This window comes from Pezoporus occidentalis, unplaced genomic scaffold, assembly GCF_034315485.1.
Source record: "Pezoporus occidentalis ecotype Australia unplaced genomic scaffold, CSIRO_AGI_Poc_V1 ctg86, whole genome shotgun sequence".
Lineage (NCBI taxonomy): Eukaryota > Metazoa > Chordata > Aves > Psittaciformes > Psittacidae > Pezoporus > Pezoporus occidentalis.
In genome coordinates, this window is record NW_026916220.1 from 1070241 (window position 1) to 1182116 (window position 111876).

The following is a 111876-nucleotide window of genomic DNA, read 5'->3' on the forward strand; positions in this document are numbered from 1 at the left end:
AGTGAGCTTCTGTAGATGTGGCTGTATTCATGTGACCTTTCTGTTTTGTATCGTATTAATTATAAATTATTTTTTTAATCTTGTATCTGGTTTTGCCTCTAGGTGTATTGGTTTTCTTCTTCCTTACTATGGACGTATCTCCTGTTAAATAAACTCTTTGTTCCTTTAGAGAAGTTTTAAACAAGCCGTATAAACACAGAGATCATATTCTGTGAGGAATTATTACTTTTCAATACCAGATTTCGTAAGAAATGCTTTTCTAATAGTTTGCACACTCCTATATTTTTCAGATTAGCGTGCTTAAAGAGATCCCTCTCCACTAGGAAATAACACTTTCATAAATCCAATACAAATCCTTAAAAATATAATTTTACAACTTTTCTAACATCATGGCTTCGTCATATCACTGATGCATGTTCATCTGCAATTACTGCAGATTAATTGGGGAGCTTCTATTTTGGCAGGAGACTTGCTCATGCTGATTGTCTTCAAATGCTTGCTGTCTTGCTGGAAGTGTAGTTTCTTCTTCAAACGCTGGAGGGTGCCTTAGACTTGAAGATCACACATTGTGTTGACTGATTTTTTGTAATTGGTTATTTTACGAAATGGTATCCTAGGACTTTTCAGGTGTGTTACTTAAATAAAATTGAAAATTTTAATAAATATGAAGGATTTTATGCCTGGTTTGTGACTATGTATTTGAGCAGAAAGTTTTGTTTCCTGTTTCTAGTAATGTGACAGGAGAAGCCTTAGCCCCTATAAAAGTGAGAGCAGTTAGAAACACTGTTTTTTTTTATGATAATGTTCAGGCAGAATACCCCCTCCTGTCTCCATATGTGCTAATGGTTCTTACACTGGGAGGGGATTTGTTATTACCAATCTTTACTATCAAAGAGTTGGGTCAAATTATTTAGTACAGGTTGAAAATTGAGGCAGAGAAACTGAAAGCAGTATGTTTATACACCTTGATATGGAGCATTAGCTAAGATTTTAAGAACTGTTACAAATAAACAGACCTTTTTTCCCTTTTAGTTGTTAGAGTGTTTATCAGAAAAAAATTCTCTAAATTCTTAGCCAATGGAATGCATTATGGAAAAATATGAAAAATTATTTTAGCAAGCAGTTGGCAGCGGTTTGCTTTGAAACTGGTTTATTTAAGTACATTACTGAACCTTCCAGTATATTGGCTTTTGGGATAAAAGGTATAATCACTGTTTCTACAATACTTTAGCAGGTATTAAATACTTTCAATACTAATACACTTTCAAAACTGCTGTTGTGGAAAACAAAGTAGTCTTACGTCTGGCACTGAACTTCAAGTATTGAATCCATAATTCTCCTTCCTGCAGCTTGAATGCTCCTCTGTTCCAGTCCCCAAGATAAACCTTAATGCACAACTAAAGACGGAAGTCCTTTATCATATCTTCTAAGTGCTACTGAAGTATTTATACCAGTTATTACATATTTACACAATTATTTATTTTCCTACTACTGTGCCTAAATGATCATGACCTGTGTCAAGGCTTGGATGCGAAGCACTAGCCTCGCTATTGTTAAAGACAGAACTGAAGAAAGGCGGCTGCATACTTAGATCTCATTTCATTTGTTTCTCCAGGGGGTTGTATTAGTAGTGTTTTCATTAGAAATGTTTTTACAGATGTTGGCTATCCAGATATGAAGTCTCTGTGTTAGAGAAGCAGTCAGGAGTTTGGCATTTAGAACAGAAAGAAAAAAGTCAACTTTGAGAGACTAATTTATAGAAAAATAATTTACTGACTTTCTGATGTATAAATGTACAGTAACCCCATGGTGGCTTTAATGCAGAGTAGTTGAATTCTTGGAAGTACAATTCTTTTCTGTTCTTAACGTGAAGAAATGCTACAGCCTATCATTCTCCATCACTGAAGACTAAAATAGTCCCCATTAATAATGCTTCTGGAAAAGTGACACCCACTGCTTTGTAGTCCAGTATTTTTTTTTTCCAATTGAAATACCTGTAGTAGTTTGACAGCATTTTAAACAATTTATGTATTACTACAAAAAGTTCTGTTCTAACAATATACATAGAGAGTAGATGATTATAAAAGTGTAGTGTTACTGAATGTTTGACCAGAGGGTGATGCAGTTACCAAGACATAATAATATGGCATCAAAATTTAAAGTGGGTTTACAGGGGCAGATTCAGTTCCACAATTATTGTATGTGCACAGAGCTTCAACTGTGTTATGAAAAGACCTGTAAAAATTGTCAGAGGACAAGGGGCAGGGACACCACACATTCTAGGCCATGTCACCCAAGACTCTGTCTAACCTGGCCTTAAACACTGCCAGGGATGAAGCATTTACCACTTCCTTGGGCAGCCTGTTCCAATGCCTCGTCACGCTCAACAGTAAAGAACTTCTTATATCTAACCTAAACTTCCCCTGTTTAAGTTTGAACCCATTACCCCTTGTCCTGTCACTGCAGTCCCTGAGGAAGAGTCCCTCCCCAGTACCCTTGTAGGCCCCCTTCACAAACTGGAAGGCTGCCATGAGACCATCATGTGGCCTTCTCTTCTCCGGGCTGAATGTTTTGTAGAGTTTAGGTTTTGGAGGTATTTGCTTAATAGCTTAGCATAAGTGAGGGGATTTTTTTGTTTTGTTTTTCACCTCTGGAGATACAGAAAATAATTTTATTGATCACGTTTTGAGATGTTGGTTGTATTGGACACTGGACCATTGATAATGTTCACCTGAAAAGGCAGTCTTTGGGAACAAGACTAATACTGTGGTACAAAAGCTCATGCAGATCAGGGCTGAAAGGCACCATAAGCTTTAGAATCAGACACACCCTGCGAAGGTTGAGTCCTATTCATACCAGGCATGAAGTTGACATGATGCATCTTATCCAAATAGATAAGACAGCTTAATAGTTTGTTCTTTGAGCCAGCACTTTAAGCCAATGCTGTGGCTGTGCTTTCACGAATATCAATGCATATATGGTGTAAACCCCAGAGCCTACCTTCTCCAGGAACCATGGTGTAGAGGATGTGCTGTTTGAATTGTGTAACATTTTTGATACTCGTAGAGCAATGACTTTTTTATGACAGTTTTTCTGAATGTGGAGTCACTTGATGTTTTAAGTACTCTTACTTTTTCATTTATCCTGACTTTTCTAATAATAAACCAATTGTTGCACTGAAGAAGTTGTGCTAATAACCCAAAATACATGAAAACGTAAGCCAGGATGTCAAAAAGCAAGAGCATACCACTTCCGCAGGGAGCTCGTAGGTGTATGTGTCTATAGGCGTATCTCCGTAAGAGGGCACTGCTATTTGTGGAAAAACTGCATACCTCAGCAGCACGCTTGTGCGCCTCTGGAGGGAGTTCTACCTGTCCCATCCTACCACGGCTTGCAGAACCGATAGTTGGTTGAGGGTCTTTTTTTTAAATTCCATGACTGTATCTTTTTACTGCCTATATACAGCAAATCGTTAAAATGGTCTTAGAGTTTTACCTGAGAATAAACATTTTTATGCTACTGATTCCTATTTCGTTTACATATATCATCATGATGAATGCAGGTGGCTTGTCATAGCCTAAGCAGAAATAGGCTTAGCAAGAGGACATCTTCAAAGACATTATCTCTCTAACTGTAAGAGAAAAGCAATGCTTTGCCATCCTGATCAAAAACTTGTGTGGCAATACTTGGTGCAACATGGCAAAATCTTTCCTGAACTGCTCATGAAGAAGCTGTCACTGGTAGGCAGAGGGTTGGGCACAGTCTGTGGTTTCTCTGCCCATCTTGGTTGTAGGGGTGTTGAGTGATCTCGAACAGGGATCTGGGCCTCCACTTCCTATCAGCAAAATGGGAATAATGTGGGAAAAGCTTTTCTGTCTAAGTGGTTCACAAATGGCTTTAAACTCAGACTATCTGTATTGGATACAGTCATCTTAATGCCCTAAAAGGGGTATTTAGTAGCTTCTACTCTTCAGGAAATGAGTACAACCTATTTATTTTGCTCTTTTTTAGTAGACAAATCAGTATCTTCTTTCTTTCTTCTGGCTAATTACCAATTCCCATGAGTGCTGTAAGAAAAAATTGAAAATATTTCAATCCTTATGTATAACTCTCTAATTTGCAGGGGAATTAAGGGAGTCTAAGCATACCATTTTCCAATAAAGGCTAGGTTAATCTTGTTCATATTCATTAAATAACATAAAAAAGCAGAAAAAAGGCAAAATATATGGTATGGGGCAGTACTGTTTACTTTTGTCTCTCTGGTAGTAAGATAAAGGTGATTCCTCATTATGCGGATGTTTTGATGAATAGCTAGCTGTTGTGGTTTAGGCCTGCGTCCTGAACCCAGGACACTAGCTAATGCTTGGTTGTTACAGTTCGGAAAAGAAAAAGTAAAGCATTGTTTGCCATATCTTGTCTATTGAGCAAATAAGTAATTGCAAGGGTTTTAGTGAAAACTTTTTACAGGACAATCATTTCATAACTTATTAGTATTGAAATAATAATAAAAGCAAATCTTTATTATCCTAACAAACATGACAGACACTGTTGGAAATGAGTCTTGAAAGTGGGAGGAGGACAACTCTTAGCAACATAGCTCTGAAATGTTGTAAAACCAACTGGCCACTGCTGAGCAGATTACCCATGCCCCCATGCCAGATGTGATTGTGCCCATGAGGTGATCACAAGTTCTACATCCAGTTTTGGAGCTCAGTAAAAAACCCAGGGGTTGCTGGGTCAGAGAAGAGAGCAGGGGGAGAAGGAGGAGGAAGCAGTGGGTTTGCTCCACTGCACTTGCCGTCACAGGGAAGAAACCCACTTGCTGCCACTCACAAAAGCTAAACCTCTCTGTGTATACCATCAAATTCCCAGGTTTTTTTTTGCCAGAGTGAATTCTTACCTCCTTTCCCCCTTTTTTTGACTTTTCCTGTACACCTAATGAAGAGAACCACAGATTTCCAAATAAACAAATTGGGTGATTTCTTTACAACTAAGAATAATAAAAAAAAAGAAAATTAAATATGCAGAGAAATTACATGTTACTCTATATACTTCATAACTTCAATCTTGATCAGCATCTACAGAAAATTAGTTTTGTGGGTTTTTTTGAAAAGGTAGCTTTTATGCATACTCAAGGAATTGTTCACAAAGAGCTGAGGGTTTTTTCTTTTTTGCCCTTCCTTTCATGCTCACTGAATAAGTAATTCACAACATCTGCCCCTTACTCCTGGATATATCCCACCACTATAAAAGGAAAGCATCTGAGCTAAAATAAATGCTTGTGGAATTAAAAAAAAAAAAAAGACTGCCCATGTCTTTATTTTCCTTGCTGTTTATTTTACCACTCAAGTTTCAGATAAAAACGCATTTCATGCTTTATGGAATGCAATCTATTACAGAGCATGGAGAACATACCAGCTTGTGTACCACAAAATAACAAGCTTGTATGAGTACAAGCGGGGCTGCTGTTTACACTGCCAGATTCAAACTTTTAGTTAGATAATTTTTGGCAGAGGAAGTGCCTGGGCTGTTACTTATATGCCAGTTAATCCTGACTTAGAAAAAAAATAAAAGTCCATTTAGGGTTTCTAAAATCTGAGCTTAATTTTTATACTGTAGTAAGAGATGATTTAGGGCATGTCACATTAAAAACTGTAATTCTTTAAATCTTTCTTCTGTGTCAGACATTAGATCTTTAAATGCTAACACTGTTTTTACACAAAAAATTAAGAATGAATACTGAGTTGGAATAAAAAAACTTTAAGTGGGCTTCACTCAAAATTTGTAATATTTAAGATCACAGAAGAAAACAGTCATTTAGTGTTATCTGCTTTTATAATAGAAGAACAAGGGCTACAATGAAGAATATCAGCATGAAGTAAACAGCCTACCCCTGTGTGGTTTGAACGTATATATACGTATGTATTTAAATACGCTGATGAAAGAAGGAAAGAATCCACCCAGGTTTTCTTAAGGCTGAGAGACTTGCATTATCTTACAGAACTTTCTTAATTTTCTTCTGTAGCACAGAGCAGTATTTTGGCGGTACAGCATCCAGATTACATAATGTCATTTTAGTAAGAAGAAACAGTGCTGTCTTTGGAGACATGAGAGGCAATGTGTAACCTAGTTCACAATATCTTACATTTCTGATTCTCTTACCCTTACGAAATAAAAGCCAACCAAAATCCCAGTGTCATTTGGAGGTTTCCTTATGGAGATTTCTGAAATCTTAACTTATTGATCTAAATCTTGTAAATACATATTTTTAAAACATCACAACCTCAACTCCCTTTTCTATGTCCATTTTTGTTATCACAGTATCTATTTTAATGGCCATTAAGCTGCAATGTCCGTACCTTATCTTTGTCAGTTAATGCATCTAATTCCACCATCCCAGAGGGAATAAACCTGAAGCTAAAGCCTGCAATATATTAAAGAATCAAGAACGCTTATGCAGAACAAACAGAGGATTTAGCTTGGATAAACAGCAGAGAGCTCAGTGTCTTTTATGTCCAGAGCTCAGGACTGCAAGAAGAAAATGACTATAAATCATCCCTGTGAAACAACATAACATAAATGTTGTATGTTTATTTAAAACTTTATACAATCATGTATCTAGGCTATAGCTCAGTTTCAAAAAGTGCTCTGCTGTAATGAGGTACTGAGACTAGCAGCGAGCAAGAGTAAAATGATATATAGTACTCAACCAGAATTTGCTTATGGGAAGAATGGAAAGCACTTAAGCCGACATCAAGTATCTATAGCTAGTAAGATCAAGCGGAAGGCTAATGCAATAATAACAAAAATCTTGATAAATTTTTTCCTGTTTCTCTTCAAAATACCACATTTTTTTGTAGCATGACTTTGTTCTGAGAGCTAAGCAGCCAGCAATTTATGTCTTAATTTTCACACTTGAATAAAGGCTGATTTGTGGTCAGTATCTGAGGTATGACATGTTGCTCCACCAGACTTAAATTAAAAAACAGGCTAAATCTTTGTCTGGGCTTGCATTCCTGGGAGGAGAGCTCTTTAAAATATGCTGCTAGGTTTTTTTCTTATAGCAAGCACTCCTGTGATTTCATAGCTAATGGTTGCTTGTTTTTTTACTTAGGGAAATTGAAAAGCCACTGATGATACATTTACTACCTAGGGAGACAGGCAAAAAAAGAAAATGCACCTTTTGCTGCAGAAGGAGAACTTTCCCCACAGGTACTTTGCACCCTGTACCAGAGAGGAGTGTGAAGTCATGCAGAAGGTAGTCAGCATTTGGCCTTAGCAGCGCCCAATGCACCCACCAGGTGCTGTGGTGAGGTTAAGCTGTGATGTCTGGATTGCAAAGGTGCTCAGCCAGGACTGATTTCATTGTGTGTGGACACTGTCTTGCTCAGCAATTCCCACCACAGTATTTTTTACCTGACATTTCAATGTTTCTCAGGCTGATCATCCTCTGGGAAAATGCATGCTGTGGAACAGGAGATCCCACCCAAGCTGGGAAAGTCTCTCCAGCAGTGGCAGCTTCTGCTGTGTCTGCAGGCACCTTCACAGCTGCTGCATGCAAAGGTTTTCAACACTGCTTGACAAGTCTACCGTTATTTTGACCATGTATTTAGGTTTCATGACTTCCAGAGCTGATCTGGTGGTAACTTAAAGCCTGAGGTGCCCTGCCTTACCAAAAGCAGTATTATTTCAGTTTGCAGGAACTCAGATTTGATGGTGGTTCAAGAACTAATAGTTAAAAATATAGGAAATCCAGCCACACCACTTGCATTTTTTATTTTATTTATTTTATTTTATTTTTTATTTATTATTTCCCATGAAGACAAGGTCTTGTAGAGATGGGGCTGACTGAAGCACTGTATCTGTTAACAAGAACATCAGAGGTGAAACCTTCTCTCTATTTCCCCTCCACAGTTGACAGCACTGTGTAAAACAGTGCTATAAAGAGCCCAGGCTCATAAATACTTCCATGCCTATGCAGCTCTGGATGTTTTCAAGCAAATATATTTATTATGTCAATAATAATAAAAAGTATGACATATTCAATAATTCATAATGGTTTCAGAGCTGCTAGAGGCTAGTACAGCTCACTTTACTTTAGATAACTTATAAATGTAGATTATTTCAATGACAGACTGAAATTATGTTCTAGTGAATACTTATTTTAGCTTTAATTTTATTATTATTATTATTAACCCAGTATGTTCTAGAAAAGAAAATTATGCGTGCTACTGTCTTCCTCATGCTGCCCTCCAGGGTGTAACTTACACAGTCTGTGAGAAGCATTTCATGGAAGCAAAGTCTTAAATGTTTCTCCATGCTTTGGACACCAGAGCAAACTCTAGGCATTTTTCTTGGTAGCTGAAATCATTTTGCCAGTTCGGCCTCTGGATGTAAACAAACACCTCTACAAGGAATAGGGAGTGCTGGGGTTTTGCTGTCCCCATTGGAGCTGCTGCCCAAATCCCACACTGGCCTCTGCAAAATGTACTCCAGATGCCCAGATAGGCCCAGCACAGCTGGAGCTTCCCTGTCAGCTGAGACACCTGAGAGAGGGGTGGGAGGGAAGGGGCTGCCCCCTGGGGCTGGTGGGGAGGCAGGATGATGTGCCAGTCACCTGGGAGTGCAGCAGAGCCCCATCCATGCTCCCTCGGCACTGCCACCATCAGCCTCCGCCAACCCTCTTCCAGGGGTGGTTCATCTGTGTCACGCAACGGCCTGGTTCTGGTCTGCCCCTTGCCTGTACATGGCACATTCTGAAGCAGAAACAACATCAGAGGCACAAACAACATCAGGGATCTTGAAAACAGTTTAAATTGCCTCTGGAGTTCCTCCTCAGAATATGGAAGGACTGAAACAACTTCTGGAGAGCGCAAGCCAGGCGAAGGGGCAGGAGGCAGCAGGAGGATGGCAGTCCCCTACCTCAAAAAACTGGGCCCATATTCCTAAGGCAGGCTTGATATCTTCTCTTTTTCCCTAGCTGAAATACCAAACTCAAGAGATACTCTTAAGCATGTATCTATATGCCAACAATACCAACATTTTAAGTGAGCACTGTTGTAATGATTCTTGAACGCTGAAAAAAGTCTTAAATATACATGCAGGAAAACATACAGGGAGCAAGTTCTGTAGGATAGCTTTTCTAGCCTGTTGTTGTTCCGAGTCAGTTTTTACAAGCTAATAGGCTTTAAGCTTATTAACAAAGCGTTTATACTGAATAGGGAGCATGTAGTCTATAATTCTTCAATATGAAATCACTTTATTAGTTAAATTTTGCACATGCCACCACGGGAATCCATAAATACAGGCCTGGTTAAAAATAAACCTTGCTATAACACCAGTAAAACATGGCAACAACTATTTGAAAGCTTGAACTCTGTTTTAATATGCACGAGAGCCAGGTGGACCCTACTTGGAGTCAGCTCCTCAGCAGAGATGGGTGACAGCAGAGCATGCCCCAGGCCACCCAGTGCTGGATGGAGCCAGGGCTATCACGGAGTGAGTAGCTGCACTACAGGGTCCTGGGTCTTTGCAGCAATGGGCATCCTTCCTTTCCACATCCTTCTGCTCACCCCGACACCCTGGCTCCCCACGCAGGCACAGAGAGTACCCTCTTGCTTTAATCACTTAAGAAGTTACTTATGATATGCAACTAAATATTTAGTTGTGCAGAGGACAGCTTGTCACAGACAGCTTTGTTGCTAATGTATACAAATGCTGGTATGGCACTGGCTTCCTCCCTGCGTACACAGCTACACACACACTGACCACAGCCTTAATAAGCTGATTTATTTGTTTCAGTTATTTGATAAGTGCATCATACCTCAAACCCTAGGAAACCACTTTAGGAGGATTATAAGTTTTATGATGTGAAAAGATTACCCTGAGTGTGCTGAACAAAGTTTATACTGGGAGACTGTGCAGGAGGTGAGGCATTCACAGATGCTGGGGAAAGAGGGCTTGATAGGAAAGGGATTTTCTTTGTTGCTGCACCTCCTGTTGGATTTTCTCTCTCTCTCTCTCTCTCTCTCTCTTTCCTTCCATCACAAGAGTGGCCCCAGTGAGGCTGAGAGTTTTTAACCTTGTGACTCTCCTCTGCCTTCCACTCAAGAATGGGAATTTCAGGATCTGTGCTTTTTAAAATAAAGGAGCAATCAGTTTACTGGCAAATGAAGGGGAAGGGAGGGGCGAGGCTCGGGATCATCTGCAAAAGGAGCTCCTCCTGAAGTGGGGGTCTGGGGAAAGCAGCTCAGCCCAGCTTCACCCTGGGGCTCCGCGAGCACATAACCCAAATCACACCTCCCTAGGGAGGCTGGTGCAAGCAGGGCACCTGCTGAGTGGCTGGGTGCTCGCCCAGTCTTTTGGGGACTACTCCATCATCCTGCCCCAGGCACAGACCTGCCTCTACCAGCCCCGGTATGGCTGAGGGTCCAGAGGACTTAGCAGAGAATTGCAGAGCTGGAGCCGTGGCTTTGCTCAAGGCCTTGAACAACGCTGCTGTCCTCATGGGCATGTGGCTTTGCTGGGCTTGACGCTTGTGTCATGACACGGCAGAGACAAGAAAGTAATTCAGCCTTTTCACCCTTATTGCTTAATGTTTGACACGTGCTCAGGGAATAATTGTAAATAAGGAGGAAGGTTAATTGAACAAAATACCTGATGTATGTTTCCACCCATCCTTTTTAAAGGAATGGACTTACAGAGTGAATGTTTAATATTGTACTCTAATAATGTTCTCGCATTAGCAGGGCAGTGTGGAGGTAACAGGGAAAGTACCTGGGGGTTTTGCTTTCCCACAAAGTGCTCCAGGTCCTGCCTGACCCTGTCCCATCCTCTGCAGCCACAACACAGCAGGGTCTGCAGCCCCAGGGCCCCCTCGCCCTGTCCTTTGCCTTCCCCCCCACCATGCTGCCCAACAGAACTCCATTAAATAATGCACTCACACCAGCGCCGTGGGGCCCACAGTACTCTGCTGTTACCAGGAAGGCATTTATATTATATTCTGTCTCCTGCATCTTTCATAAGGGAGTTTTTATGTGTCACCAGAAAATACTGGATAATACACTTTATTAGCCTCATGATACTGTAGCACATCAATACTTGTCAAGCACTGATGAGATCATGCTATGATTGTTAATCAGAGTGAAGGAAAGATGTAGAAGAGTGGGAAATACCTTTAGGAAAGAATCAATTAGAGAGAACAGTGCTGCAGGTAAGCAGGCAATGTGTTTTTCAATATAAAACAGCAGGCAGCCAATCAGCCCGTCGCTAAAGTTTAAACCTAACTTTCACGTAATATCAAACATGCCTTTTTTCAAGGACAAAAAAAATACTGCATTAGCAGAACAGGCTTGTGATCAGTGAGTGGATCTTTCAACCACTATCAGCTTCCTTAAGACCAGTTATTTAGGAAATCACTTACATGCACAGCTGGCTTTAAATATTACAGTGTTGCTGGGACAGTCTCATTTATCCTTTGTTTGGCTAAAAGGATTCAGCTTTAAGAAATGGCCTGGCAGGGCTCAATATTGATTACTCACAGGGAAAGGTGTCCTGCCTTGGGTTTTTCCTCCTCAGTGAGGAGCTATTTGCTGTGGAGAGAAATAATTAGTCTTGACTTCTTTGCATCTTCTCCTTAAAATCTCAGCACAGGGGCTGACCCTGCTGTCAAAACAATGCTGAGCATCACATGGGCAAACTGAGGGATGCAGCAAGACCAGTGCCTCCACACAGCAATCTCAAGTATGCACCTGGCTCCAGCTGGCATTTCATTTTCAGAGCCCCCTACTTCCTTGTGCTGATAGTGCACAGCTCCTGTCTGCTGTATTTTCACATCCAGTGCAGGGTCAGAGGAGGGTAAGCTTTTCCTGATAGAGGAGCAGAGGTCGAGTGGTTAATGTCTTTTTCTTGTACTGTAGCAGAAGTCTAGCTGGAGTGCAAATGTCTCATCCCCACACAGATACTTGCCCAAGCTCCTAGAAGGCCCCTTTAGACTAAGCCTGAGATACTTTGGTAACACAATGGGTGAAAACTGTATCTTCTACAGAACTCGTTTTGCACACCAAGCTGTGCATGAAACTACATGTTCAGTGGTTTACATCCCCCACAGTAATGCAGGCCGGGCTGAGGACAGATGCCAGGCTGTTTGTCCTGTGCTACCAACCTAGGTGGCATTTTGTCTAGTTTAAGAAATCTGAATACCTGCACATGGTTTAAGAAGTACAGATACCTGTACTTTAGACTCTCCTTGCTGGTTTGGTGCCATGTGGAGAATTTCAGGAAAAAAAAATGAGAAAAGAATGGAACAAGACCATGGTAACTCATACTGGGAGGGTGCTTGCACACATCTCCCTATGTATGTCCAAGGATACATACAAATAGACTTCATTTTGCATGGCTGGGACCAGCACCCAGCTTGTATAAGTGCAATGTTCAGTCTTTCAATAGGAAAAAACCTAGAAATCCTATTGCATTGTTCTCAGTACAGCAAGGTCCCCCTCTACTACTTTGCATTCTAGGAACATCATGTTGGGAAACAAATAGGTGCTGAATGGGGTGCTAAACAGGCCTAGCAGAACAAGTGCAGAGGAGAGAAAAAAGCCATACACAATAATACCCGATGATACAATAGCTCTGAATGATTTGTCCCCAGAGTTATTTTAAGAAATGCATATAGAAAACCCTTGATCTGAGCAATGTCGGCACTTCTGAGAGATTCCCTAGTGACTTTTGGCAGAAAGTACTTCATCCACAGTTAATAAGCTCTCTATCTTCACGACATGGTGAATGTGCTCTTACAAATGTTAGACACAGCACCAAAGCTGGAGCTTTCGTTAGAGGGGACGAGTAGATTTTGAAAAATACATTTCCCCCCACTTAAGCTAAATACATAAGCTCAGTGAGTACAGAGAGAAGCAGGAAATCTCAGAAAGATTTCAAATGAAAAAAATAAGTAAATTTTTAAGTAAAAAACCCAGAAAGCAGTAATCACAAATAGGTAGGTGCTGTTACAAGTGAAACATAATCAGTTCCACTAAAAAGCACTCGTCTGTATTGCTGTGTGAAGGAATAGAAATAAATGTATCTCAATGAAATGCAAATATGTTTCCCTGTGACCTCTAGGAGCTGCTTATGCTGATGGGTATCTCCCATTTCTGTTCTGCTCTGAATGAGCTAGGACAATACGTTTAACTATAGCAACCTTTTTCGAGGGCTTTCCTGAAACAGAGGTAGAGCCAAAACCACTCCTGTGCAAGTCCTGACGTAAGTGATGACTGCACTGGGTATAGGGACAACAAAGCTGTTTAGAAGCATTAATTTACTACCCATTGATTAGCACAATTCCTACAGGCCCCATGAAATTCCTTTAAATGGATATCAGATACAAGAACAAAGCTGAGAAATCCAACACAAATCTGGTTTGCTCAGGGCAAAATCCTGTGTTCATAGTTTACTTCTATTCCTTGTTAAACTATTCCACTTTAACAGTGCATCTGATAAAGACAGAAAAAAAAAGGCAATAAATATGCCAGTTTTGGTGGAATATTTGGGTCCAGAAGGGACCATTAAACCATGCAACCTCACTTTTGTCTATCAGAGGGCTTTACATTTCATCCAGCTATGCCTGGATGTGGTCCAGTAGCCTCTTTGGCAGGAGAGCACTTGCCTTGGCTACAGCACGTCTTTCAGAATGACTCTCAAGCTTCATTTGAAGACGTCGGTTTGGGCACAAAGCATGCTGCCTGCACACATGCAGATCCTCCATATTCCTGCCAGACTGATCAGAAAAGAGACTCTCTTCTGACAGGGCCAGATCGTGAAGCAGCCAGCAAGAGGCAGAAAGTTTTTCTAAACCCATTTGCAAACAATTTTCACTAAACACTTCCGTAAACCTTCTGGGCTCTGTAATTCAACACTGGCTTTGAGCTCCAGCCTTTTGCTGGCAACGTATCTTGGCGTGATCTCATGCTTCCAATACTGGAAGCCAAGTTTTGAAAATTAAATTGTTGGGTTGACTATGGGTTCGATACAGTCTTGATCCAAGTACAGCAGTTCTTGAATCTGTTTGTACTGATTTACAGTGAAAACAGTCTTTCAATGGCTCTTCGCAGTTTTTCTTCTTTTTCTGATAGAAAAAGAAATAAAATCAGTTCCTTAAAATTGCTTTGCTTTCTAAGGAATTCTGGGATCCTTATGAGCATATGTGGCTCTGGCTGTTCTAAGATTCCAGAGCTTTTAGGTAATTCCCCCATCTCCCCTCCCTCCAATTAGTTTCATGGCAAATGAGTATTTCATTTGAATAGAGTAAAAGGTGATAGAAAAAATGAGAGTGTACAATGGTCATAAAGAAATATGATTACCTGCAACAAACGTGCTAGATGCATACTTTAAAATTCTCTTAAATCAGATAATGGAAAAAGTAAGGAGGAAGGACTTCCTCCGTATTTGTAGGAAGCTATCTCTCCTAATCAGGGCTGTGAGCTCTTCACAGTTTTGTTGTTCAAAACTGGAGATTTTGTTTGTCATGTGCAAAAGAACCTGGTGAGATGGAGTTTTAGTTTAGCTTACTTTTTGATACAGAGGAATCTTCAGACAGTTTTGTTTTACCATCTCTGGACCTCTTTGTGACCTCCTTCAGGTGCCTCCATGTATTCTGTCATTGCCATGTAGTGACATTCTTTTCATTTTGCCCTACTCTCAGACAAGAGGTCACCAGTTTTCTCCCAGCCCTCGAGGCTGCTGAGTCTGCTGACACCAAATTCACCAAGTGGGACTTCCTGTGCCCTTAAAATAAATGCAGGTAAGACGCAAATGATGAAAGTTTTGTCACCCGTGTTTTGGGGTAAAGAATAATTTAAGACAAATAAAAAAAATATATGTATGTAAAAAATAGGTATATTTCTAAGGGTTTGGGGGGTTTATGGTTTATTGCTTTTTTTTACTGGCTTGTGTTGCTCCTTTCATTTTTGCCTGTTTTATAATACAATAGTGTGTTAGTTTAAAGCTGACTTAGGAAGCTATGTAGCATCAGGGACTCATAACTTTTTATACTTCTGGGAACTTGCAGGGGCACTCAAAGTGTTCCTACAATAAGGTGGTCAAAGTGTTTGCTGGTGAGACATCATATGGCAACTTTGAGATGCCTAGCACTCATCATGCCAGTTTTCTGTTTTTTTTCTGACAATTCATTACATCTCTTGGTAAAGTTACTGTACCCTAAAAAAAGTGGTGTGGGGATAGAATGAGATTATTTGGGCTGGTCGTCATGTTTTGACTACTTTCCCCACCAAAGAAACTCATCACAGCTCTCCACAGTCAATCATCTTCATCAGTCAGACAGCTGTTGCTCTGCTTTTCACTCATTTAAACCAGGATGTGATTATATTTCTTATTAATTTGTCAGCTTCCATTTGGGAAGCATTATTTGTACAAGCAGTGGAAGTCAGTAGGTAAACCTAAATCTTTGCAGAGGCTACACTGGGATCGTGCTGGCAGGAGCTAACTGAAGGCGTCACAGGGACAGGAATGCTTCCTTGAAAAAACGAGTGCAAGTATGTACACAAATGTACAATGCACACCCTCCTCACACATGCCTTCTCTCCTCTGCTTTGCAGAAAACATGCCTACATGGGCACATTGCATGTGCAATGCAAGAATGATGCTAAAGTTAAGTTCAAGTTCCACATATGAATAAAACTAATGGTCCTATTTAAATACAATAAAAACATGCAGAGTTGCATTGCCAGGTTGTGCAAGGTCACACTTCAATATGTCAGCTGTAGAGATTTCTGAGGAACCTGTTTTCTTGAGTAATAGCAGTTGGATAATGGCACTTATCTGAAGAATGAGACTGCTATAGGTTTCTGTAAATCAAAATTTAGCCAAAGAGCATTTCCTTTATATCCATTTTCCAATTCACCACTTTGACTATGGCACACAGCAGGGCTAAATGCTGCTTACATAAGTAGTCCACTCAAATTGATGCTGGCATGAGTGGCACTGTGTAAATGTAGAAGATAGGTTGAGTGACTCCCTGCAAGAGGGTTTTCCGCTTTCTGCACATGAGTATTGGTGCTGTTGTGCCTGGGCACACCAGTCCAACATTGAGGGGAGAGCAAATTTTTGGGATGGGTTTTACCAATCACAGATTTCTCTGACAGATAGGCTTAAGCTGTGCAGGGTTAATGTCAAATTGAGCTGGTGGGAGGTGACATAAAGCTGAAGGACAAAAGTGTAGAAAGCAACGGGTCCACAGTTACCACCTTTTGAGGTTTTATTACCTCCTCTACACCCTCAGGTGATGCATTCCATTAACAGATATCCTTGTGGTTCACAGTTGCCTGGGGTGATCCCTGAAAGCTCTTCCAGGTGCTTTGGAGATAAGTGGAAGGGTTTTTTTTTCCCTTAAACATTGCACTCTCACTTGTCAGTACCAGGCAAAAAAGGCTCCTGTCCACCACAGCTTCTTGTTAACTCCTGTGAAACCAGCTCAGCCTCCTCCAGTCTGGGGAATACTGGGACACGTTGAAGACATCCTCTTTGGGAAGCCCCATCCTGTACAGACCTACTGCAAGCAGAAGTACATGGCAGTGGGAGGTGGTGCGGCAGGGTCTGACTCGAGCCCCCGCGGCTACGGCGTTGCACGGGGCGAGGAAAGCAGGTCCTGGCGTTGCTCTGCTGCGGGCACAGCACCCAATGCCTGCACTGCCGCACATGAGGCTGCCTATAGTGATTGCCCAGCTGCCCTGCTTAAGGGCTAGTGGGAAACTTGGGCGTCTGTAAAGTGGCTTTTTTACAGATTTTATTAAACACTGTTATTCACAGGAAGCCTTAGAAAAATCTAATGCTACGTTCACTTCTAAGATATAATAGATGTAAAGTCTTTTTAAAAATCATTTTAATGTGATCATTTGTTGGGCCTTAGGGTAAAATTACATTTCACAGCTCCCTTGTTCCCATGCTATGGTAAAAAAGAGATTGATGTCTGAAATTTCAACTGTATTTGTCTTACAAATTTGCCCGTCTCCCTGGAGAATAATTGTCTCATATCATTTGAAGGCTGGTAATTCCTTTGGAATGACCTCTGTGTTATAATTACAGCAAGAGTACTAGCATGTAGCGAGGCAAAGTGAAAGTTAATGTTCTTGGTTTCTAGCTTTGTTGTTTTTATTAAATTGTTCCCCTTTAAAAGAAATACCTGGAGATATGGACTCTTACTGAAGAGGGCTTTTTGCAGATAACACAAAATACCTTTTTTCCTTCAAAACACTTATGTGCATTAACAATCACCTGAAGGCTGCAATGTATTCTTTAAGTCATTGAGCATTTCTGAAATATATTAGTTGAATTAGAGACTTTAACATGTCATTTGCCTCAGGATTATTTATTTTATTCCACTTCAAATGTTTTGAAATTTTCTGAATATACTCAGCCATGGCCTGCTTCATTTTTCTATCATGACATGGGATTGAACTGAGAATAACCTAAATATACCTTTTCCTTAGGAAAGAAAATCCTGTGGAGCTTGGAAGAAATCTAGAGAAAATAGTGAGCAGTTGAAAATATATAGAAAATTAGAAGTGCACTTGCAGAAGTAACAAAAAAGGCGATGCAATTCGACATACCACTTTGTCCTATTTGTGCTGGTCTCTGTGGACCAGGGGAAAATGATTCCCAGCCTTCAGTCTGAGCAGTGCCAGCGACTGCATGAGCTGAGCAGGGAGGGGAATGCAGAATTACTGTTACCATGATATTGACCTACATGCTCAAATCCTGTCTGCCTCAGCGAAGTGATAAATACCTCAAAATATATATTATAGGGTCTATTCTATTCTTGATTTACAAGGTCAATTTGCTATACTAACCTCTGTTAATGTTGGTGGGAATTTATTTTATAAATCTTCAGCACACCCAGAAAGCACATGGGAGTTAATCTGGCATGATTCTTCTCCCAGTGGCATGACCAGCATCTTACTTCCTTCAACTTCAGTTCTTAGGCACATTTTTGTGTAATATATGAAGGTAAAAGTACAGTTTGGTGAGTCAGATGGGGTCACATGATTCATTTAAAAAGTAAGCACAGCCTCTGCTTAATGCATTTACTGTATTGTAATTCTAAAATAGGAACATGTATTAGTTGTTATAATAATAAACTGAGATTTTACTGGTATTTTTTAGCCCCTGCCCACTGTGAAACTGCAATATCTCACAGTGGACATACATACATTATTTATCTGTGGTTAAGTTTTCATATGTATCATTGCCTTAGACCAGCCCAGTTAAACCACTGTCACTGTTCTGAAAATCAGAGCTCTCAAACATTAGACTTGCCCATCTTCAGTATTAAATGATAGCTATCTATAACTGTTAAATAATGACTAAAAAAAGCAGTAATCCATCTATTTTTGCTTTACACTTTCTTGAACAGTGAAAGCTGAACACTTGTTCAATATCCTTGAACTGTGTCTTCCTTCATCCAATGAGCAAAAATTCAGAACTGAGACTTCTGAAACTGGCTGATGGATCTTCAGGAGTAGCCCACACAGCCCTATGCTTGTAGGTAGCAAGAAAGTCTTGATACATGTTTTGGCAGTTGAGTTCATCTTTATTCGTTTCTGTGTATTTTCTGCTGATCTTAGAGGGTTATGCCTAGTTTCCAATTTAATAACAGCAATATAAAATTTTACATTTTTTGGCTGATTTAAAGCATACATGGTTTTTGTTAACTTAGGACAGGAGGGGATCAAATTTTTGTCATAAATGGCCTAGAACATTCACAAACATATAGGCACAAAGTCACTAAAAATAAAGCTTCCCAAAGTCCTTTTAGTTAAATGACTTAATATATTTCTGAAGTAGTCTTGCATGGAGGCAGTCTGGTGACAGAATTAGAGGAAAATGAGAAACTTTGTTAAAGCATAATGAAAATTAATGTTTTGGCCATTGCACTTGATGGATATGTTGGAAAAATAGTTAAAGTGCTTGCTGTGTTAATGTCAGCTGACATAACAATTGTTTCCAGAGAACCAGACTTCTGAATCCTTGTATAAAGCACTGGGGAACTTGAACAACACAAAAGAATGTAAGGTTTGGAGGGAATGGGGGCAGGGGAAGGAAAGAAAAACATTATATAAGTTTAGCTACTTCTAGTTTATTTTTCCCTATTGAAATAATGAACATAAGGGTGTCTCAGCAGCAACCAAAGCCAAGTTTGGAGAGAGCTTCAAGACTGCCATCTTGAGCATAAAAACCATCCCATACACTTATCAAGCCTCACCAAAAGTCTTTAATCCATACTTATAGTCCTACATCAAAATGAAAACAGTTTTATAGGGTGAAAGGTAGTAAAAAACTTGGGAAGAAAACAAACAAATCGCTTAACTAGCTGAAGGCTGCTCTCTTCACTGAGCTCAGAGGAGCCGAAAGCATTTTGGAGGGGCAGGCACTGTGCATGCCCAGCAGGGAGGCAGAAAGGCAGCCCTGACCTTTGTCTCCAGCACGAGCCTGCTGCTGTCCTGCTAGGTGGAGATGGGCAACACGAGGAGTATCCCTCAGCAGTTACAGTGTCAGTGCCAAACACGCAATTACCCTGAAGTTCTTAGTCTTCTGTGACAGAGTGCCCCTCAGCACCCTGGCACCAGCCATGCCCCAGAGGCCCCCGACTACTCCCAGAAATATCACACCCTTTGTAAACTCCTTTCTGTAAGGAAATGTGTATTTTTTTCTAAGTAAGTGCATCATATAGTTCAAGATGCTATAGAACAACTTTATTTGATCTGGATCAACTTGTGTTTGAGCTGGCAACAGCCCACAGTGGTCCTCTGCCATAGTTATCATGTTGCATGCACTCATTAACCTCCCTGTATAAAATTATGGACAGAATATGCATGACATTACCAGGTTTTCACAAGTGCAAAGCCCAGAAGAACCCAGAAATCACACACACACAAAAAACCAAAAAGCCTACAGCACTGGGGTAATTGGAAGACACATCTAGCTATTACTGTGTCAACAACAGAAAGCAGTAACTTTTCATTGTGAGAAACGATGCATTCATTCTTACACCACACATGCAGAGAAACATCCTAATGTTTTTGCATGGACTGGAGATTTATTAGTGGAAAATGCAGGAAAATATATCATCTTTCTCTTTTCTTCCCCCCTACACATTTTGCTGAAGCCACGTAGGAGCCACCATGTCATTTCTTTGGAACTGTTCGTATATCACGGCAGTGGGGGGATATAAAACACACATTTTGTGCAAAGAGGAGCTTTATAGCTCTTGCATCAACTCAAGCGTTCAGGTTTTGTGATCCAGCACGGCTGAGAAAGGGGTTTTGATGGGATGACCCTTGGTTCCCACCCACTACTTGAGCTGTAATGTCCAAGACTGTTCTTCCAGTTTATTGCAGTGGCCCCCAGAGGCAGCTGTGAATCACTGTGAAGTAGAAAATGTTCTTATTGCATGTATTTTTAAAAGACCTGACCCAGTGAGGGCAAGTCTTTCATTATAGACTTCAAGTTTAGGTTTTAAAGATTTCCTTGTCCTCACACATGGGAACCCTGTAGGCTGCTGCACTCCCAGTATACATGCTGCTTGCATATGATGTCCTTCCATCGGTTTTGAACTACCCAATTTCGTTCTTGAAATTGCTTAAACAACTACAGCCTTTATTTCACAGGATAATGGCTCTGATTAGTCCCAACTGTATATATGTTGCTTTGACCATGGAAGTTGTTAGCCATTTCTAAGCCCCATAGGAAAGCTCATCTTAGAGGGTTTCACCTGCCCAGTCTCCAGCGTGTCCATATTCCCCTACATGGGAAATGTGATGAAAATGTGAGTCCGTTTCCTTGCATGGGAAACAGACTGCAGGAAAACCAAACTCTACAGCAGCCTTGCAGTGATTCCACTTACCAAGTGCAAAAGATCATCCTGTCTGACAAAGACTCTGCTGAACATCATGCTGCCCACATCTTTTCCTGCTCTGTGTTCTTTCAGAGTGGTGGCTGTGACATTGTTAGATTCTGAGGCTGCAAGTTCCCCAGGCTGCCATCAGAGACTCTCCGGAGGGAGTTCCTGAACAATTTAGAAATTATAGACCAGATCATAAAGCTATCATAAAGTTTTCATCAGTCAATAAAACAGGCTTTTCATTGCATAAAAAATTACTCAAACATTTTTGTCTTATAAAAAAGAATATTGATGCTGAAACCGTGAAAAGTTTGTCTGAATTTTTATTCTCTCTGCTTCTCTTTTCATTTCCTGTTTTTCTTTTCTTTGTATGTGGTGAGCCATTTCATGAGAGCTTTACTGGTTTTTGATACACTTATGGGTGAGGTGCCTCAAATAGCACCTCCATGTTGCCCATCCCCAATTTCCACCAGGCATCTGTGACCTCTTAGAAGCTGTGAGAAGGACATCTTCATCAGACCTCTGCTTCCTTGAAAGGAGAGGAAGAACATGACGTTGGGTGGGGAGAAAAATGGCACTTCAAACCCCTCTAAGCAGTTTCAAGGCCTCTAGAAAGAGCACCACAAATCATCCATACCCTGAATGGTCTTGTTGCTGGCTTTGCAAGATGAAAAACATCCTTCCTGTGAAGCACTTGTGCCCATGTCATCACAAGGTGCTCCAGCCAGTGCACAGAGTAGGGACTGTAATTTTCTGTTTCAGTTAGTTTTAACTTCCAAAATGGAAACCAGAAGCCAATTGCCACTCCTGGCTGAGCCCCCCATTGACTTGTGCTACAGCCTGATGGTTTCACTGCTAAGGCTGTAGCCCCAGGACCGAGCACAGCATGCATACATTATGACTGTCCTATTGCATGAAGGTGTTATTCAAGAAGTATTTAGCTACATTTTCCCAAAGTTTGTATGCTGGCTAAGCTCTTTGCAATTTAAATCTTTGTTTATATCTGCCTGTGTTATATCTGGTGGTCCAACATTCAGATGTTGCATACATTCAAAGATTAATCCGGCAAACAATTTCAGATATTTTCCTCAAAGTGGTACTGCATAGGTAAGGCAGACACCATCTCATATGATCTGATATCTTTTATATACTCATTTAACATCAGTAGACACATGACTGTTTCACCCAAAAATGCTAGTCTGAGTTTTGCTCACATAAATATTTTGGGGCTATCTGTTGAGGAGATATCTGGAGAAATCAGTAGAGGTCCATGAACAAAAAAAAAAAAAAAAAAAAAAAAAAAAGGTGAAAGAAAGAGAGATACCTATTCATCACATAACTTATTCATAATGAATAATTTGGCCTACTCCATCTCTATCTCCACACTGGCAATACTGCACAGCAGCTGACAGCTCTGGGGTGATGACAGTCAGGAAATCAGCTCTCTACAGCACTGTCCTCTTCCCATGACTCAAACTTCTACAATTTAATAGTAAGGGATTTTAAATTATTGCTGGGCAGTTGACTGAAAGTTGCTGTAGCTGTTTTCAAAATGTTGTAAGTAAAAATTGATTTGATTTTGAAAATGGAAAGCTATTGTATGAAACTCTTTAGCACCAAGAGAGCTTCCTGGACTATGGCCATAAGCTGCATTTGTTCAAGTCAATTTTGCATTAATCAGTGTGCTTTGAAGATTATGTCTTATGTTTTTTTATTTAGGGGGTCATATATTTTAAAAAGTGCCTTTAAGTGTTTTGATGAAACACACTAAAAATCCACTGTAATGCCTAGGTGGCTGACAGTGTTAATATATAGCAGGTACACTTGCCTTTGCAGTTTAAATAATCTGGAGAAGATGCTTTATTATTTATGTTTAAATTTTATCACCAAAGATCCACAATATCTGAAAATCAAATTTATGGTACCTGTCTCCCATACCTCCAAAAATATTATTGAATGTTTTCCAGCCACTCAACCAGAAAATTAGACTTTTAAACAAAGGTTTCCGACTTGAAATTATATGAATGATCTGCTGTCTTTTTGCCCCACCAAGAGAGTATGAAAATTAGCTGAGGGAGTCTTTCTGTTACCTATAGAGACCACAAAGAGTACTCTAACCGTTAGCAAAAGTGTGAAAGTCAGGCTGTAGCAGATTCCAATTTTCTAAATCTTCACAAGTCTGATGTTTTTTTCTGTGGCCTGTTCAAACATTCTTGGTCACCAGATACCACTGGACTTCTCACAGCAACAAGATTTCATCTGAACTTTCTAGTTTTTGCAAAGAAATCTTGCTGTCATGGACAGTTCTGCTGTCAGCAGAAGCACACTGCAGTCTCACTTCTGCTCCCAGGTGCAAAAGTGAGTATGTATGTGAATAAAGATTTCAGCATTCATCCCTCCTTTTCAAAGTTACAATGTGTGGGCAGAGACATGTTCTTTGAATACCCAAAAGACAAGAATGAAGGGCATAGCAGTACATACGTGCTTCTTTCACCAGAAAAGTGCTTCTGGCATCTCACATATGAACAGTCTAATGACGCTTCGCCACAGCTCTCCTGTGCCCTGGGTCTGGAAGGAAGAGCTCCCTTGCACACCACAACCCAGAAAAAATCAATTTTCTGTCCAAAGCAGCAATCTGCAGAGGCATGGATGAAGAGGGTCTTGGAGGTGACATCTCCTGAAGCATGGCGGAGCTGTGTGAGCAGATGAGAGGAGCAAAAGAGAAGCAGAAGCAGCAATGCAAAGAGATGTGTGCTTCAATCACTGCTTACCATAAATCCAGATTGGGTCTATGGGGGCTTTTTAATTTATTTCTTTTTTAAACCCATAAACTCAGGCAGAAGACCAGCAGTGAGAGCTGCTTTGTTCGTATCCCAGAATTGCCTGTCTGCTGAGCTAAGCTCCTGCGGGGAGGAAGCCTTCTCCTTCACCATGGCAGGAAGAAAGGATGACTGTAGGAATTCATGCATGCTTGAGGCCAGGAAGGAGGCACCCAAACTGTGAATATGAATATTCACAAAAGGCATTCTCACAGCCAAACACAGAGGACCAGCTTCAGCTCAGTCTAGGTTTTGAGCACAGATTTTGTTTCATTGCTAGTGTATCCAAACTAATTTGTCCACCTCTAGTAATTTTGCCCAGTGGGCCCCGTCTCACAGCTATTAGTCTTTATTCAGGCTATATGCTCATTGACCTCAGTAAGAGCTGTGCCAGGATAAAGACTGAATAAGGATCGCAAGACTCAGGCTGAATATCTTGAATACTATTTAGGTATGATTACCTATATAGGGATCTCTGTATTTCTTTAAATAAAATCACAGAGAAGTAGGGGGATGATAACAGCTTTAGTGACATGATTCAAAATACTCACCTCTCAAGTGTAGGTATGAGCTGGAAGACAGAAACTCAACCTTTTGAAAGAAATAGAGCATGTAACGTTCTGGGAATAGTCAATGGGTAAACAAAGGAAGTTATATGACTACACAGGAATTATTTAGCACTTTCCCCTGGTTAAAAGCAGGACCACATAAGTACAGGCCTGTCACAAATATATATCTAAGGAATGAAGACTCCATTAAATTTCGTGGGATCCCATGTGTTTTGCTGGGCTGCTGACCTATTACAACAGTATTAAAATGCACTGGGGTGCATTTTTTTTGAATTTCAGAGGAAATATGAGGGAGGCCTTTAAATGCTTTACACATACAGCAAAGTCCGTACTGGTGTAGCTCTCCAAGTCCATACTGCCACTAAGGTTGACTCAAGCCCTGGGACTGGAGCAGACTTGTTCACCAACTGCTGTCTTATGGAAGTCATACAGCAGCTGTTAGAGGCTGGTTACCATTTGTTAAACACAGAGGGAGTCTGTAGTGGCACACACAGGATAGAACAGGAGAAAAGAGAGAGCTGAAGACTGGGGCTTTGAAGAAACTGGATGTGAGAGCTGGAGCTCTAATAAGCTTGCTCTCCCTTATCTTGGCCAGCTCTGAAGTTGAAACTTGTGGAGTTTTCTTGGCCTTCCATCTAGGTCTGACCTATCCTCCGAGAGTATGTGGATATTTTTGGCTTTTTAGAAAGCACTGCACAGATCAGAGATCAGAAAAATTACAGCTGGCAAAAAACCTTACCTCATTTAGCCTGTCTGCCTGTCTGTGAAGGATCGTTCCCTGGAGTCTGTTTTTGTAGTATGCATGACACAATCTAAAACTAGTGAAAAGGGGAAAGTTTGTCCAGAGAAGTCTGACATTTAAGGAATGGGGTTGATTTTGGGCATTTTCTGGTTGTCGATGTTTAATTTTGTCTGGACTAGAATTTAGACAGCTCTCCAGCACCAATCTGTATACCTATGCATAAAGATTTCCATTACTATTTTTATGATATCCTGGGTTCCAGACAGGTCTGAAGTAGCTGCTGACTACCATCTGAGCTGAATTTTGTCTGAGGTGAGAATTAAAGACTGCTACATGACATGTGAATAATGCTACACAATAGGGGCTGAAATTAAGTATTTGCACTGCAGTAGCACTTTTCAGTTCAGAATCAGAATATTCACAAGTGAACAGTCTCCAAAACAAAACTATAGGAATAACATGGCAACAGCAGTTTAGATAGCATAATGTAAACAAAAAAAAAAAAACAAAGCCAAAACCAAAACAACTTCTGAAGTGCCTGCAGATGCTTCTAGCTTGATTGCTTCTAGATCACTCTGGCACCACAAGAATGCAGCAGCACTTCAGGTACGATCTCACAGTGCCTGCCCAGAAAGGAGCCTTGTTGAGGTAGTTTCCTCCCTACTTTCTTCTATGTGTGGAGTGTGGATTTTGCAGACTGCCCTCTGGATCATGCCTAGCGAATGGGTGGGTTACGGGCAGCATGACCTTGGTCTGACAGGCTGACAAGGGGAGTGATTTATGCAACCACTGTCATGTCCTCAGAGATTTGTATTAAACTTCCTTTTTGCTAGGTCAAAACTTAGAAAAACTGAGAAAAAAAACACCTCTATATTTCTCTCATTCAGAATTGTTGTTCCAAAGGTTGACATAACTTTTTACAAATTGTATGAGCCCTGTGTTGTAGCTGGTTTTTAACAGGTCTGATTCTGCTTCATTAACTGTCTGCTTCTGGCATAATGCTTTCACCCATCTAATTTACCTGTTCTTAGCTGCCTTGAAAGAAATTCCAAACGTTGAGTAGTAGTTAATACTTCTCTCTGTACAACATCTGGTACTGCTTAAGGTTATGCATAGTCTCTTAACAGAGTCATTTTCCTTTCTGCAGTACAAAATGAAACATATTGATTATAATTTGTTTTCACTCTCTTTTATCTTTTCCTTTACTCAAAACTTGGAAGACAGTATTCAAAAGTATTTTTTTCTCGTTCTTAGTTTCTGTAACAAACAAATTTATATGAAAAGTAACCTTGAATGAAGGTGAAAGGGTAAGTTTCATTGTGGTTTTGCCAAAAGTATGTTTTCCCTTATGAAAATCCTCTAATAATCTCAAAATATTGGATAGAGATCTTACAGTTAGGGCACAGAATATAAATCCAAGCATCACTCAGAGTTCTGCAGCATTATGAACCAATGTAATGTTGCTGTTGGGGTTATCAGATGATCTTGTGAAGCACATGCATAGCTTTCAGTAAGGTGGAGTAAAGGCCCTGTTTGAGGAAGCGTTGTGTTACCAACTAACGAGTACAGCTGCAAAACTCTGAGTTATACATAAAGACTTATAGAATCAGTGGGAATTATTTTGCTCCTAAAAGAGGGTCTGTGAGGGAAAGTAATAGGTGACAAAAGTTTCTTCTGTCCTATGACCCCCAGCAACTGTTCAGCTCCAAACTTCCTTTTCAGTTTTTCCCTGTTTTCTGAGGTTTTATTTAAACTACAACAGATTTAAGGATCCAATTAATATCTGTAACAGAGCTGCCATCCAGATGACTAAGAAGAAAAGAAAAAGTTTGCTTATCAAAGTACTGGTTTTATATTACTTTACATTTGAAATTAGTTGTTCTTATTATCTTTTGTTTTCTGGCATTGTAGGGGAAAAATGACAAGACCCTTCCAATGATAAACTTCAGCCAAACCTCAGGGATATGGTAGCACTGCCCAGCTCCCACATCAGGTGTCTGCAGCAGCGACACATCTGACCCTGAGGTGCAATGCGGCACAGGCACTTAAGGCTACTTTTTCCTTTCTTCATTCCTCTCCTTTAGGTTTTCCACACCTGCACACTCCAGCCACATCCCTGGTGCAGATGAAAAATGAGGCTAAAACTGTGGCATGTACCATGCAGGGCACCTATCCCTGACATAGCCTGAAGGACTATTCTACACTCTAGTAAGTTAATGAAAGCTTTGAACTGAGTTTTAAATTATTTTCTTCTGTCACATTAGCTTTAAACACATTTCCCAAATAACACACCTTTCTCACTCCTTCAACACATAGAAAAGTTTTCTTCCAGCCCACTGCCTACACTTTTCAGTGGTATTCTCCAAATTTTTTTCCATTTTTATTTTTTAATCTGTTCCTTATTTCTTATGTCGCCCTTTCTGAAACAAGCACTTCGCTTGCAACACATTCACACCATCACCAGCTGTCCTTCCCCTTTGTGCTGCCATGTTTTATTCTGTGAAAGGATCCCTAGCTGGACCTTGGGATCAGAAGAGGGAGAGAGTGACTGGCAAGCTTTCACTGTGATTGGTGTCTGAAAGTGCTTTGTGCAGTTTAGGCAGAAAATGAGAGTAAGCAGAAGAAACAGTAAAATGCTGCAAAAAACTGGGACTGTATCTTCTCAATTAATGCCTTCTGTCTTCTTTAGTGACTATGAGCCTTAATAACCTTATTAGGTAGTGTGGTTATTTAAAAACAGTTTTCCTGGCAAGGACAAATACCAATGTTGGGATGCAGCTATATTATTGCTTGACCTTCTGGCTGGTGATTTTCCGTCCCTAATGACACATCCAAGACTTGTCTAATTTGATTGCCAGTTTGCTGTAATAGAGAGGATTGCAAACACTTCTAAAGTGTGATTTTCATGGGGACAACTTCTTAATGTTGTTAAGTTTATCTGAAAAAAGAAATATAATAAGGCCCAAATGCCTTTGCAGACTACCCTCACAGAATGACAAGTACGAGCACCCAGTACAGAGAGTGTATGCCTTCCCTTCCACAGTGACACTGCATTTCTGACCATGTTTTTCATGGATATAAGACATTTAAATGGCAGCAGCATTACCCTGTGGTTCATTTTATTTGCAGTACCACAGGATAGTGTATTTATTTGGAAATATCTGCAGGGAACCAAGAATTATTAGGAGGATTTCACTGAGGAAAACGAATTATTTAAAGGAGCAGCTGAAATGTATTTCTGTTCTGAATGTCCCCTAGAGACTGGCTAGTAGGGACATTCAGCTCATAAATATGGACTAAACTCTATTTTCATAATTGATTTGCAGTTTATCTTTACGTGTTAAGGAGGCCAGGTGGCTCAGCAGAGACTGCATCTTGATTTCTGTAAAACAAAAAGTCTGTGGCATGCTGCACTCAGGCAAGTTATACCATGGACAGATAAGGCCAATGGGAATACATGTAGTAGGGTTATCATTTTCAAGCATTAGTGACTTACAGGCCCTGATCTTTTAGTTCTGAATTTGCCTTTTTTTCATTGATTTTGTGGTATATCTCACACCCATTGTAGTAAATTACTGAGATCATAAATGATGACTCATGAAGCTGAGAGTGAAGTCAATGCCATTGGGATGAAAGAAATTAATAGATGCTTTGGGGCAATATTTGTGCTTTTCTGTATCTATTGTGTGAACATTTTCATTGCACATGGGCCTCTGGAAGTCCTGGGATGTGATTGCAAAAATATCTCTATGGCTCAGAGTTCTCTTGCAGCTCAGTAAATGCAGAGGGGACTGAAGAAAAGTGAGATACCAGGGATTCTTGTAATTTTTAGGAACTTCCCCGTTGATTAGGTAACAACATACTGCTGGTTCAGTGGTTGTAGAATTGTACTCCTTACAGGAGTAGGCCAGCAGAAATTGAGACAGCATTAGCTAAGGCAGTTATAAACTTCAAATAGTAAGAATAATAAGGTTGGCCTGTATTTAGAATATGTTTCCTCTTTGTCTTCTAGGGGAGGGGAATCGTTACTGTTATACTTACTAATGTTACTGCTTAAGCACTCTTCATACTACCCAAATGCCTGGCATTATCTTTCCTTAGGGAGCTAAGTCACTCACGGCAAACAATAGTGGATCCTTTGAGAAATACTTTCCATATTGCATAATACACAACTTGGGAAAAATGCTTCACTAACTTCAACCACAGTATGTTTTTTAAGGAGGAAAACGTAATCCAACTAGGGGTAAAGGAGCTTGGATGGACTTACTATATTAAAGGGCTCTTTGACAGAATTAAACCAGTGCTATTTGTTGGCCATCTAAAGGCTGCCTTTTACCATAGACATGACAGAACAACATCATTAGTTATATGATGTGCAGCAGTACAGATTGCATTGATTTACTGTTTGGTGACTGAGAGGTAACTGTCAGTGTTTGGATGGCTGAGTGCTGCATCGATACAGATACAGGACTGACTTCTGGAGTTAGGGGTTGCTAGCATGAATGTAACATGAATCTTTCATAATCCTCATCATATCAAGAGACTTTACAACAAATGATGCCCAGTTGCATCCTGCTAATAACAGTGTCTCTGTTGTAACGGGATAATGGGGTTTTAAGTATCACAAGGTCAGTCATAAGGCTGTTAGCGACGTATGTACCCAGCAGGGGCAACAAATAAAAGTAACTCCAAGGAGAAAAAGATCTGAAGTTTAAGGAGAGAGACTATTTCTACTAAGCAGGAGCAATATCTGAAATAAGAAGATTGGGTACTGAAATTATACCATTCCTCACTGCTTTCAGTATTTTAATGTTGCCACCACTGAAATGGTCAACAGTGAAACAGCATCTGAATGGGAAACTGCTTGGTCACACAGCAACCCCCTAATCAAATGCAATACAAAGTGCAGCTCCCGGAATTCCCAACATTTATAAGTCATATAGAGAAGCATTGTTATAGAAAACTTGCCAAATCTATAGGGCCTTTTAAATTCTCAAATAAGAAGCCTAAGAAATTTATGACTGTTGCTAGACATGGAGGCCAAGTAAACTCACAATGTTGACCTAGTGTTTAAATTTTTCCTGCCTTCTGGCACTTTGAGCCATAGTGGAAAAAAATCCGTTTACTCCTAACAGCATTAGGCATTTGGAAACACAGGGATACCGTGGAACAGCAGTGCGAACATAAATTATATCACACAAGTGGTCCCAGAAGTGGTGGTAGGGAAGTTTCTTCTCAGTGCAGACCTGTAGTGACATGGGTGGGCACAGAAAACAAACAGCCCCTGAGCAAAATGTGGAGCCAGCTTGTGGTTTACCAACTTTCTGCATCAGGCTGCTTTCATTTAAAATACCGTTACAAGGAACCAAATAAACAAAAACTTGAGCTTCCAAACCTTGTAGTTCCTTGCTGCAAATCCAATTGTCTTTTTTAGATGATTGGTATTTAAAGGCATTCCTTACTTGTATATACAAGCCCATTTTAAATGTTAAGTTTGAGATGGAAAGCAGTATGTGGGCTTTCTCTTCCTGTGCTTTTAATTGCTTTGCAAGTTTCACATTTAGGAAAGAATCTAGCCAGCTCGGCACCCTGTTAGGGATCAGAGCTTACTGAGTGCTTACAGAGCCTCTGGAGCAGAGCAAAAGAGCAGTCGGGGTGCAATCGCCCTCTCTGACGCAGCATGTGCTGGATGGAACCTCTGGGAGCAGAACAGAAGTGATCCATCTCTCTTGGAAAGGTTTCAGTTAGAAGAAGCTTATTTTTCATTCTTTTATGGAGCATTTAATTTTAAACCTAGGGTAAAGACTGTCAGAAAGTCCCAAGTACTACTGTGTGTAAGCAGCCAGATGATCCATCATGTGGAAGATTACCTTGATTTAATGCAAGGCAAAATGCAGTTTGTTGAACCCCCAGACAAATGAAGTACTTATCTGAAAAGTAATTCTAACAAAAAAATTATGTGTGATATATACATGCTCTTCTGGTGAATCTTACTGGAGTTATATGGTAAGTTTTCTTGGTAGAAAGTTTCCTTGTTTTCTTTATGAATGCTCAACTTTATCACCTTCTTCCTTTCCATTTCCATTTTCTTTTCATTTATGATAAATTTGGATCTTTTGAAGAACAAAGATATAGTAAAGATTAGGGGGAGAGAGAATGAGAATAAATGCCTGAATATGTACATAGGGAAGAAAACTTGTCATCCATGAGTTACATAGATCAGCAAGACTGTACACTACAGGAGACACTTATTAAGAAAAATGTGTTAGAGAAAAATAGTAAAAAAATCATCATAGCATTTGATTGCTTAAATATGCCATAGGTCATTAGTAAAGTGTGATTAATTTACTTGTGCTTCAAAGTCGTCTCTTAAAATCATTATAGATCATACTACATTTCCAAGAATGAAAGTAATGAAAACATTTATTTCCATGTAATCAAGATTTTTTACTGATGCTTTTAAATTTTTTTTTTATGCCACCCCCAAAAGAGATGTTTTAGCTTGAAAATTCATGCTTATCTTTCCTTGTTATAAACTCTTGTTCTTCTATACACAGGACCTCACTAACAGTGTCTTATGCAAGAAATATGTTCTTTGCCCTGACTAATATATCAGCTGATTATATCAAGAAAAAAAAATTGCTAAATTTTGTTTTTTTTTTTTAGTGAAATGAGATCTAGACTCTGCCTATGGTTTAGTAGAGTATTTTAAAAATCTTCAGTAGCACAGATTGTTATTATTAGCTCATCCCATTTCTGAGAATCAATTTATTAAAATACATTATTATGGTTAGACAGAATCATACGTACACTTTAGTTGATACAGAGAATAATCTTTCTGAAAGTCCTCTCAATGTACCCTCTAAACAAGAATATGATGCCTGCAAAAATAGGCCAGTGAGGAAAGAAAAGGATTTGATGAGGCACTGTTTATTGTTCAATAAATCACAGTCACTATAAATGACCTGCTGACTTCAAGTTCTTGAGGTCAAGGAACCCTTTGCTATTCCACAACTTCACCTCTTTTCTGAACCTCTTAATCAAAAGTGTAAAGCCAGAAATAACATCAAACAATCAAGAGCTGGATGACTGGATTGGTTATTTTAAATTGCAACAGCTATGGTTGCGACAGATTTGGGGATAGATTGTATTGTCTCAGCCTCATTAAGTATGTTGAATAGGTTGAGCATTTTGTGAAAAACACCCCCCCCCCCCCCCAAAAAAAAAAAAAAAGAAAAATGAAATAAAATTAAATGAACCCATCACTTGAAGGTACTTTGACAGACAATTAATTTACTACACGTGCTGCATATGTAAAAGCTGCAGGGACTGAAAAAAAATTTTAGTGCAGTAACACCTCTGCTTTGCCCCAGCATAAAAGAAGGATATTTTTTATTGGCTTTACTATATTAACATATATTTGGTGAACTATTTTATTATAACTTTTATCCTAATTCAACATGGTCATCAGTGGTAATCAGTTGTGATTTTACCTGTGCTGTTAATGACACATTCAAAGGTGAGAGGGATATAAACTAAATTATGGCACAAAGAAGTGAAGATCAACCTTATGTAAAAGTGACAGATTCCATTTCTGTTCTGCAATTTCTGAAACATTTCAATGATGATAAACATCACAAAAGTAAGCAAGAATCAGGCAGATAAAACCAAAATCAACATCTTGGTAATTACCATGAGGTTGCTTGACTTGGTTTTAGTTAATGAACTAATAATAGAAAGGAGGTTATGCTGTCCTTTACGGGAATGGAAGCAGACTTGTGAAGTTTTACATCTGAAGGCAACCTGTAAGTGTACTGAAGTAGTTGTGAGTCTGCCATGGTATTTTGTGGGCAAAGAGCCTGTGTACTCGGGCTGCTTGCAGAAAGGGAGATAGCCAACAACCTTATTCAACACAGAAAAATCCTAAACCAGAAAGGTTTAAAATTCTTACACAATCTAGAGTAAGACTTAATACATATGATAAACTGCACAATGCAGTACCTTCATTAGGACTTTATTTGGGGTGAATGAAGACCATATGACCATGTAAAGCTGAAAGAGATAGATGATCTTTGCAGCCACAGTAAAAAGTAAAACAAGAATTTAAAAATCAACAATGTTGCTAAGATCACAGAGAATAAGAAATTATTAGATGCTGTGAACCATGATTTATAGTGTATAAATGGTCATAATTCTGCATTCTAGTAATTAGACCTAGACAGAGACCATCTCTCAAAATACTTCTTAGACTAAAATGAGCTCTTGAAGAACAGGAATCATGCATAAAGCAGTCAGTTCTATGGACAGTTTTTTAATTTTTTTTTCCCCTAAAATTTATGGAAGAATTTTTTTTAATTAGGGTGTTTTTTTTTTCTTTTTTTTCCCCTTTCATCCCAGCCCTCTACTTTTCTGGGACATAAATCCTGGGAGGGAAAAATGAGGAACAATTTGAAAAATCTTCATTGAAAATGTGCACCTTGAAGAAGATCTCTCTCTGGGATCCATCCTATTAACACAGAGGAAAGAAAAAAACAGTAGGATGGAAGGCAGATACAATACGTGTCTAAATTTCCTTCAAAGCTTAAACATCTCAGATCTGCTTACCCTTATTAAAGATCAGTGCAGCCTTCTTTCTATGACTAGGTCGTTAAATAAAAACAAGTCAACCTGATGGTAATGAATTAGATACTCTTTTCAGTTGTATCTATCTGCCTCTGTATTCATGGCACATATATCTTCATCACATAAGCAATTTCAAAAACTGAGATGGGAGTTACATGGTGTTCTTATCACTGACTGATCAGATACTACTGCAGCATTTCATTGTGCAGAAATACAGTGCAGTATTACAGCAATATATTATCCCCATTCTTTAAGATCTTATGTGTAAGCAGAAGAAATTGGCTATGTTTTAAAGAGAAAAAAAGTGAAGAAAAACTCAGGCAAGCATACAGACAAATATGGCTCAGTGCATGCGTTTAATTGTACCTTCTTTTTTACTCAATAGAAAGTATTTTCTTTATGAGAATTTTAATTTACTATCTAACTGCTTTTTATACCACGGGAAAAAAAAAGAATTGCCCCAATAAAGACTAATGAAAACCAAAAAAAAAAGCTAAATGGCTTCCAGAAGAATATTTGATCACTAGTAGAGTGTGTTGCTATAGGCCAAAATGTTCTTGGCTCTCTAAAAAAAATTCCAGGTTGAAGGTTGTGTATGACTATTATTTGACTCATTCTATTGAAGCTGAGATTATAGAAAAAAAAAAAGTATTTCTGTGTCTTGTTGTGCCAGTATAAACAAATACAAGTTCTTTCCTTAGTCATTTGTAAGATTATTTGGAGAAACCCTACATATGAGGGGAATGACTGAATGCAGCAATATCAGGGGGGAAGAGAAAAATGAAAGTATAATAGATAGAAATGATGAGAGCCAAGATGGAAGGGGAGAAGAATAAAGATCGGAAAAAAATTAAATCTATGAGAAAGTAATGGCAAGACTCCCCTGCTCTGGCTGGTAGAGAAGAAGGGGAAAAAAAAGGTCCTCTTCCCTACCCATGTCCTTGGACTAATTCCAGTCATGTGTGGATTTCTAGGGCTTCTAGGGCTTCTAGTATTAGTTTATTGATGTCCCTAATTACATTGATGGGAATCCAGCTGTGGCTGGGTCTAGATATCTGGTATCCTTAGATGGTTTTATGAAAATTATTCAGATTTAGAGCAAAAATCTACCCATGTCTGTCTCTTGGCTAGTTGGTGAGGGATCTACCAGGGATGGCCACCAGGAAGTACTGAGGAGAAAGAAAAATGCCCCATCCAATGCACTGTATTGTATGGATCTTATTCTTAGGCACCTAATTATTGTTATACATTGGTTGGTGTATATTTCTATTTCACCAGACAATTGGGTATGTCAAGCACCTTGTGTTATTGGTTTAGTGGAAAAGGCTATCAGATCCCCTGCAAACATGAAAGATGAGATTGACCAAGTTTGCTGTCAAAACATTTTGCTGACTGTCCTGTAGCAAGTAGGAAAAGAAGTGAGTCTGAGGCTTGGAGAATCAACACTCAGTACATGGAGGTTAGAGTGCAGCTTCAACATCTGTGTATCATCAGTTGGGATTTGTAGCATTAAGAAGTCACTGGACTTGTTTTAACTGGCAGATGCTCAGTGGTGCCCAGGAAGTACCTGTAGTGTGTGCATTGACTTGAATGCTGCTTATCTGTATATTTGTTTGGGAGCAAGTGTTCACTTCATTTGGTTTAAAAAAAACAACCAAACAGTAAAATTGAAGCTGTTTCGGTCTCTTGTACTTCAACACTGGACTGATTCTGCCACAGATCTCAGTGAACACATACAGTGACAAAAGTAAAAAGGCAGCAAACTCTAAGCCCAGCTAAAAATTTCAGTAAATGAATTAAAATATTAGCAGATATGAGCCTTACCCCTTCTAAATCATGCACCCGAAGAGTTGGAAGAAGGTGGACCCCAGGACCCTTTTACATTATAGATTGGGCCATCAGCTAAAGGACTTCTTCACCCCATTTAGACATTTGTGTCTCATTAGCTCATGACGGATTATGTGGGTTTGGCAATATAATCTCATACAGCGTGACTCTATACAATTTCTTGTTATAAAGAATTTTCCTTGAATGTATAGAAGTTTGCCTTGAATGACTGACTATCCTTGCTACTTGCAAACCAGCAGGCAGCCTGCTGGCCAGTTTACCTGAGTATTTTCTCAAGTACAGTAGTTATGCACAATTATTCTACTGTGGTGGTTCTGGTGCTTGTGTAAAAGGAAATGTAAGATGAAAAATGACAGCAACTGACATATTTTTCTCATACACTAGTATTTTTTCAAATGGAACAAGGGGTGACTTAGTGAACTAATCACTGCTCTTTGACATATACGATGGTAGTGAAATAATGTTAAAAATAGCACTGGAAGGTCCATTGCAGTGGGGCATGGCTAGTGCTTTTAGCTTTGTTTTTAGAATGATTTTTTAAAAATGAGCTCAGACATCACTTCAACTGGAGTTTTGAAATTCTGTCTTAGTCCACTAGATGGTGATCCTTGTAAATCAGGATTCAGGTAACTAAACAAGTCTCGGGCCGTCAACCATAAGAAAAAAAAACAAACATTCCAGTATGCAGAACAGAAAAACCTGGTTACAGTATGACACTATTTGCATCATAAACCGATGCAAATAAATTCCAAAGCATGGTTGAGAACCTGCTTGAGCATATGATTGCATGTGCCCCCAGCATTACATCAATAGGAGGATTGAGATACAGTCATCAAGAAAAGTGACCTTGATCTCACTCTTGTCGCTGCAAATCACTTTGCAACATCCCAACTGAAAACCCCTTTTAAAAGCTCATAATGAAAGCTACAGCAAGGCTCTATTATTTGAGGCTGCCTTCAATACACATGCATTTAAGCATATTTTGTTTTCTGCATAACATGCACAAAATTCCATATGCTATCTTAACATAAAAAAAGGCTTAAGTTATGGTAATAGAAATGTTTTATTAATCAAATATATTTACATTTCTTCATCTTCTTTTTAAATGTCTGTTGTCTTCATTTAAACACAATGCAATCTTAACAGTTGATATCACAAGAATACAGCTACATGCATGACTTAATTGTTCCTTTGCAGTAAAAAAGATGCAGTTTTATGAAGTTTAAAAAATGCAAGCAAGCTATTTATCTTTTTAATTATGTTGACATTATTATTTTTATGACAACAGAGGACCCCTTCATCATACTCTACATATATAGGGTGAATTTATGAACTTTTTTAGGTTGGCTTAATCTAAAAATTTGCTAATCAAAAGTTCCAAAATCTAGAGAAAATATAAAAGAAAAGCTTTTATGCAGTCCCAGAATATTTTATTTTCTGGAATCTTATCCACAGAAAGGATTTGGGTGGTACAGAAGAGTGCTCTGATTGTAATTAAAAAAAGAAAAAGAAAAAATCATAGCAACTGTTGACTCTCAAAAGCAATGAGGAATTACTTTTGGATTTTCACCTATTTATTTGTCTGAAATCACATCATTTTTTGAGCTGTAAGACAGAATCACATAACATAATGGCACCATAAAAATAATAAATAGTAATAAAAAGGAGAGATGATGTTACCAAAAGATACAAACATCATTGCTTTTAATTTTGTAGTATGTAATGTGCTGTAATTACTACATTATTCCCAACTTAGTTTTCTTTCATGGGAAGACAAAGATCATATTTGGGGTCTTTAACTGTAGGTTCTTAAAGGACCTAATTTTATGAATGTGTAACGCTTAATTCCACACTGAAAAAAGAAATCAGAACTAGGTACAGTTTTTAAATATCACTTCCAATGTATTCTGGGTTGGACAAAACAAAACAAAAAACTAACAAAACAAACAAAGAAAAAAACTCCTGACAAAACAAAGCAAAAAAAAAACCAAAAAAAAACAAACAAAAAAATCAAACCCAATACAAACCCCGAAGCTTGTATTTTTTTTACCAAACTACAAAACAGAGATGCCAAGTGCTTCAGAAATTCTGAAATGGCAGGCACATAAGCACTACATTTAAAGATAATTGTACCACACTTACTGCTTCAGTTTGCTGTGTGCAAACACATACTGTATTCATAATAGACCTTAATGTATGATTGTTCTGTCGATACATGAACAGAAACTCACTCAGCATTCAGACAGAGCAGACAGGAACTAGATTCTATTTAGTCCAAACCTAGGATGTATTTCAGCTTGTCCATGTTAGTTTTACATTTGCTATATTGTAACAGGATGCCAAATGTTGTACTTAAGGAAAAACCCACTATGAAATCATGGATTTTCGCTTAATTGCTTTTTTATGCTGCTAAATCTGTTCTGAAAGTGCCATGCATAAAATAATACAATAATTGAAATTGTGTTTAGGCATCTGGCACAACATCGTGATTTACACAAGAAAGAATTACTCGGAAGAAAGTAATTAAGTTCTGCAGAAATCCTACTCTGGTGAATTAAAAAAAAAAAACAAACAACAGGAAAATCTTGAAATAATTGATCTTTACTTCACACCCATTCAGGAGAATATTTAGACACATGTTTAATTAAAAACATATGAGTAAGCCTATCTATATTCAGCAGGGATCTTGCAATATTTGTAAGCATATACTTATGTGCAATTTGCATTACTGGATTCAAATATAAATCCCTTCTGCAAGAGGCTGAGTGCTCTGCACTACCACTAACCACGTCCCTGAACAGGAGAGCACAGTTAGATAATGTAGATAATGCAGCAGCATAAATCAGTGATCCAACAGATAGCTCACATTTGCTTTTCAGGGAATGTCATATATCTTTTCGCACTTACTCTATTTATAAATTTCTGCCCTTTTTTTTTGGGGGGGGGGGAGAGGGGGGAAGAATGTCTATTTGCTTGCAGAAATGATCTACAACTGCTGTTCAAATGTTAACCAAAAGCTGGTGCCCCCCCCAAAATGTTACTTTGCATTAAGTTCCTTAAATAAAGGAAAGTGGGAACTACCAGGCATGAGGGTCTGAATGGTTCAGGATCAGATTTTGTTTTTTTCTGTTTGATTAGCCTTTCTAGGAATAGAACAATGTTCAAATAGTCACCTTTAAGTTACAATTCTTCCTACCCAGCTTTCCATGCTTCTTTGACCCTAAAAACCAAACACACACATTTATATAGTAGTGAAGAATTTCTCATCATTTAGAGGAAAAAATCAGGTGAGGGGTAAAAGAACTGCTCTCACCCCATATCTCTGCATTAAGAAACAGAGCTGAAAACCTCACAGGGCCAAAGCCTCTCAGTGAGATAATCTGGTACTTGCTAGAACAATGATAAAAATATCTTTTTTTTTTCCACAATGTTTTACATTTGTAATGGCCAAAGACAAATAACAGAGTAATTCCTGAAGTAATTTCCTGCAAAGCTTTGGAAACTTCAGATTCTGCAGTGTATTTTCTGCAATATGATAAATGAACATCCAAGGATGTCTTAGATTGTACATTCTTTTTTACATGTATTTGAATCTTACTGTATGTTCTTTTTCTACTTGAGCTTTTTGCAGAATTCATAAATGGTCTGAACCTGTTATTATATTTGTAGCTGATTCTGTCTAGCCCTTTACAGAGTTGGATACTTAATTCTCTACATATTTAAAATCATCCCCATAAATGTTTTTAAAATATTTAATATAATCAACTGAGCCCTTATGAGCCACCCAGCATTTCAGTTTTGGTGCAAAACTGAATGAATCTGTTTTAATCCCCATAATCTCCACAAATTTATTTTGCAGTTTTACCTTATAATATAGCATGACCTCAGAACTGTTTAGGTTTGCTTCTTGTTGATGGTTTGGGTTTGGTATTTTTTGGTGGGGTTTTGTCATTTTTTTCTCTTTTTTTCTTTTTTGTTTCTTTTTTTTTTTTTTTTTTTTTTTTTTTTTACATTTTTATCAAACTACAGCTCTAGCATCAACACAATCAATATATAAACAAACACTGCTGGTCTCTAAAAGGGAAAACCATTCTTTGATTAGACAAAGTCAGGAAATCTGAAATACATCAAAGATAAAAGCTTGAAAAAAGCCAATATGGAAACTGTTAAAATGAACCAATGTAATGATATCTGAGCTTTTTACATTGATGTTGGGAATATTTTGGCACCCTTTCATTCACGACTGCACCAGGCAAATTTCCATGAAGTTAATACATACTATGAGGCCTCCAAGCCATTTACAAAGTATGTGAGTTCAGATTTAGCTTTTATTTTAAAGCTCAGCCCAAGTATGTTGAAAGTTTCAACTAACACAGGAGCATTTTCAATTTGATACAAACCAACAGAGTAAAAATATAAATGGTCTACAGCCTGGACTTCTGGTCAGTTTTCCTGCTAGGATTTACACATAGACTGGAATCGTAAAAATTTAAAATACTTTCGACTGCTTCTATCTTTCATAACTATTAGACTGAATTTGAGATTTCTATTAGTTTAATATAGCTTTCCTACTGGCTTCTTTATATAATGTATGTTTGCAGATATATATAACATTCCTTTTTTTATTATTTTTTTTTCCCAGAATATCTATGCCAATGCAATGCGGTTGAGTGAAACTACTTACATGAAAAAGTGCACACAATGTGAGGCATGAGACTATGGAAATGAAATGCCCTTTGGTCTGAGGAGGATGATACTGACCCAGATACAGATCACTTCCCATCCCACAAGCAATTTCTATTACAGCCATGTTAAAATCAACTTAGCCCAGCCCAGCCAAATATATGGATTACACCTGGGTCCTTTGAGTCATGCTACAAAAAAAGATGTAACAATAAACAAGTCCATGTGCATTCTCAGTCATAACTACAGGCAGAAGAACCCTTGAGAGATTCCTCACTTTGGCATTAAACAACAATTATAAAGGCTTTTAGAATTAAAACAATACGAGGTGGGACTTGAAATGTTAACAGTCCCAAGTAACTTGTCAATTGAAATAAGACTTATCCCTAGTCATAAATAAATAATCTCTTTCCTGGTGTCACTTCCATGCCAGGATCAATATCTCTTAACATCTTACTTATTTTATTACTGCTTTTGGTTTTCTGAGACTGATTGAAAGTTGCTCAGAGGAAATCTTTGGTTTTGCTTAAGTGTCCATGACATTTAATCATGACTTTCCTTGCAGTTTAATTCCAACCAGTCAATCAGTTAATCCACTTCAATTGATTCTGTGCTCTCTGTTATTGGCTTGCACTCATTGGGCATCCTCTGGTGTCGACTCAGCTGCGTGGCTTGTGTGAAGCTCCTCTCACACCTCTCGCACCTGGTGAAGTCAAGAGAGAAAAATGAGACCGAGGAGCTGCGCTGGGGGTGGAGGTGGAGGGGGTGATGGGCTTTGTCTCATCCTGCCTAATCAGAAGAGACACTCAAAAGTGGCTTCAGATTTTACTGGCTCAAGAGGTTTAATTGGTGGCTACTTCCAAGGCCTTGATGCCTATGATGGGACAAGGCCTTTCTGATTCAGAACAGAGGAATCTGTCAATAGACAGGGGGAAGGTGATTTCTCCAGAGAGGCCTGTCCTGCTGTAGCTCTGATCACTGTCAGCTCAAACAGATAAAGAACAAAAAGAGATTTTTAGGAGTGAGCCATCAAAGAAGCAGCCTGTCTGCAGTTTTCTGCTCTGTAACCCCTATGAGAAATTGATGACAAATAGAATTTCACCTTCTGCTAATTTAAAATCTACAATTGCCTATTAGAGGAAGAGAAATCACAAAGCAATAATTGTTCAGAGTGAGAACAAGACAAAACTCTTTGTTTATCTGATCTGATTATGCAATGGGATTCATTTTAAATAGGCATATAGAGTTAGTGGTTACTCAATTATCTGAAAGCATCCACACTATGTGAGAAATCTGTGTGTTGAGCAAGAACTCGTAACAGTCACCAGTGTTTGCTTCACTGTCTTTTATGCAGTCTTTCTACCCTGTCCTTTCTTTAAAGAACCATAATCTGCAACAGAAAAACAATGTGTGAACAAATGAGCAAAGCCATTGAATTTTGGAGGAGATAGGATGTGGGTTATTTCTACCTTGGGATGAATCTTCCATCCCTGCTCTGAAAGAGAATCTACTGTATTTAATCTTTCAAATAGCATCCTCTTAATTTGCATTCTGAACACTAGACAGGGGTGTTTGATGAGCTGCAAATATGGATACAGGAGATTCTTCTTGGATTGTGCTCACTCCAAAAGCTACCTTTGATATAATGGTATGGTGTGATCTTTTATCTTCAAAGAATATTATCATAAAAGCATCACTAAGATGAATTCTTCACCTTCAAAGGAGAAATGAGGAAAACAAAGGGCTCAGCTAATTCATATTCATCTATCTCTTCACTGATGCAAATGATAAGAAGTGACCTGTCACTGATCTAACTGCTTACAAAAAAAAAAAAATAAAAGAAATATATTTACACACATGCATAATTGTGGAATGTTCTTCACAGTAGTAATTTTTAGTAAGAAAGTTCTGTTTCAGGAACATTTAGCATAGGCATTACAGAATCATTCATCCAAGCTACGATACCAATCTAAAATGTCAACACTTCTAAGCTGTGTTTCTTTGATTGTCTTTCATAGTGTATTTTTAGCAGTGTGTTCCACTGTTAAAAACTGCACTGTGATCTTGACAAATGTAAAATGTCAGCTTTAATGTATCAGACCTATCAGCTCAATGAAAATAACTCAGAAGTATTGATTACTTAATGATTTTTGGGGTATTCATTAACGTCTATGTGCAGATCATCCACTCTCCAGAGCTCCTGAAGTGCTGATGACACATTAGTGGACTGCTGATTGTTTATTAGAAAACTGATTAGTTACTGGATTAGTGTGTCAAAATACACTACCTTTCATTGCCTGACAAACTTGCAAATTACTGTCTTATTTTTATAATATACATATATATGTATCTATCACAGAGACATTAGAATCAATTTTAAGGCTGGGGGTTTAACTTAGTCTGTATGAGATATTGCCATAATTCTGTTATTTTGATGTCCACAAAGACAAGTGCCTTGTTTGATGAGTAATAGGCTTGGATCCTTGCCTGAGCAAGCTGTAAATGGTAGAGTTGCAAAATAATCTACAAAATCAGGTGTGGTAACACTTGATTTCTAAATGTCTGGCTAAATAAATGAAATATACTATATCAGGATGCCATGGGGCCATACGTGAATCAAAGTAACACTATAAGGTGGTCAAAACATACAGCTACTCGTTAAAAAGTAGCTGGCCATGAAACTGTGACAGGCCTCCTTACTGTTTCTGGAGCTTGCCTGGGAGGCTAGAGTTGGGCACTGCATTCACTCAGACCCTTACATCGTTCTTGAAAGCAGAATAAGGCTCACTGTATTACTTTCAAATGCAAGTTCCTGACCTTTATCTACAAATTTCTTCTGCCATCAGAGTGCTCTAACTTCCCAGCTACAGGCTGTTCCAGGAAACACTCATGCAGACACAGAAGGATGCTAAAGAGAGACCAGAAAAGAATAAATCCCTTGTTACAAGCATCTACCCTTTGGATGGGAGAGATGTGGGTGCCAAGTATTGCTGCCGGTAAGGCTATGCTATCTCCAGTATACAGCCCCTAGAAAAATTCTGAATGAAGCCTTTGTAAGGCACCTAATCCCCCTGGCTTTCTCATGTACACAGGTAACCTTCAGATAGTACCTAAGATGCTTAATACTTTCTAGGCACCTGCAAAGGATGCGGATGGTGTTTTCAGGACAAATAGTTTTGGATATGTAAGTGCCTAGCTTACAGGCAAGGACATGTATTAAGCTACTGCCTTCTCTTTTCAATGTGTCCAAAGAACCTGTTGCTGGATGCAAACTGATAAGAAAGGTGAGGATGATAGTGTCACAGCAGTTGGCACAACTATCCCACTGTAGGTAGGAATGGTAGTAAAGCAGCAATATTTTTCCTTTTGAGCTATGATGTACAAAACAAAACCCCAAAAGCCAAAACAAACAAACAAATAAAAAAGAAAAGGGGGGGGGGGGCAGGAAGCTGAGATGTCACTGCAGGTACAACATCTATTTTCAACCTGAAATGAATGTTCCCCAGTTTTCATTTCAGTAAGAAACAATAAAAAACACATGGGTTATCCCAGTCTGAAAGAATCTTTCCGCTAATTCTTTTGAGTTGACTCATGAATATTAGATGTTTGCATAAACCTGGTTCTGCAGACAAGTTCCTCAACTATTCTTTAATCTTGCTGAAATGGAATGTATTTGGAGGGAAGAATTTTAAAAAAAATGGGATGTACAATAATTTTCCTTTCTCTCCTACCTTTTAATTTTTTTCAGAGCTTTGTTCCCAGACTAGCAGCCATAGTGGAGACTTCAGTAAGATAAGAATACACAAAAACTTTACAGTGGTGAGGCTGACTTGATAGCTTGTGATGACATGAAAAGAAATCCCTTCTAACTGGACCTGCAGTCCAGGCAACACAGCTAAAGCTTTGACTGCAGATAACCTCACTCAGCATCGTTATCTATAATGAAAAGCAAATAGAAAAAGTCTTCCACCAAGCATTCAGAGTTGCCTAAGACCTACAAAGAAAATGTCTCCTCACAGAAAAATCTTTTTTAATCAATCAGACCTCTTTTAGTCTTTCCAGACCTCTAAAATCATTATTTTATAATACAGTCACCCTATGTTCACCATTTTTAAAAGCAGCTTCCAAAAGCAATATACATACAAACGTACACTCAGTGTTTGACATTGTGTGCTTAATCCATGCACATTCTAACTTGTCCAAATGCCACTTTACAAGCCTGTCTTATTGCATTAGAAATGGTGAGATTACATTCACAGTAGATGTGAGTTAAACATCCAGCTAACTGCCCATTTTCACCTATGAAATTGGTTATACCTTTAAAACTATGTCTGTTACTTTAAAAATAGCTTATTTAAAAATAATTTAGCGCTACCCATGCATGCTTGTTCTGCTAATAGTAAAAATATTGTTCAACAGAAGTATGTACATTACCATAAATACAGACTTTTTTAAGAAACCTTATCTCACAGGACTTTTCCTTTTTACACTTTTTTGTTACACTCAAAATCCCTTTTTAAACAAAGATTCTAGAACTAAACTGCATGAGCAAGAGCCAGAAATCTTGTTCGTCATGTTTACAGTTCTTAGAATTTGATTTTATTTTCACCCTAAGCTTACTTAATACTGTGTCTTGCATGATGGTGGTGAGACATCAAGATGAGCTGCTGCTATCTCTTTTTCCTCCAGCAGAGAGGGTGGATTAATTTATGGACAAGTTTTCTACACCTTCTCTCTCAAATGCAAGCAGCAAATCTGCCCTCTTGAACAGCTTGCAGGATCAGGGTGTATACATCCCCTTATCTGACTAGCAGGGATTGGAAGATCTGTAGCTCCAGTTTTAGCTTCATGCGAAATGACTAGTCAACTTACTGCAAATACTTCAACAGGTCTTCCAGGAACTGGTACTTTACTGTTTCTTGAGTTTAAGGAATAAACTACATAAAAATCTTGAAAGTATGAAATTATGCCATACGTTATACAAAAAAACCATAGATCATCCACATTTTTTGTTGCTCTGCCCTGCAGCTTCAAGAATGGCCAGATATATCCCAGAATACTTAAATACTTCAGCATAAGCAGGGCAAAGCAAACAAATTCCAGATCAATGGTTAATTGCAGTACATACATTATGCACTTTCACAAATGAAATTGTGCAGTAGTCAAGGCCATTTTGGAAAAGGGGAGAAAAATAACCAAACCAAACCTGAAAAATAATGACTCTAAATGGGGCAAAATAGCAGATCTATTGGAAACATGACAAAAACAGGATGTTAAGGAAAAAAATTAAGTGGAGTCAACAAGGTTACACATAAGTAACACCTTTACATTAAAAGAAATCTATTTTCCATTTTGACCTGGAAACCTCTTCCATTAATTACTAAAATCTATTTACACAGCAACTAGATAAAATCGATCTGATTGCTCACACTATTTTTGGCTCATTTTCTACGGGCTCTGAGCATGCAACAAACTGGCTCTAGAGGAGTCAATGTTTAGATGCTCTGAGTTTCCATGTTTTGCCACCTACAAAGCTATCCTAGCTACTACTTCTGGCATGCAAGCTCTTCTGCTCTGGATATGACGAATTTGGTTCCTGGCTCTGTCCCCTTGCCCCAAACAGAGACATGTACAGAAGCCACGCTTCCTTCCAGCCATATATAGAGGCAAAGCGTCTCTACTGGTATCTCTACCAGGCTTGTTATGAGGGGTTCTGGCAGGCCCCATGGCTGAGCTCTCTTACATTAACCAGACCGACACAAGACGGCAAAAGTAGAAAAGAAGACAAACACAGAAAAGTAGATGGAGGACAGGCAGACCTTGGAGAACTGGGAGAGACACACACACCTTCCTCTACATGTATTCTCATTTCTCACCGAAACACCAGGTAGCTTCCGAATGAAGTGATATCAATACATTACACATTGATATCAATACATTATTTTTCTTCCAACGTGGAATTGTTCCAGGTAAAACATCCATAAAATTTGTGCCTGTCAGTTCAGCAAAGACATGGGCACATATATGGAAAATGTGTATTCTTGTATTGAAGAATACCTGCTGTTAGGTAGGCAAAATCTTGCATAGCAGAAGGTAAAATCTACCTGGGCTGGCTGTGTTATAATTGGAGGTGAGCATAAAGGGAAAATTATTTCTGAGATGCAGTTATGTGCTTGGCTTTAATTTCACTAAACTACAGAAATAAGCAGAGTCTGTTTAATTAAAAAATATCTTGACCAAATGACTTTTTTTTCCTGTATCAAGGACAGCTGACCACTACCAATTTATTACTATGATCTTATCAAACTTATGCCACAAGCCAGAGTTGCATTTTATATGCAGTGATTCTGAGACTAAAAAAAGATGGACATTTCTACCCCATATTTGACCAGACCCAAATTAGCTTTAACGTGAAGTTCCATCTACCTTATCATGTAGACATGAAAGAATCATATGAATGTTCTTACATCATAGCCTGTCCCAGTTCTTGAGTGTATTTTCAGCTATGGTTCTCTGGCAGCAGCTTGTCATTTCATTAAAAAATCAAGTTCTCATCAGAGGACAGAAAATGGTTCAAGGCTAGCAAGGCACCCAGACCCAAGCCTGGCTTAATTCTAATTTTAGCCACGCCACTAAGAGTAGTTATATCTTGTGGTCTGACCTTGGCTTTCAAGGGAGCCTCTGCTCTGTTCTGGTGAGGCGCAGTGATGCTAGTGAAAAGCAGCAATGCATTTCCCTCTCTAATCTCAGCTGGCAAAGGCTGTTGGCTTCAAGTACTTACTTGAAGGGCTTTTCCCCAGTGTGTGTCCGGATGTGATTGTTGAGTGTTGTGGCACCAGCAAAGGCACGACCACAGTAACCACACTTGAAAGGCCTGTCACTGGAGTGTGTAACTACGTGGTTCCTCAGCTCTGAAGGTTGAGAGAAGGACTGGGAGCAGTGACCACACTGGTAGGGCCTGTAGTGGGAAAGAGAAACACCATGCCATCAGTGCTTTCTATTGACTTGAGCAGGAAACTGTGCAGGCAGGAACATCTGCTCTTCCAAACAATTTGCAAAGAGAACTGTGGGTTCAGCTTTCTTGGGAGACACCCAAAGTTTCATGATCTCTTTAGCAAATGTGAAATGCTTGTGCAGGAATTGACTGAGAGTCTGTGAGCATCCTGCTCCACAAAACAGAATTCATCAAGCTATGAGCCAGCATTACACGTACTGCCTTATTTCTCTCAAACTCAACATGGTACTCATTCATCACAAAAAACTCCTCACACATCTGAACTAAGAGATTCATGAAACCCTCTGTCTGTTGGTGCCAGCTACAGTCTTACCTACAAATGCATGTCTGATTGTAAAACCCATATTGTAGGTGGATTCTGTCACTATTTAAATTCTGTCACTAATTAAATACTTCATATTGCTCTGGAGGAATCTAGGTTTTCTGAGATCACCTTTTTCAATGAGAGACATTGGAATAAATAATCACCATGATACAATTACCTTTCCATTTTCTTACTGCTATTGAAAACATTTGCATCTAATTAACCCATTTCTCCCATCCAGACTGAAAACACTTCTTTTTATGACCTTGAAATGAAACCCAGAACTTAGGTTTTCAACACCACAATTTGTTAAAAACAAACATAACAAACAAACAAAACTGACTGATACGTTACAAATTCAGAATCATCACAAGCAGACTGCAAACACAGAAAAGAAAGGATACAGGACAGCAAAGTGAAACAGAACTACTGAAATGCAAATACCATTTGTGACTAAAATAAAATGTGAGGTAACAATGTATATATATTTCTGTTTGGTAAAAGTGATTTGCTATCAACATCCTACATGGCTCTCTTTCTTTTTGACAATTCAATTAAGTTACCAACAAAGTCCAACAATCTCATCAGACTTTTTGTTAAGAAAATTAAGATTTTTTTTCTAGAGGTGTATTAATGATTTCTACCCTGTACAACAATGTAAGTCAGAGCTCTTGATGTCTGCATTTCTAGAGCACATGGCCAACTCCAACTTAATTGCTCTCTCTTTAATAAATGTGTATATTTAAATGGCTGGAAACCAAAACTAAAAGGAAAGAGACAATGGTGACCAAGCATGTACAATTCAATTAAGTGCAAAATAAAGTGAACTATCTCATTTGTCAAGTGAACTGCTTAATTGTGGCTACTTGCATCACTGAACACAAATACTATTATTTTACAGCGCTTCAGAGCACTGAACCCTGATTGTAGGATTTTTTAGCTTGATTAATAGCTCAGTATTGGTCAATAACTCAATAGCTTACGTTTTTAATTACTTACATTTGAAAATCTAACTGCTCTCCAACAAGTTTGAAGAAAATATATAAAAGCTGTGGAAAGGTTACTTAACCTAGATGTTGTGGCCCTCAAAAAGTACATGAGATATGTAAAATAATATTTTAAGAGAAAAATAAATGATGAATATGTTTCTCTTACTGGAAGACAAGTAGTCACATGCACAGTCTTCTTATTTGAAGTGTGCAGTTAATTTGCACACAAAATATTTATTGAACTTGAAAATTCAAGAGATGCTAGAACAAAGATGATTTGTGAATGCAGGTTTATTTGTTTGGATATTTTCAAATAAAACACTTCTAAGCAAAAAAGAACACAGTAAGATATTCTGTATCCAAGAAATATTGATTTTTTTTTTTTAACAGTGAAAGGGACCATTAACATCTATTAGCCTCTGGTTATCTATTTTTAATAGCTACTATAATAAAAGATACAATACTGTATAAAGCCAATTAATCTTTTATTTTTTTAAGTCAATGCAATTAATTTCATACAGGGAAAAGTCACATGGTAACTTGTCTGTAAATAGCCAAAATTCCAAACCAGTTATAACTGAACATTGTGATGCCAAGTGAAATGTTTTTACCCCCTACATTGGCTCAAAACTTATTTCTTGTTTACAAAGGGTATTAATACACATACTCAGAACACATTTCACTGGTTGATGCTCAAGAAAAAGAGATGTGTAAAAAGTCAACTATTGCTAGGTCACTTTGTATTTTTTCTATTCATCCATACCTAAGCAGAAAAATTATTAAAGAAGTTACCCTTCTCTTTGTAGGGGTTGCATTTCTCCAGTTGATACCGAGGCAATTCTGATTGATACTAAAACGTGCAGAATAAGTAATTTTTTCAATCTAAATATATGGTATACATTAAAAAAAGCTCATTTTAAAAAGTTAGACTATAAATGCATTTAAATACTATATTTTAAAGTGCTGTATCTAATTTGCACAGTTGCAGATTCAAATATGCTAATTTTTGATGAGTTTTGGATACTTTTATTTTTTTCCAAGAGCAAAAGAAATCATTCAATAAGTATAAAAGTTATCATTTTGTCCTCTGTTAACAATTTTGCTATTCTCTGAAATTCTTCTTGGCAGAAAATGAAATCAAAATGTTTTTTAAAAAAATTAAAGTGTTGCATAAGGACTGAACATCAGCAATGCTTGGTTCAGTGAGTACATCGGCACAGGCAAAGCAAGCCTGTCTTTGATGTAGCAGTTATGCTACATCTTCTGCCATCACTTTGGTCTGCACAAAAACAACAAATTAAGATGGTGACTTCTTTATAGTAGAGGTTTGCAGACAGAAGGAACAGGGACATAATGACAAAAATGGTGGTCTTCCTAAGCTGTGTTTTAAAGACGTGCTGCTAGACTGAATGCAATCCCAGACCAGAAAAACTCATTTCCACTGGAATAACTGAGATCATATTGCACCTTCTTGAGCTTTAAGGTATCTATGTGTGTATAAGTACAGTTGTGTCACAGTCCAGATGTGTGTTGATGCTCCAGAAAATTAATGTTCAAACAAAATTAACACTTCATATGTGAAACCTGCATAACTACAATATTCCTTTGCAGAGGTACAGGCAGATTAGCAAGCATGAATGAAATCAGTTTGATGAAATAGGTGTGCCAAGCTCTCAATGCACATGCTGACTACATGAAGAAATATTTTGTTCTATAAAAAACTGTTCTTCAGCAGTCACGAACATAGTTTTGAATGTGTCCATCATTGAATTTTTTACAAAGGATCTTGCAGGCTCTTCCAGATGATAAAAACCTTCTCATATGGTATTTTTCAGTTACATTTAAGAACAGCTAAATTGATACATAGCAATGTGCAGAGGAGAATCATGTGCTGACAGCCATCAAAAGCAGTTCTAGTGTTTTTCCTAAAACACCAAGCTACATATTTTTCTAGTTCTCTCTTTCTGTCTGAGCTTAAAGAAAGGAAATCTACTCACCTAGAAGAAAATTCTCCTGTTAGAAAATTTACACTGTCATCATTAACCCCATACACCATTAATCAGCTGTCTACGTTTACTTAACACATAGAGACCACCAGCTTTTTCTAAAGACTCTAGTCTTACAGCCCCTGATTGTACTATGGCTCACTATAGAAACATAGACCATTTAAAGGGAAATTCAGAAAGGGGTAACTATAATGCAATAGTTTTCAGGTTTTGTAGTTAATTTAGATCGTGAGCTTTTCCAAGTTTTTCAAGTTACATTCTTAAAATGAAAGCAGTCGAGAATAGATTTCGCCCCCTAACTTAGCTAATCTCTGGAGTGATTTTGCTGTTTGGAGATGTCTTTTCCCGCCTTAGAATTTTCTCACTTCTGTAACTGATTTTTTTTCTGGGTGAAAGTACATAATGTATAGGACCAGTACAAAACCTGTGTTCTCCTATGAAGCTTGTTGAACCTCACAAAACCTCATGCTTTCAGCATGTTAAGGGATAACAGCAGAAAAATCCATATCTTTGCATCTGGAAGAGCTGCAGACAGGCAACTGGACATTTAGATTAATTCTTTTTAGATTTTCATTTACCAAAAGTGACACAGACTTTAAATATTTATCTTGTACTATTCTTCTGCTGAACAATATACCTTCCAACTTCTTATTTGCAAATACATCCAGCCAATATAAACTTATTTTCTACATTGTAAATTATTCCTGGTCTGAATTATTAGAATCCTGGAAAACCTTATAATTATTTTCTACTTAATTTTCTGATCATTTCCTATATGATGAACAGGTTTCAGTGAGACATCTTCAGAAGTGATGTTTTCAGAGGCATATGGAATCCTGGCACAGTCCTTAATAGAGCAATTGTTTGTAATGGTGAACTCCTGAATACCAGTAACTCTATCATTGAAACACTGTTAGATCAGGGAAATAAAATAGCACATCGCTGTAATTTCTTCACCTTATAAAAAGCTAGAAAAGCACTAGCTAAAAGAAGAGGGATTAACACACACTTGAAAGTGCTTTTCTCCTTGTTGAGAACTAAGGAGTAAAAAAATCAATTCGATTCATGTCATGGTCTCAAAGCATGGGAAGCAGGGCTCCACTGAAGCCAGGGCATGGTTTCACAGCATGACAGAGGGAAGGTTGTCACAACACAGCCTGTGCAAAAACTGGAAGCAGGGCACATTGAAATGGGGCCAGCAGCAGCTTTCAGGGCAAGGCCTGTGTACAGCACGGCATTAAGAGGAGAGCTACAGCCAGAGGAGTTAGGTCACAGCTATCCCATGGAAAGGTAGTTTCCAAACCTTCATGAAAAGATTATGTAAGAATAAACATTAAATTCAGCATGATGTTTACGTTTACTGAGCAATATTGCATAAGCACTCCATAAGTAGAAATAGACAATTCTTGCTCACAACATTTAATTTTTTTTAGGTCTGTTCTGGGATATGTTTAAATTAATTAATGGACTTGGGGAGAACATCAAGGTCAAAGACACAGAACCTGTAAAAGAAAAGACAAACACAAAATGTTCTGATCCATGATATGGGGAAAAAGATCTACTAAATTGGCAATTTTAAACTTCAAAGTCTTGGTTTTGTTTGGTTTTTGTTTTTTTTTGTTTGTTTGTTGTTTTTTTTTAAATCACAATTAAAAATTGAGGTGCTACTCCAAAACACAGGTACAATAGTATCTTTTGAGTAAACAAGTGCAAGGGCCAGAAAACATCCACAGTCTACCAGGTACAGACAGAACTTATAGAGTGGATTTTTCCTCAAATTATCAGCTTAAATACATCGCAGTCAGTGAGACTATATATCACAGATGTAGAGATTGTATATGAAAATATGTCACAGACGGCTCTTGAGAACTGCAGCTATCTGCCTTTCCTCCACACCAATACATCCTGAATCGGGTGATCATAGCGAGAACGAAGAAAGATGCCATTAAAAGAGACTGTGTCATTATCAGAAAAGTGGTTGCTGATTAAAAAAGAATAATGAAATTAAAAATATTTCTCTAAAAATGATTCACTGTGATCAAAGGCTTTCAGTTACTCCTTTCTGGAGACACCTCAAATAGGATTGTTTGGCATTTCTGCAGTGGCGGAAGAAACAACAAAATAAATAAATAAATACACAAACAAATGAATAACTAAATAAGAAGATAAAATAGATTTCTGACTTCTGCTTCAATAAATAGGTGCTCAAACTGCTTCAGTCAATGAAAGGCTTAAAATAAGTCCTAAAGGATCTGAAAGTCTCAGAATCAAACTCTTGATGGATTTAAACCTTCATTTTCCATACTCACCCCATACTCAGTTACCATTAATTTTGAAGACAAGCCCTACAAAATATAACAATCTCCAAATATAGATTATTCTAATAATTCTCCTTTTTATTCAGAATTGATTAATCATTCTTTTATCTGTTAAATCATGTGCCTGCTAAATAGGACCATTTCTTTCTTACTGCCTAATAGAATTAAATATATTTGGCCTTTTTTTATATCTGCCCTCATTCAGATGTTTTCTGAATCTAAGTGGATTTGAAGTTTTGTTTTTTTTTTTAATTCCTCTATCCCCAGGTAGTCCACTTTTCTCAAATTTCAGCCCATAAACTGGATTCCTTGATAGATTCAAAAATGTTTTCCCCTGCATCTCTTGCGGTAGGTAATCAGTATTGTTGAAAAACAAATACCAAGCAAGAATAGATAGTCTAAAGACATTTCCTAGAGATGATGGGCTCTGCTGCTTCAGTCACATCAAAGAAACAGCGGCTGGTGTAGCTCACAAATTGCTGACAATAAATGGTAAGCTGTTCATCAGCCAGAGCGGTGCTGCAGATGTTGTTGAGAAAATACAAAAGAGAATGTTGCACCCAGGACTTCAGGCTGGCAAAAACATATCTTGTCTCCTGGAAAATTTGTACAACACTTCAGGAATTTTTCATCTGGAGAAATATAGTATGTTTAAGAAACTGAAGACAACTGTTTTCTAGCCACTTTATCACTAAATAGCTGATCTACTGGTACTCACTAAAAGACAAAATGCTGCCTCTGATGTAAGAACAATATGTAATGACTTCTAACCAGCGATATGACAACGCAGATCCTAGGGCAGGTAGGATCTGCAGTAACTGTCATTCTCATAATTTCACATACTGAATTAATTGCAGTGAGCTTAAACAGATTCATGTGACTGATACCCCACAAAATGCTCTAAATAAACCTATTGGGAAATGCTTTTACAGGAGTTATCTTGGTGGTGCACCTCGTGGGAACAAAGGCATTATAAAACTGGCCTCTACAAAGAGTCTGCACAACTTATTTAATTAAAACATAAAGATGGAAGCTATTTTTCAGTACAGAGGGAACACAGGTGTCACAAATCAAAACACTGCAGTATCTAGTATTTATGCAGCAGATTGATTCTTAGAGTGTATTACAAGCTCATTTAGGTTTTATGCTCACATAACACAAAATAAAAAGTTTCTTAAGAACAGGTTTCACAAAACACAGGAAGCCAAAGAGGAAATCAGCAGAATTAGCTAGTATCAATATTGAGAAAAAGACATTAGCTATTATCTTTTAAATCTTCCTGAAAGCTTCTGGGATTCAACATACATGTCTCAGAGTCCTTACTTACGACTTCTCCACCACAATTCTCCCCAGATCTCCTGGGTCCTTTCTCTAATCACCCTTTTCTGTCTTTGCTCCTGGGGGAACTGACTTGTCTTCTGATATAGATAATTTTCCTACTAGGCTGTAAGGTATTCAGAGCTAAAAATGCTCTACACTTTCTTGTTGAAGCTGTTCTGCATGGACAAATTAGGTAGGTGTGGGAGAGACAAAACAGCAAGATAACATGAATCAGTGTTCAATTCTATGGGTGAAGACTTAAAATACAGCCTGTGTTTCAGGCAATATTTGATACAATATACCTAGAACAAAATAAATTACAAAAAAATCAAATCTCTCACCTCCAAAATGACAGACCTAATTGGAGGATTAAACTACTCTCATTTTCTCTGTCTGGCAGAATGAATATTTATCCCTTAGAGTGCAGAAAAGCCCCATTAGGGGATATTCTTCTTGCATTAACTATTCTCTGCAGCTTGGTTCTTCATGAAGGAAGAGAGAGGTTCAAATGAGGGAAAGGATGAAATCTAAGCATCACACCTTGCTAGGTGAGTCACTGAAAAATTATGTGGCAAAGCCTCACAATAGACTTCTTCTAGACCATCTGATGCAGCATTTTATGATTTATAGTATGCTTAGAATGCTTTAATACTGGAAATATTAGAGTTCATGAAACTTAGTAGAGTGGATCTTTCAGGACCTATACTCTACATTGTGGCATTTAAATTGGCTGTCACGTCCTACAACTTCCTTAGCATGGCATTTGTTTCAGAAAATGTTGGAAGGGCTTGTTTGCATTCACAGTATTATCCACACTTTAAATTCTATGAAGATTTGCCCTTAGCATGTTTGATAATTCTTCTTGGGAAACTGGATTTACAGTTCAGTATCGCCACATGACAGAATCACACAAGCGTATGTGTACACGTATATATATAATCATGTACACAAAGAGACACAGACATGCATACGAACATACACACAGACTCTCTGTTTACTGGTTTTTGGCAGTGTTTTGGTTACATGTAATTCACAATTAAATGCTGCTCTTAGAACAATCTTCTCCAGAGGTTCAGCTGTTCTGCTCATACCTTCTTCACAGATGAAGAAGAGACAGCCTTGTGCAGCCTTTTTTATTGAATTAATTTGATTTTTACCTTTTGTCCTGCCAGCTATCAAAATTGTCAAATAAACCAGCTTTGATTCATAAATAACGGTTCCATTATATTTACTGTGCCACCAGTCAAAGTACCTGAAATTTTAATTCACTTGTTCAGCTAAATTTCACCCTCAGCTCACGGCCATAAAATTCTGTATTGACAACCTTTCAAACCAACTTTGACTCTGAGGTATCTAGTCAACATTTTTCTTCTGTGTGGATATTAGTTTATCGAATAAGTGGCATCTGTTTTCCTCCACATCACTAGTGGAGCAGGTATTTCCTTTTGACAGCTTTGCACGATTTATGGGTTTGCATGCTCTGAAGAAAAATAGTACTAAGCAAAAAATTCCAATTCATTACCTCTTACTGCTTAATTAAGTTCATACACATTGCACACTATAGGTGAACCCTGAAATGACTGTGACAGCCACTGAGCAGCAAGTTAGATTATCTTTGGAAGACAGAGAGACTTTTAATTATCTTGACCTTATTTTTGCACCTATGATATTCATAAATTTTCCTTCTATTTTGTTGTCTCCATCAGATGTACCAACCCATTCTGAAAACAAGATTATATCCTTAGCTATTTCCTTTTATCTGCACATTTAGGCACCAAATGTTTTTACAAATAGTGAAGTCAAGCACTAGTTTTTATCGTCTCACTTCACACAGCTGCAGATGAATTGTTTTACAGGCTCCTCCTAATAATGGTTTGGTTTTGGAAACGATAACAGCTTGATAAAAGAAGAAAGCAGTGGATCTGGCTGTCAGTAGATATAAAAATAGAGCCTGGGCTTTACCTGTCAGGGTTCTGTGTACACACATGCATCTGTAAGAGGATCCGCTGGGTGAAAGTCTTAAAGCATTGCCCACATTTCCACAGATGCCAGTCACTGAACTCAGAATTTAGTTGGCTTGTTGAAGTTGGGCTTGCAAGAACTCGTTGGTTTTTGACACTGATCTGGTTAAATCCTGACTCGATGGACCCAGACTTATCGAGGAGAGAAAAATTTCTGCTACACGGAGTCTGTGGAAATACTATGGATCGCTGTAGAGTAGCAGGGGATAGTTTGCTACTTTTATTAAATGGCTGTAGGGTGTCTTGTCTGGACATGGCCTCCATTACAGTCGAAGGGACATTCACTGGGAGAAAACAAGAAAAGTAAATAAGATGCTTTTTTAAAACTAATATAGTTTTGGAAGACACCAAAAAAAAAAAAAACCAACATCTATTTTTCTTGACACTAGAATTAAACAACTTTATTTTAACAATGAACAAAAAAAAATGGGCCTGAATGAGACAGTGATCTCAAAGGATGATGCTGTTTCTGTGACATGTGAAACCTCATGCAAACTAGTATCTGAGACCAAAAGGACTCAGAGAAGAATGAATGAAATATACATGTGTTGCCAAAATGGGTTTGTCATCTGAAAGAAAATGCTGTTGCACCTGTGATACCCTGACTCTGAATGGTGTAGTCAGCATGTCCAATCGCTATACCACAGACAAGCATGAATTTTGAGAGCGTGGGGAAAAAAACCTTGCTCAGGCACTCCTTGAGATACAACAGGGCTTAAATATCTACTGCAGCTATAGTTCCCTTATCCTTTCAAAGAGCAGCCACTAAGGGTATTATACTATTGCATCTCACAAATAGTCACACAGCCTATACAATACAAAGCCAGTGACTTTGCCACAACTCATATGATTAAGGCTAATAGCAGTTAGCTCACCACAAGACAATGCAAAGTATAGGCAGAGATATCTTTGTGCATCAATTTCCCACCTACAAAATAGGAACGAAAGTTGTCTCTAGTCCCAGAAATGTATTAGGTTCATCGATTAACTATGGCTTATGAGGCACTCAGCTATTTCAACAATAAATACAATAGCTGTTCTCACAAAGAAGTGATTTAATGTTGAATTTGAATGTTGCATGATAAGGAAGGAAGGAGGTCAAACATATAGAAGACTGTTGAACTGCTGCCTCAATCTTTGAGTATCATCTAGTTCATGCAGTGAATGAAGCAAGAGTCCTATGGAAAAATAGGGTCAGCTTCTTTTGGCATTGCACCACAATGCCAAAAGAAGCATAATATAGGCCTCCTGGGCCCAGTACCTTCTCATGCTTTCTATTTTGGCACACTCAGCTTCATCAGATAATATTTTAATGGAGATTTTAAAATTAATATGAGGTGTGCATATGTCTATGTTTACATATGTTCACACAATTACTCTTACAATGTGTATAGGTACACAGCACCTACTGAACAGGTGACTAAAAACTTCAACTATTTAGGTAAGACATGATTTTAGATTTCTAAGGACAAATATGAGAATTCAATTTCAGTTATCAGCTAGAATAACATAACATTATTTAATGTACAATAAAACGGTAACACAAATTAATGCTTTGGTAATACCTTAAATAATGACAGCTACTTAACAGAGTTATGTTCTAATACCTTCCATCAATCGTAGTCATTCCAATATTATAATATTACATGCTATTTAATTTACTTAAGTTGTGGTCCTTCCTAGTCTATGCTTTTCTGGAGTATCTGAGGAGCTGATTTCTAAGTAGAGTTACATCCATTAGGCTGGCTAACAGACATTTCCAAACATATAAAGCATCTTCTATGTCTCTTCAGTACAAGGAGCAATCTGTATACTTTCATTTTGTCCCAACATCCTCGTGCAAGAAGGGTGGATATTCTGTTCATAGAAGTCCACAGAAGTAATAAGATCAGTATATTAAAGACCTAAGGAATATAGACAGAATTTGTACTGGGTGAAAATACTCCTGTGCAGAGGATAAGCAGAAGGTCTACTCTGAAGGCTTAAGTCAATCAAGCCAGCATCTCTATGCTCAGAAATGAATTTCATCTACTCATGTCAGTCTCTCTGTGGATGAAACTCTGGTTTCTGTCACAGCAAAATAGTAAGTGACAATATTTAGAGATTTTAGCCTTAATGCTTTGCTTTTCAAATAAAGGTTTTGCAAGCTTCATGAAAGAAAAAATAATATTTCTATGTTATATACCACAGAGCATGAGTTTTATCAGCAACCATTACTGCCAGTAATTAAATTTCTTTTAAACCTTTCTCAAGCCCAACAGATTTCAAAACTCAAGATGAAAAAGGGTGTTTATTTTTGACAGTTTAATCCCTGCTGTCTTGCTGTTTTATTGCTGTATGGTTCAGTATTTAAGTTGCTACAAGCCACAAGTTCATCCTAGCATTGCTGTTTAAGTATCCAAGTACTTGACCAAAAAAATACATATTGTATGTAATTGATTAATCATGGGTAGCCACAGGGTTACTTTGGACCAAAGTCAGTTAGACATCCATTATCAGTTTCTTCCACCATATAGATACACATAGCTGTCAAAATGGAAGTGAGGTCTTTGATGCAAGCTCCAATCAAGTTCCACACACAGTGAAACTGAAGGGTGAGCTTGGATCTGCCATCCCCATTACAAAGGTATCCAGGTCTAGATTGCACTGGGTCTGTGTTAGTTACATGCTTAATTTTGTTACAATTCCTAGCAAACTAAAAATAAAATACTGAGAAGGAGTAGAAGAATGGATGGGAACGGGAATGGCTAGAATGGAATGGAAGTTCACTGTAATTTCAGATTACTTATGTTCAGTTATTATTTAGAAAGGCTGGCTTTTACCTTTCAACCACAAGGACCTCATCTTTATAATCGGTTGGACAAAGCTTTTCTCAACATAGTCAGTGGTAATAGAATGAAGGATCACTAACAGAGGCCTCATAGACCTGCAATACATTTCTGTTTTGGCAAGACAGTATCTTGGGATAGGTCCGATAACAGAGAAGGCCAAGCAAATCAGTTAGGAACATGAGGAATGAATCACTTAGAAGACTGATTCTACACACTACCAAGCTACGTGGGGCTGCCAGGTGGAAAATGCACCCATGACTCTATGCATCTATGGTTCTATCATTCTATGATTTGGTGAAATCTGCTATTTAACAGCACGTATCTGCACACTTCCAAACACCTCAATTTATTTAGGTAAGTATACCGTGATTTTGCACAGCTTAAGTAAATCAGTTTCAGGGTTTTATTCTGTACACATCAATCTCACCCTAAATTAAATTTAATATGTCCTAAAATACTCTAGGAATATAAATGATTAGGTATGAATCAGGAATTCTGATTTACGGAGGTAGAAATTCAAGGAAGAACTTACAATTTTCATCTTGTGCAATGCACTGGAGAGGGATTCCAAAGAAAGATGTGTAGCTGTCATTGTACCAAACCAACAGCTCAGTGCCCCTGGGAATATCTATACAAGCCCGGTAGAATATATTTGACCTAATAAAAAGAAAAAGTAACTATTTAGAAATAGAGCATTCTTCTCTTATCAGACACAGTATGATACAGCATTACAGTAGAAATCCATTGCTTTGGAAGTCTTTCTGCAGATAACTAAAAAACTTACTGATTATTTTAAAGCCAAATTTATCATTAAGAAATGGCTTTGTTCCTGCAGCATAAAATAGGAAAGAACTCACAGGCACTTTGTTCCTAGCATATTTTAAACACTAAGATTTTACAAGCTACAAGATTTTATGAAAAGACAAGTATTTTCTTCCACTGTCCCTTTTAACGTGATTTTAGAAATGCTACAGTTTGCTCACGTAGTAGCAGCATCAGAGCTCTGCACACAGTTCAGTAAGTTCAGCCATTTAAAAAGCTTTGCATTTGTCATCTAAAGTTAACATATCTTAGGGGAAATAGACAACAGTTCTTTCATTTTAACAAGTTAACTTAGCAAGAAGTTTGAAGTAGTGCAACACAGCCATTCATTACAGCAATATAACTCCAAAAAAGAGATCTTGGATTGCTAAGTAAAACAGACTTTGACTTACGGAAATATAAAAATGGGGTCAATCTGAACATGCAACCATAAAATCTTCCCCTTTATGGAACATGAGGTAATGTTGATGATCCTTCAGTAAGTATAATTTAGTGTTAGCGTAAATGTGGTATCTTATCACATCACTGTGGAAAAAGCGTGTAGGTAGTCCTAGACCACTGAAGAGGGAGTTGAGGTGGGGGGGGGAAGGAAAAATCCTAGAATCTCCAGCATAAAAACAAGAGCCTTATCCTGACCTTGCACTGGTGTAAATAGCTTCAGAGTGATACTTCTATGGTTAACAGATTTACAGTCTGGGGGCAAACTGTGTAAGATCAGAATCAGGCACAAGATAAAATAAAAATGTTATCAGTTTGCAGTGGCTTTTCCCTTAGGCTTCACATGGAACAGTAAAACACACTCCTGTGAGATGGATAGAAATTCAATATATACAAGAAGCACACTCCACTTTCACTGAAGGATTACATACCAAAATGATACAGTCAAAGTACCAAGAAATGGCCATTTTTTACAATAGCTTATGTAAGGCCGAGAAACATCTATAAACCAAAAAAAAAAAAAAAAAATTAAGCCTCAACTGGTTTTCTGAGTGAAGAATTGCTACAAACATTACCCTGAAATTCAAGATAAAAATGTTTAGGGTTGGTAGGCCTTAAATTTAGACTTTCTATAAGGAATTGGCTGTAGCGATGCAATTTGTTCCTTGTATAACACTGCAGACACAAGGAGAATCTTTTCACCACATTTTTCATGGCAGTGAGATATGCACTTGTCAACATATTTTGTCACTGCAAAGTGGCTCTTGGCAACAGCATCATAAAGATCAATAAAAAAGTGCAGAATCTCAGTATTTTACTAGCAGCTGCAAAAATTTCATTTATCTTATTTTCCTCGCTTACTGCTACCCTGTCTCAGGAGGGCACTGCTAGCTAAGCAGAATGGTTTTCCTACCCTTCTATGAATATCTGACAAAAACTCTTCCCTTTGTGTCTACCCCCTCTCCTTCTCTCCTCTTCCTCCTCCTCCTCTCTCCTTCTTCCTAGAATTCTGCTAAGCATTTTGTTAATTCTTTCCACTGTTATATAAAAATGAAAATCAGAGCCATGCTATAGATTACTAGCATCTCCTAACTTGAGAAAAATTGAGTCTACTTTGTACTTCACCCTTGTAACATTTCATCTCTCAGTTTGGCTTCCCTTAACATAAACAGCAGCCCGGCAAATGAATGTACTAAAACTAAATGACACACTTTGCCGCTGAAAGAGCAGAACTGTTTTTGAGCAATGGGTGGTCTGTGGGGCTTGGAATAGGCAAGGAAAAAAAGTGTAAGCATACACTGTCCCTTACAAGCATGCAGAGCTTCCAAAACTCGCAGAAATCTCTGCATGCTGAAGTACATCAAAGGGATTTTTCCCTTTTTGGATAATATTTCCTTTGCTGACATGTATTTAGTATTGTGGTTGGATGACTCATAAAGATTGCTTCACGGCGTCCCAACACAGTTGAAGCAGAACACATGCCAACAAACATTATTGTCAGCCTCAAAATAAAAACAAAACGTTCAGCTAAGGGTCAATCAATCAAGAGCACTTTGAAGAAAATTCCATTTAGATATTACAAATCATAACAGAATGAATTTAAACCAGCTGAATTTCTGTGAGGAGAACGTCCATGTACAATAAAAATTAGACTGGTTTTTCAGCGTCCAACTTTTCTATTTTCTTACACTTGGATGCAGTCACTGGTGATGGATGCCAGTTTTTTAAATTGTGTTTTTGTAGTTCATTTTATAAAGATCTGAAGTAATCGAAAACAGATCAACAGAAGGAACTCTAAGTAAAAACTCCATCATGAAAGGAGAGTTGTAAAATCCACCTAATATTGAAAGATGTGTAATGACTTTCTCATGCTCACTTTTTATTTATGCTTGTCATCTACATATATATATACGCATTTATTTTTTTTTCTTATTTATATATGTATGTGTGCATGCACACACCACCACATTGCGAAATAGTTCACAAGATGCCTACAAAAATATTCTTTCATCACAGCAATCTTTATTCGTTATCCAGTGTGTTTATTTAAAATCCAGTGGGATTTTAGGGATATCAGATATTTAAGTGCATAATAAAAGATTTGTAATGTATAAATAGGATTGTTATTTTTTTAACTGCAGCATTATTCAGTCAACTGGCCAGAGAATAAAAAAGCTGAAAATGCAATTGAACAATTTTACCATTGTTAAATTGGAACCCTATGGGATAATCAAACTTTATATATTTTATTTTAGCGTGGTTTTGTATGTTTTATTTTTGATTTTAAAGGTACTTTAAATAGTTTAAGATTCTTTCTGAAGAAAAGAAACTCTGCTCTCTAAAGCAACTAGCTAAAATCAGGATTACTCATTATGACTGGCAAGCCCAGGGCATTCTTTGATGTGCCTGCTACCATGTTTAAAAAGGCCAAGCAGTTGCTTCTAATTCTGAGACGAAAGATTTGTTTATAGCCGAGATCATGTATTTATATGTGTTGTCCGGGTTTTCTGAATCTCTTTGTGAGTACAAAGTAAAATGTACCATAATTTCTTTACATTTTTCTTCACATTTTGACCTTCTCTAGCCAGCAACATAAGAGACACAAGTACTAGCAATCCTGGTTAGCAGGTGCACTCAAAGTTTAAGCTTTAAGTGTATACGTGCCTCATGACTGACTCTTGGAAAGCTTTTGGGTTCAAAGCCACTCTCCTGCCATTTTTCCCCTTCTTTTTCCACATGCATCTTTATTAAGGGCAGAGGGTTCCTTGTGTTAGCTTGCTTCTGATTAGACTGTTTGAAAAAGCGCAGAGGTCTCTGTGAAGTGTGGTGGGTACACGAACAATTTGGGGCTGTATTTGTTCCCAGCAGCTCCACTCTGCAGCTTTTGTATTGCCCTGAATGAGCACATTCACAAAATCCCTGCTACTGCCTCTGCAATCAAAGGCTGTAGTGCTGGTGACAGTTACATTCTGGCTTTTCACTAAAAGCATTTTTTTTTTTGCATTGAGTAAATAAAAATATACTTTACCTGTACTGAACCACTGTTAAATTCTGTTCCCCGCAGTGCCTTGCACATCGGATATACCTCATCCAGCTTGACTTACTGGGTTCCCCACCATCAATAAAGTGCTGCAGTGTCCCATCTTGATCATATATCTGGAGGAGATGTCACAAGGTCAAGTAGTTAGAACAAATCATCAGCAATCATTTTCACCGATTTGCTGGTGTCTCTCTGTGCCTTTTCCAGGAATTTATTGCAATGAGATTTGTCATTGTGTACTGATGCTCTTAGAAATCTACATGGAGCAGCAGAAAAGTATTTTGTGGAATGCAAGTTTATCATGTTTCTTTTATCAAGCCAATCTTTTTGTATTAAACATGTTTGTGGTGTCTGAAAGATGTGATCATGTTTCCCAAAGAATATTTAACCTGTTTTGACAGTGTGGCCTTAAGTAATGAACTGTCAGATAAACAAGAAAATCTGGGCATAAAGACTTCATTGAAAATGCTGGAACATCTGAGCAAGGGGCAGTAGTAATCCCTAAATAAGTACCCCTTAATTCACATCTCAGTTGCAGCAAGAACATGTACTTCAGCAAGCTCACATGATACATTGGGGAGTTGTAGGATTCATAATACCAAAACAAATGAGACTAGAAGCAAAAAGAAATGCCTTTAGAATCTCTCTTGAGACATATAATTTTTGAAGTAGTAAATGAAAAATCAGTCCTGAGGGAATCATGGTTTTCCTAAACATGACATCCCTGCTAAGGATATGCGAGCCAGTTATGATGGTTTAAAAAATAACATAAGAGTATTATGTCTATTCAGCACTGGATACTGCCTCTCGTATCAAAGAATGAAACTGCTCTGGAAATTGGTTCTGACATGAAAATACACGTTTCATGCACACTTGTGCTTCTGACTGCTTAAAAATGTCATTTAGAAAGTCCTAATCCTAGTAAAAGTGCATGGTGTTACAGGATTTTTACCTGTTACATTATTGCTTTGCTAAACTTCAGCAATTCATCTGAACAATTAAGAGCTCACCTGAAGAAAACCTCATCTTCAGATCTTTTGCCCCCCCCCGCTTCAACAATCCTACCCAAAACATGTTATCGCTTCTGAAATTACATAAACCTAAATTCATGTCTTCATGAAAGTACTAATTCTGCTAATTCAAGGGGAAGAATTTAAATTTAAGATTTCAAGAGAAAAAAAAACAACAATCTTGCATTTCTATTTCAATATAAAGAGAATAATCTCAGAAATTATGTGGTTATATTCAATATTTCTGATTTATTAAAAGTGGGTTTCCTACAATGCACACAAAAACATAGACAAGAATCAAAATCTAGTTCTATACTCCACCACGTGACTCTCAAATTCAGGAGCCAGCCTTGGTTTTGGTTTTGACCAAGAGGGACTGAGAGTAATCAGAAGTAATATATCCACTTCTAAAGCATGACAGACAGGGAAGTCAAGTGTATACAGAGATCCTTATCATTTGTTCCATAGTGCTTACAAGGACCAGGCAGAACATGACCAGATGCATGCTGAGGGAGCATCCTGGACAAGCAAGATGGTACCCTAACATGCACTGAGGGGTGAAATAAAGTCAGAGAAATCAGACAGAGTACTATCGTAGCAGAAACCCTAACTTAGAAAGTAAATAACACTGCATTTGATTTGTTTACTTGTGAAATTGCATAATACAGGTCAAAATCTGGAAAAAAAACCAAAAACACAAACAAAAAACCAAAACCAAACAAAACCAACCAATACTAAAATCCTTAACTGCAGTGATTATTATTATTCATATTACCATCATGCACCACTTCTTACTCATTTTACAACTGCCTGAATTTGGCAACTGCTGTACAACTTCCTGAAGAAACCATCACAAGAGAGCAAACTATGACTTTCCATAACAGAAGCAAACCTGTAGCGCAACCCAAACGCTATAGTGCAATCCAATACTGAAATCCAGCAAACTATATAGATACACATATTTGTCTGCATCTGTATTGTACATACGTACACATGCATATGTACTTTAACACTCATGGTATGTTAGAAAATTCATGTTAATGAAAATCTTTGACTATCTGACTACATCCATCTAATCTGATGTAACTTTTAGTACATCACAAGATCCTCCTGACAAAGCAAAACACCATTTCTTCAACTCTCTATGGAGAATGCATGTGTTTTTTTCAGTATATCACAACAGTCATTGCTTTAAGTGGTGGAAATACAATTAGTTATTTTGTTTTTCTATTTTGATTACACTTGGAAGTGTTACCTAAACTGCTTACTGATTCTTTCCCCTCTTCTGATACAGAGTACTTGTTAACTTTTGGGTTTGCTGAGTTTTAAGGGGCTTTCTGCTTTTGCTTTAGATGCTTCAAAACCTCAAGATTTCTTTTTTACAGCATCTTCCAATTCTGAGGAATGCACCAGACTGCTGGCAGAGACCAGAGTCTGATACAAGAGGACTGCACTCACCTTCTCTTTTGACATGCCTTGTGTTCCTCCTTTGCAGTTTCCATGTAATTAAATAACTTCTTAATAGGTTCTTGACTACTTACAGGTAGTTTACTGCTATGTTACATATCAAGAGACTCAGAATATGAACCATATTATTGCTCTCTGAATTTAATCCTCTGGCTTTGGAATACAATAGAAGCACCTTCTTTTTCCAAGAAAGTAAGTCTGAAGTGTAACCAGCACAATTCAAATTTCTTTTCTGTTTTGTATATTGCCTTCCTTTGTAAACTCCCCTGAGTTTACTCAGTAATTGAGACATAAATACAGGTCAGGTTCATCTTGTAATGGCATGCAAATATAAATTAAATATGAAAGACTGGATTTATTAGTTGCTGGATTGTTTACTTATAATTATTTGGAGGTTACAGATAATGAAACTTTTAATGACAATGATTATAGCAACATATAATGGCAATAATAATATATCATTTCTAAAGCACATGGCGTCTCATGAAAATGATCCTCTAAAATCTGCGAATGACCATTACAAAGTAAAATAAACAGCAGTTGTTGGAACATCTATCACTTTGGTGTAAGTAGAACCATGAAATATTTAAGTAGTATTAACAGAAAAGGCAGAGAGCCTTCCAAAAACTCTAAATTATTTCAGTACTGACAATAATCAGTATTGCTTACATGGACAGAGGGGAGTAAATTAAATTCTAAAGCTAAAGACTGGTGTTCCAGCTTCCGGTATGGATGCCACAGAATTTTAGAAAAAAGGAATCCAAATGTAGCATAGCTGCAGAGAAAGCCAAGATAAAAAGCAACTAAAAACAATTTCACGGAATAGACAGGGAGAGCAAAACTGTTAGTTCACTGCAGTTTTCTTTCTCTTTATCTGTTGTTTTCTTTTGTTCTCTTTCCATAGTCTGCTAAAGGATTGTGTCTTCAGAAATTCTACCTGCATTTTATTTTTCCATACTGTCAAATAAAAAAGGTGTTATCATACTGTTTACTTGACCTCTCATTTTCCTTGCAGGCAGAGGGAGAAAAACTGGTCCTGAGACTGGAATCTTTCTTTGCATATACTTTTGTACTGTAAAAGTAGCTATTAGGATTATATTTTACATTGCAAGACATCAAAAGAGATATGAAGAAAACCACAAAACATGCAAGAATTAATGCTTATAATTAGTAAAAAACTTTGCTTTTTGCTGCTTGCTACTGTTCCCATTGACATCATGCATAAGGTCATAGGATTTTCAAATCACTCAGTATTAGCGTTCTCCTCCCATAAGACGTTCTACCCTCACCTTCAGCGGGAAGAGTCAAGATAGCAAGGAGTACTTTTGATGAGTACATGAACTTCATAAATTGTTCATTGTAACAGTATGACACTGACATGTCAGAAATTCTAGAAACCATACAAATTATATTCTTTTTCTGATAATGTATCAACCTACAAGCCACAGCAACACTGAAACCCTCTTCCTTTGCTTTTTGGATATCAGAACTGAATAATTTCTACATTAGGCAAATCTCACTCCTGTGAGACCTTGCTTTTGACAAACAGCACTACAAAATCCTCTACAGGTGACTGTATCCTAAATAGAAGTTAAAAATAATACCTAGAAAAACAACACTTACAAGCATGGGTACTAAGCTGACAGTTTGTAAAAAGTGTGTGATTATAGAATCATAGAATCATCTAGTTTGGAAAAGAGCTTTAAGACTAATGAGTCCAACCGTTACCTAGTACTGCCAAGTCCACAACTAAACTATGTCCCTCAGTGTCACATCTACATGTCTTTTAAATACCTTCAGGGATAGTGACTCCACCACTGCCCTGCACAGCCTGTTACAGTACTTGAAGAAATTTTCAGTGAACAAATTGTTCCTACTATCCAATCTAAACCCCCCTGGCACAACTTGAGGCCATTTACTCTTGTTCTGTAACTTGTTACTTAGAAGAGACCAACACCCACCTCACCACAATTGCCTCTCATGTAGTTGTAGAGAGTGATAAGGTCCTCCCTGAGCCTTCCCTTCTCCAGACTAAACACCCCCAGTTCCCTCAGCTGTTCCTCATCAGGCTTGTGCTCCAGGCTCTTCACCAGCTCTGTTGCCCTTCTCTGGATCCACTCCAGCACCTCAATGTCTCTCTTGTAGTGAGGGGCCCAGAAATGAACACAGAATTCGAGGTGCAGCCTCACCAGTGCAGTACAGGGGAATGATCACTGCCCTGGCCCTGCTGGCCACACTATTGCTGATACAGGGCAGGATGCTGTTGGCCTTCTTGGAAGCCTGGGCACAAGCTGGCTCATGTTTAGCTGCGTCAATCAGCACCCCCAGGTCATTTTCCTCTGAGCAGCTTTCCAGACACTCTGCCCCAAGCCTGGAGCATTGCATGGGGCTGTTCCTGCCCAAGTGCAGGACCCAGCACTTTGGCTTGTTGAACCTCACACCACTGGCCACAGCTCATCATCCAGCCTGTCCAAATTCCTTTGCAGAGCCTTCCAGCAGATCAACAATCCCACCTGACTTGGTGTCATCTGTAAACTTCTGAGGGTGCACTCAATCCCCTCCTCCAGATCATCACCAGAGATTAAACAGAACCAGCCCCAGTACTGAGCCCTGGGGAATACCACCAGATCTATCTTCATTCACCAGCACTTGGTATCTTGGGCATCCAGACAGTTTTTTTCCCAGCAAAGAGTACCATCCAAGCCATGAGCAGCCAGTTTCTCCAGAAGAATGCTGTGGGAAATATTGTCAAAGGTTTTACTAAAGGCTTTCCTAAAGTCCTTTTAAACATCCAGTTTTTTTCTCATCCACTAAGCAGGTCATCTTGTCATACAGGGAGGCCAGGTTAGTCAAGCAGGACCTGCCTTTCATAAACCCATGCTGACCTGGCCTGATCGTTGTTACAGGTTGTCCTGTACGTGCCATGTGATGGCACTCAAGATGATCTGCTTCATAACCTTCCCTGGGACTAACATCAAATTGGCAGGCCCATAGTTACCCATATCCTCCTTCTGGCCCTTCTGGCAGATGGACAACAAATTTTCTAACCTCCAGTCAACTGCAACCTCCCCATTTAACCAGGACTGCTGGTAAGTGGTTGAAAGTGTCTCAATGAATACTTTCACCAGCTCCCTCAGTACCCTTGTCTGTAGCCCCAAAGATTTGTGTGCATCTAGGTGTAGCAGGATGCTGACCATTTCCCTCTGGATTATGGGGACTTCGTTCTGCTCCCTATCCCTGTCTTCCAGCCAGGGTCTGAATACTTTCTTCTTTCATTCACTAGCTTGGTGACCAAGTCAGACCATTCAGCAAACATTTTAAGGAAATAAAAGAAAATATAAAATACAATGAAACTCAGAAGCAAAATGCAACACATTTGGAAAAGTCTCCAAAAATAGCTTAAATAAAAAGAAACATTGATTTTGATAGATAATAACAGCATTATATAATCACATCCTTTACAAAGACCACATCTCAAACATTGTAATACTTCATAAATTACGTACTATCTTTTAAATTGCCTATACAGTAAACAGGAAAATTATTCTTTTCCACTATAAAAAAATCCCGTTATCCATTGTGATAACCCTAACTTTGATGTCCAGTAAATATGGAATCTGTAACAAACAACTACACACATAAAACTGGTATGAAAAAATTAATAGTATACATGTCAGCAACCTCATTTTACTCTAAGTGGAAACATTTGGACAGAGTTCCCTTTTCATCTGTACGGATATTGTTCAGAAAGACACTGCTTATAAATGCTTCACATACATTTCAGTGTTGCTTTGTAAGTCTAACTGATTTGTTTTGCCACATAAAATATGCCTTCAAATTCTTTATGGGTAAGTATCAGAAATAAAATAATAAATATGTTGCAGATAACATCTAAGCTTACTGGCTTATGATGAAATAAGAACACTTTGGCTTTATTACGTAGATAGTGAAAGCTACTTACCACAGTCTTTACATGTATGTGAAGTAGTGTCAATAACTACTTACTCTAAAGTGCTTTTATTTTTAAGTAACTGGATAATATTCTGTTGCCATATAGAAAATGCAACAGTTCATTTAAAGAAGGATTTTTGCTTTTGGAGGTTTTGTTTTACATGCAAGCTGGTGTCAACTGCTTTATACTTTGAATTATCATGAAGATTTCCAAATGTTTTTAACTGCACCGAATCACTCTGAACTGCTGTAAGATATTAAAAGAAAAGAAATCCAAACTAAGTGAGCAAGGAGGAAATTTCAGAAGGCCTCACTGGTTAAAATCAGATGAAAATGTTCTCCAGCATTTGCTGGCAATATTCTCCTTGGGATGAAACATCTCTGTGAAAATGTGCAGAAACATACACTGACAGCCAATGGTTTTTAACTGCTCACAATATTCAAAGCAAATTTTTATAATTAGTTATATCTGATATGTGAGTGTACATCTTGTAATATCTGTCACCTAGACCCCAATGCAGCAAATACTTACATTGATCTCAATGGGACTACTTGCGTGTGAAATCAAGCACCTGTGTAAGCAGTTGAAGGACGGGGATCTTATTCCAGAAAATGTCATGAAAGTAATGTTCTGCTGATTATATGGACTTCATTAATTTATTTCGTTTTAAATTGTCTCAACTGTTTGTTTTAACGCTAGCCCATGGAGATCCTGGAATAGGGAAGAATTACACAAAATGCAAACCAGTGTTACTCAACAACAGGGCAAAACTGGGATGATGGAGAGCAGAAAAAAACCACACATGAATTCAGAAACTTGCACACATGCAAACAGGTCTGTAAAAACCAGTGCTCTTGCAGTATCCACTGATGTAACATGGCTTCCTCAGTGTGTGCTTTTGCACTCTCCTGACAGGTCTAGTGACAGGACAGAAAAAGCAGTGAAACTCCAGTCAGAAGTCATTCTGCAATGGAGACATTTTCGTTTGGCGTTGGAATTTCCATGCTCCTCACTGCACCGCATTCCAGTGCAGCCCCAGTAGAAGACCACGTGAAGGCAACAAACTGAAGTTCTTCTCTGCAGTCTCATTTATGTGGGACATGCGATATGAAGACAAAAAGTGTTGCCAATCTAGGCTCAGTACCCAAGGAGGCCAGCAAAAAAACAGAGTAAAAAGGAAAAGATGATTTAAAAACAGGGGCCAAATGATCAAACCCGATCAATAACCCAAAGATCAATTGGCTGATAGATGTATATCCCAATACACATATTAGGAAGGGAGCTACAAGAAGACTCTGTGGCCCAATGTTGGAAACCATCACTCATCTGGAAAGCCTCATTGAACTCACTCAGTAATAAAGCTCCTAAGATGATATTCTGAGCCCAGGAATCAAGCCAGTTATAGTGACCTTTGTTGCCCTTGGTGCCCTTAAAAACATGACTCCTAAGTAATGACAGAGCTTTGGCAATTTTCTTGCAGCTTCTCAGAAACTTCAGACATTGCAAAGTGAAATTTAAAGGTGTTTGTTTCATATTTTTTTCATTCTTCTACAAGCATTGTCCTCTGTCATTCAGCTGAGATGTTCTTTCAGCCTGTTTCTGTATAGTTAGTATACTCATCCAGTTAGACAAAGAATTAAAAGGGCAGCATAGCTAACTACAAACATAATGTGACAGAGGACCACACTCCAAAGCAGTATGTGCAAAACCAAATTTTGTCTGATTTCATCACTCGGCATCAAAAACTTGGCAATACAGCTGAAACGAGTGAGTACATAGATCCTAAAGTGACTTACTGATAATTTGGTGACTGCAGAAATCACTGATGACCAAAGGACACTCATAAGTTGAAATCATTCTAAATCGTGCTGATTTTAATATGTTAGAAAGAAGACAGTTGTAGGGACAACAAGGAAGGACTGTTGTTCAAATGTGGCTCAGGGCTTACCTTGCTACTGACCCAGCAAAAGCTGATGGCACAAGGAGAGAACAGGTTTTTATCCCTTACTCCTGTAACTTCTGTGGAGTACACTTTCAGTTTCAAAACATGGTTCCAACCTATGTTTTCATAGCTTTATGCATGAAAGTGTGTCTATGTGTGAAATAGCACTTCCAAGAAGGTAGCAGGTTTTAGGCTTAGAAATCCGAGCCTCAATGATTAGTGATACTTTCAGACGTTAAAGTCTGGCACATATATGGCACAGCAATAATTCTGTAAATAAAGCTTGTTAAATTAGGGATTTTGTTTGGTTTTACTTTGAAGCACTTGGGAATTTTAACTCTTTTCTTTACCTTTAGGATTTTTAAAGAACCAATACCATATACCCCCAAGCATTTTAAGAACTGGCATATAAAGGTACTTATCTTCTCAAGCACATGGCTCCTAGAGATATTCTCAATCCTGCAGTAAAACCAACAAAAATCCTTATCAAGTTAGACTTAAAACTGCCACTGAAGTCAACTGGACTCAAGTTTCTACTTACTTAGATGCTATGGAACCCTGCATGCCTGTCTGCTTTTTAGGCATGTAAAAGCAGATATAATTTCCTCTAACTTTCTAAGCAAGACTTCTTGACTTGAGACAGGGAGTTTCCTTTGCATTTGCTATGAGAAGCTATGGTCTCATTTTAAGCCAGGGGCAATCAGGGAATTGTGAATCACTGAGATTGGAAGTGATCTATGGAGATACCTCATCAGTTCACAAGGTGATGACCTCCACCACCTTCACTTTGAGATCCCTGACTCATGGTTCATAGTCATTCTAGGAGAAAAAAAAACCTGGGAAAAATAAAAAAATCAGAAATGAGTTAGGTGTTTTAAAAAACCCAACTCTGAAACAAAAGCCTGTCTACAAGTAACCTCACTTTCAAGCAATGTCAAGTATATTACTTTGGTCTGTCAAAAGCATTGCTGCCTAGTGCAATGGTTGTAAACTACTCATAAGGGTTTGGCACTGGACTAGGGTACAGAAAGTTATATTCAGATGTCAAAACTTACGTTTATACTAGTGTTTCTCATGGGCACTTTTTCTAGTGTATCCAACTGAGCCACCAGTGACTGCTCCAGAAGTCAAGCAGATCTATCTCCCTTACCTCTCAGGCCTGTCTTTACATCTTAGATACTTTTCAGGGATTAAAATGGCATGAAGCACCTCTGTTCAGACACTGGAACTGCTCTGCAGATGCCTGGGTTCAGCTCCTGTGCTGAAAAAGTTTTGTTGCATGACTTACACTAAGTACTTAAATTCTGTGTCTGGATCCTGTGGCTGTAGAAAATAAGGATTTTGATAGTTTGGTTTGGGTTAGGTTTTTTGCATGTACTCTTTATTGAAATTCACTCTGAGGTTGTAAGTACGGGTAGGGACACAGTGTATGCGTGGAACGTCCATCACACCAGAGCACCCTTTTACTACTATAGTATAGACTCCACAGATAATTCTTTCAATCTTGTAAAAAATGTCTCATTAAGGCTTACCATAAATGAGGAATTTCAGTAAAAATGAAAGTATACATATTTTAGAATGTGTACTTTACTCCTTTGTGAGTTTTATATAATAAGGCACACATATTATTCGTTTGGAATATTTCAGAATGTCTGGAATGCTAAATTCCCCAGATGATGAATAAAAGGTCAAGTAATAAAGTATATGATAAACTATGCCTGAAATTCCTCATAAAACAAATGAATAATGGCTGTACAAACTGTATTGCCATGTTTTTACATTGAAAAAATGCCTGCCTTATATTATTCCTTCAAATCTGTTAGACTGTAGGATTGTCAGAAAACCAGCATGGTGATACTCAGGAGCTGAAGTCAGAGTCAAGAAGCAGATGAAAAGGATGCGTTAAGGAGTATTGCTGGTGTGCCAGTGGATGCATAACACAGAATGTGAAATAGGTTTTTTTCTTGCACGAGTGCAGGTCTGGTATTGGTAAGTAACATGTTAAGTTTCATAGGAAGAGAGTTTGCTTCTGTGAGGATTATAACATTAGATTAAAACATTGCTTGAGCCACAATTGCAGAAGCCCTCCAGAGCTGTTAAGCATTTGGCATATCTCACTTATCTCTCTGGATGGCAGGGGCCATCAATACAAAGTGGAACATCAATCAATCTGGGGTCTTCTTCAGACACTGCCTGTCAGCTGATCAGAGGAAGACTTTAGGGAATCAGCTTTCCACTATCAGGATTTGGTCTGTGATCACAACAAGCCACTGAACCTTTTACTTTTCACTTGGCAAAAACATACACACTGGAAAAAAGTCTTGACAGTTCATTCATTTTGCTCCATCACCGGAGCCAGATGATGTTTGACTGAGGAGACCCACCCTCTTTGATGTTGTGCTCTTGTGCTCTTTTGAGAGTGCCCTGCTGTGAAAAAATTTTCTCCTACCAAATTAAAGAGAAATATTTCTGTGTCCAGCTGTTAAATGTGATGCTTGCCATTTTTCAGTGCATTGGCTCTCTTCCATCTTACAGGCTGTGTTTCAAGCCTATCTTTTACCCTTCTCAGCAGCAATATCCACAATCTGTTAGTGTCTCCAACTTCTACATAACGTCAACACCAAAAGGGAAAATACAAGTAATACTGCATTGCTATGATCTACAGCAGCAATATTTATACATTTCTTCTGATTTTTTTTTAATTAAAGACAGCAATCATTTTATTACATGAAACGAAGGATAAAACCCTTATATACAATCTACATATGAAAAGTTGACTTCAGTTTCATTCTGACTGCAGTAGGCAAACCAACCCAAAGCGAAGCAAATCCTCTGTAGAATGCATTTACTGGTTAAATGAGTGTGGCTGTTACTAAAACTTGTTTCATGTGTACTGAGTCCACATCAAAAAAATGGCATCCATTCAGCAGTCCTAGCTCTGTTTAAATTAAGACAAACATCTCATGAAAGCTTGAATAAACATTTAGGTTTAAGTAATCAAGAAAATCTGTATCTTCTCATATTTATTAAGTGTAATTTTTAGACTTATAAAATACACTGTCACAAATTGTGTATACTGTAAACAAATGGTGGACTCATCATTACAATGGTTTTGCCTGTCTATTGTAGTGGATGAAACACAGCAGGTTCCAACTGCTCTTCAGCTGAAAATTTCCTTCATCCTTTTCTTTCCATATTTGCTGACATGGAAAAAGATCAATGCTTGATAGATTTTGACACGTTCATTGTTGCAAACCTGTGTTTTGTAATTAATCTCAGACTACTACCAGCAAATCTGAGTAACCACTCATGTACTCATCACATCTTCACACTGTGAAGATTAAAACCTAAGAGCCTCAGCAGATGAGAATGGAAGCACTTATTTTGTAAAATTACATGGATGATAACAAAAATTAAGCATTTCCCCTTTAGGTATCCACATTCTAGAATCATGCCAGAAAAAAAAAAATATAATCTAAAAAGATCAGATCTAAAAATAATCAGTAAAGCTGTATCCTGGTCTTCATTTACAATACCTGAACTCACTTTTTAAATTGTAGAATGATACAGATTTACAAATAAATATACATTAGCCTATCTCCAAAAGACTAACTTGGAGCCAAGCTGCATGCTGCAGGGCTTCAGGTAGTTCTCAGAAGCTATCTGGTATCTAACAAAGGCAGTAATGGGACTGGAGATGCCTAAGCAGCACAGAGATGCTGACAGTAACAGTTGGCAATTCAGCAGGAGACATGTTTTCTTGTTTCTGGAATGAGTCAAACACCTTCACTCCTAAAGTTACATACAACACATAAGCATGCGTTAACAAAAGGTTGTATTTGGATCTATGTGTTGTGCTGCTCCATGACGGCATGGAACAGCATGCCGTTACAAGATGGTCTTGTTCCAAGACTATCCTTTATGCTATTCTGGTTATTCTCTGTCCTTCTCTGTCCTTTTTTCTAAATAGATTAAGAAATATTTTCCTTACTATTAATTCCAACTTCATTTTCTAAATCTAACCATTGTTACTCAAAATTCTATTAACTTGCCTCTACTCTCCCATCAGCCACTTTCTCATCATGTTCCTTTTTTCTGTCTCTCACTTTATCATGGCAGCAGAAAAGTACTCAAGAATGCTTCATTAAAGTAAAAACCAAGGACTGAATGTAAAGGTTTGTGTTCATCTTTTTCTCTATTCCATTCTGAATTTTTCTGTTTCATCTTTAATATTATGCAGCTTACCTTTACCCTTCCAGCCTTTCTCAACTCTGTGCCAAAATCATTTTAGGTAACAAGGCATTTTTTTTTGTCCCGAACACTTTCAAGTGAAAACATCTAGATACGTTATGTAGTCTAACAGATGCAGCAGCTATATTTCAGAAATAGCAGAGTAGTTTGAGCAGCAAGTGTACTGTCTTTAAATGTTGACTTTTTTACAAAAGAACTCAAACCAGATGTAGTAATTAGAAACCAACACAACCAGTGATTATAATCCACATAAAAAATTGTAACAGTAAAATGGTTAATCCAAAAAGTTTTATTTTTTCTCAAAGTGTAAACTGTAAAAACAAAGTAAATTAAACCAGTTCTTATTTAATGATTTTTCCCAGCATCCTCAAAGTTTAATACAAAGGAGAAATTAATCAGTGTTAATTTGCATACAGACCTGCATGCAAAATTATTTTACTGGATATAGCCAAAACCTCACAATGTCTGTAAAGCAATAACAATAACAAAATGTTTCAGAACAAGGTTTTCTGGATTTGGTTGGGTTGTTCAGTTTTCTGTGGTTTTTTTTTTTTTTTTTTAAAGCTATTTGGATTATTTCAACATTTTATAAACCATACAAAATGTTTCATTCTAAGTTTACTGAACTTTAAAACTGAAAAGAGTTCTGAACTGAAAAAATAACTTTTTTGTTTAGAAAATGCAAGAATGACATGTTTAGATGATTCAAAACATATTTTTCCCAAAGTTTTATTCATCAGAATTTCCCCTGAAACTGATTTTTTTATGCAAACAGTTTTAGTTTCTCAGCATTTTCTAGAAAAGAGAAAAAAAAATAAAGAAAAAAAAGAAAGTTGGTTTCCTCCTTGGAAAACTCCAACAATTTGTAACTAGTTATCTACTGTAAACCAGTGATAGGCTATTACAGGATACATAAAAACAGTCATGGCACCTAAGAGCTTGCAATCTGAAAGACAGAGATAAGGCTAAATGAATTGCGAGACCCAGAAAACGTGATGAAAGCATAACCTTTCCCCACTTTTCCTGTCTCTTTCTCCCTTATGCATAATCACAGAAATTCTCTGCTAAAATACAATGAGATTAATGGAGAGGGGGGGAAGGGGGGGGGGGGAAGAAACTTTCCAGTTTTCTCAAGCTAAGCAGGAATTGCCACACTTCCCCTCTGCCAGAAGAGAAAAGCCTTTGGTTTCCCAGTGGAGTACAGAGCTCTACCAGTTCCCTCCCATTCATGGAGAAAACTACATGCAGACAAGTTAAAATCTAAGCTCTTTCTTGTCCTGACAGTATGCCTTGGCTGCCAGCCCATTGGGAATGTGGATTACTTTAAGTCGCATATTAGCCCATCCATTTGAAGGCAAAGGGGAGGGAAGGCATACTAAAGAAAGAATGGGAGAAACTAAGCAATGTGTGAAATAATAGAGTCAATTTGTATATTCTAAGAGGTTCCTCAAGGGGAACATGGTCCTGCTAATTGCAAGCAAACGAATCCTTGTTCAACTGCTTTTTATGCCTCACAGGCTCCATACTTACTGTATGGAGCTGACTTTTCTAACTGGCTTGACCACTACACTTGTAAGACAAGAGAATATTAAAAATAACCATGTTCTGGCTCCTACCCATACACTCAGATTAACTACTTTCAAAGAATTTGATGAAGCTGTAATAAAAATCTATTTATCCATAGAAAGAAGCACTACTTGTTCTCAAATGACATTTACGATTTCATACAAACATGAATGTCCTAAAGCTCACCTTTTTTAATAAGGAGTCTTTGAAAAGACATAAAATATTTGTACTAATGAAGTAATGGTTTCCTAAGGTTTTGCTTCTTTTCTGTACTGCCTACAATTTTATGTCTTTGTTGAAATGTGTCACTTTTTAAATAATGATGTTTTCCTAAGTCTACTATATTCTTTTTCTAACCCACGCTAAGAAAGCATAATTGTCAGACATTATGTTTTGAGGGCGAACTGACCTCCGACATGCTGTGGATAACGTAAATTTCTTCTTTTATGGTTATTTTGGAAACATTCCGAAACTGAAACCCCTTGGTTGTTCAGTATCTTGCACTCACTCCACCTAACAACAGTAAACTAAGGAGTCCAATGTTTTCAGCCTAAAATTAAAGGTGAGAGGAGAAGGTGAAAAAGTACTTTAGCGCTGTGAGGGAGTCACTGCTATTAGAGAGTCACGGCCAACTTTAGATAAGACACTGTACTGAGGCAGTCCAAACAACTGTTGCAATCCCAGGACTGTCATCTTAGTCTGATCAAATTTGTCTAAAAACTCTCCAAGAAACTGGGAGTATGGAAGAGTGAGACAGTAGAGGTTAATGTACCATGATTCTAGCCTCTGCTGACTCATTCTGTCAAAAAATACTGAGGATTGTCCAACAGAATACAATAGTATGTCACTGCAGAAGATTTGCTTCTTTTTCTCAAAGACTTTTCGTTCTCCAGTAGAGAGCAGAGAAGGATGTGAGTTACTCCAGGCTTCAAAGGAAAGACATATATTTTGTCCAGATAAGTAAATTGTCTTGTAATCCCATGTGGCATCTGGATAAGAAATATATTATACTTACTAGAAAATTGAGCAAATCCTTGGAATCAAGGATGAATAAACAAACTGACTGAGAGGGAAAGACACTTACCAGAGGCCTAATAATGAAGTACATTCAGGAGCACTCCATAGTTCAAAGGCTGGTTGCTCAGTGAGCAGGACTAATGAAGCCTGTTTTCAGCAGGGATGTGTGTCCTTTGTCCCCAGAACTTCTACTGCTGTAATAATCTCCACTTCCTCACTGATTCCAGTGTATAATTATAAAAAATATTTTAATATTTTTCAGTTATTATGTACTTATTATGCCACTGATATCATTGAAAGTTCAGCACATGGAAGAGCAAAATGTACGGTGGAGTCTCTCACTATGGATGCATGAAGAATAGCGTCCTGGAATATCAGGCCCTGTAATGGGTAAGTAGAAAAGAAGTATGGTGGTGACAAAAAAATGCTCACAAAACCCAGTGACTTTTGCTCAACAGTGAGGTATAGATTGGACTACCGACCTTTGCTGATCCCCATTAATACCCATCTGCATTTTCAATAATCTTCTTGACAGCATCCCCAAAGCATATAACCACCTTTAGAAGTCACATAATGAAATGTGAAGTAGCAAGAAGGTGAAATCTGGAACACTGATGGACAGAAGTCACAGTGCACAGTATGCCCACACTCAAAAAACCTTGTGCTGGACCAATTGCATAGGCAATAGGTCCAAATGCAGTTGCTGTTTTCCTGAATCTCTGGAAATTTAAGCTGCTGCATGTTTGGAAAAGTACTGTTGCCATGACAATATAGGATAAAGTGTGCCCTGTATGCTCTTCATATTCGACTTCACTATATATACAGGATATCCTGTATTACACAGAATGTCTGGCAGTCCTGAGAGAAGAAAATGACATTTCCTGTTGTCATTTACTTTTTGCTATTTTTTCCACATTTCAGGAGATTTACCTTCTATATCTATTAAATCAAACATAGTGAAAATGCAGGAGGGATCACTGTCTTCCTAGCACTATAGTCATGACTATGAATTAAATCAATTCCAATCACTACAAGTACATCATTAGCAATAACATAGTTTGATTATAGATACATTTCATACCCATTAAATTTAAATGTTATCTTTTGTGACATTTTCTCAATCTAAAATGTGATTTCTTTAAAAATGTTCAAAATCAACAAGCACTGAAAAAACCCTCTCAGCTTCTAGTAATTTTTTAACATTGGGAATAGGATCAGAATCAGACCCAAAATCATACTGACATGAGCAACCCTGAAGACACAAAGTTCCATGCAAGGACTACAAATGGTGTCAAAAGGCATCATGCGCCACAATGCAGAGTGTCTATGCTTCAGCCTCTGAATTATGGGGTAAATCCTCTAAAAGTCAGTACAATAATAACCAGCAGCAAGCTGATACCTGGCAGAGTTTTAAATTATTGTGATGATGGGAGAGAAAAAGCAGGAATATGTTACCTCACTTAAATGATTGTTGCACTTTTCACCTGTAAAAAGTACAAAAGATATGTATTGCAATTCCCATTTTACACCTGAGGTGAACCATGACATTAACATTGCAACTCTGCTTAAGCACTCTGCCAACTTTAATGGCACATCCACATATACTGTGCACACAAATGAGAAAAAAATCCAAACCTTATCACATACATCATTCACATATTGCATAGAGTCAGTCCTGAGATTTGTATTGATTCAATATCTTTGCGAGCAGAAATGAACAGGACTCAAAAGATCCATCATGATGCAATTATCCCAAGTTTTTCTTTCAAAATGCATCTATGTGCGGTCCCTGCCAGAATAATTTTAACTGTAAATTTGCAAATGTCTGTGTTATAAAACTGCACAGATCTAAACTACAGCAGTCAAAACTCAACTGTTTTATAAGTACATTTAAAATATGGCATTAATATAAAAATCCCATATCATACAACCAAAACAATATAACTTGCTATGGCAATATCTAGATCATTTTTCCAAACAAATAGATAAACTCCATCATGTCATTTTGAACTTCTTCTGACCTTCTGATGGCTACAACTGGGAACAAATGTTATCCAAGAAAAATACTGGTGGCTCTGTATTTGCAAAGCGGTGCATGCTTACACTAAGCAGCCTTTGCCTTAGTAGATATATCAGATGTACTGCATAGGAAAAGGAAGCAGCCCAGTTCTGCTTTCATATATATAAAGTATAATGTATAATCACAGATTAAATATCCTTTGAGTTAAAGCATGTCTACTCTAATCAAAGTGACTGATATAGACAAATCTGTTCTCTGGCTGTAAATTAGCTATCTGGGTCACCACAGCAGGGCAGTCATGGCAGCATGGGATGTACTTAAGGCTATATACCATGTTTCACTGTAAGTTTTGCACCCCATTGCAAGCTCAGTATTGCTGGAGTTACATTATTTTTAAGGCTAAAATAATTACCTTAATTAAAACTAGCTGACTTGTATCTGCCCAGAGCTGCAGACACATCTTTGGCTGCCCTTAGTGAATTTATAACAGGGAAAACTAATAATAAATGTTGGGGCACTATTGATTATTTCCTTTGTCCACATGCAGTATAAAATGAAATTTGTTAGTGACTTGAAGGTAGGATTCATTTCATATAACAATAACTATCTAAGAGTAAGTATATAACCTAACCCTATTACCCAGTGTCCTCGTAGAGACAATGGAAAGAAACTGGGAGCATCAGAGGGCAATACATCATAAGCAAGGTTTATTGACTTAGACCAGATACTTAACTTACTTGATATATAATGTTAGACTGAGAGTGCAAATACAACCTGTTATAAATTGCCAAACCCTGCAAGGAGTTCAATGACACAAGTGCTCAAAAAACTCAGCCATTTTAGTGCTGCTTTTATACTGGTTGTTTTCTCATACTTTTAAGAAAAAAAAAATTATAAACAATTATTATCATCTTAATATTTGAGTGTGACTTGTAGTACGTTTTTACTAGCAAAACAAGAATAGCTTCTTTATAGAAATGCATTTATAATTAAATGTATAGCAGCATATCAGTCTCAAAAGTTCTTAGCCTCTATTATGACTAAATTATGAAAACATGTAATCACCAAGAGAAATGATGCAAAGAACATCTTTTTTTCTTTTTTTGTAATTTCAGCATATTTCACTTTTTTCTTTTTTCTTGCTCCAGTGAACAGCAGCAAAAGCAGCTTTTAGAAGAGCTGTGGTTGCAATGCTCCTGAAAGCTGCTTCCTTAAAATGACCTTTCCTACCCAGTAATCGATTCCAGCAGGGCAACTCAAAAGGAAAAGAAAAAAAAAAGCACTTTTTATCATATTGCTCATAAAACTACTGTGTTGGGAAAGCTTTACAGACACATGCTTAAAACTGAGAAAACAAACAAAACAAACTAACAAATAAAAAGCATGCCATTTCCACTCTAACTTCAGCACTTGCCTGGTTAGGGTGTCTCAAGTCATTGTCTGGAAGTCTTGAGATAATATGCGAGTGGCAAGAGCATGAGTATGTCTGAAGCCTGACAATAATTGCATACCACTGTTTGCATTGCAGCAAAGTCTTGACATTGCACACGACGTAAGCATAAAATAATAGAGCCCAGTGAGCCTAACTATTTCAACCTTAGCAGATGGAGAAGAAAAAAGGCTTTACTTAAAACTGGAGGCTCTTAACCTTCCACTGGAAGAAGGGACAAAGGAGAGCATAGTTTCCACATGAAGAATGATGGTGGCTCCAAACAGTCCACCACTCCACAGCAGAACCAGACTGAACTGGGAGGGCAGGTGGGTTTCCAGTAAAGAAGCTGCGGCTACCTTCCTGACCTGCTCTCTCCAAAGGCACCACACCAGATCACCAGCAGTCCCTGTGCCACCACAGCCGTGTCCCATGGTGGACATGAGCACCTTAGGAGTTTTCCAAAGGCAGGTCTTTGCAGATTTCTTTCTTAATGGGGGAGAAAATATTGCTGCCAGATCTGGGTCTTTGGGTTGCAAATTTTATTCAACCCTACCCAAAATGAAGGATAAGCTTTGTTCTCCAGCAAAGTCTAGTCAGAAAGATTCAAACAGACAGAAAATTGTTGTGGTTCTTGCAGCAGCATACACAGGAACTGAAACATGAGAGACGCTAGAGCACACCTTCAAACACTGAACACTGCCACTTAGAAAATATATAGTGTGAAACTATGTAACAGTGTCATCTAGTGACTCGTGCCATAATCTTGTTGACCAGACCAGCTACAAGGAAAGCCAGTTTTTACCCTACTGAAGTGAGCTTTGCCCATTCTGTCTACTGATTCTTGGCCTTCAGCTATGACTAGATTTCAAGGTCAAACTGAGTGCCCCATACACAGACATGACACTTGAAGACAGGTTGCTGATGAGCACACGGGTATTCTTAGCCGTGTGTTCGGAAATTCTAGCAGAATGCCAACACTGGGCATGGTGCAGGTCCTGTCTTGTGTCAGCGAAAGCATCATTTGTCATGATGCTGCTGAAATACAGCTCCCAATACCACCTAATGAGACTCCTTTGAACCCAGATCTCCATGTAATCTGCAGAGTGTTTTGCAAGGTCCTGTAGACCACCAGCAAGCCATGGACAACACCTTTAAGGCTCGGGTCAAAGCAACTGCAGTTATGAGTAGGCAACTTCGCAGATTCTTTTAACACCTGACTCTAACATGAAGGATTATGTATCTATAATACACCAGCGACTAAATCCTGTGCCATACCTCCTTATTTCTAAACACACACACTGAACAGGAGGGTGCTAATCTGTTTATAAGGCTCATGAGATCCCATCAGCATGACACTGAAAGAGACATCAGTCGGGCTCTTTCTAGTCTTCATTCTTCTTGCCGGAAAGTGTGTTTCCCATGTACAAAAGCACATAACAAAGACCATTTATAAAAATGAAAAAGCTTAACAATTAGATTCTTTCCTTTTTAGAGAGATGTTCTTCATAAACTGTAATACTTGCCAAAGTGTACAATTAAAGGCATAAGCATTTTGTCATTATAATTAATTAAACTGTCAGAAACTTGGAAATCTGGAAAATGCAATATAAGTGTGACACTTGTCTATAATTCATGTACCAGCTTACAGGGGTATAAAACACACTGCAACCTTTATTAGCTGTTTATAAATAAAAATAAAATAGAGTAAGACAAAGTTTAAGGAAATGAGGTAATTTTTTTTGCATTATATTTTCTGTTTCAAATCACATTCACTTCCTTCCTTTGCTTTACACTGTACTGAAGTGCTTTAAATGTTACACATCAACTTAACAGAAGCTTCCAGAAAAATATGTACAAGTTTTGTCATTGTTCTGGTGAGTTTTTACTGATTCTGCTGTGAGTTTACTAGTCAAAATTAAGTTTAAAAAAAAAAAACAAAAAAAAGTCATCCAGTTTCAGATTTTCTTATTTGAGGTTTGCGTATGCCATGCACCTGAAAAATCTGCAGCATCTAGGTAGAGACCACCACAATAAATAGCACAGCACAACAGGCAAATTGGGACACTTTTTCAACCTAGGACAGTAACATCTTGTGTTCAGACTCATCGCTGAGCTCTGCTCAGAGACCTGAACACTGATTTGGGTGTCTTCAGGAGGCAGAATCTCAAACCTTGCTAACATCTGAGATGCAGCCAAATTTGTCACACCTGGATACACTGCAGGTTAACAATATCAAAATATCTGCCATGCAGGTGCAATAACTCATTCAGAAATAACTCAGCCCAACATCTCATTGTAGAGGAACATTGTCGTATGTCCCTTGTCACAAAAGGGCACTAGCATCTGATGGCCATAACTTTGCTTCCGGTGGTATCAGCTCAGCTCCATCTGGGCAGCTGACTGTAGACTGCAATCTCACAACTAATTCTAACTAGTTCACTGTTGGCAGTCCCAGCAAAAAAACCTAAAAAGTAAAATAAAAAAAAAAATAATAAAAAAAAAAAGCACCTGGCTTTCATTTTGAAAAAATGTTCTAAGCACTTTTTGTTGACAGAACAGTCTAAGAAATATATAATAGAAGAAAAAAAAAATAATAATTAAAAAAAAGCTGCCAGTATTTCAGCCCAGAAAAGCCCCGAACCCCCTTTCTGTAACATGAATAAAAGAATAGGCTGCTCTGCTTCCTTTCCCAGACCTGATCCAAAAGGCAGCTTTCAAAGGGATCCCATGGGTCAGGAACTTTCACCAGGGCCAAACCAGTATACCCTGTCACCTTTAAGAAGAGGAAATCTGAAGGTAACTTGAGCTGTTCTCAGGTCCTTCTTCTTAAGGGGACATGAGGGCCAACAGCACCACTTCTTCAGCACAAGATCTCAGGACAGCTCATGTCCAGCAGTCACCTAGTGTTCCTCATCTGCAACGCTCCTGATCTCTCCTTTCTCACACTGCCCAGATCCAGCTCTTACTTTCCCACCTTTATCCACTCATTCTTCCTTTTTCACCTTCAGAGCCCCTTCTCCTCTCTCAGACTTTTCATCCCAGCTCCACTTGGTGTTTCAAATGCACCCATTCCTTTCTAAAACAGTGAAGCATTTGGATACCTCCAACAGTTTGACAACATGCATGTAACAAATCCCAGAAAACTGTGTATTTTTTGTTTCCTTGAAACTCATCTTCTTTATCTGCTCTCTTCCATGTTTTCTTTTACAGCACTGAAATGACCATATGCTAGCTTTATCTTGGGGCAGGAATTACTTATTTCTGAGGCACATGACTCCAAGGTGCTGAAAAAAAACAAGTAATAAAAATGTGAGGTGGAAAAAGATTCTTCTACAAGAAGTTGTCTTAGCTCTTAGCCAATTCATAAGAATATAATCTAACAATAATACAATAAATCTAGAAGTCTGGAATCCTTCGGAGTATGAGTTTGGGGAACAATTTTTCACAGGTAACATCCTCGATGTAGCCACATTTGGATTTACAAGGCATATATGTGAGGACAACCAGACCAACAGGATTTAATTTCAGACAGTATTTTTTCTTCATAACTGCAAAGAAAAATCAAATACATATGAATGATGTTCAAAGAAACACATCTGATACCCTCATAAAGCTAATTCTGACTTAGAATATTTATAGCAAAAAAAGTTTAAGATTTTGTATGTGCTGTAGAGCCTCGTTTGTCAAAAAAAATACATTTAATATATGACAAGTGAAAAATTTTATATAAAACTGGATAAACCACCCAGATAGTTAAATCAATTCCTTTCTGTTTAATTTTACTATTTGTTTTTCTATCTGAGCTGCCAATTTTCTAACAGAGAAGAAGTAGGAAAGTCTTTTTGATTGATAACATGCTCAGATTTTTGTGTCAGATCAGTATTTTTTCCAAAGTTTGAATTCTGTATGTTGCTCTTAACATTCTTAGACAATTATTCTACAAAAATTATTTAAATGCTCTTTTTTTAGCTGCTTTGACAAGAACACCAAAACAGTTCACATCACCCTTGACCTACAGGGTGTACATCATCTTGTCAACATATAAACAAACACATGATGGGCTGTATTTTAATAGATTCTGTAAATATCAAGATCCAATTCATCAAAAGGTTTGCCAAAGTGACAGCTGTGGGGGTTGTGGTATATGGTTGCCTGTCCATTCAGTGTTACTGCAGTAGGATCATTGCAAGAAAATCTGGGGCTACTGTTGCTCTTTATTCCATATTATTATATCTCTGGAGATCTGGGTTAAGCTGCAGTCTGTATGCAGCACTTCATGTATAAGTGAGATATGCAAACTTCCGAGCAGAAGCCACATGGCTAGCTTTTACAATAATCTCTCTCTTCTCTCTCCACCTTTATCAGACAATTCCTCTGATGTGCTGCACTCTGTCAGAAAAGGAGGCTGAGAGGAATTTATGAGCACAGAAACTCTTACTTGGGAGAATGAGCAGAGCTCAGCTTTGATAAGGTTTACACAGACACAGTCACTTTTCTTGGTTGGCTTCATAGCTTCATGGATTTTAAAGACAGAAGGGGCTATTCGATCATCTGCACCAGGCTGTAGTTTATAAGCCATCAGATTCCATCTGGGAAAAGGCACCGTAAAAAGGGAGAGGACCACTGTGCCAAGAGTACCTGATGTCTCCATGATGGCACAGAATTGCTAAGGCAAGACATGTCCAGATGCACCAACAAGCCAGGACAACCACATCTGAAGTTGTAGAGCTCATGACAAACTTGTAAGGTCAGTAGCAGTCTGCCTAGGGCACAAATATGTTTGTTGTAAAATCAAAGTTTAACTGTTCCTGGCCTAATCCCTGTGTTCTCTGGCACAAAACAGAAGAGCAAAAGAGAAAGCAGAATCTGCAGAATAGCTGAGTGAAGAAATTCCCATATGCTCCCCAGTGAAGATGAGACCCTTATGCAAAATGCTTCAAGGAAGATGCAGGCAGCCTTACTCTCCCCATGTATAGCCCAGGAAGTACAGCAAAGGGTTTGGAGGTTCACAGACCATGAAGGCAAAGGCTTTGATCATCCAACCCAAAGATGAAGAACTTGATGCATCCAATGACTCTGTGATCATTTAAAGAGCCAAAGTGCTTCTTTTATGTTTAACTACTGCAAAAAAACATAGCTACCTGCTTCTTTTGAGATGTGTTTTGTGTAACTTCAGCTACTGTTTTTTTTTTCCATAAGTAGTCATCCATAACAGGAAGACAAATCAGATCTATCTTCTTCTATAATGAAGACAATATATTAAGCGCCATTAAGAACTCCATTCACATGCTTTTTCTCCAGAAGCTGGTCATTCTGTTCTCTTTTCCCACAGTTGTGTGATTGTGGTCTCTAGACAGAAGGTAACTCTTCAAAAATGTTTATACATTTGATACAGTTTATAGTTACCATAACACTTCTGCTAGAGAGTTAAATGCCATAATGCTGATGGGCAACTCATACAGAAATTCCAATACACATGCACAAAGCCAAGATCTTTTTCCTTGTCTTCTGCTGCCTTTCCACCTGTCTCCTCCAGGATGGAAAGTTTAAGAGACTGATATATAAATGTAAAAAAAAAAAAAATTGTCCTCTTTGAAACTCCTATCATTTTTGTTTTGCTGGAATGGGAAGTAACCCTGGGATCTTTTTATCCACTGGCAAGTACAATCGCCATGAAACTCAGAATGAGAAGACCTGAAAAATCCTGCAATCTGACATTGGGACAAAGCTCAGGAGTCCTGATCTTGGAAGCCACACCATGTTCTCTTTAAACTCCCCAACAGCACCAGCTGCCTGGAGAGTGGAAGGGAGTAAATGAAAGCTTATAATCATGCAGTCACACAGTGGTATGAGCTTACAGCACCCCAGGCTCATTTTGTACTTTTACGGCTGTCATGCACACAAGAGAAAAGCTCTGCAAGCTCAAGAATACTGAGCATTACAAAAGTTACCTACCAAAAGTTTTGTACTACTTCCAAGTTTTTGAAACCTTAAAATAGATAAAATACTTCAAATAACGAACAAAAGAGCGGGAAATATCCAGAGCAGAAATCCATGACAACACAAAAGAGAAAAAATTTACTTCTGAATGCTATGATTTCTTAATATTTTTCCTCTGGCTTTCTGTGGGATATCTACTACTCATCATCAGATAGCACCAGCTCAAAAACTGAATAATAACTAGATCAGCACTGTAATGCTCATGAGGCAAGCCTAGCCTGGTTTGTGAGAGAGTCATAAAATTACCTGTAACCTCTGAGAACAAAGAGAAAGAATGGCAGTAATCTTCTGCCAAGAGTCACAGTCTGAGAGAGCCCTGGCTCTTTCTGCAAACTCACTGGGCACTACATTGCCTTGCTATCCTATTCTCCATCTTCAAACACAGTATTTTTGACTGCCTGCATCTATCCGTTGCTCCAATTTTCCCTGTGATCTGAAGGTCCACTTTTTCAGCCTCTACAGATATATGAATCTGTTGAGGAAAAATGGAAGGTAAGATATCTAGCTCTCTGATTTTTATGATGCGGTCTTCGAAGAGTATGAAGGAGGGAGAAATTCAGTCAGACATTCAGTCTGTGGCAGTCTAATCCTTGGCTGCTGCACTATAAAGTCTTTCTTACATAGAAGTTTCTCAGCATTACTTCCTTTAGGTAGTACCTTAAGTAAGGTAGTATCGAGTTCCAATGACTGTCTCATTATTTGAAAAAAGCAATGGAATTAACTATCAAAATGTTAATGCACATCCAATCCAGCCTTGCTTGTGATATAGAAATATTATTTTTTTTCCCCAGTTAATGTAGGGTGACAGCTAGAACTAGAAATGGATGATCTCAACAGCAAAAACAGTGCTAATTCTCCAATAAAATTAAATCACCTTCCACACAGAAAATCCCAGAATATTTACCCTTTTCATAGAAAACACTGAGACAAATGCATACCTTTTCAGGAATCACAAAAAAGAATTTTTAACGTAAGATTTTTATCATAATAAATAGTAAAATAAATAAAATAAAAATAATTTTAAAAGTAAAACATAGTAAAACAAAAGTAAAAATAGGCAAAAAATAATAAAACAAACATCATGGTGGTACATACCATCACTAGGTTGGCTCTAATCATAAATTATTGCAAAGAGATGGAATTGCCTCAGCTTAGCTATCACTCTGGCAGCTGTCTTCTCTGTGGATGCAGCAGCAAGTTTAAATTCTTGATGTCTTTCATCCCTTAAAACAGATGATCTCACAGTAAAATGTGACTGAAAAAGGAGTGTTTTTCCTGAACAGCCCACCAACCAGGAGCAGGGTGTGGTACACGAGCACTGTGCTGCTCAGCTTCAGAGTGGAGAAGGCCTTGTGCAAACTTCTTCAGTGGCTATCACTCTTATTTTAGATTGTGATTGATAGTGTCCTGAGAGGCATTGCTAGATATTCCTGATCATAAATACAGCCACTGTGGCAGGCAGGCCATAGTGGGAATGAATGGTGTAAAGTACAGTGTATGGACCTGTAAGATTTCAGAAGGCATTAAGTAATAATGTGGAAGTAATAAACTAAGAATGAAGGATTAAGCAGATTAAGAGTCTACAAAGTCCATGAAGTTATCCAACATAACAGTTACTGTATCTTTGAAAAAGAAGACATCTGATTTGGCTTAGCAGCAAACAATGAAATTGTGCATAAATTAGACTTTCAAAAATAAAGGAAAAATCTATTTCAAACAATGAACTAAAACTTCTGAAACACTCCTGCCTCTGGGACATGTCACTTTGGGGTAATTAGGGCATAAAAATTAACATTTTATTAAATAAACGAAAGCCCACAAAGGTTAAGAAAAGAGTCAGATAAATGTAGTTTTTGTAGGAAAGGGAGGCTGCAGACCTCAGGCTGACCTTCAGCCATCTTTTGTTGAGAATTGCAGACCACAAGGTCAAATAGCTACTCAGGCAGAGTTACTGTCTGAGCCCACCCAGGCTCAGATATATAGCCTACTTTAACGTGTGTTCCACCATATGGTGGGCTAGAGACACCTCTGAGCCCAGGCTATGCAGTTTCTGCTGAAGAGCTCTCACTGCTAGAAATTCATTAAATCTCTAGACTGGGGAATCCAATAGATATCACTCCAGACAAACAAGCAAGCCAGTTAATAGTCCTTAAAAAAATGCCTCTTATTCCCAGTAACTTAAATGTGATCCTGGTTTGATGACAAAAGAGAATGAAATTCTGATGAGACAACATTGATGTAAAAATTTGAACATCAGTGCAGTACCCATTTTTCCCTAAGCATCTTCACAATCAGTGCATGGTCTAAGGAAATGCCAATGTTCATCTTCACTATGGTTATCTTTGTGATGAAATAGCATAAAAAATTTAGCTTCCTAAACTTCTGACTTTTAATCATGCTGAAAGATCTACAGCAAATTAAACTCTATTGTGTTGGTCCTCGAACAACAGAACAGGTTCAGCTGGGTGAAAAGTTTTGGTCCCAACATGAAAACAAGGCCTCAAATTTCTCAGGAAGCCCCTCTCACTAGAAAAAAGCTGGAGCCAGAATACAGCACTCAGCAATTTTCAGGTTTGTGATCATGGAAAAGAGAACACTGCCGGAAGCACAGCTGAGATCTTAGCTTGGTACACTTTGCCAGCTGACCCAGAAAGTTACAGCAGTTTTAAGTGAAATTTATAAGTCTGTGTGACTTTTTTGTGCATTTCTGTTATAGCTGGTCAAAAACTAACCTGCAGCCTCCATTTTTCTACATTAAAAAGCCCCCATCTTGTTAAAAATCATTTTTTTTGCAGGAACCTACTAGTTTTGCTTAAGTATTCTCATTATGGTTTTGCACTAGTTAAGAACCATTCTGATGAAATGTTAGTATTTCTTACTGAACTTTCCCAATGTATGCCATCTAAAGGCACCTAAACAATCTGTACACCAATTTTCCTCTTCTGAAATGTCGTGGATGAGAATCAAATTCTTTTAAGTTCAATATTTTTTTCCCTTATATGTCTCAGAATGTTTGCTCTGAAATACAACAAATTTTTTTAGAGGTGGAAAAAATTCCACTTTGCTACCAAACCTGTCACTAAAATCTTGCTGGTCACGATAAAATAAATAAACTTAAACCCAAGAAAATATCTATAGCTCAGCAAAACTTCACATCTCCAGTTGGAAATGAAGATGTGCTTTATTAACAACTAATCTTACAAATAAGAAAATACACCTGAGTCCTTCTTATTTTTCTCTAAGCAATTGTGCATCTCTTTCATCTAATTTTACTGGAGCAATGGAAAAGGGGACAAAATTCAAGCCATCTTGAAACAGAAATAGGAATAGAAAACTTTTTAAAATTATTTTTATTTCAATGCTAAGACTTTTTTTTTTTGTGAAATGGTGGTCTGAAAATAGCATCAGTACTGGCATGAAAATTCTTTTGACAGATTGCTAAAAATTAATATGTGCTTTCCGCAGTGAATACTGATACAGCATAGAGCAAAATGTACATATAAATCATTTTTTAAAAAAAATCTGAGTTTCACACAACTGGAAGCTTAGCCTAAGTAAAAATTGCAAATCCCAGATTTGCTTACTTCATTAGTTTTATATATAATACTTCAGTTAATGTAGGAATTATTTTTTTTTTCCGGTTTAAGATTGTAACAAATACTGACCATTGCTCTATTTCCAAATTCAGGACTCTGTTACAGGTGAACAACATGAAGAACGGAGCCTTCATGTGGCCTCTATTTCAGTAGGAGTTTCTTGCACTCATCATTAAGCCACATTTCCGTACTTTGCAGTTCCGCAGATGAAATCAAACCCTTTCGCAATGCCCTGGGGTCACTAAATTTGTTTGCTTATACACCAGCAGGTCTCTACACAGAAAATACCAGGTTGAATTACTGTTAAAATATGGAATTGTTTACCTACATCTTGCTAAACCCATGCAACAAATATGCACTATATTATAAACAATAAATTTATGAGTTACAGATTTTTTTACAAGATACAAAAAATATGGTTTTCTTTGATGATAATATTCATCTAACTAAATACAATGTGCTGCTACACAGTCAGTGGCAATGCAATCCTGCCTTTCTTCACAGTAAAATATTATCTTTAGGTCAAATGAATGCATTTGTACAAGGGTACCTTCTTGTTCAGTGAGTGTTGCTGTTGTTGTATGGACAATGGCAGACAATATGCAGGTGGCTCTGAGGTTCTGAAGGGCCAGTTGTCCTAACTTGGAAAAAACTGATTTAAGAATTGCAATTAAAATGATACTTGATTATTCGGTCACGCCTGAAGATCTGATTAAATCAAAGCTCCTAGTGACATCAATGGTTACCTTTTCTGAGCAATGACTAACTACTGCAGGACATTAGTCCTGTAAGTTCCTGATCTGCATAAGGCCTGATACAAATTAGCTTGGTGCCAGCTATGAGTCAACCTCATCTACAGTTTGCAAAAAGAATCTGCTGTAATCACCTGCAATCACCTGTGTTTTAAGGTTTAGCATTCATAGGTTTTTACAGTGCATACTGCTTATTTTCACACAAGTAGAAAGCACTTTGGTTTGTGGTTGATGGCTGACATTTTGCAGCTTTATTGTATTTGTTTTAATATAGGAAAATTTCTAGAGAGTATTTGCTTTGTGACAAAATGTCTTTATTGTGTCTTGCAGAAATAATTGACCCAAATACACTATATTTATTGGTTAGTTAGAACTTTAAGATGCAACAAACAGAATATGTTATTGACTTTTAAATCTTCAATCAAATATTCACAGCTGCAATTTGCCAAAATTATTTACCTTTCAATAGTGGATCACAAACAGAATATGCACTATAGACTCGAATGCCTTGGCCATCAGCAAATAAATTACAAAGTGAAGAAAAAATAAGTGTTCTGGCTACCATTAGAGTCCATAAATAGCTGATGTGGTTCTCCTTTAAAGATGTGTGATCTTCTACATTAGTAGTCTTTTTCAATGCATAATTGACCTTGAGATGGAGAATAACCTCATAGTAGAGTGGCCTTTCTTTTAGGGAACAATGAGTATAGATACTAGAGGATGTGCCTGTTGTCAATGATCATTGCTGAAATCTGCCTATACCACACTAGGACAATCAATTTTGTAAATTATTGCAATAATCAAGGAAATTGCCTAATTTATAAATCCTGGCATACAGCATTTTAATGGATTCCTACATTTTAATGCTGATGCTTTCAAAGCCAAATGAATTGTTGTCCAAGCTGTCACTACACAAAATGATAAAAACATTCAGTCTTGTGGGTAACTACATCTCATGGATATTCAGGCCATCAGGTACATAATCACTCATTAGCGAATTCTGTGATAGCTTCAATTTGCAAGCCAACAGCAAAAAGCCACAGTTTCCTTATGAAAAAAGCCTTCTCTGGAAGCAAGGGCTAAAAATCACTGAGCATTACTGAAACAATACATTAAAAATTTTCCTAGACTTCTTTGTTCAGGTAAGATACAACACTGTTCAACTTTTTTTTTTTTTCATGCATAAAAAGAATAATCTTATCTCTGTAACTAAGAGGCAGGTTCGACACTTTTTGACCATGAAGTGCAGGTACCATTTGTATAGAAGGGGAATAAATGCAGGGCTTGGTGCCATGGCTGTTGCTGGTGGGTAATTCTATCTAATCTGCCCTCCAGCTTGCTCTCCACAAACTGGCTCTGCAGACATAGGTACACTTGGATTGCTATTCTCAGTTAAACCTTAAGCAATTGATTTCAGCCAATAGCGGTCTGCCAGTACTTTACTTACTGCTCAATCTCACTAACCTGACATTTATGGTGTACTGATTGGCCTCTGTCAGTGCTGGCGGTTGTAAATTCACTTTGAAAAGCTTTGTGTTAACAGCCTTCAACCAGGCTCCGAGAGGAGTATGAGCAGGCGAGCTGACAATTGCTCGACCTCCTGCCCTTATTACAGTGAGTAAATCAGGCTTTGAGCCATTAGGCTGGAGCCTGAGGCCTACACAAAAAGGATTGACATGACTAAAGGTCAACCTTTGTCACACATATGTAACAATTTGGATAATGGAATTCTGTAACTTATCTAAAAAAAGGTGCCAAATGCGTGGAAGGGAAGTATACTCTGGGCTGAATTTTCCAGCTTTCATGTTAAGCTGTTACTTAACTGTCTGCATTTTAAAGTCCATACATGTTTGATGCCATGAAACCTGGGGGACCATAATGTATGTATCAGTGATTGAGACAAACAAAATACTGAACATCATCACTACCCTGAAAGGCGTACGCTGCAGTTGCGGCTTAGGAAATCTATAACTAATATATTATTGGCATCAGGTATGCAACACATTTTGGACATCCACACATCTCATTAAAACACTGCCATTATTCACCCACTTTGAATCAAAAGTTAAGAGTAATTGAGTAATTTCAGGCTTTACAAACTAGCTTTCATCCAACAAGCAAAATTGCTGTTTATAACTCACTAAAAAAAAACAAAGAAAAAAAACAAAGAAGAAAAAAAGAAAAAAGGTCAAGTGTTTCTGTACTGTTGGTGACTGGATCACTTTTGAGCAGTACGGAAAGGAAGTGATCAAATTAAGGACAGAAATGAGCTTCTAGATTTATTTGGGTTTTATTTCAGTATTTTTGTGTATTACATAATAAAATCTTCAAGGTGAGATTATGCACTATGTGAAAACAGACTGCATGATTTGACAATTTAGAAAATATTTCTTTTCTGGGAATAGCATGTGCATGGGTGCTTGCATGTTCCATGAAGTCCATGGAATTATTGTTTTTAGTAATACGGTTGAGTTTCTGCAGCAGTATCCAACTCCCCACCAAAGTTTATTCCAACCTTCACTAAATACGAAGAGAATCGAACCCTGTTCAAATTAGATTTGTTTTGTTGCACATGTGCTTAGGCCTATTTCTCTGCTCAGGCATATGATACCTTCTGTATGTAGTACAAATATACCAAAGACATGGAGAAACATAAAGATAAGGCATGAAAAAGTCTTGCAAAAATCACAGAGTTTCTAAAAGAAACATCAAGGCTTAGTCCAGCTTTTCTAAGAATAAGAATTATCAAACACAAAGTAGCCTTTATATTTGGGATCAAACTAACTTTGTATTGACCTTACATAACGAGTCTCTAAGTTGCAAAAGTTATCTCGAAAAAAGCAATGCTAAGTGATCCAGAAAACTAATATTAGGAAGCTTCTTTATAGCATCTTAGCACAATTTTCTTCTAAGGTACATAAATTAAAGAATCAGTAGCACTGAACGTGCTCATGCTGAATTTTCAGCTTAGTAAGCTGCTGAACACAAATAAGGGATACTTCCAGGATGCAGCATCTGAACTTAAAATCCATGCAAAAATAAAAATTATTGTGCTGTTTTAACAGAAAATAAATACAAAATGTGATACACTGCACAAAATCCTCAGAAAAAGCAAACCAAACAACAGAATGGCACCAGCTGTTACTCTGAATAATTTAAGATACAATTGTAACATAACCAAAAGAGATTTTTCAAGACAAAATTATCTGAATTTCATGAACATGACATATTTGAAACAGGGCTGACAAGCAGTCTAGAATACTAGATGATGGATTGCTGAGAAACATAATTTTCACTTTAATAGAATGATGGCGTGCACATAATTCTATCCCCCAATGCTTTGATGTAACAGCAAATTTAGTCCAAAACTACAGCCTTGAGAATCCGAATACAAATCCATCACCATAACTGGAACGAGTACTTCATTTGGAAGGTAAACATTCTCTCTACATATTAATTTGTACAGAAATATACAGGACTCTGCATGTACTCTGGCCAACATGCGGCCCAGCAAAATGCCTGCTCTTGGTCCAGATGAAGTCAAAGGCAAGGTTTTCTTCGACTTCAGTTAGGGCACAAGAAGGCCAGTAAGTATCAAAATGGTACTTTATTAAAATAGCATGCACATTTTCTGGTAGTGCCAGTTAATCCCATCCATTTCAGATGAAAATCAGTGACACAAGTTTAGCATTTTGCATTTACTAATGAATGTCCTGTTATACATATATTTTACTTATCCCTATAAAAAACCCTAACATGAAAAGTGGAATGGCATTTCTTCCAGAAAAAACAATCTTAAATTAAGTCAAGTTAAAAATAAAGTGAAAAAAAATATATTTGACATTCTGCGGCTTTTCCAAAGGGAAAAAAAAACAAAAAAAAAAAACAAAAAAAAACCCCAAACCAAAAAATACTGACCTATTTTTTTCTGACAGAAAAAAAAAAAAAAAGACACCAAACTCTTTTTTTAGGTGAACGACGAAAAGGAAACAGAATTTGTCCTTTGATACATCTGTCAGTAAAAGCTTTTTCATCTAAATTGCATTTGCAGGGGAAAAACCCATTTGTGACTTAGCTGCTTCCAGAATTCACATTTTAAAGTTTGAAGCCCAAAACACTTTGTCTAGTAAAAATGTATAAGCCTTTTAAACTTCTGTATTTTATTCTAATAGAATTTAAGTGTGTATCGTATACATTCTTTAAGTCTACTCTTATTAAATTTTGATGTTAAACAGAAAGGGAAAAACATGTGCAACTAGATTAATTTATCTCCAGGGAGTAAGGACACATTAATAATTGAGATAATGTTTTCATATATGTTGGAATCAAGTGTGTCTTTTCAGTTATTAGAAAACACATTAGGGGAAAATTATCTCATTCTCATCAGTAAGAGCTAATTGCTGAGAAAGTCTCTGTTTTCTTTGCAGTAACAAAGGGATTGTTCTTATTATTTCAAAATGGGGAAAGAAAAAAAAAAGAAAGAAAAGAAAGAAAAAGATCAGAAATATTATCAAGCAGTGCTGGAATAAATGCCTGTAGTACCAAAGAGAGTGTTTACTTAATACACCCAGTCCTGTTATTGTTTTAAACAAATCAGAGTTTATTGCATTTTCATGAAATACAAGCAAACTGGATTCAACAGAAGTGGGCCAAAGGGGCAAAAAAGAACTATAACTAAAAAAAATACAAATATTTTTGGCTTTCTGAAGGGCTGACCTTTCTGTAATTTATAAAAAATTACCTTGGCTGATTGCAAGAGAACTCTGTAATTTCCCATGAACACCCATAGGTGTCAAGGCCTGTTGTGAGGTAATGGAATGGTACGTCATTTACTCTGAATCGCTGTATATTATGCTGTATAGATATACAAAGCAAACACTGAGTGCATGGTGGGAACACTTGTGCAGACAGACTAAAGCATATTTCCATAGCGTTGAACTGCACATCAAACGCAGTGCTTCTGATGTTTCCCACAACAAAGGGAATAAAAAAAAACACCAAATCAGTAACAATGCTTAAAAGTCTTTGCAATAGCCCTTCTATCTGGTGTACACAAAGAAATGCATATGAAACCAAGAATCTATCAACTTTACTTTGCAGTGCTGAGAGAAAAAATATTAGAATGCTGTTTATGGTCCTAAGGAAAAAGAAGTTCTCTCTAGGTCCATTAAGATCTAATGTTGAATAACCGATCTGCGGTCACACTTGTATTGGCAGCTATCATGAAAAGCTCAGTGGAAGAGCATTGTCTAAAGCCACAACTTTATAAAGGGACAGTGATGAAATATTCCTTTAACATTTACAGCGATTTAATCCACACTTCTATACCATAAAAACTAAAAGAATACAAGCTATTCAGACACATACTTTCAATTGCTTATATTTGTTTTCATAGATCAGCTTTATAAAATCACATACACTTTCTGATTATTTTCTTTTCCTATACATTTTCTTTATTCAACATCAGTTCTTTGATAGATAAGGCATACCAGATTGAAAGCCAAAACTAACGAGAAACAGCTAAAACTTTTACCTAGAGCTTACAGTATGTGATTCTTTGCTAACAATTTTTGCTATTAACATAAATAATCCTAGACCATGAGCTGCCCACAATGCCTTCTAAAAAACTGTAAATTTAGTAATTATTTTAAGGTAATTCATTTAAAATACACATACTCATTTTGCTAGCCAACAGGCAATCTGTGTTGTGTGTTGAGAACAGAAGAGCAAACCCGCACAAAAACTCAGCTGACAGCTATCAGTGGTCTGAACCTGGCACATACATCAGTACTATTTCTTCTTTGTACATAAAATATTTTTTCTTTCCTCCAAACAATCTTCCTTCTTTTACTGCCTTAAAACAGCTTTTAAATTCATCTGAGATTAGACTAAGAAATTCTTGCCTTTTTATAAAGATATCAACATTTGCAACTTAACGGCGTAAAACTGATCTATAATTTAGAAAAAAAGGAAAAATTAGGGATAATGTAAAATTTTCTAACTCAGTTTATTCTTACTAAATTTCAGTGTTTTATGTAACTTGATGATCTGGCAAGCCTATTTAATTATTTTATATTTTGTTAATTAGCATAGTCTGAACCACAGAATCCCTCCTAATGAAAATAAATCCTCCAACACCATTATATAGTGTTCCATGAACAACATATTTCAAAATGTTCTCATTATAATCAAGGGGCTTTGGTAGGAACATATTTAAGTCTGATTTATTTATGTCTTCTATAAAAGAGAAATTCCATCTCCAGTGAAGGCAGCAACAAAGCTCTCAATTATAATTCATCCAGTTTTACTGAGTATATTTAGGTGTGTTCTGAGACTATTTTTTATGCCTTAATGTGAAAATCTTCTTGCCACAATGACTTTTTTGGGTAAATACTTTCAGACAAAGACTCTGATGGGTTATTTACTATTTGCTTGCATACAGAAAACTCATAGAAGATCTTACTCATAGGAAGAAGTCACACAGATACTATGCAAAAATAGAACGTAATTATTAAAAGAGGTGATCAGTCCCAAAGAGCTGACAAACATTCACAGGTTTTCTGTGAACAACTGCTATATACAATATACTGGCTCCACAACACCAAATATCTGCTAAAAATCCATTCACTTCTGCAGTATACCCACTGAAGGCAACGAAAACATTTTCTGAATCTTCATGAACTCCTTTCCAGGTTTCTGACCAGCAAGAACATCTGCTTTTATTCTGAAGATATGTATTTGGTCTAGATGAGGAAATACAACCTGATCTACAAGCACACCCTTGCTGACTCTCCATAATAGTTAGTCTTGAGGTGAACAGAAGCTGTAGCTACAGAGGACTAAGCATAACTAAGAAATTACATCTTCCTGCACAAAGCAGAGAAGAAGTAAGTGGCAAAAGACTAGGTAAACAGTAGGCTGTTTCTGCAAATAAGAAGGACTGACACACAGTTGGATTATATATGTTCTCTATTATTAGGTCTGTGTGTAAAGTGAGCATATATTGTCTTTTCTTTCTAAATTAACTAATCACAAGATGCTCTTGTTAGCATCTGCGTACAAACTGTACTTAAGCAATAACTCCAGTGTTTCGCTGGAGAAGATGTACATGGCCATAAACAGTAACTGGCATGGATGTCCCTGTACAGCCAAAGGGATACAAAATGGGTTTACGATCTGTTCTGACAAACCACAGTCACTGTTCATCACAAAATAAAGCAAAGTATCATGGGCTGAATGTTTTCATATCAATTATCACTGTTATACTCTCTAACATGGTGACAAGTATATAAAAAAAAAAGCGTGTTTTCAGAGAGCAGAAAGTGGCTTTTACATAAAAGCACTGAAAACATCATTAGGGAAGTGCACAGTCAGTGCAGGACAGGAGTTGAACTGAATTTTGAACAAGCACTAACACCTTCACTAACACAGCAGGGCTGCAGAACAGGCTTCTGCGCTTGTTTTGGCAGCTTTTGTGGGCTGTCCACAGGCCATAGGGATGGTGCAATATGTCATCTCTACCCACACATACTACTCAACCTAAGATGATACATCTAGTATTGTGACCTGAGAGTTCTGCCAGCTCTTGTTACGCAGGTCAAAAGGTAAAGAGCACTATGTGCTGTAACCTTCAGAATTCTCTGACCGTTGTCTCTCTACTCCACATTACAGCTCCATCCTCAGATGGAGCTCTGATGTGCCACTGTTTTTTAATGACTACCTCTCTAGGGTAGCAAGGCTTTTGCTTGCACTGGCTGCATTTTCAAATCTGCGTGGTTGGCTTACTTAAACTGTGTTGTTCTTTTTAACATCTAGTGAACAGTGCTAGTGCTGCATCCAATTACATTCGATGTCTAGTTCAAAACAATCAAATTTGACAAGGAAAGAAAGCTGATAACTTACTTCCCAGAGATGCTGAGTGTTCCTGACTGAACCTGCTTGAACCTTCTCTGGCAAGAGCAGGACTCCCTGGAAGGGCCCAATCCATGTGCCTTGCTGGATCCGCTGAGCCGCACAGATGCCGTAGGCCAGGCCAGGCACAGTGCTGGTGCACAGGCACACCTCCCGAGGCAGGTCCCGGAGCCACTCTGGGATCTCCGGCGGAGGGGCTGCTGCAGCAGCACTGCTGGTGCCCACCAGGCGCCGCAGGGAGTGGAGGGGCCCGTGCATGGGGCACTCGCCGTTGCGGTTATCAGCACACATGTCACATCCTGTGAGACAAAGAGGGGAAAACACCATCAGTATGGTGCTGCTGGTCACCACCACGGTCACTACCATGGGCAAGATCATGCAGATCCCTCTACTTTTCCTATCACTTCATGACAGCTCAGTGCTCAGACGCACTGTGCCCCTCTGCATGTTGCTTAGGACAGTTTTCCTAACCTCATCAAAGCCCTGAATAAGAGATCCCAAGGGCTGAGGAGTAAGCCTGCAGACATTTTGCAAGCCTGGTGTGTTCACAGACCTGACAATGTTAACACATTTTTTTAAGATTAATCTTCTGACTAACATAAATAGCTCATTTAAACCATCCCAGTGTGTTTCCGTGAGCCATTTTAAAACACAGTCATAACGCCTTACAAGTCCCCTTCATTTGCCTTACCACAGCTCAGCCCAGTGGTTTCATTGAAATAGGATTTAATTTCATCCTTATTTTAAATAAATGTTCACTCTACATTTTGCATTAACATGTGTGCGCCTGTCTGTTTAGAAAATAAAATAAATAAAACAGAGCCTCATGAATGACAAATCGGAGTGTGGGCAGAGATTTGCTTTCCTATAGCCATATCTATTCTTTAAAGTAAATCATTACTGATTCCTAGCATACATTTGAAAATTTTGTATTGCTTGGGAATACATATTTTTTGCCTGTTACCCATAGCTGACTGTAGGAACAAAAACAGCATGTCTGATTTTGTGAGCAGCTCCCACAAAAAAGACATGTCTGTAAAAATGCTAATTTCCCTATCTGCTCTTAATAACAGATGATGTTTCTCTATTTTGGGAAGTTCCTATCTTCCTGAGCGAAGAAAATGTTGGTTAAAAGTTTCCACTGCACTCTACTGCATGTACCGTGAGTGTACAAGTTCCAGGAAAATGTTTCACGCTCAGGAGATCCATTTCTCTGGAGGTATACTGAGTTAACACAGCAATAAATACATTGATGTAAGTTACCGTCTTCAGCACATTTCAGTTTTGTAGCACAGTTAAGGTTTGTTTTCATACAAATTTATTCCAAAAATAGAAAACTGATAACTATGCCATAGTACTCATGTAGAAAGTCCTAGATCTTTCCGCTAATAATTTCATGCAATCTACACTGATTCTTACAAAACTAAAGCACAGTATTCAGTATAGAAGCTGGAGCTTCTTGTTCTAAGCCACAGATTCAGACTTGCCAGACTGCCTGCAACCACAATTTCAATTCTCAGGAGTACTGACTCAGCTGTTCTTCCTTCCAAGATGGATATACTCTGTTTCCTACAGAGCCTTCAAAGGAAAACCTTCCTCTCCATTCAGTAAAAGCTGCTAAAGAATAACTAAAGCTGTGTTTTCAAAATATGGCCTCTGTTTGCATTTTCCAATTTTAGAAACACTTTCAAAGCAGTGTTTCATATCATCCTCTTCTAAATCGTACCTTAAAGAAAGTTATGCATTCAGCAATATGGAAATATTCAAAAGTTACATGTAGTAGCTAATTTCCCTTGAAATCATTACACCTTCGAGTCTTGCATGTGCTCTTGCTTGGAGCTCATCTGTTCAAGTTTTCTACCTCTAACATCAATTATAGATCTTAGCAGAAAGTAAGCAAGCCCCAAGATGGGCTTCACTCTGCTGGGTGCCCCTGCAGAAGAAGGCGTGCTTATGATACTTGCAAGGGCAGGAAAGTAGTGGTGAGTCTGAGTCTTGTGGCACTGCTGTGCTAGAGAAGCTGCAGGGCAAAGTTTCCTAGTGGGGACCCTCACAGTGGCCAAAAAATGCCTTTTAGATGGAGAGTTTAAGGTTTTTCCTTAACAATATAACCTCTGTAGCAAAATGAGGTGTTCTGCTCTCTCAGCCATGTCAACTAGAGGTGGCCGAGGGTGAGATTTGCAGTACACCAGGGAAGAGGTTTCTGGCTAGTCCTGAGAAAAATTACACAGCAGATATTCTTACAGCCATTCCCAGGCAGCAAGTATGTGCCAGGGTTTTTTTGTTGTTGCTGTTATTTCCACAGCTAATTTGGAAAGTGTGGTATCACCACATCTTTCTTCTTTGAAACCTGCCATCAAGAAATGCTGTGGTTTTGGCTTACCCAAAGATCTCAGGCGGCCTCACTGGATTTTGGCACTGGAGATCCTACAGAAAGGTACTCAAACAGAAAAAAAAGATTAAAAAAAAACCAAACCCGAACAGGTTGGCATGTGAGTACATTTTGAACAAATCTGGCATCTTACCATGTATCATCTGACAGGAAAACTGAGGGCTTTCTTTAAGCACATCTAACCATGCCATCAACTAGCACATAGTGCAGGCCATTGAACCTGACCTGTTTGCACTCTTTGACCATCTTTTGGATGCGTAATTCTCATCAGAACTATCTGACTATTAATGGCTTTCTTGGAGACACTGTGTCTCTGTAGCAGCTTACATTACACATGCTAAGGCTTCTTCACAACTCCAATCAGGCAATTTCAGTGTCAATTTCCTGCATCATGCTACCAGGAGAACATACATAACTTTCCATGCACACAACTTTCAGTACCTGCTTAGAGCAAGGATTTCTTCACTTTGTCCTGACAATATGTGAGCATGAGCAGAAATATATTAATATACAAATTTTACAGAAATAAGTTTTATTTTCTTTTTATTTTATAGAAATAAAACATTTTAACCTTTTCAAGGAAAAGAAATTAAAAAATGAGTGCAAAAAAACCACTGTGTCACTGTCATTTATCCCTACAGAAAGTCACACATGTGATATTTATTTTCCACTATCCAAAACCACTGGTAATGTCTTAATGCTTGGCAGTCACAGTATCTGATCTCCTGCTGTGTTCCTTTCCCTTTGTCCTGCCAAAGCTGAAAATTTGGAAAATAGGACATCTTCTGAAACTGTTTTGGCTTACAGCTTGTTGAAGAGGGAAGGACTCTGTCTCTAATACTAAGCAGTACTGAAATTCTTCTTAGTTGCATGCTTCATATATCTATTTTCAGATTTTATGTAATTGTACAATTTTTTTTTTTTAATTCTCATAAATATTATAAGAGGTGGAAGACCTACTGATGTATTTTACCATGCCTTGAGTAAAAAGTTACCATGCATCTTTTCCTCTCCAGTGACTAACTTCTGTGTAATGATACGTGGAAGGCTTTGACCCAAGCACACTTTCAGTAATGTTAAATTACCCATCTAAAGACTATTGCTGTAAGTAGTGGATTCCTCTGCCTCTGAGAGGACTAGGGAAGGAAGTCCTTAAGCAGATAGGGGAAAAAAGGGAGAACTTCAAGACCTGCACACTACCCTGCCTCACAGAAAGGATCAACAACATCATCTTCATGGGTACTGCAATGAGGGATGTGATACAGTGCATCAAATTGCTAACAATATATGGAAAAGAAGAGGGTTTTGCTGTAGTCCACTGATATCACTAAAGTCTCTAAACTGTATGGCAACCTTTAAGACCTACACAGGTGCTGGAAAAGACAACGTGGGACAAGTGTGGGCTTTCCAGACAACTGCCACAGAGGTCAACGAGGTGTACTGTGCGCTTCCTCCTCTTTTGATCTCAGAGAGCAGCTGTGTGAGTACAGGCCTCCTCCAAGGACTGCTGGAATTAGTACTTCCACTGGCTGTAATATAGCACCAGTCAAGCCACAAATCAAGACAAGAAAAAGCAAGAAATGTGAGAAAATTGAGGGATTTACTGAAAATGGAAAAAGCAAGGGGGACTGCCACCAGAGCAGAGTGTCTCCTGATAAAGTTAGGAGACATAGAAGGTAAGGTCAGTAGGAATGCTCCATTGCAGGCCCAGATACAGCCGGACTCTTTGGAAATAGATCAGTTTCACACTTTGTACCTTCACTCTCTATACATGAGAGGAAGAAGTAAGGAAAAAAAAAAAAAAATTCCTAGTGGAGCTGTTTGGTATAGCTCTTTGGGGAGGAATGCAATATGTTATTTGTTTATTTGCCTCCGTAAAAATGAACACAGTGCAACACCAACACTGTAACTCCATGTGAATACACTCAAAAGTACTAAACCTAAGCAAAAGGGAAAGCACACAGTTGCGCCCAAAATATAATTGTAAACACTTTCCAACCTAAATAATGCTACTACTGCATATTTAAAGGAATCAGAAAGGACAAAGGTTTTGTCCATGAAAGGCAGTGTCCAACATATTGTTTTAACCAGCAAACCAGCTGTAACAATAAATGGAAGAAATGCATTTTTGTCTCAGCAATAATACGCTTCAGAGGTGCAGTTATACCGGTTACCTGCAGCTTGCTGGTATTAAAGAAGGGTGGCCTCTGACCCTTTGCTTCATAACTCACTGCAAGCATACAGGTATCTGGTGTAAGCACCCATCATTTCACACAGAATTACTCACTTGCAGGTATAAATCACTGCAGCTGGCCCGCCGTCCCCGGCTGGGTCCGGGTACGCAGCTAAGAGAGAGGATGGGCTCGGTGAGACAGTTCCCTTTCATTTATCGAGGGCTGGAGCTTTCATAAGGATCACGGGTCCTTCGTGCCTCAGTTTCCTCATTGGCGAGATGTTACCAGTCTCTTTCTGCAGAATTAACCGCGGTTTCTCGCCGACTGCCTGTCTAGAGGCTGGCTTTCGAGGGAGGGGGACGATATACAGATGTGCTTTTCCCCCTCGGGTCCCTTTTACTATTTTTTTTATTGGTCCTCGGCACTCGCTGCGGATGGCGGGTCCGAGGGGCCGGGCCTCGGTGGCGGCAGGGCCCACCAGGGCCCGGCTCTGCCAGACCCCCCGCTTCCGGGTTTTTGCCCCGCCATCTCCCCGCCGCTCCCTGCTGCCAGCCCGGGCCGTGATCCCGCATAGGCGCAAGAGCCGCGGCCGGGTCCAGTCCGGTTCCCCCGGCCGGAGTCAGGAACACGCCGCGACAGCTGCATCGATCGCCGGTGTGCGAGGGGCGACCTCGGCGCCCCTGGGCGGGACGGGGCATGAGGGCTTGAGGGGACCGTCTCGTCTGCGGAGCGGGTTTCGGGTTAATTCTGCGGGGCGGGCTGGGGGCTGGTTGGAGGAGGCGGGTTTGATTTTCCCTGCCTTCGACTGAAGGTATGGATAAATTAAATTTCCGTGTCAGGTATGAGAAGGGTAGGAGAATATTGTGTGTAGATAAACCTTGCCACCCCCTACCCCTGAGAGACCCCCATATACAATGTAGAGATGATGAATAGGCTCTGGGAGAGGAGATCGAAGTTCAGTCTGCACCGGCTCCGCTCTATCCTACAGAACTATAGGGCAATTAATTGCGGCTTGTCCCCTCATCCTTCATCTCCTGGTGGCACATATCGATGGAGATTACTGCTGATGGACCATTTTATCACCCTAAATAAACAGTCACCACCTTCTCTAACCTCAATCTAATGTATGGCTATCTGCTGTTTAAGGGTGCTGGGTAACTAATGACGTAAAATACCTAAATCATACAGGTTACCAGCAGTCCGGGGGGGGGGGGGGGAATATCCGAATATTCCCCACACTGATCCACTTCACAGCGTGTTATACATAGTCTCCGTGTAAATTGAATGGGAAGAGGCGTGCAAAATGCTTGCTTGCGTGACACTTCAGTTTTACACAGCGTATTTATTACAGTGACAGGTTGGCGCTTCCCCGTGAAGGTAAAGGAGTCGCGGGCTCCTCATCGTGAAAGCCTCCCCCAGCAGGGAGGGGCAAACCCAAACACCCCACTGGATCAAGCCAGAGACGCACCCGCCAAACTCACCCTGGGAGATATCCCCTCGCCGCACCAGCGCCCCTCCCCCAGCGCCCAGGAATACCCTTATCCTTCCAGATTCAGCAGCCAGGAAGAGAACGGTCCCCAGCCGCCTGCCACATTATCAGGGCTTTAACATAATCCTCTTTACTTCCCTGGAAATACTACAGGGCCCTAATTAGGGGTTTGTTTCTCGCTTTTGTTTTATTTTTCCCCTAACTAAATCACTTTCAATTTAAAACAATAACATACAGACACTTAACCCGCAACTCCTTGGCCCCCTCCCTCGCTCAAGACCGTGCCGTACTCATTGATACTTGACGATCGAGGCGTGCGTCTATGGGGAAACCGCCGCCCATCCATCTTGCCACGGCGGCCGCACGGCGCCGGGCAGGGCAGGGCGCGGGGCCTACGGCGGGGGGGGGGGGGGGCGCAGGCCGGAACAACACCACCCCACGGGCTCTCTCGTCGAGGAGGCACCGCTGCTGCCGCCCGCCCGGCTCCCGCTGCCCCAGGACGCGCAGAGTGAGCCGGGCGGGTGGGTCCCGCCTCAGGGAATACGGTTTGCCCTGGAGAAGAAGACGGAAGCTCGGCTCTGGGGGGAATTTGGGAAAGAAGAGAGAACGGGGCATTCTCTTGGCTTGCGAAGGTGGTACATTTGCAATTAACCGAGGAGCAGGCAGCAGCCAGGGACACGCCGCCAACCCCAAACCGGCAGTGGGGCAGGGCCTGCGCCAGATCGGTCTCCTCGGCGGTCATGGGCCGAACTGGGGAGAGTGCCCACTCTTCCGCACCCTGCCCGTACGCTCCACAGTGTCCGTGGGACGGCTCGGGGCTGGAAGTGCAGCGGGCGAGTGTAACTCGAAGGCGATCGCTTCTCACCTCACCCGCAACCCCAGTTGCGGTCGCCTGTCCCTCAAATGGGCACCTCCGCTGCGGGACGGAGTCGAGATGGCTGAAAATCCCACCTGGCCCGGACCCCCTGACACTTCCGAGGCAATCGCGGAGCCGCGCAGGGGTGGCCAGGCCGGTGCCCTGCAGCCTTTGAGCGAACTAGTGAGGTGGGTATAGGGGCACGGCACGGACCGCGATTCCCACGCTCCTTCCTCACGTACAGCCGGCGGGTCCCAGAAGCTTGAGACACTTGGATCAGAAGTTTTGCTCAGAGACAGCTAATAAGCGCTGGAGCGAAAGCCCCTGTAAACGAGTTCAATGGAAAGACCGTTTAGATCTCTCTGCAGAAGAAACAAGGGGGCCCGTACGCCAGCAGCGTGCCTGTCCTTCAGACGGCGAACGCTGTGCCGGTCCACTCTGACGCCGTTCACAAAGGTCCCTTCTGCTTTCTAGCAACCAGTTTTAATACCGCACTGGGCAAGAAACTACGCCGGAATCTCCTGCGACTCTGCGGCTTGCTATTATTCCCCTCACTTCTTGAAAACACAACGCCCCCATCACTTTTGTATATTTCTTTCTCTTTTAAAAACCTTTATCTTGCAGGTTTACAGCCCTTCTCCGAGAAGTAAAACATGCATGTCTGAACGGTTCGGTTGGCGATTAATTTCAGATTCCATTAAGTGCATGTAATTTATGAGATCAAGTTTTCTGCACCCAGGAGTAGAAAATATACTAACACGCTTCACTAGAGGGTGAAACTAGGTACGAGGAAGTGGCTAAAAACAAAGTCCGTCTCCAATATAGAAATATTTATAATGTTAAGAAGTCAGAAAAATCGCCACCAAACTCAGAGTCAACTTTCTTTTCGCTCTTCAAGACATACGCAGATCGATTAAGACTATCCTAGCATCCATGCAGTTTGATTAGTAGGCAAAAGAGTTTCATGGAAACTTTCAAAACAAACTCTGCATCTAAAATAAAATTAAACGAATCAGCGTTTTGCTCGGGCATGTGCTCAAGGGTCGCTGGTTTGGAGTATCGTGTGTCTGCTCAACAGCCGTCCTCAGACATTTCAGAAGAGAGGAGGATAACAAAAAAATAGAGTTTTAAGAAACCTTGGGATAAAAGGGGGTGTTTGAAGCAGTGGTTAAAAGCGCATAACCTGAAGCCATGTTTCAGTGTTTTAGCGGGGACAGATCCGTGTGCTCTGAACGTTAGCAGTAAATCTGAAGAATTAATATAGTTTATCTAGCTATTTTCACCCCGTGAAGTTCCTCGGTTGCATAATATCAACAGATACAGGAACAAAAAGTGAGAACCAACTTCTAAAACTGCTGACCTCTAGTCGATACAGATGTTTAATAATAGGGGTGTCTTCCCCCCCAAAAAAAAAACCCAACACAACCCCCCTAACTCTGTAATTCGCAACAGCAGTATTAAACGTTTTCTAACCGCCAAGTCCTAAATGAATTCCTGCACTCAGGCAGACGACTCTTTTTTCCCTAGAAAACCAGCTTTTCTTATTAAGTGACCACGTCATGCTTTTCCGTAGGTGTGAAAACTAAAACTAGCGAGGTGTCAACAAGGTGTGAAAGGGAAACTCCCCGATTAGAGGGAGGAAAACTTTGCCCTAGTCTATCTGATGAAAACTGCAACTTTTCCCCTGCCCAGCTTGGAGCAGTAATTGATTTCTGGGTGTTCGGCGAAGGCCAGGCTTTCCAGGCAGGAGCAGAGTGCAACAAGCAAGGGAAAAAAGGACAAACTTCTTCACAAGTCGCTCTGAACCATTTCTGAATTCACTTTCCTAAGCAGTCCTCTGAGAGAAACCCTCCCCAGAGCCACCTTCCCCGTGAAGTGTACCTTCCAGGGAAGGACCAGGATCTCAGGCAGTAACAGCCATTACCGAGGGGCTACCGCCCGCCCCCCAAAACCGCTGGGAACCACGCAAAAGCAGCTCAAGGGAGGGGAGGGCACGGCGGAAGTCACTTCTCACGCTGAGAGCGGTTGCGGTACCGCCTGCGGACCTCCAGCCTGAAGCGTTCCTGGGCTGCCCCGGCGCAGGGAGAGGCGGAGGGCGGGGGTCGGGGACTGCGGGAAAGGGCGTGATACGTACGGTTGTTGGGATCACTGGTGTGCTGATTCAAGGGGATGATCTCCATGCGCTGCTGCCCGTACAGGTAGTAGTCCAGCTCCTCGGCCGTGCACCGGAACCGGACGGCAGCGCGCTCGCCGCATTTGCTGCCGGCACTGCCGGCCCCGCCGGCCCCGCACACGTCCTTGCCCTGTACGGGAGCCGGCGCTCCCCCGGCCGGGGGCTCGGAGTTCTGCAGGGGCCCGAAGGCTGGGAGCTGGGTTACAGGCAGTGAGGTCAGGCCGGCCAGGGAAGCGGCCTCCGCGGCGACGCAGGAGGAGATGGAGGAGGAAGACAGAGTGGACGAGGAAGAAGAGGAGGAGGCGGAGGAGAGGGAGGCCGGGCGCTGGCGGAGGCTGTCAGCCGAGGGCTCGGTTCTCTCGGGCGGCTGGAGCTGAACGAGGGCCCCGCTGCTTTTGAGCTGGCTGCTCTGCGGGAAAAGCTGCTGCCAGTGCTGCAGGTAGGCGGGATCCACCTTCAGGAACGCGGATCCGCCGGGGTCTCCAGGCTTCAGCATCGCGCTGTCTGCGGAGCAGAGAGGAAGGGGACAGCGGACGTGAGACCACCGCCCCGCCTCGGCCGGGCTGAGCCCGCGCCGATCTCCGTGCTCGGGCACTCCGGCAGCCCGGGGTCGGCGGCGGGACCATCCCCGCTTTCCGGCCCGTGCCCAGCTCGGTAGGAGAAAGTCTCGGCTTGAAAAGCCCCCGGGGTGGACAGGCGGGAGATGCAGCAGGGCATTCCCCCGCCGCCGCCCGGGACATGGCAGGACGGCTGCACTCAGCCTTTCCCTTTCATTCCCTTCTCTCCGCCCGCGGGATCAAACCACTCTGAAAGTTGACAACAGGGAGGAGGAAACTTCATCCCCACGCACACAAGTGAGTCTTTTCCCTCTGCGTTCCACAGCAGCGCTTGCAGAAGGAGGACGCGGCCCGGCAGCCCCGTGCCGCTGCCGGGGTATACCCACCGTGGCCCAGCTGTGCCGAGCGGGGCGGAGGCCCTGCCTGGTTGCCCCGGCCCGAAGCTGCCTTACCTGAGCGGGGTGCGGAGGAGCGGTGCTGGGCGGCGGGCGTGCAGCGCTGCAGGCAGTAGCAGGAGCCTTCCAGTGGGAGGAGGGGCTGAAAGGAGAGGCTCTCCCGGTCTTTGTCCTCGGAGAAGCGGGGTGACTCTCCCCGGGTGCCGGGACCGGCTAGCTAAGCGCCGCCGGACTCCCTCTGTGGTGGCTGCGCATCGCAGTCGCGCCGGGCTCCTGCCTCGGCTCTGGCAGACTCCAGGAGAGACACGTGGGTTTTACGACAGCGCAAAACACAAGTGTGTGTGGTGTGTTCGAGAGGGAGGGGATGGACCGGGAAGTTACCAGCGAGCCTGAATGCAGTGCCCTATTTTTGGCAACTTCACCCACTTTGTTCCTTGCTCAACTTTTAAAGGTATCCCTTTCCTTCCCTCCTCCTTCCTTCCCTCCCCCTCTCCCTCCCCTTCTCTTTCTCACTCCCTCTGTCCGCCGTCCGTCCGTCCCTCCCTCTCTCTCTCTTTCCTTCCCTCCCCAGCTCCCAGAACACAGTGCTCCGGGAAGAACCAGGCTTTTAACCCGGCAGAAGGTCCCCAGCTCCGGGTCGGAGCTCCCTACCCAAGCCAGAAGCGGCTCGCACCCTGCCATGCTCCCGGGAGCCGAGCCCTCGCCTCACTGGCCGCTTGCCCCTCTGGGGCTAAGGTGGATTTCAGAGACCTCCCAGGCACGTTTCGCTGCCCTGGTGCTGTCCCACCTACTTCATTTATCTCTTAACTCCTGGGATGAGCTTGCCTCCCGCTCCCTTTGGCTTCCCGAGACCTTCCCCAGGAGGTCCCAACACAGATGAGGGCACTCACCTCCGTAGAACTTCTCCTTCCTCAGACCTTATCCCCTCGAGCGCCAGCACGGCTCCCTCCTTCTCTCCGTCCTCGGTTACAGCACAGAGCGAGAAGTGCAACCTGTGGCGAGAAACTTCTCATCTCTAACGACTTTTTCTTTCCACTTTGCTTTAAAACAGGCGTTTTCTTCCCCTCTGCTCAGTTGCTGAGGTCCCGTATCAGTGAGTATTTTTTCCAGTTTCTTTCCTACGCTGTAAGAAAAACCAGACGAGAACTATAATCTCCTAGGTGTATATCGCATGTATATGGTATCCCGTGCATTTAAGACGAAATATTTACACTACGCACTTATGTCACCTAAACCTCTCTCTAGTGTCAGAAATGCCCACACTATCAGGTGTCACGCTGCCACCAAGAGCACCCTTGCTTCCGAACATAACGTGTGCCCCTGATAGTTGTTTTCTGCCTTTCTGCCATTCCCTCCAACATGTTTCTAGTTTCTTTCTTTCCTACCCTTAATTCTCGTGGAGCCTGGGAAAGCTGCTGCTGTTTAGACTTTGTCCGTGTCTAAGGCAGGACATTTTAACACAAATTTGAGCAGGGCTGGGTAAAAAAAATATTTTGACTGGCATTATTTTGACAAGGTCATCCGTCATCTTCTCTATAGATTGGTAACACCTAAGTTAAAGGCAAACACGAATGGGGAACCACGGTTTTTTATGGATTATAAAGTTTCCTATAAAAACCTTCT

The 111876-nt window shown here is 39.1% G+C and overlaps 1 protein-coding gene across 1 annotated transcript; it reads right to left on the reverse strand.

Moving 5' to 3' along the window:
- Positions 1–39336: 39336 nt before the first annotated feature.
- On the reverse strand, positions 39337–110540 carry PRDM6 (PR/SET domain 6). The gene is made up of 8 exons (XM_062604455.1): positions 110311–110540; positions 109263–109805; positions 100209–100516; positions 63290–63417; positions 59534–59658; positions 56112–56454; positions 46979–47155; positions 39337–40900 (listed from the first exon to the last, which is right to left on the reverse strand). The coding sequence occupies exons 2-8, from the start codon at positions 109795–109797 to the stop codon at positions 40786–40788; spliced, it is 1731 nt and encodes a 576-aa protein (XP_062460439.1). The 5' UTR covers positions 109798–109805; positions 110311–110540; the 3' UTR covers positions 39337–40785.
- Between the last annotated feature and the right edge of the window lie 1336 nt (positions 110541–111876).

Coding starts and splice junctions, on each gene's coding strand:
- PRDM6 (XM_062604455.1), bottom strand. CDS start 109,797: ATGCTGAAGCCTGGAGACCCCGGCGGATCCGCGTTCCTGAAGGTGGAT. Junction 100,517..109,262: donor CACCAGTGATCCCAACAACC/GTACGTATCACG, acceptor TTTGTCTCACAG/GATGTGACATGTGTGCTGAT. Junction 63,418..100,208: donor ACACTCAGCATCTCTGGGAA/GTAAGTTATCAG, acceptor CATCTCCTCCAG/ATATATGATCAAGATGGGAC.